This window comes from Diprion similis, chromosome 4 (assembly GCF_021155765.1).
Source record: "Diprion similis isolate iyDipSimi1 chromosome 4, iyDipSimi1.1, whole genome shotgun sequence".
Taxonomy (NCBI): Eukaryota; Metazoa; Arthropoda; class Insecta; order Hymenoptera; family Diprionidae; genus Diprion; species Diprion similis.
The window spans coordinates 25156835-25282576 of NC_060108.1; the positions used below are offsets into that span (position 1 = coordinate 25156835).

The window sequence follows — 125742 nt, forward strand, 5'->3', positions numbered from 1 at the left end:
CCTGCCTACCTGCCTGGCTCTATCTGTATTCTGGGAGGCGGGGGCCCCGTATTTTTATCCTCCTTTCTTTCGTTCTTTATTTCGTTCCCGATCTTACTCCTCCGCGTGCTCGTTCTCTCTTTCTCTCTCTTTTTCTCCCTCTTCATCTTTATCTGCCTCCGTCTCTCTCGCTCATTTGAATAGCCCTTATTTATGAAAATTGAATCGAATATACGCCTCGCTTATGAAGGCAATCGGTAGCTGTCGGTTCGGCCCTGTTGGGGTCGCAGCTTTTAATTACGGATAAAGCGAGTGATAATGGAAACGCTGATGCCAGCAGCGTTGGTTCCATCATTTTGTTTCCTTCCTTGGACCCGTTTCTAGTGTGCAGAGCACATTTACATGCCCACGGATTTATATATACATATGTGCTCCGGGTTATCGCTGAGGAGTCGACAAACCTCCCCCCCCCCCCCCCCCCTTACTACTCACCATGGTCACCCCACGCCGCCGATAATCTCGGAATTGATTAGTCCTCGACAGCGTTCCTCTCGCCGTCTATTAACTGATAACGCGTCATCGGGTTCATTTGCTAATTGGATCTGTCGCGTAGGTGTATTATTATACCTATAACTCGGATCGTGTGGGTATACTTTAGTATACGATGCACGAGGAAAAAGTGTAATTACAGAAATATATCTGTTAACCAATCTGAGATCATTTTCCTTTTATCTTCTTCTACGCGAGAGGATTCTCCTTGACTTTCGCAAGAATTTCATGCAGCCGTTGAAACGCTCTGCGTCTCAATCGACTCGTCGTTACGTCGCATTTCCTTTTTCTTTTTCTTATAGTATTTTCGTCTTCTCGGTTCAAATAACTCGCTGACGAAAAGAATCGTCGGTGTATTATACATTTTTGAAGGAATTCGTATCAACATACTTGAACGATTCCTTCACCGTTATCACTAATTTATTCATTTCAAACACGTTTGCAAAATTCATTCACAAAAATTCTTTCAAATTGAAAATAAGTCTTTCAGATTAACCCCACGATAAGTATCAAAAGTATTTCTATTGATTAAATTATCACTCCCAGTTTTCAAAGTTACATGATTATATATTAAAAAAAAAAAAAAATGGAGCCAACAAACTCTAGCAACAAAAGTGTATATTACAATAACAAGATGGAAAGTTTCAACAGCGCTGATGAAACAGGACAAATTTCGCGTGCGATATACCGGAGAAAAAGTGCAATCTCGATCAAGATCGACGAACCTTTAACAGGACGGGATGAGGGGGGCAGCTGGGGGTGAAAGGTGAGGGGGGGGGGAGAGTTTGAATAACTCGGGACGAGAGCCGGAGCTAGGTCCCGGGTAAAAATAATTAAGGAGGGAATTACTCTTCCGATAAAGCGGCGGAGGTGTCGTAAATTCTTCCGTGTGACGGCAGCTTAATACCCCGCCGAAACGACCCGCGGGCAGATAACTCGAGCCTGTGTTTCAGCGACGCGTTACTGCCGCGGGAGGATGACAGACCAGAATTGCAACGCGTCGCGGCCATCTCTCCGGAGATATGCAAACGTCTTCCCGGTCGACGGCCGGGCATAACTCTCGCCACATCCACGGGACACAACCGAGCACCGAAGACACTATAAACCTCGATACCGGGCGAATAAAATCCCGGATTTACAGCCCTGATATCCTCGCGTACGTCGACGTGCAGGGTTCACGTTGAGCTGACGGTGTGGGTTGCCTCATCAGCGAGGATGGAACGCGCGCCGGTTGTCGGTTCTCCGTTGTCGCATGTCGGTCCCCGTCCCCGTCGGGCCCACCGGCTATCTTATTGCTCGGACAACCTGCGGCGCAGGAAAAAACCTCCGCGATTCCGCCAGCGCCCGTCTTTTTTCACCCTTATCGTCACCCGCTCCATTCCTGCTGCATGGTTCCGTCCACCATTTGAGGACCACCAATAAGCTATGAGACGCCTTCCGATACCGTTCGACATTCATCCGCCGCCGCCCACGCATTCCGCTCTACCTGGGATAAAACTGATCTAAGATTTTCACCTTCCTACAATGCGGGTATCGATGCACGGCCCAGGAATGCTGCGGAAAAGAAAGAATTGCTTGGGGAAATTACAAGTGCTTGCAAGAGTTTGTTCAGGACTTGATTCGATATTTTATTTACAGTTTTAACGGACTAAAAAACCGTGATAAAATATATATGAGGTATATAATTTGTATGGATTTTGGTCATCTAAGTACCAATTGTTTTACCATATTAGTCATTACGTCCTGATTTGAGGTCCTTGCCATAAATAGTGTAGAATCGTGCTTTGATCCACTCGTACAATTTAATTATCAAACTATAAAGTGTACCAAGTATAAAAAATTACTGGTAGAAAATCCCATAAAGTTGGATTTTAGTCACGAATCGAGTAATGAAAGAGATGGAAAGTCAAGTTACAAACGACGCCACGTATACACTCTACGTGAAATTCCGAACTATTTCTCTGGTATAATAATTCTCGTTAATCCAAAATACTTTTATCATAGATCAGAGGATCCCTTTGTCCTTCAGGCTGATAATACGAGAGTTTTTTAGCTGGGGCCGACGAGGGTTGGAGGAGTCAGTCGATCGAAGCTTCAGTAGCCGTTGGACGATGGAGGCAAGACGGACGAGCAGGCATTTAAATCGATCCTGGATACGTAAAAGCACTTTTCTGCCCCTTTCCGTATGTCCCCCATGGTTTCCGAGGGCTCTGGCACGTTACTTTCGTCCATCGTACAGCCATTGATTTGTCCTCGTCTGGGGAGCACCGAGGTATCCGTTAGATAGAATGATGAATGGAGATTCGTCTGTTCCCGGCGACCACATCAGGGATTCTTCACTCCCCGACAGCCGGCGGAGGTCCTTCCATCGTGGCACAGGACACCCTCCTAATTCTTCACGTCGTCCCTGCGAATCCCGACTCCGAAGGACTTCGACGGGAGTTATAACGAGACGGGGGGCCGGAAGTGGCCGCACTTCCTGGATGGGTTGGGTTCCTTGGGCAACGTGGCGATAAGTACGGCCATCGTAAGGAACGCGGGTTGTAAGGAGGACTCGAACACGCGCCAGGAGGTTCACCTGCTGAGAGTATATAAGCAACTCGCGTGTGTGAGGAGCGTGCAGGAGAGGAAATCCATGTGCGGGAGATCTCGTGCAATCTCGATCAGCTATCGAGCGATTACCCCGGGAAATAATGAAGATATCCTCGATACCTTGCAAGAGCCGAGATGAATACGTGTACATAGCTATTCATTTACGTGGGTAGTCGAGCGCGACGCCGAGAATTGAGCCCCACGCCGCGTGCCTGCGTGATAAATCTGCGACGAAGCAAATGGGCACCTTGTATGTACCTTGACTGCCCATCGGCGAAGGATCCTCAAGTGCAGATCCATCCCGTTAATTAATCATTACTCAACGTTGCTCGGACGGATAGCCGATGTTACTGTTTCACCAAAAGTTATTTCTTTAGCGTAAAATCGATGATACAGCGAAAAAATTCATCGATCAAAAGAATCGATGATCTATACGCGACCCTTTTTCAATTGAAACGAAGGACTCGACCCGAGGATGTACGAAGGACGCATCTTTATATGAGTTACACGCAACTGGAGGGCGAGAGATCCGCGGATTCTGAGAACGCATATAATTAAACATGGCGACGTTCCGCAGCCGAGCCGTTCTGTGTAAGCGTGCATCTGTTCCATCCTGAGCCTCGTCTCTCAGTCTGTTCCCGCTTCGATCTTCCTTTAATACCAGCGAATCCCCCTCGGTGTGATGTATGTATCAAGAAGTTGTGAGGGCCGCAGCCGATCCTCCGCAGCGCAGGCAAACGGAACGGAACGGTAACGGACGGAACGAACCGTCGTGTCTGTCCCCCCGCATGCTTACTTTATTATCGAGGTTCAAATGAGAATTTATGTAGACATAAACGCTCGTGTCAGCGCTCCGCGTGGGTGCGGGGCAAAGGGGGCGAAAGGGGGGAGGGGGGTTGCAGCATCCCTGTCCCTGCATCTATCACTGCAGCACCATGACTGTAAGCCCCTCGGCCTGCAGCTAGTCCCGTCTGAAAACCTTCGGCTTTGATCACCCCAGGCTCGTCTTTTATTTATTCCTGGAATATTAAACGCGTCCTGCAGCTACTCCTCGATCCCGCTTCCCTCCGATGCCGCGATACACCGTCGACTCCCAGTCACCGACGCAACGTACTTGTATACTACATATCGTGCATGTTGCTGCATCCGCGCAAATCTCGCTTCCAGGTACATATACGTCGGGATATCTGCTCCCAGGACTACAGCAGCGTCTCAGCCTATCGACGATGACAGGATCATGCTTGGGGGGCCGAACAACATGTTCTGCGGAAAAGAACACCGGATACCTGCCACTGCAGAATTGCGATGCAGTTGCCTCCGCGACGTTATACCTGCATATAACTGACACGGACGTTACGTACTTATGTAACGATGTAAGTATACCAACGATCTTGGACGTCATTGATACCGCTATTTATCGTCCGAGATGCTGGTTGCTCTGATGCTGCTCTCTCGTGCCGAGTTGACACGCGCGGAAGACGATCAAAACGCTCGATCAATGCTGGTCTAATCAATAGTTATCACTGACGATGAATGAACAAATGTCCCGAGAAAAAATTCTCATCAGGATACATCAAGCTACCTGATCAGGGTGCGACCAGAAATTTAACGTGACGTTCTGGAATGCTCTGATCAGGATGTGTTCAAATACGATCGTTAGACCCTAATCAGGCGTTTATATCAGGGCAATTTGAGGCACTACCAGATCAGACTCGAGCAAAGATTGTTCAGATTTATTGACGGTTGAAGTAACATAAAAAATTGAAGTGAAGGCTTCCAAAAATGATCTGCTGATATCTAGAGGCAGATAACAACAGCAGAAAAAATTAATTACGAAATGATATTTCGTACGATCTTGCACGTAGACGGCCACACCTTATTACAAGTCATCTGATGCAGTTTTCATCATGCGAACGCCAACGACTTCCAGTCAGGTTTAATCAGGGTCAGATCAGGTGCACCGGAGTAGAGTTTTCCCGACCTGGGCCTACTCTGAGCCATATGAGGCCTGAGGCTCTACTCAAACATGCCTGATATTAACCTGAGTCAGAAAATCGTCTGAGAAGCAAGCCTTAAGGTTGTCACCAGAATTACGTGCATAAAGTAAGAAGTGTTTGTGCGAGCTACTTTGGACGTTATACTAGGGCGACATTAGGTGCGCCTTGGTAAGGAATGCCTGATAGTGAGACCAACCTGACCAGAGTCTGCCAGGACGTCAGGCTGGCCTGATCGAACTTCTACTTGGAGTACACTTTGCACGCAGTGTTTTATAATCCTGCACAATCAAGATCTTTTCCGAAATTTCATACAAGGCACATACATACATACAGATTCGGGACGAATTATGGCCCAAGCTAGCGTTCATAGTGACTCTCATCAACAACTGGCCATGCGTGATCGCGGCATTTTCCCCGTAATAGAGGTGCGAGCTTCCCCGGGGAACTGCACTACCCGATCAAAGTCTACTTCCTGAAAACGTTTCCGTTTTTCTTCTGGATACCGAAATATAACACGTGATCCGAAGCATCCATCATATTTTTCTCTGCAACTCCAGGAAATCGTTTATATTGCCGACGAGTAAAACTATATCTCGTTAGTTCCGTTGTTTCAATCCAATGCTTAGCTCAGAGCATGTTGAATGGTTATTGGTAAAATGGTTTGTCTCATCAATTTTCTTTGACACAGATGGTATCCTTCAAATTTACAGCTACGTCTGACTTCGACACACGGTTGACGTTCACAATTGCTGTACGATAAACACTGAGATTTATTGTTTTGCAAGGAGGTCTATGTAGCGTGTATGGAGGTGGTTTACTGTACTAAAGGTGAATGCCCGTAATAAATACGGGTAACGATCATATCATACACGCGCATATAATATGAGAAGGCAGCGATTTGTTGGCAACTCGTCAGGCGGGGATTCGTTGACCTTTACTTAATTATGAGATTATCGCGTTTTTCAAACGACTTATACGAACAGGTACGAGCACGGTATTGCTTATTACGAAAGTTTATAGGTACGTGTAAGTACGCTTTAAAATGGCTGTGAACTTTTGAGCTCTTTACAGATCTTTGGAAGCTCGATGTATCCGCGGACTGTAATATAAACTTATAACGGTATGGTAACTTGTTCGACAGAGATTCTTCTCGTCATCGTTTAACGAATTCCATGGATACTACACGCATATTATAATATATTATAATTACGCTATATACCGTCACCCCATTGCACAGCGAGCTGCAGGGTAAACGTGCGTCGTTAAATTAAGAGATAAATATAATGCAAAGCGGGGGAGCGAGCTGTAAGACGCTTAATGTCGGGCCACTGCGCGTTTCTAAATTTCCTCGCTTTGCTCGACTCGACGATCGACTCGTGCGCGGAGGCCTTTAGCTAGATTAACGCGGAAGTCGCCGTCACCACAAATCATTATTAGCATATTATCAGAGACACTTATCAGAGAACGCTGCGAGCCGACCCCCCTCAAATAAGAGTCAATATAAATCACTGATTGTCTCCTCCTGGAGCAATAACTCATTCGTTAACAGGCATATAATTACGCCGGGTGGGCCGAGGTTAGTCGAACGACGAGCGATGATATAGAACACTCGATCAAATCTTGAGGAACGTTAAATCCGGAGCATATTAATGCACACGCATACCCATGTTCGCCTCTTCGTCGTTTTCAGCCTGCGGAGAAACAAACGGCCCGAGAAAGAGGGGAAAACAAAAACCCTGAATCACGCGTGTACAAATCATGCGCGCGAGGATCGTGTACGCGGCGAATTAATGTCTCCTATTTCCTGTTTACCGTCAAATATTTGAATCTATCGCTACCCAACGGCGGGATGACGTTAAAAGCGGCGCGAATTCGAGCATTAACCGGGTGACGACATATCGAGGGGAATCTCTCTCAATCACGCTCGTGAAAATTAATCGGTATGGGTGTAGCTGATAAGAATTGATAGGGCTCTTCTGCCGAACTGCCAATACATTTTACTTTGCACTATAACCGTCGATGTCTGTTATTTCGAACGCAATCTGTAGCCGGCCATGTATAACTGGACTCGAGACACCAGCTCGTAAGCTTGACCGTTGATATACATGCGTCTACTCCTGCATAAAAGCTGAACGGTTGGACTAAGTGAGCATAACGCCTTGGAAAATGAAACATTGAAAAACGAACTGTCCGTTTTGCTCCGATTTACATCCCGCTTAACTCACGGCTTCGTTTTGCCGTGATCATGCGGTAATAACAAATTCCGTTTCGAAACGAGCTCTCCTAACGAGCGATTCACGCTACACGCCAAACGCGCGTGCTATATTGGTTGCATCCACGAAGGCGCTCGTTGTACCGATTGACATGTTCGATTTTACAATCTTCCGAACGTTTCGACCGTTATCTACTTTCCGAAGCAAATTAAATCGCTGTAATTGACAACGGAGAGATGATAGATCAGAATTGCTAAAATGCTATAATTACCTCTAATAAACGTAGCTGCAATTTCTAGAGCCACTATACGCTAATGTTACTGATGATGAGCTCTAATACTACTAGTATAATAAATCAATTTAGTTTCAAGTCAGACATTAGCCTGACGTATACAACCACGGCACAGCTACTTAAGTAGTGGTAATTGTAGGAACGCGCGAGTATAAATTCCACGGTTGATTCTTGGGTCAACTTGCTCAGGCTTATCTCGATTCCACGTGGAGATTAAAAAGGAACATCTCCTTGTACAAAGTTAGCTAGATTTCAAACTGCGTAGTTCAAGCAATTCTTTGTGCTACCGCGTTTCAGTCAGGTAAAATAGCGGTTTCCTATTATACCCAAGGGTCGATTCTGACCATAGAAAGCTGAGAGCGGTTCGAGCGACCTTCGTTTAAAAGCAAAAGAAAAAACCATCTAATTTCATCTCAACGAGACTAGCTGTGGAAAAAAGTTATTCCACGGAGTTTTAAATACCTCATCTACCGATAATAAACGAACAATCATTTATCTGAATTAGATCTACAAACGCTGGCTTTTTGTTGCCATAATCATGTATGTTTGCTTAAGCTCGAACCCTATGGAGCACGCCACGTGATTATAGAAGATTTAGGCATCAGGGCGACTGTTTGTTGAAAGATGAGATATTTACGATTATTATATGGAAATGGAGAAATAATTCCGGTTGAATTTAACACAGAGTAACTTTATTAACCAGTTAGGTATAACTGTTACTATACATATACATAACGTACATTCATGCATTTTAAATCCCTATAAAAGTATGATTTACGCCTGTGAACGCTGAGCGAGGGAAGTTTCTCCCATCAATTATCAGCTGCGAATTTCATCACAGGCCAAGAACAGGCTGATATAAAATAAAAGAATAGCTCTGACGCGCATACCGCGCTTTTCTAATTCTCCGAATACCGTGGACTAGAGTCTATAGCATACAGGAGTCATGCAATGTCGCCGATTACTCAGCGAGCAATTCTCCGATTTCCAAACGGTTTCCTCAGACCCGAATGACAAAAAAATCCGCCAAGAAATGAATAATGAAAAACGCGAACGCAAAGAGCACCGAGAGGCTCGCACGGCATCGAATTTATTGCCTATTTCGAGCACATGGAACAATTAGTCAAGTGGAGGACAAGTGGCACCGCTCGGCACTTGATCGTGTGGTCCACTATCGGCGTAGTAACACAAAAAACGCTTCCTCCTAACCCGAAGATTCTATGGATCGTGACAGTTTGTTTTATTTTTTTCATTCGAATTCTACTCAAATTCCCATAGTCCAAACTAGCGGCGCTGATCGGTTCCTCGATGCTTCTCCGGAGGCTGAAACTTGACGCATGCTTCGTGCCGTCGACACGGCCAAATAGTATATCGACTCGAGTCATACAGTGTCATGTACTCTAATCACCGGGTCTAAACATCGGGACTACTTCCTGCGCGGCGTAGTTCCTCGTCTCGCTGTTCGAGGCGTGCTGCGGCCGCTGGATCCGCCATGTTTAGTTAGCGGAGCGAGGCAGTGCTTGGAAGGGGGAACTGGAAGCTGGCTGGTGTAAAGTGAGTCACTCGCGTAGTTTGACGGACGATATTCGCACGAATAACAATAATTATCGACTCTCTGGTAAACGGTAAGTGAAACAATGTTATCCAGCGTTATTCGCGCCCCCGGTTTCGACCTCTGAGGCCTGATTATCCCCGATTTTCGTGTTTACGCCTGGGTGTGTCAAAGTGCTTCCATTGCCCCCTTCCGATTGTCAGAAAATGGTGATGCATTGCATTCTTGAGCCCTTTGTTGTGCCGCAACACCCACGCGTACCCACGCTTCGGTTTCTTGGCCCACCCCGCGTATCACACTCGTTTATGACGCTTTTATCATCCCTTTTTTACACTTCAAAGCAGTTTGTACGATCCCTGGCGTTTCGTCGATACATTAAGTATGGAAAATAAAAAGAAAGAGAACTAGAAGGGAGAGAGTAAAAAAACTTCTACCTATCGCTCTCGCTCGAACGGATATGTACACCTGCGTGCATCTTGTACTATCCGCTTTGCTATCAGAGTGAATAGATCGTTTAAGGATTGTGGTAGAGATATATTCTATTTTAATATTAGTTTTTTTTCATCAATTTTTGTATTGTTTTTACTTCAATCAGATATATGTTTAATATCTCTACGATTAAATACACTTGGGTTAATCTAAATATTACAAGTGCGTATTACGAGATACTTGTTATCTCGGTTAGCTAGCTGGTAATATGAATCATAAGAGCGATGAGTCTGTTGTCAAATTTGCATAAGAATGAAAGTTACATAGCAGCTAGGCATACACACGTATATCCATGTGCAGTTTAGTGCCGTTGAACAAAAAAAAAATACCTGCTTTCATTAGTTGTTATTTATGACATTTCAGACTCTTGCGTAATACACATTCAATGCTACACTTACTCCGATCGATCTAATACTAAATTACATAATAATCTACATTTTATGCAGGTGTGGAGTGTTTCGCCCGTTGGAGCCATGAGTTATCAAATGACGTCGAATCAATCTAGACCCAGTAAGTTCCATACAATTCGAAATTCAGGTCTGATCTTAGGGGCTTTTGATTTGAAAATTAATTAATTTTGTGTTATATTCGCAACTTTCAGTGTCGCACGGGAGCTATCAAGGCCCTGCAGACCTGCCAATGGGCTCTGCCAAAGAGCAGACTCTCATGTGGCAACAAAACTCCTATATGGGTGACTCTGGTATCCACTCAGGGGCTGCGACTCAGGCGCAGTCTCTATCAGGGAAGGAAGATGACGATATAGAGGGAGACCAACTCATGTTTGACTTGGACCAGGGCTTTGCCCAAGGATTTACGCAGGACCAAGTCGACGGTGAGGAAAATTTCATTGTAATATTTTATACGTACGAAAGAAAAAAAAAATCGTGTTTGAAATTACTACAAACTTCTGTCTCAGTTTAGAAGAATTCTGTCAAGTTGTAAACGTCGAGGAGTACATGTCAATGAATTTTGTCAAATTCAATTAAAATATTCATCGAACTCTTTCATTTCAACAGAAATGAATCAACAACTGAGCCACACGAGATCACAGCGTGTACGCGCAGCGATGTTCCCTGAAACATTAGAAGAGGGGATTGAGATACCATCTACACAGTATGATCCAGCACAACCGACGGCAGTTCAAAGACTGGCAGAACCGAGTCAAATGTTGAAACATGCAGTGGTCAACTTGATCAACTATCAGGATGACGCGGATCTGGCGACTCGTGCGATTCCGGAGTTGATTAAGCTCCTCAATGACGAGGATCAGGTTATAGTTTCGCAGGCTGCTATGATGGTGCATCAATTGTCTAAAAAGGAAGCCTCACGACACGCTATTATGAACAGTCCCCAAATGGTGGCTGCCCTCGTACGAGCAATCTCAAATAGCAATGATCTTGAATCAACGAAAGCTGCCGTCGGAACTCTGCACAATTTGTCTCACCACAGACAAGGACTTCTGGCTATTTTCAAAAGTGGCGGTATTCCTGCCCTCGTTAAGCTGTTGAGTTCACCGGTAGAGTCTGTATTATTCTACGCCATAACCACTCTTCACAATCTGCTGCTTCACCAAGATGGTTCTAAAATGGCCGTTCGTCTTGCCGGTGGACTGCAGAAGATGGTTGCTCTTCTTCAGCGCAACAATGTAAAATTTTTGGCCATCGTAACTGACTGTCTCCAAATTCTCGCTTACGGTAATCAAGAAAGCAAGCTGATCATCCTCGCTTCTCAGGGACCAATCGAACTTGTACGAATTATGCGCTCTTATGAGTACGAGAAGCTTTTGTGGACAACCTCCAGAGTCTTGAAGGGTAAGATACGATCTAACAACCTCTAGGGATTTATAGAGAATATTCAATCTGGAATTATTCTTTACACCACCTATGCAACAAACACATTCCAATATTTTTTCTTCTCTCTTCCCCAGTGCTGTCGGTGTGCTCCAGTAACAAGCCAGCAATTGTTGAAGCTGGCGGTATGCAAGCCTTGGCAATGCATCTTGGAAACTCGAGTCCAAGACTCGTTCAAAACTGCTTATGGACACTTCGAAATCTCTCTGACGCGGGAACAAAAGTTGACGGACTGGAGGGTCTTCTACAAGGATTGGTGCAGGTGCTGACTTCAAGTGACGTAAACGTTGTCACATGCGCAGCCGGTATTCTGTCAAATTTGACATGCAATAATCAACGCAACAAGGTGCGTCAAATTTCTTACAGATTAAGGAAATAAATAAGAAAAAAAGCAAAATATTCACAAAAGTATTTTAAAACTTGATTTCAGGTCACAGTGTGTCAAGTTGGAGGAGTCGACGCGCTTGTGCGTACTATTGTCAGTGCTGGTGATCGCGAGGAGATAACAGAGCCAGCAGTCTGTGCTCTCCGTCATCTAACGTCGCGTCACGTAGACGCCGAAATGGCCCAAAATTCGGTCCGCTTGAACTACGGCATTCAGGTCATAGTCAAGCTCCTGCATCCTCCTTCGCGCTGGCCGTTGGTCAAGGCTGTTATTGGCCTTATTCGAAACCTCGCTTTATGCCCAGAGAATCATGCTCCGTTACGCGAACACGGTGCTATTCATCATCTGGTTAGGCTCCTCATGCGTGCTTTCCAGGATACTCAGCGAGTATGTTCCTTTATTATTATGTTTCAATCATTCTATCAATCACATTAGACACAACGATGAAGGAGCGCTTAATGCAGTGTGACGCCACAGGCCGAATGTTGATCTTTACTTACCGAGCTTATTATCACCATATCTTGCAGCAGAGATCGTCAGTGGCTAGTACAGGAAGCCAACAGGCAGCTGGAGCGTATGCAGATGGAGTGCGCATGGAAGAAATTGTGGAAGGCACAGTTGGAGCCTTGCACATTCTAGCCAGAGAATCGCACAACAGAGCGATCATTCGAACTCAAACTGTTATACCGATATTCGTCCAGGTCTGTACTCTAATTTTCAACTTGTACTTACTTGTTAGTGATATATATCAATGTTGTTTTATCACAAAATTGTATCATTCTTTTGTTTACTCGATGTCTCTTTCTCTTATGGAATATTAGTTGCTGTTCAACGAGATTGAGAATATTCAACGTGTCGCGGCAGGAGTACTTTGCGAATTGGCGGCGGATAAGGAAGGGGCTGAAATGATTGAACAAGAAGGAGCTACCGCTCCGCTAACTGAGTTACTTCACTCGCGTAACGAAGGCGTCGCAACTTACGCAGCTGCCGTACTTTTCCGCATGAGTGACGACAAGCCGCAGGATTACAAGAAACGGCTATCCATGGAGCTGACTAATTCGTTATTCCGCGAAGACACTAGCCTCTGGAACAACGCTGATCTCGGAATGGGTCCAGACTTACAGGTAAAATCCACACATTTTCTTATCCGAGACACTCGCACTGTGGCTTCTATTAATTTTCACGTCAAACCGCCTTGAAATGAGTAGGTTTTTTCGTGAGCATTAACGGATCGACAAAATATTCCGTCTTTTCTCTCGGTTTTCCATTCCTCTAATAACTTGGGTGGGTATGTACGTGTTATTCCCTTTTGTTGCGAGGGCCGTTGTTTCATTCGTATTGTACAAAGCATAATGGGTGATCAAAGGAAAAGTATTATTATACAGAGTAGCATATTTCAAACGAGATAGAAAAAGACGAAGAAAAAGAAAGAGAGAAGAGAAAGAGAAAGAGACAGAGACACAGGCGGAAACGAGAGACAGTTTTCCAATATTAACCATTGAATGATGTGTAAATGAAGCCACAGTCAAAGTGACAGAGGTGCAGAATATACCACACCTGTAAATGTCCCGTCAGCACTGAGTGCTCGCTTAATTTGCTACATAAAACATATTACGTATTTGACAGATGAAAATTTTCGTGTAGCAGCAGCTGGTAGATAATAGCGTAGTAGACTGTTGCATTATTGTTTTGTCCATTATTCCAATACGCATAACACACGAATTGGCCTATTATGTATATAAAAACTATTTTTCATAATCGATTGAAATATGTTCAATTACGCAAAGCTTAATCTAACATAACATTAAACTCGTTTTTACGTGTAATCACATTCATATTCACATATGCTTTTTTTACCAATTTTTAAGCTTGCTCGTTGTACAATTTTTAGCCTGCAACAATTGATATTATTATACCTTCTTTAAACGGATTGAGTAGTAGACAGTTGTTATCACTCCGCTCACTATAATTTCGTCTCACAGAGCACAACAAACCCGCAGTATGTTAGGAGAACATTTGATTTATTACAGCTATTACCTCCTCCTCCAAAATTAGCATCAAAGTATAGGGTATGTACCCAGGTTTATTTTGAAACAGTCACAAAGTGATCCTCGATTTTTAACAGAGCGGGGGAAGGTAAGGGAACCCTTTGTTTTGTATGCACCATTTCCTGATGGAAGACATTCGCGTTTAAATACCCTATACAACCGAAATAAGAATTCAAAGAAAACGTCACACAAATCAATTTCTCTTCTTATTCTGATTGTCAATTTTCGAGGTCAATATTGATGATTTTTTTTTAAATAAAATAGCGTTGTGCCTAATGGAAGCATGGGAAGTAGTGTACATGCAAAATAGAAAAATACAAGTTTAAGATTAGAATGTGTTGAGCGTATAGTATAGTCATAAAAGTTGAATAAAAAACGAAATGTATGCAACAAAAGGTGTAAAAAGTGTAATTAGTGAATCCAATTGAATTCTAATGTGTCTGAATATGAAAGAATGAGACAATTGTCGAAGTTCCTTTTTGTTTTCGTCAATATCGTTTCAATCAAATTGAACTTGAATCACTTAAATTGGACCTTGTAAACCTTTGTATGATTTAATTTTATTCAAAAAATTTTCATGACAAATACGTGCCTGACACATTTTTAAAAACAAAAATCGCACAGTCAAATTTTAAATCACAGACGTATACACAACATACAAACCCTGCATGGGAATGTGTTTTGCTATTCTATGTCGCACGACACACAAGTTATTCTAATTTGAAACTCCTTTATAAAGCAAAAGTGAATTATAAAGTATGTACTAAAGGAAGAGAAGCCATATTCCCCGCAGTTTACTGTATCGCCCCCCCCCCCCCCCCGCACCTTTTTTTTACTCGTCATGTAAAATTGTGTAAACCCTTTTCTCTTTGCTGGGGTTTTTTTTTTTTTTTTTCTTTTCATTTTTACTATTTATTTATTTTTCCTTACTTTGAATAAAATCGGATCTCAACCGTAGAAAGCAGAGGGTCTAACGATTTTAATCTATTAGACATTAAGTTTTGTGTTTACCTGTGCCTACCTACTCTCCAGGACATGCTTGGTCCAGATCAAGGCTATGATGGTATGTATGGACAAGGACCCCCTAGTGTGCACAGCAGTCACGGAGGTCGGGGATACCAGCCGCAAGGTAAGTCACACATTTCGTCCATCCTTGCTCTCCCCTTCGTATTATGTTTAATTATACTTGTCATTCACTGCTGCTGGCATCACAAACAATGGTAAAATAATAAACGTTCAACGATTCAATAATAGAAGTAATCTGTACACCAAGTTGTATTAAATTTGTTTGAAGAATCACCGTGAAAGTGAGTTTTCAATTCTATGTACACAATTAAATAATAGAAATTTGTTAAACAAGTGGTTAGTCGGGAAAAGTAAGTAGGTACTTTTGTCCATGAGAAAAAATGATGCAAATTTGTTTTTTTTTTCTTTTACTTCGTACGTATTGCAAAATCGAAATGAAAAGATCGTCCAAGTGTTTTTTTTTTTTCTTTTATTTTCTCTGTAGTGTGACCTTTACCATCCTCCCTTTCCCCCTTTCTTCAACCACACTAAACCGAGTAAACCTTATCTTATTAAAATTCACAATCTTTGGGTATCGTTTAAGCACTTAACACTTCTAGCTAATTAGAGTTATCATATTTAATGTAATGTTATTCCAACAGCAGCTTAACCAACGGACTTACATTTAAGTAAAAGGCTATCAACAATATCTCGTGGTAACACATAGGTGAACCTCAATTCTTACTTACTCTAATCTGCTTGCTAATATTAACATTGTGAACTGTACCCACTATTTCGTGTTAATTATACACTTCGTATTTGCTTTTTGCTAGTGTATATATTTTATACTGTTTGTAGTACACGGAATTCCTCTTAAGTTCGTTGAAAATTCCGCTGGTTTTGTACAAACACACTCAGCAATGCTTGTTATGCAAACTTTAGGGAATACTTTTAATTCATCTTTTCTTTTATTGAATTATGCTACGTTCAGACTCAGACTAGCCAATCGTAAATCATGCCTACTTATGTAGAGCAAATGAAAATACGGAAACTTGTTCAACTTAATGCCTGAAATCATGTCACTAAATCTTTCACTTGTGCACGTGTGTGTCTGCATCTACTGCACGTCTATGATATAGTATTGTTGTTGCGCAGTTGATGTCAAAGATAGTTTGGTAGATCATATCGTTTTTTAACACGTATCGTAATAAATAACGCTCTGCTTCTTACTTTGAATATCAAACAATATTAACCATGTACATTTATTGCTAACAGATATTTAAAAACGTTTGTTCATTAAATCTTACGTTTCATTTCTAATTTCGAAAATACGTTCTGCGCAAAATGAATTTTTATCTTGGTCTACTTTTTTTTTTGTTAAAATTTGAATGCAATTAAAGAGGGATAATAATAGATTTCGTATTTTCGTTCATAATAATATAAATTCACATTGAAGATTTTTTTTTATACCAAAATAGAGGAAACCGACAAAGGTGATCAGTCAACTGTGTATCTAAAGGCATGCAATCAGGCAACTCTGACGCTGACTTGTAATCTCTCCTACCTTTGATCTTACCCTCTCTGTTTATTGAAGCTGAGAAATCAATAACTTTGACCTCTGGAGTGCTTGTTTCTATCCAGTTTCCACCTTAGTCAAGGGTTCATGACTTCATGTGTGTGTTTTTGTTGGACTAAAAATACTACGCCGCTTTTTTCCTTTTCACTCACGTTTCTTCTATTGAAAATCACAAAACTGATTTGAGAAAATGACAAAATGCATGATTGAATCCAGTTCTCGTATTGCTGAAACAGCTTACAACTTCCAATTCACGTAATGATGAAACTAACTTTTTCTTGCGATGGATGATTATCCTTTAATACAAATAATTTCTCAGTTGTATAGATTTTTAATAACTTTTGCAAATTCATTGAACAGTTATTACATTTACGATTAGTTGAATTAGTTCAAGATTCTTGAAAAGTTTGAAGAAACAAGCCAAGACACTACATTCTTCCTGCTATATCATTACTAAAATCTTCTTAACTGTCCCGTGTTACGCAGTAATTACGATCTACTCCGTCGTATATAGATTAACCGCAAATCGACGATTTAAGATGAAATTACGAGTAATCTTTCTTTTTCTGCTTCACAATACCAAAAACATGCCAGGAATATATCTACCTATATATAAATCATAAAGTTGAGCTAGATTTTATTAAAAATATTCTTTCTTTGGCCTAGAATTGTAGTGATAATTTCTATTCAATTTTATTTTCCACTTTGTACAATCATTATCAATTTCCTATCGAGACAGGAAATTGATTAGATATTGAAAATATTGATTTTTTACCAGGTTATGACCAGATACCAATAGATTCGATGCAAGGACTTGAAATAGGCGGAGGATCGACGTATGGCGCAATGGACACCATGGACGTTGCTCAAGATGGTGATCTGAGCTTTGATCACCTTGAAGAACTTCCCGCACCTCCACAAGACAACAATCAGGTTGCTGCATGGTACGACACTGATCTCTAGACCGTGTTGCAGTCATCATCGACCGACCTCCGTAATACGAAATTTAAATTATGAGGTTTTGTTTTCTTTCTTAACTTTTGAATCAAGGACATTCATATAAATTGAATTTAAATTAAATAAATCGATGCTTTTACTTGCATTTCAATTATACATAAATATATTTGATCAGCGTTAACGGAGATGTTTCTCAGTCGTGAACTGAGAACGCGCAGTCACGCGTTCCAAATGATTTTTAAAAGCTCAGAAAATCTGCATGTGAAAATATGACTTTCTAGATTAGTAATTATTTACTAGATATGTATCTATAGATAAAACAAATATCGTGTAATGAGGCTGTCTGCGCTACGGAATCTTCAAGAGGTACCGTCGTGTCGTATTATTGGCATTTTTTATTGCACTAAATTTTCTATTATTATCGTGGAATGTATTTTTTAGTAATTATTATTATTATTATTTTTTTTTTTTTTATTGTTGATTTTTTCTGTCCCCCACCCCCCACCCTCTTATAAGCTCTTGTAGTTGTCTGGTGTTCAACTTAACACGTTGAGAATTCTTATGTGTTACGTACGAAAGTGTAGCGGTAAACTTGACTTCATCATTCATTTTTTCATCGTTAAAATCGCCATAGGTCAGATTATTATTATTATTATTATTATTATTATTATTATACATATACATATACACTATAATTTTATATATATGTCTATTACGTAATAAAAATTGAAACAAAAGGTAATATAGCAATTTATTTTTTAACATTCTTCTTTCATTGTTGCAATATTTCTTTAAACATCAACTATCAAACAACTAAACTCTTATGAGATATACATCGGTCTTTGTGTTCGGATATACAATATGAAGAAGTGTGGTAATATGTCTCTGGCATTCGCAGGTTTGTTTTCTATTAACTTTACTTTTATCAAACTGTTCAATAACTGTCACTGTCATCGAAAGACAGCACTATTTTTATTTTTATTTTTCACGACAGTTTCAAATATGAGTTCGGAAGTTCAAATGAAAACAGTTTAAAGAAAAGCATCGATTTAGCATCATGTTTTATTACACTATGTTAGCATTATATATATATATATGTATGCAGTAATTATGTTAGATCGTGGCATGATAGTAGTGAAGTAACCTTTTATTCTATTAGTTCGACTACTTGTTTTTGTTATTGAATTTGATTTTCGTTCTTTAGGTATTATCTAGTTTTTAAATAAAATTTTGAATGCAATTTATAAGTATAATATTCATATTTCACGGTATTCTCCGTATTTACAGGAAAAAAAAAGTGAAAAGAAACAAGCACGTCAATCCTTCTATACATTGAAATGATAATATCGATACGAACGCGACGTGCGTTCAAAATTATCAAATTAAAACATATAAACGGCAGCTATTTGCCAATGAGCATACATGGATGCAAAGAAGTAGGGCGTCGGAGTGTTGACTAAAATAACAAAAAGGTTTTGCCTGCCTTTCATGTGCAATCTGCAAAACGTCTTGGTATATCAGTCTCGACTAATCTCGTGAGATTGAAACATTAAAAATGAAAGAAATTATTTGGTACATACCTTGGATTATTTAATGGAATTCCAGCGCTTACGATGAATTTTTTACCGTAATCATATCCTGGGGGTCGCAGACACGTCTTGAGTATACACATATAATAGGTTTATAAAATACATACGAGTAACGGATTAGACCGGGGAAACTGACGGTTCAGGAACGGAAATTGATTATTCATTGACACCAACTGTGCTGCAGTATTAGGTAACGTAAATACATACCCCTAAGTTGTGACATCGATATCCATTCGATCCTGAGTGTTTGTATTCAGACATCGCAAAAAATATAATTTGCAAATCATTCGTATTCATCGCATAGGTGATTTGAGAATCGAAACGGCAGCAAGTAATTTCCTTGCTTGGAATGAAAATCAGGTTTAGCGAATGTGTCGGCAATTATCGCAACATCCACATTGATATTATCCTCAATATTAAAATTCAATTAAAATGCCGCAGAGTGATGCTAGAAATCGGTGATACTGGAATTTTTTTGAGGACAGTTATCTGGGTCGAATTTCCTCGGTCTGTTCTATGGTTACTATACCTATAGTTTTTTTTGCAATTTTGATATGTAATAAAATCTATCCGTATAATGGTATATTTATGCGAGCCGGCTAAGTGTTCGTGAATGAATTTGGATGCACTATATTGAATTATAATATTATTAAATTTACACGGCTAAGTAACGGAAAGATGTTGGTGTTGTTTATTTAGAATAGATTTAGATATATATATATACATATACACATATGCACATTCGTGTATATACATATATATCTCCGAAGAAAATTAAAGAAAAACGAAGAAAAAGAGAATTGAAAATTGAATATACTTAAAACACACACGGATACAGGGGAGGGTAAACGAAAATAAAGTAAAATATATTATAATTAACATATTATATAAATAATATAATATAATTAAAATAAACTAGCCTAAGTAAATTTTTTGCATTATGCTGCATTTCACAGGGTAGTAAATCCTAATTTTTATTCTAGTTTTTAATTTATTTAAGGACAATTGCAGTAATAACTGCCTATCGGATTGATAATTATTTACTCCATTCAGTATTAAGGAATATAGATTCTAAAACGTATTAATACATAATTCGTATACGTATGTATAATGTATCGTTTAATGTCGGTATATAAATAAAGCGGACACGCAAATTATATCGAATTTAAAACACTTGTCGGCCGATATTATTAGTCATCGCTTCACCCGCATGCACACATTCAAATTAAAAATAATGTTAATTCGCGTAACTTTCGAACGAGTGAACCGATTTAATAAGATTCCAATGCACCAGTCGCTGCAAACATTTCGTTATAGAATTTACTAAAAAGCCTTATGTGTGGTAGTTGACTCTAGCGCAAACAGTACTTGTGCTCCACTGATCTTTTTATGCGTGAAACACAAAGCGTTTTATAACGTTCATGGAGCAATCAAACTTCGTGAAAACTGTTTCAAATTACAGAACAAAGCAAGAACATTGGAAACTATTCTCTCAACATTAGTTTCATAAATCATCAGCATGTAACATGATATTACGATTATTGTCAAGCGTTGTTATCTAGTAATTCACGCGCTTAATTGCACTGACTAATTGTTGTTTAGTAAAACGTTTCCAGAGGATGTATAAAGATCTGTGTAAAAGTCTATAAAAATGCCAACCGCTGCATACGAATCGTGAAAGTTTTCTCGAAAAATATTACATCGAGCGTTTTGTCCCCGTACGCAACGGTAAATTCTCTAAATGTCATTTGGAACTGGTGAACGGCTGACGGACCCAATTATGCTTACCTCGGTCCACGTTTTGTCCGGAACCGTTATAACTTAGCTTTCTTATAATTTGAGAAACGAGTTAACGCAGTTATCGTACTTAGCGATAGCCACTGCACTTAGTCACTGACCTAGCCAATGGAAGACGAAACCATTTTCAATAACAAAGGAAGGAGGTCATCGTACTCCGCGATGATGGGGCCCCACTTTTTGGGCCTCAGCCTTTCTGCCGAGTATACCAGGAAGCGGGACCGTACGTCTTCAGAATGGAGAGTTTCTTGCCAATTTCGCTCCTCGTTATTTACCCACCGAGATGAATCGCTTCACAAAACGTTTCGTGCTCGAACCGAACACGATTTAACAGTACAAATACTGCACAGTTGAACGACAATAATGCCCCGGAAATTATGCTTCTGTTTTACCAGTCGCACCTATGCTCCGGTCATGTCAAACCGGTATATTTCTCCTACTGAGATTAGAGCGATTATAGAGAGCCTAGACCAGATCACGAGACCTTCACCTTTACATGTCTCGCTGCAAACTTTCTGAGCATTATGTTATAACTTATAGACTGTATATATGGCGACGACTGCTAAGGTCACAGATTAAATTTACGCCATTTGATTTGCCGACGGGCATTTCTGACTCTTGTACAGAAGCTGTTTTGCACACTCGATGACTGCTAACGGAGTCCTGTATTGTTATTCACTTCAATTACTATCGTATGATGGACCTTTCACTCAAATCGCTAGAAGTCGTTTGTCTCATTTTGCTTTTACGAAAGCCACTCGTGTTTGCGAATCTAGAGAAGATGGCAGGAAAATTCACTTTAAGCTCACTTCTTTGAAGTTGAAATAACATAAACGGCCTACAGCATTAGAGATTGTTTTTATGTTATAATATAAGAATTTTGGAAAAATTGAATTAACAGATGGACCGGAAAAAATATTGAAAGCATAAATATTGTGATATTATATAATTTTAACTATTAAATCAGTTGTTGTATTATTGTATTGGCTATTTCTAGTAATAGGTAGATGTATAACGAAATATCTCCTAGTCATTTTGTTTCCACCGTGTACAAGTTCGTCGTTGATTATTCCTATACGCGAAGACTCGACCGTGCTCGATGCAGTGATTGCAGGATATCTTTGATTGCCTGTATATTCATCTTTACTTTCATTTCAAGAGAGTCCATTGTGTACAAGCCGGTTAATTGGACACTGTAAAAATTGCCCCCGCAGTGTAGAGGGAAAGTGACTTGCAGTGAATGATCGTATATCTATGCTCCGATTCATCGATCGGTACCATGCTACAGCAGATTGTTTTTAAAATAAAGTCTGACTGTAGAACTCAGTTTCGTATCCGTATCGACATTCTTCAATCATTTTTATTTTTAATATTAATCTACGTGATCTCATTCAACGGAGATCCGTTAATACCGCAAAACTTTACTTCCTCCTGGAGATATTCGTAACAGGTATTACAATCTTGAAGAACGAAATGAAGGCACGTGATGAAATTTGTATTTCCTCAGAAATATTATTTTCAATATCGGCTTACAAGGAAATAAAAATTTAACGTTATTCGGGTGCTGCAAAGAGATACTGAGGAACAAGATTGAGAATATACTTTTTCATTTGCCACGCACCGGCAGTGATCCGAAGAATAAATAAATCGATGAGAAAATTACTCTCGTATCTTTAAATCGTTATTTCTTTGCAGTTAGAAATGATCGTGTGTTGACTGAAAAGTAAAACGTTTTTAAAAATGTACCGAAGTGTCGCTATTACAAACTCTTTAGTTCTTAAAAAAAATCACTGTATGACTTTTGTTTACAGCATTATTACACACCACGCTAACAAACTGTACTGTTCGAAAGAGGAGCCTGGAAATTCATAGGTATATATATATTGAAAAGAAACGTTATGAATAGTTTCGAAGTCACATCAATACAAAGAACGAAGTAACAAGTTTCGTTTATCGGATGCTCGAGTGATCCATCGAATATTTTGCTGAGTGTATAATTGAATAATAACGGATCGAATTCAGTTATTTACGGTATACAACCTATAGCGCTGCGTCACCCGATTAACACTCCTCGTCACGGTCCAGCTGCATCGCTCCAATCCGAGCTCCAATGCTGAAGAATGTGGATGCAACACCCTGTTAGTATTAATAGTGTCGAAATTTACTCATGAGAACCATTCGGCATTCCCACGAATTTATATAGTGAATTCTCATTTTATTTTATAGGGATTTGGAATGGATATGGAACCTGAAAATTCCTGATAAAGTAGGAAAATGCTATCAGTGTTACGTACGTTGCCGACATGTTGGAGAACAGTTTCCGCCGTACGCAGCTCGAGAGCTATGCCGGTTGATCTGAGAAAGACAGCATCGACCCACATCCAGAGTAGACAAGCCGAGAGTTGTTTTGGATAGAAGAGCAGAGCTCGTGGCTCGGTCAGTTGGTTGTGAGACGCGAGTTTAGCAGGTCGAACGCGTTACTCTCGAGGACGATAGATCGTCAAGGAGGAAGAAACGCACGCGGTCACCTCGAGGTCCTTTAATTCTTTTTACATTCCGTTCACCGTGTCACCCACGAGTGTATTGCAGAGGTGTCCTGTTACCATTGCTTCTGCGACAAGTTGTACTCGGATTATTTATAACGTAAGTAAATGTAGGCATTCATGTCTCCGGCGAGAGGCCGAGAGGCTGTGGTAGATACGTAAAAAATTCAGAACGGTCTAATGCGGATCGGCCAATCGAACGAGCCAAAGTGAACGGATCGTCGTGCTTGCTGCAGGTGAGTGCTAATTATTTGTTCACTATAACTACCTCAGGCAGCACCTGCCGAGATTTAATCGAGGCAAGAAATCTCACCGTTCCTTAATCCGAGTCCAGTTGTAATCGTTACGTGAATCGTGAATTCGATATACCCAAATATTCTAATCCAGATGTAGGTGAACGGATCACGGTGCATCGATACAATGATTACACTGCAATCTACGTTTTAGATTCAATGGATACAGCCAAAACTTCTTGTTGCATTATTATGTTGAGATTCAAAACTGTTTTCGACTTGTAATGAAAAATCAGTGAAGACTTTAAGGACGATCAGGATCAATGGCTACCTGCCTCAGTGCTTAATAGTTCACATAAGCGAATCGAGAGGTTCTGGAACTCTTGGAAACATTTCCGACAACTTTTTATCTTGAATTAATTTCAAAGTTCAGTTTATAATTATCTGTTGGTTCGTACTGTTCATACTGACCAAAATCTTATCTACTTATAGACAACAACAAACACGAATTACAAACGATCAAATAACTCTAGTAAGGTGACACATCTCAAGATACTCTTGTTGTTTATTCATTCCATAATACACTTGACTCTCTAAGGCATTCCTGAGAGGTGGAAGGTGTCCTCGCTCCGTATACACTAAGAAATTCCATCTTACCACCCGAACTACCATTACTCAAAATGTGCAGAAGCATTTACGCAGATTGATCAGAACGCATTATGAAATATCAGTTAAACGACTTTGGGAACTATAACAGCAAATATTGTCCCATTTACACCAGCGTACACCTTAACGTCTGATCTAAAGCCGTAACGAGTATCAGGATTGTCAACAGCTTATACATATCCACATCCACTTTCACCGCGATTAGCGATCAGCGATCAATCGTCAACTTAGCGTGGCGATCTTTGAGGCAGGGTTGAAGCACAACGATTTTTAATTACCCGTGTCAATCGCATGCGGATCGAGGTATAAGCTGTTCGCCACAGTGTCCGGTAGTACGTCGCTCCTTGTGTTCAACGTAGTCAACGCTCTCTTCGACAGGAGCCGAGCACGCGCCTGCGGAACGCTAAACAAGGAACCGGTAAGACGTGAAAGTGCATCACGTCCACAGCAGCACACGTCGTGAAGCCGAGCAGAGGTACGGACGTGTTTCAAGACACCTGAACACGTGAGAAATTCACTGTCGCCTCTCAGTAGAGATCCTTGGAAGTCAGGACTCCCTCAGCGTCACTTTAACGTCTGGCCGACTGCCCGACTCCGGCTGGCCACGATTACCTACGTGAACTCAGTTGACCTGCTGCTCGCCTGAACACCTGCCATCCTCTTCGATTTTACCGCTGCTCGGTGTAAAGGTACGATTATGGAATTGGTCCTGAAAATATACGCGTCTGATGGGTTTTTATTTCGGACAATACATCCATCTTGCAAATTCACATAATTAAAAAGTTCGTGGTTAAGGTCAAGAGCCAAAAATTCCGAGTAGTTATTGTCAAGATATCGGATTCCAAAATGCTTTTCAAATTTGGTCAAATCTGTACGCATTTCTGTTCCAGGTCAATCCAGCACCGCTTTGCTGCGGTGGAAATCCAAGAGGCAAGAAAGGAAGACGTGTTCTGTAACGGATTAGCGTTGAGCGTCGGGCTTCTGGTGCTATCGTAGTTTCTTGTGCGTCTACGTCGACAGACTTGGAGTAACCGTTGATCGAAAGATGACACTCGGCAGAGGTGAGCCTGCCGCTAGTCAGTGACCGAGTGAAGACTTCACTAACGATATAAGTGACCGAGTGCAGACTGGCAAGTGCATAGTCGTGCAGACAGAGTGATGTGTTTCTTTATGCGATTACCCAGCGCATTAAGTTCTTGGTAGTGTCTTACCGCAAGTGCAAACTGTTTTCTGTGCCTCGTTTTTTTCGTACGGAGTGCTTCTCTTCACCGAGTGGAACTTGAGTGAAATAAAATGACTGTAGCCGTGGAGCACAAGCGTAAAAGCTCGTGGGATTCGAAGGTAAGACAAATTGGATTTTACTCTGTTCAGAAGAATTCCATTTTTCACTCCATTTCCCATCTTCATGCATCGATAAGCTGCCAGAATATGAAACGGTGAAATTGATCGAGAAAGAGCACAATAGCGAGTAGAAAGGGTTGAAATATTTTCTTAGCCAACCGCACCTTCGCTCGCGAAGTCCTGTGTTGCCTTTGGAATTTGCATACAATTGAGCCATCGTTCGAATCCACCCGACGTACATAATCATATTACTTGCCGTGCGGTAATGCGCGCTATATGGCAATTCACGACACAGTTGAAAATACGCTTTGCTTATTCTGTCTCATTTGTCTTTCGCCAAGAAGAATCTTTACGCTTGTTTTACCTCGGTATAAACTTTGATTTCGTTAAATAAACTGACATCGAGAAAAAATCCTGCTTGAAATCGAAAAATTTAAACAAACAATAGTTTCACTCTACACGTATTACAAATTATCTACTAAGTTTTTTTTCGATATTCCTACTCCTGTGGTCAGTGAAAGCTATTTCGCGAACACAGAGTTTACGTGACCCAAACTGCCACGACACGTTTGTCAATCTTCTCAGAAGATAGGTGGATATAGAGAATTGCCGGTCTGACAATGAGATTTTCCACCGAGTGAATTTCGCTCGTTTAAAACTCGCTTCACGCCGAATGGCCTTTTTTCATAACCGACGTTATTATTGTCGGCAATTTGTTTTTGCAGTCCTGCATGACGCGAGCGGGGGGCTTCGTAAACTTTCTACAGATAATTGAACCCCAAGATTCTACCTAGCTGATATTATAATTTCCTCCTATTTTCTCTTATCTTATTACGGTCATTGAGTAGCTGTAAAATGCCCGCATGTTAAAAGAAAGAGATAAAAATCTTGATCACTCTTTAAATGCTATTATTTTAAAGCTAAATTCAGGTGCCTATCGCGAGTTGGGGGAAGACGATGAAAAAGTCACTGACTTCTTGTGCCCACCTGCGATGTTCGTGATTCACAGCAGTTTGATGATAAATTTTACATTCGTTAAAAGAATATTCAAATTCAAAATCCAAATATACTGATTCCTTAGAGAGTATAAAAAACCGTTAGAGCTCTACAGCACCACCTATGACTCTTCCAAAAGTAATTATCTACATTTATTTTTAAATTTTATGTACACTGTATTCCAGCATAAAACAGCTGCGAGGCAGCTGTTCATAAGCTGAATACTGCTATCGACTAGGTAGGTGACTAATTTTGGCTCTTGTAGCAATATAACATTTGTTATGACAAATGAGGTAAATTACACATAATTTTTTAAGCCCACGAAAAAAGTAACACTTATGAGCCACGAGCAGGCTTTCATTTACCTTTAACCGGACACTTTACATTGAGATGAATTTCTCAGAAAAGTAGACAAGATTCGGGACTTTTGAATTAGAATCTTGACCTAATTAACAGAGAAATTTTAGACTACCATAGAGTCAACATGAATTATATTTTCCGAAGTTGAGTCACGCTGTTAGGACTGATCAAAATACTCAGTCACTCGACAATGCCTGCACGTAACTGAATGCAATTAACCTGATTAAAAATCCACCGCGACGCGGAAACGGTGCTTGATATCACTGCGATCCGCACAATCGAACTGTCGTAATTCGGTTCCGGCCTCGCCTTGGCGATTATCCTTCTGAAAGCTTCCTCCATGGTGCCTCTCGCTCAGGGACAATGCGACCTTGTTCTTCGGCGACCTCGCAAGCTCGAATACATACGCAGTCTGCAGTGGGTCACCTACAACGCGTTTTGCGCTGCGGATCCGCGATCATCGCCTCGGGGTTGAACAGCCTGGCTGACATCTGCTCAGAGGCTTGTTTTGTGATACCGTTAACTTCCTCGACGCCGCCCAGTCATTCGTGTGGCAGTTTCGAGCCGGGACACGCTGCACACCCAATATTCTATGGGCGCTGCCCTAATATCTAGATCCTAGACTCTAGCTGACGATGACGGAGCCTAGAACGCATGGCTCGACTCGCTCCAGATACTGTGTCTGACAATCAAGTGGCTACCCTGAAGTAGCGTGGCATCTCAAGACGAGCCTTCTTCCTACGAGAGGGAATTACATACCTACTGTTAAATAAAAATTGTCGTTTTTTTTTGTGTGATCTGGAGGTCGCGAGAGCAACGACTGGATTCACGGTTCAAATCTAGTATCAAATGGCTTTAAGCAACTTTTGGATAACGCAGAAGAATGAGAGCCTCATGATATTACGTATAAAGCGATTCTTCACGCGGAATTGTGCGCATCGATTCGCAAGTCCGGTGATTGAATTCATCCTCGAGATGTAATTTACTTGATTATTATGCTTGTCTAGGAAGCAGCGATGCGACCGCGAGTGCGTGGGCTGTGACCAGTTATGATTAGGTACTGATCGTCAGCCGTGATCTGGAATCGCAGCAAAGAAACTTCCCCGCATGAAATCCGCTAGGAAATAATGATTATTACCATTTCGACACAGATTACTGACGTAGGAACTTTGGTACTTCTAACTCGGAATATTGCTTATCTCAGAGACGCTGTTATTACCCCGAGTCTCGGAGATCTACCCGATCATTTGACTTGATGGGTAATCAAGAAAGCTTGGAATTGCCTAGAAAAGTATTTAAGAAATCCAGTGAATTAAGATTTGCACTTTCACATTTGTCCTGCATCGTCTTTATCGTACTTTTCATCTCCTGGGTTCTTACCCTGTGCTGTATGAGACGATTGGTGAATAATATTCTTCGGTGTTCTATAGTTCATTTTTTTTCGAGGCGGAAGTTGGTACCGACGTTTCTTTTCCTTATTTGGGAGGGGAGTACCTGGTACAAAGTAGACTTGGGAATATTGTGCCCAGCTGGTTGATTCTTTCGTAGCTTTTTACCCTCTTATCTGCCGTCGCTGTGTAGGTTGACATTGAATTCTACTTTCAAATCCTCATCCAGCCTTGAACATTCACATTCACCTCCAGACAAGTGGATTGTTCCTTAGTTACTCGTGTACACTTACTTTAAATCTAACGTATAACATACCTACAGAATTTCGGACATTTGGGCTTTCGTCAGTTAACCAAAAAATAAGGAAATAACAACAGCAAACTATCATCATTCCATAAATCCTCTTTCCGCGTGGTTGTGTACATAATTACTGATGAGTTATTCAAGACACGTGCAAACACAATTAGGAAAAGAATGAACGATAAATTTCGGGGAAATATGTGCTCATCAAGGGAATAAAACACATCCAACATTGCATAATATTAAAAAAATTGAAGAAGCAATATTGTTCGTATATGTATGCAAAGACCTGGTGGGAAGAAGAGACGCGTCCTTCTTCCAGTTGTGGCATAGCTTGACCTTTTTGCGTGGTTGCGTAACCGGAGAGAACTCTTATCTCCATGGTTGGCTGAATAGATATTGAATGACAAGCGGCACCTAGAAGCGTATAAAATGTTTACGTGTTACCCTAGATTCTGCATGCAAGTGCACAAAGAGATCCATGATGCAGCAGCAGCAGCAGTTGGACGCCGCGCGTAGTTGCTCCAGAATTTTTAACCCAGGCTTGGGAGTCTGCCGGAGGCTTAGAAATTTCCTAACAATGCCAAGCCGCGCGATACCATTGTTTAAAATACCAGCGAAATCCATCTCGCGGTATCCGCATTGATACTCTGAGCAATAATTCCTCGACTAATATTATAACGGCACGTGCATAATTCTCTGCACCCAAATTACGACTTTACGCGATCAAGTCTGCAAGTCCGTACCGTATGTCACGTACCTACTTCTGCGGTTAACTTTCAGCGCAGATATGGATTAGAAATCGTGTAAACAGACCTGGTAAAACGCAGAACTGGGCGTATACTGTTGAAAAAAGTTATAGGTAAACGGTTTATTGTAATACTTCTCGGGCAATTGCGCCTGTGGCAACTAGCATTGTTGGAAACCGGTCGTATATTTATTTGAGAAATCTCACTGCTCGGTATTACAATAATATATCGTTGGCACGCGATGATCCCTCTCCGCCCCAGAAACATGTGCTCGAACTCAACGGGCAGCCTCTTACTTTGCATTATATTTATATTCAGGCTGATTTTCTCATGGATTAAAGATGTAACCGACCTTACGCAACGTTAGTTAATACCAATTATTCCCGAGTCTAGTCTATACGTAATCTCGGTTCTTCGCCATACCGTCATCTCCCGCAGGATCCATTGTTCCTCCACATCTCCGTGATTCCCGACAAAGTGTCTAGACACAGTGTACGGTGAAAAAATTAACTCAAAAAGAAACCAGAAGGCAGGGCTCCATTCTTCGCTTTTCTTTCTTTTACCGATCAATCTCGATCATCCGAGTCACGTCACGATCACTTACAGGCTCGATATGTATCCTCGAGGAATTTAGACTGTGAAATCATGTCGAGCGATTCTCACAGTCAGCTCCGACCTTTTAAATCCTGCCTACTTCATTCGTGTGCATAATATAAAGAGCACGCGTGGCTTCGTGATATCGTTTTAGGATGTACGCTGGCTGATTAAGTCTCGTTTATTTTTTTTTTTTTTTTTAAGTATCTTAATTGTAACAGGCGAGAGCTCTCGGCGACTTGAGCTTCCGTTTTTTTGCATGAACTGTTTACATAACGGTTGCATGGTTTCGGGATTTGTTCGGTTTTTGTCGCAGAACTAAAACTTCCAGTTTGGTCCTGGTCGGATAATGACACCGCATAATGTCGTCTGCGATTAGCTTTCCAACTTGAGGAGTCATGCTTTTCGTGGTAGATTCGGAGCTACTTCGTCTTTGAATGACTGTAAACATGATAGTATAATAGAAAAAATAAAAATCACACTTGGCCCAATTTGAAACCCTCGTTTAAACCGTCTGTGTAATTGAGTGAAGTTAAATAATGACGAGATGAAATCAGAGCGTGTCATTTCTCCCGGAGACGTATCCCACTTACAATTAAAACCTGTCTGGAGAAAACTATCTCAGTTCATGGATCGCATAGCAAACGTGTACTGATAATTTTTTTTTTAAATGAATTCCGATTCGCGGATGGAGGTAATGGTGCAGAACCGGGCAGTCTGACGGCTAATTGACTGTCTCTACAATAATGTAATGCAACTTTGGGTCGTTTTTCTCGTCCTTAAATCCTGCGCTTGAAGCTCCGAAGCGTGCAACAGGCCAGTTCTATTGTCGAGCAATGCTACTTATGGGCATCCAAGCATTCAGCCGTTTCTAGCAGGCAGTTCGTAGGATACGCGTGTAATAATGCATAGAAAAATACCCCGAACCCAGACGAGATGAGGTTTGATAGCGAACCGACTAAAATGAGAAACGACTCCCTGCGACCGTTACAAAGTTTAAATGGACGATGACACGGAATGATATGACCTTTTTAATTATACTTAGTCTTGAACCCGCTGCACGTGGCCGTTGTCTGCACGATGCTTGTGTACACAGCAATTAAAACACGCACTAAAGAGGAGAGAACGAAATAAAAAATGTAATGCCATTTAGACGACGGCGTGAAATTTTTTGAGAATAAGTACGATTTGAAAAACTTTCAAAAACGTTGCAATGCAACGAATATTATATTCGAGTTTCAAGAAACGGTTTGCAATCTTCCGGAATTATTATGAAGAGCGAGAAGTACAGCGATTAGGAAAAAGTGATTGCTGATGGTCGAAATTGAGGGGGAGTAGAAAACACCGGCTTTGAGCTAGAAATATCCACCCACTCTACGAGGCCATTGCTGCAGAGTATCGCTTGAGCAACTCGATGCTGCTAAAAGACTCGAGTGTAGTTCTTGCAATAAGAAAGCACTCTGCATCTGCGGGCCAAGCGTGTGCCAGTCGTAACATTTCATCGCTCTAGGGCGTGGAGCTTTTTCCTACGAGGAATCAACGTGCTTTGCTGACCTGGCGAAGAATGCTTCTAAAGTTACAGGAGTATCGGTGGTACCACGTAGTCCCTAAGATCATAGAATGTTGGAAACAGGCGAAAATCTGCGTTTTTTACTCGCCTCTGTACACTGGGATGAAAAATTCTACCATCGACTTGCATTATATCAACTGAATGTGGGATTCCTTGCTCAAGGATTCGTTCAAACTTGAATGCCTTTTTCGATCAAGCGATACAGACGTTTCGCAACATTCGATCGCCACATTTGGTTCATTGTCAGTCATACGTAAATATCAGCCGGCTTAACGAATCCTTTCACTCTCTGTGCACCTGTAGTAAAAAAATATAATATCGTCGATTTCACACCGTCGGACCGTCGATAATAAATGAGTGTGGTCGTAGAAAATGCCTCGAGTCGATGGTGTCGAGAGACGGGAAAATTTAATGGCAAACATGAACATGTTGAGTTGCATCAGTGAGAGAGAAGAGTGTATTTTTTTTTTTTTTTTCTTTAACAGAAACGCCTACGTGGTTACAAGTAATATACCTACCTACTTAGAGAAACTTCCATACCGCAGCGGAAAGTTTAACGCCGTTACGGTAAAACCTACGTGCAAAAAAGGTATTGAATCTGTAACACCGCTACTTCACTTTATGTTTTTCGGAGACCTCGCGATTTGCGTCTTATTTTTGTATCAGTTACAACAGCATGAAATATTGCAGAAAGTTTTTCTTTCTTCGTTTCAAATTTTTTTTCCCCCTCAAACTACCAGAGATACCAAATTCTGAATCAGAAGTAACAAATTGCTTGAAGACTTTTCTGAATATTAGTATAAGAAATTAGAAAGAAATACCATGTTTAAAAGAAAAAAAATAATGGGGTACCTAGGTGTCGATAAAATTATTCCTTTTTCTTTTCAGATCTCAGTGAGCACGGTGAGCACACGTCGATTCAGTCGAGCTGGAACACCAAGTTCGATCTTATCGTCCGACAGCGACATCCGATTTACGAGAAAACTGGGCGGTCAGTATCGTTGCGGATGCTGCGTCCTTGCTGCTTTTTTGCTATTCCTGCTATTTGCCAGTGTTGCGATTTACCTTGGATGTGAGTATGAAGTACTTTAGGTATACCACAACGAAGTAGGCTGCACGTCTCACGCGCTTGAATATAGTTCGATTAGAAGTGCAACCTCTCACCGACTTAATATAGCCGCTATTTTAATTGCGGCTGAGGGAAAACTGACTTGAAACGAAACCACGATTCTCAGATGTCCCGGTTAGAAATTACTTGTTTAGTTTTTTCCTCATTTTCATCCACTTTTCACGCCGCGATCACGCGAGCGAATGAATCGGAGTGGAATCAAATGGAGAAAGAGAGGGAGAGCTATAACGGACCGCACACCGATGGAAATAGTTTCTAATTTATAGGGTATCAATTAGTTTCTATTCACAGAGGAATTCACTGTACTAAAACACTCCGTAAATTGCAACGCGATGCCGTGCATCTTACAAGACAGAGACAAACATACACAGAGAGACTGTCGCACTCGCTTCAGAATCGTGTCTAACGGTACCCATTTACCTCTCTAACTGCATGTCAATCCAAACTCTATTATCCTTAATTGATTCGCTCACGTGATGCTTCAGCGATAAGCGAGGATTATGCTGTTCTGCGATATATGCCCAAATTGCATCGTGAATTAACTGCGGTCTTACGTCACGCGTTATTTGCAGCTTTATGCAGGAAATTCTCTAGTTTCTCCCAAAATTAACGGAAGTTTGCGGATAATAAGATAAAAGTTAATAGCATTCGGATGAAGGTAATCTTGACTTCTCGAAAATCACCTGTGACTGGATTTTAACCTCAATTAATCTCAATGAGTACGTTCAGGTAAACAGTTAAATTTGAAACGATTTTTACGGCTGAAACCGCATTAGTAGTACAATAATATCTAATATTATATAAAACCAAAAATGTAGGCGAGATTTTTTAGCCGATTTTAGTCCGCGGTTTCGGTTATATACACACTATGTTTACATAGATACCAGCAAAATTGAATTATTACATCACACAGCAAAACAGTATTCGAGTTTCTCAAATGAGTTGTTACCGCATATTTACCGGTTTCGTGCAAAGACCGCGAGGTTCGTTCAACCATCGGACGTAAACCATGAGCGACTCGGCAAGTCTCGAATATAATTACTTCCGCCCATGAACGCAGGAAATGAACGTACGATATGCTTTTTCGAGGCAATGATTAATCTTAGAGAAATTACGAAAAGCTCAGAGCACCGGAAGCGGCCATTCAGCCGCTGTGCCACGCTCCAAACGGCTTAACGGGCTGACCGATTTACCGATTTACCGATTCCCGCCTCAGTGACGATCACCTAGCGGCTCTCGTCCCCTCCAATGACGTACGTCGTACCCGGAGGCGGTTGGCCGACGGGGAAGCGTCCTTGTCCAGGTCTCGGCGGTGACCTCACTGACCCACAACGTGCTGTAAATTTATGCCTGCGGTATCGCGATGTTTTTTGGTTCTGTTGGTATTTTTTTTTTTTTCTTATGTCGCTGTGTCTCAGTGGTTTTTAGGGATATAGGATATATATCTAGGTATCAAATTTACAAAAACCATCTCAAAAGCAAAGAAAAGTATATTTCGCGTAGGTATACTGTACCAGCAGAAGCGAAAGCATGACGTAAATTCGAGTTTTTCATTGAAAGTAGGAATCGCGTGAAGTTTAAAAAGTGAGCGACGTTTAAGGAAAACCAAGGATTGGGCCGGACCACAGGTCCCGGGATAAACCGGTTTTATGAGAGTAAAACCTTGAAAAATTTTATAAAATTATTACCGTCAGGAGTTGTACCATCTTTGAATTAGGTCAGGTGAGATCTTTTTCCAATTCTTTTGAAGTCATCTGAAGTTTTCTGACGTCGCTTATACGAAATCGTGTAGAGTAACGTGTACAGAGTGCTTCGTCATCACAGAATAGACAATCCCTCAAAACTTTGTGTTCAAGAACTCCGTATAACGATATTTCGTTGAACGACTGAGAGGTTCGAAACTGCATCACGAACTTCGAACGAATTCGAAAGACCTTTCACCAAGTTGCAATATACGCGCTTTCAAGAGTGTTTAACGCTTCGATTGGCACAATCATGTTTATAGAGTGTGAAGCGATCCAGGATAGTGATTATTCGCTACACTGACTGGCGTTTTTCCCCGTTTTATTTTTAATCATTATGTTCGGAATGATGTCGAGCAAAAAATTGAGGTTCAATTTGCTTTCAGACACATTTCTCAGTGCGGAACCGCCCGGAGATCAAATATTTTTGGCGACGTTCCGTGTCGTCGATGGTGATGTTTTTGTCAGCGATTTAGCAGACCCGTCCACAGAGGCTTTCCGTATTCGATCAAGAGAGTACAGAGACCGGTTGAATCTCGTGTTTAGAAGAAGCTCTCTAAAACTCTACTTCTTGGTGACTGAGATCCTCGCCCTAGACGGGTAAGTCCACGAAATTCTGAGAATCAACGTGCCATTTTTTATCTTCTCTTTTTTATTTCTCAATGCTCATTCGTGGGTTCAATATCCATGAATCCTCATTTCGCAAGTCTTGATTGCCCGTTTGGATGGTAGGATACCTACAATGAATAAAAAAAAAAAAAAAAAGAAATAAAAAAACGGTCAACGGAGTCACCTTTCACCTCAGCCGACGTTTACCAAATTGATTGTTGATGTTCTACCATTTTTTTTCCTTCTTTGTTCTGCATTTTGATGTATGTATCCTGTCGAGTACTCGACTCATCTCGTCTTTCGTGTACATCCACTTTCTTTGCGATTGCTACAATGTTTAACAAACTCTTTCTCTCGCATGACAAAGCGTAAGACACCGTTAAATGATATCATCATGAGTCACTTACTTGTTGTGAAGAAAAAAAGTACCTTTGAGCAAAAGTTTCCAACTTTTTCCCTTGTTAAACGCATGATTTAAAAGCAGACTTTCCTCCAAGACTTTCTCGTTATTTAACATATCGTTCAATCCACTCAACCACCAATAATACATCCATGCCATAAATTTGTATCATAGCCTCGTTTATGGAGCATCTTTACCACTCAGTTGGTCGATCTCATCGGAATTATCCGGAGTAAAAGCGGGGAACGACAACGCAGAACGATTTTTTGTTTTTTTGTTCCAGTGTCGACGGCCGTGACCTAGTGGTACACTTCGACGTAAGATTCGATCCTCGGTACCGTACAATAACCGCCGCTGATGTGGCCGAGGTTCTTGCGCAAGAGATATCCCCTGGATCTCCCAAGTACCTAGGAAACTTAACGGTCGATCCGAAGAGTGTCGAGGTGCAGGAAAGTCGGGAGGCTCTCACTGCTCAAGTCATTCTACAAACTACCGCCTCCACACTTCCGCCGACAACCACACCTCCGCCTCCGAGAAGATGCTCTAGGCTTGGTCTCGGATACTGCAAACATCTGCCCTACAACGTCACTTCCTATCCCAACGTCCTGGGTCATCGATCTCTTCAGGATGTTCAAAACGACGTCATCGCTTTCAGGTGAGAATTGGAAAGTCACTTGAGGAAAGAAGAGCAGATGGTATTACGATGCTAACAGATCAATTTGATGCTTGGAGAAAAAATGAGGTCACAGTAAAGGTTGAGGGTAGTGACGTGATTTTTCATAACGAAAATGACAAACTTGAGTATTTTTTTTCAACGGAAGTCTGGTGAGCCCCGTATGAGAATCACGATATCTTGTGCAACCAATGAATTTTCATTTAAACGCGACCCAGCCTTAAATTCCTGCCCGAGTCAATATAACTGTTGCTCGATAGTCACCTTGTGCCACCTTGTCACCTGTAGAGCGAGGACGCGTTGTGAATTTAGATACTCGTTCATCATGTAAATGCGTTTGTTTTACTCATGTATGTACATACATACCTACAAGTTGTAACGATATTCCATACAGAGAGCTCGTCGACGCTGAATGTTATCGTCTGGCCTACGATTTCGTCTGCCAAGTATTACAACCGGCATGCTTACCGGGTTTACATGAAGACAGACTCCACCTACCCTGCCGGAGTTTTTGCAGAGAGTTTTGGAACGGATGCGGAAATCGTCTACCGGACAGAATTCGCGATGCTTTAGACTGCTCCAATTTCCCAGAGTACTCTGGCCCTGGAAGCTGTAGACCAAAACCGGGTAAGAATTTGGTTTGGAATTTGAGTAAAAATCTATAGATACAGTGAATTCCTTTTCTCTTGTAAGGCAAGTATTTCTCTGTAGATACGGGGGAATTCCTTTTGTCAAATAAGAATAAAAATTTAACCGGCGCTTGTATGACTGTGAGTCGTAAAAACCTGTCGGGGCTTATGATCACGATGAGGTGAAAGAGAGGTCAATGAACAGGACAGTGACCCCGGCAGGGAAAGTCGATCTCCATCCAGATATACATAAAAGTCTTACACATAAATTGGACCAGTTTAAAAAAATTTTTTTTTACATCTTCAGAAGTTCTTTCGTTGATGACTGCAGCGGCAATTTATTATTTCGCTTTCGTCAAACTTGAATGATATAGTTTATACCGCAAGTTTCACCGAATACAAAACACGACTTAAGTGCTTCTTACTATTCTTCTGTAGGCTGTGTTCAGGATCTTCAGGCGAAAGCACTGTCACCTCGAATATGCGACGGGATTATCGATTGCCCTGATCTTTCCGACGAAAAGGGTTGCTCCTACTGTCAAGAGAACAGCCTCCATTGTGGAATTGGAAGAGTTTGCATACCTCGGAGTAAAAGATGCGACGGAAAAATCGACTGTCCGAATGGAAGCGACGAAAAAGATTGTCGTAAGTGGAAAAAGGAACCTCGTATGTATGATCCTAATTGTAGAGGATACTTCGTCGGTCCGTTTTTTAGTGACGCTTCTCTCCTTTTCTCCAACGCAGTTACTCTGGCCCCGAATTTGAGCTCGTTGAGATTACAGCCCGCGGACACCCCGCATTATCCCAAGTACAGTAGAGAGGGTTACGTGATATTCAACGAGAAGGGTAGCGTTGGAAAGCTATGTACCGAAAACCTGAATTCAACTCTTCCGGCGCCAGAGATGGAGACGGTGCTCCAAACAGCGGCGAGCTCTCTCTGTACCCTGCTGAGCTACACGTGAGTTTTCTACTCCTTATACCTATCCGACGTCTTATTTGTATTCATCTCCTGTCACGATCTGCAATTCAGCGAACGAATGCCGAGGACACTGCACAGCATTTCTCTTGCCTTGCCATGTTCTCAGGATAAACGTATCATCAACCTTTCGAATACCATCCATGATACATTTCTCGGATCCTTCTCGCAGAATAAGTCACGTTGCTAGGACTCTTTACAGACCCATATAACGTATTGTGGCTAAAAGTATCACATTTGCGGATGTACGATCATGACTCAATCGCGATTAAAAAAAGGTCGTGAATTGTGAGAGCTGGCCAAATTACAAAGAGATGAAAGTAGTCTGATGCAGCGGAAAGATTTCTTTTCCAATGGTGCTCGAAAAAGGATAACCGAACTACGGATCACTTCGAAAGTAGAAAAGCGTCTGGAAAGGAAGCATCGAGTTTCTGTCCCTGACCACATACAACTGCGATTTCTTGAAATACCTCGACTCTAATACGCTGTTCTTATACATCCTCCCTCGAGTGTTGACACTCTCTTGAAAAATGGTCTAAACATGATTTTTAATCGGCAGGGGGGTCGAATCGGTCGAAGTGAAGATAGACGAAGAGGACGACGTGGCCTACGTGCACATGGAGGACCCGTCAGCGTCGGAAATCACGTTCGTCCGTGCTCCGTGCCCAAGCAAAGAGGTCATGTACGTGCGATGCTCGGAGCTGGGTAAGCTTTTCCAAGACGAGACTCTCGCGTTTGTGGAATTACCGGTCCCATTTCATTAGCGACGATCTTCACCGTCAGCTTACAATCGGACGTTTAATATTCTTCCTTTCAGAGTGTGGAATCCAAGCTCTCCGCGGCAAGGGCAGAGTTCAGAGTCTGGCCAAAATGGCCGCCCCCGGTGACTGGCCCTGGCACGTGGCACTCTTCAAGCAGGAGGTTCACGTCTGCGACGCGACCCTCGTTTCGTCCAGTTGGCTCCTGACAACCGGCACATGCTTCCAAGGGTACGTGACTGTGTTTCTCAGCGATATGAACCTGATTTTCAACAGCAGGATGAGCACATTGCAGGCTTACATAAGTCGACGAAACCAGCGCTGCATTATCCTGAAACTCGTCGGGCTTTTGGCCTTCGGCTATCAATCACAGCCGCCACGGCCAATCGTCGCTCTTTAACGACTTGTCTGTTTCGTCAATTTCACAAATTTTTTTTTCCCCCGCTAATTTTGGCAACCTTGACTGTCTCTTTGTACAATTTCGGATGCTCATCTCTCAGGCAACCGAAGGCCGAATGGGTCGCCCGACTCGGTACCGTCAGGCTGTCGAGCTCGTCACCGTGGCAACAGGAGCGCCGAATCGTAGGGATGGTCAAGTCGCCCGTTGAAGGGAGCGGCATTGTCCTCTTGAAGTTGGACCAGCATGTAACCGCCTTTTCAGACTTTGTCAGACCGGTTTGTCTGCCTTCGAACGAAGATCCTCTCCCGCCTGCCGATAACTCTTCGTGCAACACCCTCGGCTGGGCGAGAAACCGTAAGAATTTTCAAACCTGCAGCATATTTCTCCACGAACGACGCACTTTAAGAGACATTCGCGGAAAAAAAGATCTTGACAAATACTTGGAAAATTTTCTGGCGATCGATTATTAGGTACAAAAATTAGTCGTTTTACAAGAACTTAAATTTCACCGGAAAAATAAAAGGGAAAAAAGAAATCAATGGCTGACGAAACACTTCGAATTCTTCGCGAACTGCGTTTGGCTTACCGAGACTTGTCGGTATATATACATTTCGTAATATTTTGCTCTACCTGTTGTACCGAACTTGGTTAAATATTTATCTCCACGCGCGTGTCGCGCTTTCATAAGCCCCCATAATTATATTCTGGTTACAACACCGTAGCTGAGAAGGAAAGAAAAAACTTACACACATGTAACATATAACCATATAAAAACAGGTACAAAAATAACAAAACTGAAAATAATTCAATCGATCCGTCCTATCGGGCTGGTAGATAATTAATAAACTGGGAGATGAACAAACCTCCAAAGGAATTTCAATGGGGAAAATTCTAAAGAGGAGAATAACATTTGTTTTTTCAATATCTTTTTTGCCTATCGGCACCCGGTAATCTTCCGTTACGAATTAGCTTGGCCCTACGGTGATAATGAACCGCTAATGGCGTAAAAAGACGTTATTCGTCCTAGATAACGTTCGTGTAAATACCTATGTGTGTATATTACTCACGTCGATTCTTCAATTTCTTGCCCATATACCGCGCCACTTACACAAGCTTACACACACGCGCACAGACACACACACGTCCATACACGCGTGAGATTTCCTTGAATAATCTCGACCAGCCAAGTCCGCCACAGTACTCATGCCTACCTAATATCCTCGTCTTGTTTAGCGAGGCATAATTAAACCGCGTGTGAAATTCAATCTTTGCGTAAACAACGCAGTGCCTCGCATTGCCTCTTATGTCAAACAGCTCCAGCCACTCAGCGTGCATAATGTAGATATAGTTTTCACCCGAGTCATATATATGCCTAATTCTCGTGTCGTGCCTTCCGTTGAAGAGGAGATCTGAACATGGTATCAGGCACAGGGGAAGCTCGATTCAATTTCAACAAATTCTCTTATTGTCAACAGGTGACCTTTTGCAGAGGGTGCAGCTCCAGCACAGCGCCATGCCACGATGCGAAAATATCAGCATAGTTTCGGTGAACACCGTATGCACCGAGGCAGCCTATTCCAACGACGATTGCAACGTGAGTCTGAATTATAACGATAGTACTAAACCCACGTGGGAAAACAGGACTTTCCACATTCCCGCCTGCGACGGGAAAATTTCTGTCGAGAATTCATTCAACGTTTTACTTTGACTTCCAGGAAGAAGAGGTGGCCGGAAGTCCGATGCTCTGTCTCCTTGGCGACGCGCGAAGATGGGCTCTAGCAGGTGTTGGAAGCTGGAGAATAGCGTGTCCGAAGGCTGGAGTCGAACGGCCGAGACTCTACGATCAGATCTCGTCAAACGTGGCGTGGATCAGATCGACGATAAGCTGAATTTACCGACTCGCGCTGACGATCGGCGATTATGCTTGTGTATTTATAAATAATTGTACTTTTCGTAGGATCGTACGTCTCGACGCTATCGGTTGATCGCAGCAGCTTACCACGCTTCCAATGTTACCAGGATCTTCGTGCATTTCATTATTATTATTATCATTAGATTTTTTCTCAATTTTTACACGAAGTTGCGTATATTTTATTAGGAATTATATCCTCTGACCCGTTGAAATGATGACTGGTCCAAGCTGCTGCTGAGATTAATGTTGTTAGAGAGTAACGAAATGTGATAAAATCGTAGATCTGCAATGTCGCGTCTGAAAAAGAAATTTATTTACTTTATGATGTACTTGAAAATATTTGCCTACATGCATATTTGAGGCGTGGCGATATTCGCACTGTAATTTGACCTTAATTTTTAATCGTGTATAGTTCTGATCAAATTGTAAATACTATTATTATATTAATCCATATTCTATTCACATTTTAGATTTTATGTTACCTCTTATCGTACAATCAGCTATACTTATATCTTGTACATGTGAGTACAGTTTAATATCAGATGGATCTACGTCTGGCGGACTTTTGATCACGGCTATATAGGCTTCGGAACGTGTATGATGTGTATAATGCACTGTCGCCTATCGACGCGACGTGTCGTTTAATCTATATAGCAATTAGAAGTGACAATATTATCGTGAATTAAATTAGAAAGTAGATTTTATGCTCCAGTATCGCGGCCTGAATTCTTCGCATGGATCGCGTTTAGGCCTAGATTGCAAATCCCCGCTTATTATTTCACACTACTAAGCTCACCCAGTGTTTTCGCATGTCCTGCATTATCTTTACACTTTTGGGGAGGTAAAATGATTTAGACGATTCATGAGAATAAAACTTGAGACATTTAATCTGAGGAAAGAAGATTCCATTCCTTCAAGCAGTCAATCTGCTTTGACTTTCGAATTTTTACTGACAAAAAGTTCACGACCGTTAATATTTTCATTACTTATAGGTACTTATTGTATTTGTAAAATCTTTGCGTCATGTGTAATTGTAAAGTGTGCCGTATAAGGCACAATTCCCACTTATAATGACCGTATTTATTTTGTTACCCAATTCTAAAGAATAAAATTCTTATTTTAGTTACCTTTCCTCTCAAATATTTCATCCAAATAAAACTAACTACAACGGTAAAACCATTGCAGTCACTGAATGGTGGGAAAACTTGTGGAAAAACAAAAATTTAGCAAACATTTTCTTCTCCCTAGTACAAAAGTAGGGCGCAAATCTTTCCCAACGAAGGAGAATCCACTCGTGTGAACTCTCGAAGGATTAATTATCCCAGAATAAAATCCATTGCTCATTACGATCTAACTTGTTTAAACAAGAGATTATTTATTGCAATTGACGCTTATGAGGTTTTAGTGTTTTCTAAATATCTAAAGTGTAGCCTGTCACGAGATAAGAGATTCCACGGCATCGAGTCGCTTCTGCTTGGTAACCAAATTGTTTCACACTTGGGGCAACGAACTTGGACTATTGCACTTCGGTGCTTTTACACGCATTATTTAACACCGCAGGAATAGCTCTTCACCAAGAATTCTCCGTTTCCCAGCCTTCACGTAGAGCTAATGAAACTTGGCGGGTAAGTGGAAAATGCGGAGTGGGAATGAGAATAGTAAGTAACGCGCATGACCGACATCCATATCACATGTATCATGACTGTGCTGCTCAGTAGGATTCTGACGAGTCGATATCCGGGCAACTTCAGCTCTAATGTGATTAACAAAGCTTGCCGATGCTCAAAGTCATCAAAGATTTTTCGAGACAGCATGGTAAGGAAGCTTCCAATGTAAATTTTACATCCATTTTGTTCATCTTTAACGTACCTCAGGTATATCGATGCTCAGAGATTATGTAATCCACTGTTTTGACAGTCTAGTGATTTTGAGTTTTCAATAATATCGCGATAATTCAGGAGCACTGGCATTAATTGAATAGCAAAATTACACGCATTGTAATATTTATGAGCATATTGAAACCGTCTCGATACAATCTAATTATTGGCCTGATTTGATAAGAATTATTATCGATTTGTGTATATGAAAAGTAATTCACTGTCAATTGATGTCATATATGTAACTTTCCCCAAGTTGATAAAGATCTTAGTAATATAATCAGTTCAAATTAAATCCGCAACAGGACGCAATTTCGGACTTGGCTTATATTGAGGTGAAAGCTGACAACCCCCTCGTCCTTTTTAAGGAATGGCAACAAGAGGCGAAGAATTTCGCCTCCGTAATACCGGCGGCTTTCTGCTTGGCTACTGTCTCCAAGTTGGTGTATTTTCATATTGGATCAGGTTGTAATATCGTTCAAGGTGTATTATTATCAGTACAAGATATAATTTTTCTTACTTTAGAGAAGGAAAAGTAAGCGCTCGTAATCTCATACTCAGACGCTTAGACGAAGACGGTTTCGTCATGATGACCGATAGACGGAGTCAGAAATCACAAAACTTGGTAATGAACGTGGTAGAATTTATAAAATCGAATTATCATACTCAGATTTCATTGAGGCTTATTGTTTCGTGACATACCGTGAACTTAAGTTAACTTTCAGGTCACGAAGCAGATTTAATCCCGTCAATGGAATCTCCTTCTCAGTGTAATCTTGAATCACAAAATCCTTTGCATTTAATGTTATTCTCCACAGAGCGAAGTACCATCAGCAGCTATGTGCTTTTTATTGGCGTACAAAAACGACACTGGAGAACACGTTTCCCGACAGGTGGATACCGACTCAAGTCTTTATTATTCAAAAACTGTTCATAATAATTCCACGGTAACATTATCGTGATAAAATCATGCTTCTTTTGCTGGATTCCAATACTATACTTTTTACGACATGGGCATTGAAAAGTCCACTTCTTGTGGCAGTTTTCGTTCCGTAAAGTGACGCTTTATACGGCAGCGAACGAAGTTGCGGAATAAAGTCTTTATTCCGCAGTTTTGATGCGCAGTTCGAAGTGCGCATCCCAAACTGCCGAATGAAGTAGCTTCGTCGAACAGATCGCGACATAACCTCACTCTTCGTTTTGCTTTTCCATGCCCACACCGTAAAAATATTGTATGTGGCATGCCCGTAAACCGTTTTTTGGCTCGGATAATTTCAGTACTCGCTTCCGGCTCGCCTTCAGCTCGTCCTGAAATCTTTACTCTTGCCAAAAAACAGACGGTTTACGAGCATGCCACATAAATAGCTATTGTAATCATCTTTTTGATCGGAGGTACGAATAGAGGGTCCAGTTGCAGAAATGAAAAAGGAGGATTACCAGGAGCTGTACGACGCTGAAACACTGCCCTGCAAAATACGATCCCACGTCTGTCATCAAGGCAAAAAGGTCGAATGGGACGAACTTAAGGCCTCCCATGACCGACTGCTACAGAGCGTTACAGACGACAAGACTGATCTACCCATGCCCGATCATTTGTGGGTTGAAATCTGCTCTCAAGTAGCTTGTGGCATAATTTTTTAGAGTTTAGAGGTGATTTGATTGGGAATCCTTTTTTTTTAGTGTCGCCTATAAGCTGACGCCCTTAATGATGGAATTCTACTATCAACGAGATCACCTGATCGCTGATCGCGTTTTATTCGTTAAGGATTCGAACACGGATGCCTGGAATCATCACCATCTCGCAGCTTGAGAATGGAAATTTACTCTTTCTCATGCTCTTTATCATAATCGTGATCTTCCAGGGTAAAATTATACAAAAAACTAAGCGGAACTTGCGTTTGGGCGCTTAAAAGTGAAGTATTTTTATTTTTATATATTGCAAGAATTTATTTTCACATGTTATCATAAAGTAACTGTATACCTGATTATAAGACTTGGAACTTGATGTTATAGATATTCAAACGAATCACAGAGTATATTGTATCAATCGGCTCGTTTACTGTATTTGTATGCGATATAGTTTTCTACCGTAACACACGCATCACCGACAAACGTAGTTATGCTTTCCTTTTTTTTTACGTAAGATCGCCTGTCGTCTGTTATCTTTAACGTTGAGACAAACCCCATTCTAAGCATTATTCAGCTGCCGAGAAGGCCAGGGCACGTCTGATCGTGAGTAAAATAATTGAAAAACTCGTCATCGTGGAAGCTGCAAAAGCGAATGCAGCTAATCCACAGATCAAAATATTCGGCAAACTTGAACATCGGCATTATGAAGAGGGTTCGTAGATTTCAGGATTGTAGCAATCAGGAAGGGAAGCAGCATTAAATTCTGAAGGAACTTCCTGACCCATCCCATCACTCGTATACCTGCCGACAGAAAATCCGTCAGACTTAGGTAGCAGGGCTAGAAATAGAACCTTTTTGGCTCTTTGCACTCTACAGGTCAGAACGCGCTATAGTAAAAATCGAACCTGTCAGCTGTGTTAAATTCTTTCTCGATTTGCAGATTTTTTACGGTCTGAGAATTCGGAGAACAAACTTTGTTGTATACTAATTTTCGATGAAAGCCGCAACAACGCAAATTTTATGTATTTAAGGGGGTGCCCTAGTCGATTTCGATGTTGACGTACGTAGACTCCGAATATCGAAGCTACGTGTCTCAGTCGCAAAAAGGGCTTAATAGCCCGATTTTATACATAATTTTGAACAAAAAGACACTTTCATTTGCTGCATAGATGAAAAAATGGCTGATTTCGTAGAATCTGAGCCATTTCTTGATTTCGAAAAACGAATACTCTTTAACACGAGAGTTACTACGCCGCTGGAGGTTTCTTTCCTCCCCTTTTCGACGTTTCGTCGCCGTGGTATCGAAGCCAGCATTTTCGTGACGCGGTACATGCAGCATCACGTTATCATTCAGTAATCTTAAATATAAATAACATAAACGGTAAACGACCGCGCATCAGATTCGCCAAAGGTCACTGACTTATCGGCCAACTGCGACCGGACTCACTGATCACTGCTCGGATTCGACCGATTCGACCGATCAAAACTGTACAAAAACATTTGAGACACGTGCTGAAAGCCACGAGGGAGCACCGGGAACCAGGCTAGAGTCGACGCCTATGCCTGCTCCGATCTGCCCCCCCCCCCCCTCCGCCGCTCGTTTCCACCAACTCTAGCTGGCTCACCGGAGGCGGCGCAGAAGCATATTTAACATCTCACAATCAGTCGAAGGGAACTGAGTGCGCAGAGCAGCGCTGAGAGTCCAGCGCGCCTGTTCCGTTTCAGCAGCATGAGTGAGTCGATCAAGCCCACGTTGGGAGGAAGCTACCTCACCCTCGAAGATGGGACCGTTTTACGAGGTCGAGGATTCGGGGCCCCAGTCCCCGTCGATGGAGAAGTCGGTCAGTGGATTCACTCCTTAATTCCTGCCTTTGTAATTTAGGGCTGCGCAGCGGCAACGCCATGCCGACTATTCGGCGTTAACACGTGGTCGCGTTCCGGTAAATGGTTGTGGTCGACAATGCGCGATGTGCGAATAGCCGCTCTGCAATGTCAGTGACACGAAATTTCAATCACAGATGAATAGAGCTAGTCTTTCCATTTTCGAAGCCACGCGCCGTTTTTGGAACGCACTGTCGCTGCCGCAGTCTTCGGATTTTCATATTTAGGCATGCAACAGGTCGTCACATATCCGAGATATATAATTCGTGTTCAGTGTTTAGTCGTCTTCCATGGCTGGAAGAAAAAGTTTTATAATATTTCATTCTTCCACAAGCTTTTTTCCATTGCTCCTCTATTCATGCTTCTGATTTTAATGCGGATATTATAAAGTCTCGTGTCTGAACCATTGAGTTGTAATAATTTAAATTCCATCAACTTTCTGCAGCTTCAAAAGTTTGAACAAGCAAACTCACATACTGGTCCCATGCCTGAAGTAGAGCTACTGTATAATCTATTACACAAGTAAGCCGTTAAAATGAATGTAATCGGCAATTCAACGTTTCGTATCTGGTGAATAGATAATTTGGAATCAATGGTTTTATTTTATGATAGTAACAAAAATCCCGATATGAAACGTGAGTTCTTACCCTTAGTATTGAGTAGTAAACACTCTGTATGTGACCATTATTCGACAAATGAAATGTTCAATGAAATACTAGTTCCCTATCTCGTCATTCGTCTATCACACTTGATCAAATCTTATTTCGGTACCTATTCGTGAATAATACGTGCCATCGTAATGCAATCAAGCTTCGTGACTTACAAATCAGTTTGAGTCAATTGTTATGACTTAGTGAAGGTGACGATATTTAATTTTGTGGAACAATTTATATTGACAAAAATTGTATTAGAATAGCACGCGTATGTGAAACACATTCGATCATGAATTTTACATCGCAGACATTATAGATACGTGTAAAATGATACCAGTAACTCTTCTGCATAAAATAACTATATTATGTGCTGGTATTTACATTCTGCAATTGGTCTTTCCTTCGGGCCACATAAGACAATATGTGAATTTCAAAAACTACACCGAATCCAGAATAAGATTCTTCGAACTTCTCTTCGTGTTTGCAGTTTTTCAGACGGGTATGGTTGGATACCCCGAGTCTTTGACGGATCCGTCGTATCATGGACAAATACTTGTATTGACGTACCCGTTAATTGGAAACTACGGGCTGCCGAACGATCAGAAGGATCAGTACAATCTTCCATAGTGAGTACCTTTTTCCTTTTCTCCCATGTTTCCTGTGCCTGCAAGATTTATCATCCAATCAATTCGCTGATTCCCCAGCTGGTTCGAGTCCAATCGAATATGGGCCGCCGGTTTGATAGTCGGGGAACTCTGCGAAACTCCGAGCCACTGGCGGCAAACAAGAACGCTCTCGGAATGGATGAAGGAGCAAAACATACCCGGAATATACGGAATAGACACGCGAGCTCTGACCAAAATTATCCGGGAGAAGGGCAGCATCCTGGGGAGAATCGTGATCAGCAATTCAGCGCCAACTCCCAGTCAACTACTTCCGACCTTCGTTGACCCGAACAATAGGAACCTGGTGGCTGAAGTGTCGATCAAAGTGAGGACCTCGTTTTTTTCTTCATCCATAAACGGACGAAAGAGACTTAGGCCCAACTTGACCTTCATCGATTAATCTTCTTCCCTCAGAAACCTGTGACTTACAATCCAAACGGACATCCACGGATCTGCGCTGTTGACTGTGGCTTGAAGTACAACCAGATACGGTGCTTCCTGAATCGTGGTGCTCGTGTTGATGTGGTGCCGTGGAATCACCCGCTGGACAAATTGGACTACGATGGCTTGTTCCTCAGCAACGGACCTGGAGATCCAGCCATGTGCAAGAATACTGTGGAAAACATTCGTAAGGTTCTCAAGACGGGCAATAAGCCCATTTTCGGAATCTGCCTCGGTCATCAGTTGTTGTCGGTCGCCGCAGGGTGTACCAGCTATAAGATGAAGTGAGTAAAACGTACGGTCTAAGCGTAATCTAGCACTTCGGCAGTTTTTTTGATTGTCTCGTTGAACAGGTACGGAAATCGCGGACACAATCAACCGGCCATACATCACGGAACAAGCCGGTGTTACATGACTTCTCAAAATCACGGTTACGCAATCGACGCAACGAATTTGCCAGACGGCTGGGTGGCTCTGTTTACAAACGCGAACGATAAGACGAACGAGGGAATCATCCACAAATCTCTGCCGTACTTTTCAGTCCAGTTTCATCCAGAGCACACCGCTGGACCCCAAGACCTTGAGTGCCTATTTGACGTCTTTTTAGACGCCATAAAGAACGAGCCTGTCGCCACTTCTGTTAAGGAAAGACTTACGGAGACTTTAACATCCAAGTCGGTCCCGGCAGCTTCCATTCAGAGACCCAAAAAAGTGCTCATCCTCGGCTCTGGTGGTCTGAGTATCGGCCAAGCTGGAGAATTCGACTATTCGGGCTCTCAAGCGATCAAGGCTCTTAGAGAAGAGAAGATTCAAACGTTATTGATAAACCCGAACATCGCAACGGTCCAGACGTCAAAAGGCTTGGCTGACAAGGTCTACTTCCTGCCAATTATACCGGAGTACGTTGAACAAGTCATCAGATCGGAAAGACCCGATGGAGTCCTATTGACTTTCGGTGGTCAGACGGCACTCAATTGCGGTGTAAAACTTCAGAGGGACGGTGTGTTCGATCGGTACAACGTAAAAATTCTCGGCACACCAATACAGTCTATAATTGAGACGGAAGACCGAAAGCTTTTTGCAGAAAGGGTAAACGAGATCGGTGAAAAGGTCGCTCCAAGTGCGGCTGTCTATAATATACAAGAGGTACGATCAAATCGAATTATTCTTGCAGATCATCACGAGTAATCTGCGTTGTTTCACAGGCCTTAGAAGCTGCCGAAAAACTGGGCTATCCGGTAATGGCACGTGCTGCTTTCTCCCTTGGGGGATTGGGCTCTGGATTCGCCAACACCAAGGAGGAACTGAAGACTCTTGCCCAGCAGGCACTGGCTCATTCGAATCAACTGATTATAGATAAATCGCTGAAAGGTTGGAAGGAGGTGGAGTACGAAGTGGTCAGAGACTCTTGCGACAACTGCATCACGGTTTGCAACATGGAGAACGTTGACCCCCTAGGTATTCACACCGGGGAGTCAATCGTTGTGGCGCCTAGTCAGACTCTAAGCAATAAGGAGTATAACATGCTTAGGACGACAGCAATTAACGTGATCAGACACTTTGGCGTTGTTGGTGAATGCAACATTCAGTACGCTCTGAATCCCATTTCGGAGGAATACTACATAATCGAAGTAAACGCCAGACTCTCGCGAAGCTCAGCTCTCGCAAGCAAAGCCACCGGGTACCCATTGGCCTACGTTGCGGCGAAGCTCGCCCTCGGGATTCCGCTTCCAGATATCAAGAACTCTGTAACCGGCGAAACTACTGCCTGCTTTGAACCCAGCTTGGATTATTGCGTCGTGAAAATACCCCGTTGGGATCTGAGCAAGTTCCAAAGAGTCAGCACTAAGGTATGAAAATTGACTCAGGTTATGTGGTAGAAATTGTAAACGCAAAAATCCATGGTACTTGAACGCTTACAGATCGGAAGTTCGATGAAGAGCGTCGGTGAGGCGATGGCGATTGGTAGAAAGTTTGAAGAGGCTTTCCAGAAGGCCCTTCGCATGGTGGATGAAAATGTGAACGGCTTTGACCCGTATTTGAAAAAGATTGATGACGAGGACCTGGAGAGACCGACAGATAAGAGGATGTTCGTTTTGGCAGCAGCATTGAAGGCTGGCTATACGATCGATCGATTGTACCAGTTGACAAAAATTGATCGTTGGTTTTTGGAAAAAATGAAAAACATCACATCCTACTACACGCTTCTCGAAGATCTCGACCAGACGAAGCTCTCCCACGAAGTTCTACTACGTGCCAAACAAATCGGTTTTTCTGACAAGCAGATCGCGACTGCGGTGAAAAGCACCGAACTTGCTGTCCGCAAACAACGACAAGAAAGCAACATTAGACCGTTTGTCAAACAAATCGATACTGTCGCTGCCGAGTGGCCGGCTACCACAAACTACCTTTACCTGACCTACAATGGAAATAGCCACGACCTTCAATTCCCTGGGGGATACACCATGGTTATTGGTACGTAAGATTCATTCGCTCAGTAATAATTTTCGACGCCATTATTGCATCGAATCATTGCAAAACTCTCTTCTAGGTTCTGGCGTGTACCGGATTGGAAGTTCGGTGGAATTTGACTGGTGCGCTGTTGGTTGCCTTAGAGAATTGCGTCGTCTCAACCGAAAAACTATAATGGTGAATTACAACCCGGAGACAGTGAGCACAGATTACGATATGTGCGATCGTTTGTACTTCGAGGAAATATCCTTCGAAGTCGTTATGGATATTTACGACCTTGAGAACCCGGAGGGCGTTATTCTATCCATGGGGGGTCAGCTGCCGAACAACATAGCGATGGATTTGCACAGGCAGCAAGCCCGGATACTGGGAACCTCACCCGAGTCCGTTGACGGTGCTGAAAATCGATTCAAATTCTCACGGATGTTGGACCGCATTGGCATTTCGCAGCCCAGGTGAGCAGCATCAAAAATGCTCCAAAATCTGGCATATCTAGACGATCATTAAAAATTTGATATTCAGGTGGAAGGAGTTGACCAATCTCCAGTCAGCCATTGACTTTTGTGAAGAAGTTGGGTATCCCTGTCTCGTTCGACCCTCCTACGTACTCAGTGGAGCTGCAATGAACGTTGCACACTCCAATCAGGATTTGGAATCGTATTTGAAAAACGCTAGTGACGTCAGTAAGGAGCACCCAGTCGTGATATCGAAGTTTATACTTGAGGCGAAGGAAATTGACGTCGACGCAGTGGCCTACGACGGGGTCATCCTCTGCATGGCCGTTTCTGAGCATGTGGAAAACGCCGGAGTCCATTCGGGCGATGCGACGCTGGTAACACCACCTCAGGACATAAATCCACAGACCTTGGCCAAGATCCGTGCAATTTCCAAAGCCATCGCAGCATCCCTCGAAGTTACGGGACCCTTCAATATGCAACTGATAGCCAAGGTGATGGTTGACCTTTGAATAATCTAAACCAGATTCTAATTTCGTATGATTTTTCACCACAGGATAACGAGCTTAAAGTCATTGAGTGCAACGTCAGGGTCTCCAGATCGTTTCCGTTCGTTTCCAAAACGTTGGACCACGATTTTGTCGCGATGGCGACTCGCCTAATTGTCGGCGAAACCGTTGAGCCTGTGGATGTTCTAGCCGGTTGTGGAAAGGTTGGGGTCAAAGTACCCCAGTTTTCATTTTCGAGACTTGCAGGTAAGAAACTTATTTCGAAATTATTTGTCTAATTGGAGAGAAATCTTTTTGTATACAAAAGTACGTTTGTTATTGCCTCATTCATTCAGGAGCTGACGTCACTTTGGGAGTAGAAATGGCTTCGACTGGAGAGGTTGCCTGTTTTGGGGAAAACAGGTACGAGGCTTACCTAAAGGGGATGATGAGTACTGGGTTCCACATACCTAAAAAAGGGATTCTTCTGTCTATTGGAAGTTTCAAGGTATCGATCACTGATCAATTCATTTGTAATAGATCTCTTTAGAATCGATCAAATATTCAATCATTTTTATACGCTGTACATTCTGGGCTGTTCACTTGTTATTACAGCATAAAATGGAACTGCTTCCTTCAATCACGAGCCTGTACAAAATGGGATACAAATTGTACGCCAGTATGGGGACGGCAGATTTTTACACGGAACATGGTGTCGAGGTACGTTGGTAATTTTATTTCTTACTTATAATTTTCAGATAAAAATATTTAATATTGACAAGATTAACGATACATTATTCATTTCTAAATATTTAATACGTTTTAAAATCTTTGCAAATCCGAGTCTTCCGTGATGAAATCTACTGACGTGATAATAATAAATAAAAACTATACCGATAAGCTAAGCCGTGGCAGGCTAATGCTAAGAACTACTACGCATAGCAGTTGATAAGCGAGAGCAAAAAAAAAAAAATTGCAATTGCGGACGATAGGCGTCGGTACATTTAGCGAAGAATTTCAGCTCCGCTGTCGTTAAATGTAATAGAGATATAATTTACTACGCAGCGTGAAATCTACATAGGTGTTATTTCTGAATAGATTATAATGAATACTTAAACTAAATCACCGTTTCTTATATTTTTCTTGAATAAGTTTTAATTCATTTCAAATCTAATGTGAGCCAGTTCGAAACGTTCAAACGCTTACGAGGTTTCCTCCCAATAACTGTCAATTTTCTTGATCACAGATAACTTCAATTCGCCTTAAATCATGATCGCAAATTAATTCACGATCAGCGTGAACAATGCCATTTTCGAGTATGGCAGGCTGATTTTCAATTCAAGCATCTTTATATCTCGTGTAAAAAAAAAAAAATCATGGCTGACAGACTCACACCCACAAAGCACTGTTCCGCGAATCTATCAACACAAGCCCGAGCCTCTGGACGAATTTATTAATTTCTATTGCTTCGATCCATCTCTGTGGACGTAGATTAATCCATCGTGTAACGATGACCATGCGAACGCTCCTCAAATGTACGTGGAATCGGAAAGATAAGATTCCTTCTGAGGTTCTTCGGTCAGACTTACGATGCGAGGTAAATTCGAATGGCCGTTTCGAAATGAGACGTCATTCACATCTCCCATGGTGATGGTGCCGTCGATTTCAACCTGCGTCGTCTGGGCTTGGAAGTTGACCGTCGGTCGCCTCTGCGAAGCGTCCGAATAAATGTCGTACTCTTTAGATTCCCCGATAGGATGTACGAAAAGTGAACCTCCTCCCCATTCTTCGGCTTTGTCGGTGAAGTGTTGGTTCAGAGGGATGCTGATCAGGGGCTGTTCGTTTCGTCTCGGTGTCTCGGGCGCGTCTGCCTGCTCCCTAGGTCGCGATAGTTCTTTCGTGAGGTTGTTGATTGTGTCCAAATACCGCCTTGCGTCTTCTTTTCCGTTACCCTGTTCCGAGAGTATCATCGACAGTCGTTCTGCTTGGTTCAGATAAACGTCCTTTTGCTTCATCGCTCCGTAGTGATGACATCGCTGTGCCATTCTAATGAAATGTTGGATGAACATGTCCAGGAAGGCAGTCAATCGAAGGCCACGTAACTCGGCGCATTGACGCTGAAAGAAAGTTTTGAGATTAGTATTTTCGGGTACAGTGACTTTGGTTCAATATTCATGCGTAGCAAAGAATCCTTACAGAAATTTCAACAACCAATTCCTGTGACGTTACTCTGCTTGACTTCTTATTGATGACGTTTTTGTGTTGCACAATTTTCTGAGCCCGTTCTGTCGACGTGTCTTCTTTTGCCTTGACTTTGACCCAGAATCCCCCGACCCTGTCAAACCGTTCTTCGAATATCTCCATATCTTCATCCGGAGCCTGGGTTATGGGTCTGTCTACTGGACTGAGAGCGGGATTGATGAGGGTGACTAGCTCGCTGTTCTCGAAAGTGAGTATTTTGAACAACCTCTTGTAGTCGAATACGGGAAAAAACTCCGGCTTATACCGAATGTTTTCCATGGACGCAATCACGTACATAACGGGATTGTCGATTATCCGATTAAGCTGTTTCTGCGTAAGCAGCAGGTACTGCCTCGGAATATTTGCAAAGAGGTTCTTCCCGTTGATAAAGTAATCCGGAAGGTAGGGCTGGCTCTGAGAAACAGCACTGTAGAGTTTTCTGAGCAATCTCCTAAGGCTTTCGCCGCTTCTATGCTCGGGCCACATCGCTGGCGAGTAGTTTTGTTCGAGGAGCAAAAAGAGCTGGGATCTTATGTGGGATGTGGTTAGTCCGAAGGTGGTGTCAACGGGACGAATGAAGGTCTTGTGAAGCATCAGAGCGAGCAAGTAGATACGGACTTGAGCATGGCTGAGACATGTTTCAAGGTACCGTTCTGCCGCTGGAAATGTGAGCTGCCACTCAATATCATGATTCGGATTCGGTTGCCTTTTCGGCATGTAGCCTTCTGGGACTATATGACAGCCGAACTTCTTTATCTTATCGATCATCTTCCTAGTGGGCCACGTATAGATCACGTTGCTCGCAGGATCGAGCACTTCCGATCGCAATCTGCTCAGCCACTCGCTGCCGCAATCTGGCCACTCGGCTTGTATGCTTGGTACGATTTCGTGGGGTATAACTACCCCGCGGTTCCTCTCAAGCAACTCTATCGAGTCGCAGTATATAATGGCACCCTGTCTGGTGGCGTCGTCAACATCCTCGGCAGTGAAGCCGAGTGGCTCGGCCAGCCGGCTTGCGAACAGGTCTTGGAAGTAGTGCATGAAGACGTCGCTCCTCAGGTATAACCGGTCCTCGTTCTGCCGCTTTAGTGCCTGTCTTATTCTCCTCTGTTGCCGGTTCTGCAGCTGTATCCTCTCAGTTTTCTCGCTGTAGACTTTCCCGTCACGTGTGTAAACTATCTTCTTGAAACACGAAACGGGTATTTCGGACGACGAGGCTGGAATGTTCGCTGGCCTGACCAGCGGCTTCGGCGTGTTGAAGTTCGTTATGGTGGCATAACCATAGTCCGAGTCACTGTCGATCACGTAGTTGCTCCCGGAAGACCCGGATCGATAACCAGAGCTCCTGCTGCTCGCTGGACTAGCCTCAGCGCTTCTTTGATTCTGAAGCGCGTGATTCTGTCGCTTCTTGAGCTGCTTCAGCTTTCCGTGGGAGGCTATCTGACCGCGAAGAACTGCGTTTGACGTCGGCTTAACGCGTCCACTCAATCTCCTTTCCGAAGTTCCATCGTTTGAAGAATCTTGCTCTCCGTCGTCCGGATCTTCCTGGAGTATCAAACTCGCCTGGGAAAATGTTCTGCCCGTTTCCAAAGAGGCTGCTTCATAGTCCGATTTTTCAGTGTTACGTAGATCGCTCATCGATTGCGTAAAAACCGGCTTTGTCGCTAGTGAATTAGCCCGCTTTTCGACTTGAGATAGAAAACGCACGCCTGGATTCACTCTGGGGTTAAACATGTCCTCCTTTTCATTATAGATCTCGTCATCATCCTCGGCGATTGATGACAAATCCGAATCGGAACCTTCGTTAGATTTTTCTTTTGACGCTGGCGTCACTTCCAGTGATCTGAGCTTTACGAATCCTGGAAAAAACGATAAATCAGACAAAGTTGACGAGTGTGCCACAATCGCGATGGCCAAACAAAATGTATCGAAGTCTATTTGGTCTCGCTTTGTCATCGAAGTTGTCCTCGCACACTCATGATCGATCGATCGCCAACCAGATTAACCAATAAGTGTTATGTAACGTGTGCAGGGACAATGGTAGAGTGAAACGGTGACGTAATGATTCAAATTTCACCTAGATTCCCAATGATTTTTATAGACCTGGCTGATATTAAACGACCTACCTTTGTTCGAGCTGGGCTCCAGACACATGTTGTAAAATATTGCGTCAGTCAGGATGCTGTACTCGGGACCTTCGGGGATCTCGTTCACGTCTATGTTGTCGAGAACGACGTACATGCGTACCGGCTGCAGAGGCTCTACCATAAGATTCTCAGTTTTTCTCGACGACGTGAACTTAACGTGGCGTGCAACTTGTTCCTGAAGAACGTCTGGGAGCAAAACGTGTTTCTGACTCTGTGATAGGATCGTATTCAGATCGTATTCCTGTCGAGAGATTGGACTCGCCCTGATATCTAAAATCTCTCTGAAAAATTTTGACGTTGTTGAATTGAGGATAATAATTAATTGCCGTAGAGCAGGTAGATCTTAGTTATCAAATAATTTCTCATCCACCCGTCACCACGCATTATTCTCAGAATTATTTTGAAAATTTCGTGAACAAGAGCGATGGCGTCATGGTTATTAATGTTCTTGCGTGTCAGAAGTATTGATTAGATTGTAGTAATCACCTCTTGATCGCTAAGATGTACGGAGAAATCAGTAATTTCTGTGTACGTGGTACGTCACCTATTATCGTTCTTAATGTCGTCATAGAAAACTTTTAACTTTCAATGACTTTGATAGTCGTATCGAGCATAAATTCGTGCAAATGATTATCTGACATTCGATCTCTCGGAATATCAGTTACACAATATTGACATACGCGTTAAAATTATAGAATCATATACTGTTTTTCGACGTCTACTTTTCTGCTGAGATTGGTGTTCGCTCGACTCGATCTTCAAGATAACGTCAAGCAGAAACGAATACGTTGCAAATAGATCGAGCTTCGCGTTGTTATCGATACAAGATCGACAGAAGTATGTTATTCCCAGTTCAACTTATTAGCAATCTTTCTCTTGGTTATCTTCAAAATAAGCGTCAAGTATTTTTACAGTGAATGAACTTCAAGCCAAGTATACGACATCATCTGTCAATGAATACCATCGAATTCTTGGAAGCGTATGTAAGGTTTTTTATGTGAAGATTGCATATTCATTTCTAATTAGAAATATTTCTCCATACACCCAAAATTTAGAAAGTCAATGCGCGTTTTCGATATAATAACTTTAAGATCATGGTCACGATAGTACATACATTCCCTTGTTGCATAACGCTCGAATCACTGATTTCTTCTAAGGAAGTTTCGCGTAATATATGCGATGTGAAAATCGATTAATGGTTTAAGTAATGTTTCACTCACTGGTCATAGTTTTCGAAAAACTCAACGCTGAGCATGAGATTATTCAGAATGAACGCCTGCTGGTCCCTTTCCAGACTGCGACGCATCCGCACAAGTTCCGGATCGTAAGCCGCGCCGAATTCCGAAAAATTATTAGAACTTTTCTCCTGCATCTCATGCGATTGATCTATCGATCTCTTTCTCTCGCCCCTGTTCTCCTTCGTTTTGGTCTTGGATTTTCCATTGCCCATTTTTCCGATAATATCTTTTAGAAGTTTCATTTGTTGTGTAAATATTGACTAGCAACTACACGAACACGACAACTGGTCAACATTTGACCGACACTGAACGATTCGTTGGCCTTATCCACGTTCGGGCAACTGGTCACAGTGTCCTGCCGGCCTCTTGTGGTCACTGTCAGCGATCACTGTCACAGTATTAACCACGTATCGCTTCCCCCGATAAATCATATCTAACCGTTATCAAGGTGTGCCTTTGCATATTTTTTAATTGGCTGCCTTTATCGGATCGATAAAGCTTTGAAAAATCGTACAAATATCATGAACCCTATTATCTCAAATTATCAATTAATCTTTCGCCATGCCAAATACCGAAAAATCTTATGTACGAATCTGAATGTATAACGCGTTTTTCTCGTATTAAAATTTTTGCACGTCAACTTCTCAGCAATTCAGATCACATATTCGACTGGACCATATCTGTCAAAAAAACCCAAAATGTATTGATTAATAGCTTCTATCCGACTAATGCAACGCATTTACCTAATCTAGAAGGAACGTTAACATGCTAGCTTAAATTCGAATTATGATGAACCTTGCGATGTTATCGCAATTCAAATGTGACATGAATTTACTACTCTTCAACTGCGCCTTGACAGTGACTGCAGATCCTCTCACCTGTATAAAAACAATCGAAAATACCTAAAGCGTTAATTATCTGTATGAAATATATCATTTTGATCACGCCTAAATACTTGAGATTGTGTTTATTTGGACCAGTGAAAAACCAATCCTTGACGTGACAGGCATGCACATGAACAGTTCGCAATGCGTTTATCTAATCTCTTGGTACCGAATCGATGTATATCGCACGTAGGAGCCGTAGGTTCGTTGTATTCGCACACGCTAACTCATCAGGCTCTGAATTGTTGCCAAATAAGTCGATGCACTTCAGTGCTTGATTTATTGGCATCAGACATCCCTCGATTAAGGGAGTCAAAGGCAAGATACAAGTTGCGATGTTTACAGGTAGAACCGGTGCAATGGACCTTCGAGGACATCGACGTTAACGAGGATTCGAGTCCCAGCGAACTTCGTCACCTCGCCGATTTTCTCTCCAAGAAGCATTTCGACTTAGTGATTAATCTGCCGATGAGAAACGGTGGTGCTCGTCGAGTATCAAACTTCATGACCCACGGTTATCGCACAAGAAGACTTGCCGTCGACTACTCTGTCCCTCTGGTCACAGACGTAAAGTGCGCCAAGCTTTTGGTCGAGGTGAGACAAACAGAGTACAACCTAAATCAAAGAATCATCATCACTGTGAATGACTCTAATAAGTCAAACGGTGAATCGCCATTGTGAATAATAAAAAATATATTGTTGTTTTGACACAGGCGATAAAAATGCTCGGCGGTCGAGCACCGCTCATGAAAACCCACACTGACTGCATGACCTCGAGGTCTATGGTCAAACTCCCTGGGTTCATAGACGTTCACGTCCACGTCCGGGATCCAGGAGCCACTCACAAAGAGGATTTCGCCTCCTGCACTGCTGCTGCTTTGGCCGGTGGTATCACAATGATTCTGGCTATGCCCAACACGAACCCAGCCGTCGTTGACCATCAGACTTTTGCGATTGCCAAAGAGGTGAGCTTTTGCACTTGATGCAGCTCACGCATTCTTATAATCTGCAACATTTGTCGTGACAATTGTTTGGTTTCTTTCAGCGAGCCACTTTAGGAGCCCGATGTGACTACGCTTTGTACATGGGAGCGTCTTCGGACAACTACAACATTATTCAGGACATGGCGCCGTTAGCTGCTGGTCTCAAGATGTACCTTAACGAAACCTTCACAAGTCTGAGACTGACTGATCTCACCGTATGGTCAAAGGTTCGTTATGCTTACTGCAGCCGTTAACAGGATAGAAGAACTAGTCAACCGTCGTGTCAATATCAACAGATATTTGACTTATTTCGCAACCGATAAATTTAGCGAGTAATCATGATCTCACGATCGCACGATCTTATCGTTTATTCCTTTAATTATATTACTTCTGAAAGCGTAAATACTCACCTTGAAATTTTTTCATCTATTTTACAGCACCTCAGCAGCTGGCCAAAGAAGTATCCGCTTTGCGTGCACGCCGAGAGTCAGACAACAGCCGCTGTTCTACTTTTGGCTAGTTTTTACAATCGTCCTGTCCACGTCTGTCACGTAGCTCGTAAAGAGGAGATACAAATAATTAGTGCAGCCAAAGCTAAGGTGGGCTCAGAACATGATAAGAAGCTATCAATTAATACCTGAACAATTTTATGCCCAACTAAATGTCTCGCAGTATTATACATCGTTTTGCATGACTATTGAATGTCTTTGAACCGAACCCTCCTTCACAGGGCTTACCAGTTACTTGCGAGGTTTGTCCACATCACCTGTTCCTCAGCCAAGATGATCTTGACCATATCGGTCACGGAAAAGGACAAGTGAGACCGATTTTGTGCACGAAAGAAGACCAGCAAGCCCTCTGGGACAACCTGAACGTCATTGATTGCTTCGCTACCGATCACGGTTCGTAGATTGGGAATGGGCTGCAGTAGCCATATTGACATCGACAATTTACATGGGGAACTCTATGTTTCAGCGCCACATACCGTGGAGGAGAAATCGCAGGAAAAACCACCCCCAGGGTATCCCGGACTAGAGACCATCCTACCATTGCTGCTGAACGCGGTTCACGAAGAAAGAATGACGATGGAGGTGAGTCTTTAGCCTCCGATTAGATGAACATTTCAATATAAAATTAGCTGCGAGGAAATACCTGGGGGTTAACGTCTCGATTCACTTTGGACTCGACGTACACGCGCGTATTATAGATTAGCAGACAGATTGATTTATCTCATTTCTCCACTATCGTCATCCAGTTAAAAATAAATGTGGTATTATGAGAACCATCAATCAATCAAATTAACGAGACAATGTCTTGTGATATGCGTGACATGCGTCGTTACATGTTGGTGAGTTCGCTGATGGGTACTCCTAGGATAAACAAAATTTGAACCATGTCAATACTCTATATTGTGCGATTCAACTTGATTGGGCGTGATCTGCCTTATCCGAGAGATGATTTATCGCAGTAAACAGACCCTGACCTTTTTCATCAGCAAAAATAACGTCGTAATTGTAGTATATTATTATCATTTTATAGAATCCGTAATGTATTTTTGAACTCTGAGAACAAAAAACCTGACAAGCTATCTATTCTTTTCTAGAAGCCCATCGTTATCTACCATTTAACCCCTGACGCTGTCAGGTAAACGTTTTGACAATGCGTCTTCAAACTTCCCGTTTGCACAAGTATCTTTGCTACCCACAACCACGGTCTGACTCACTGCACATGTTTGTTTTTCGGGACGAAAAAAAAACATAGTCCTACTGATTCGTATTCCTTATCTCAGCCAGTCGTCTCTATCGATTAGTGATTAATCTTGGGATTAAAATTTCGCTTGTAATTTCACTAATTGTTTCTTCAACAGGATCTGATCGACAAGTTCCATCGGAACCCGAAACGCATTTTCAACATCCCAGACCAGCCTAATACCTACGTGGAGGTAGACCTTGACGAGGAATGGGTCATCCCCGATGCCCTGCCCTTCACCAAGTCAAAGTGGACGCCATTTGCCGGTATGAAGATACGCGGATCTGTACATCGTGTCGTCCTCAGAGGAGAAGTCGCCTACGTCGAGGGCCAGGTTCTGGTCAACCCAGGATTCGGTCAGGACGTGCGCGAACTTCAGGCCAAATCAAAGCACGTCCTGCCCACCATCCACAGCTCCGCTGTCGACGCCGTTTCCAGTCGGCCAGGATCTGCCCTGGACGACCACGTGTCCGTAGGATATGAGCGTCGTGAACGTCTCAGAGATAGTCAGTCCTCGGATATCTGGGACTTGGATCAACCAGGTGAGGCTCGCACTCTCGACGATCGTTGATGCGAGGATGAACCTTAGGTTTTTCGAATTACGTTTCAACCTTTCCACCAGAACCCTACAGCCACCAACTGCAGCCTACGATGCCGAGAGCGAACGTGCACTTCGCCGCCGATGCCGACGTGAAGGAGTTGCTGAAGATCCCGGGTGGACAGCGAAGCGTATCGCCAATTCCTCTGACGAACCTTGTTCATCACAAGAGCGAAAGCAATCCAAATCTCTACGTCCAGACCGTGAATCCATCCCCTCACCTGAGCTCCACTCACGGACTGGCTGGACACAATATTTTGACTGTAGACATGTTTTCGAAGGAGCAGCTCAACGATATTTTTAATCTGTCCCAAACCCTTCGGGTTTACGTTCAGAAGGACAGACCCTTGGATCACATTCTCAGGGTAATATACTATCTGTTAATTGTTTTCTGAACCGTGGAGGAATTTGTTTTGAATAAAACGGCAACTGTTATTTGTGCGATTTATTTTATTGTTCAGGGTAAAATCATGGCATCTATCTTCTACGAGGTCAGCACTCGTACAAGTTGCAGCTTTTCGGCAGCAATGCAGCGTCTCGGGGGGCGAGTCATTTACATGGATGGTTCAACATCATCTGTGAAGAAAGGAGAAACTCTTGAAGGTACTGTACAGGTGATATGAAGTCGACGATACCAAACGCGGTGTTTCAAGTGTAGAGTATATTAATTTCGCTTCGGCATATTGGCAACTGTTGAAAATTTTTCACGTCAACGGCAAGCTGATAACACGAGTACTGGTGCGTGCCTGGTGATAAGACTTTTTCGCATTCAGAACGTACGAATATTTCTGCTAAGTACGTTAAAATGCTGTACATATGCTATCGACATCGTGTTTTCCGATAGTATATGAGATGTAACGTATAGCCTGTATATAATCACGATGAGTCATAAGATATTTGTAAATTGTGTGGGTATCATTTTTGCACATCACTCACAATCGCACGTCCAAATCCAGTATATTTCATCTCACCAATATGTCAGGTGAAACAAGAGCGACCAAATAATGAACTGCAAATAAAAGCAATCGCGCCTTATTATTAAACACGCCTGCGGTTTTATCAGTGCAGGAATAAAAACTCTCTATGCAGGTATTCCCTCGGTTCTTATCAACGCTTCAATGCATCCGTTTCGCTGGTGAAACTTTTTTCAATTTCTATGCATCTTTTGCCGTAGATTCTATCGCCGTAATGGCGGGTTATGCAGACGTCGTGGTTCTTAGACATCCGGAACCAGGTGCTGTTGCGGTGAGTATCATATCGTTTGAGAGCATTTTTTTCTCACCGTTATCGATACTGGTAACATGTCGGCTAATTGACGGTTCCGCGTATTGATTCCAGATCTAACATTGCAAGTTTTAATCTAGTTCTATTAAATTATAATTGCGTATACGTATTGCGCAATATGATGTTCGTCGTTATTATTCCACGATTTAAAATACTGACAAAACTATACTTTTTACAAAAGTTTTTCTTCCTCGTAATTTCAACAGCGTGCGGCTAACCACTGCCGGAAACCACTGCTAAACGCTGGTGACGGTGTAGGTGAACATCCGACGCAGGCGTTGCTCGACGTTTTCACAATCAGGGAAGAGATCGGCACCGTAAATGGGCTGACAATAACGATGGTCGGTGACTTGAGGCATGGAAGGACCGTTCACTCCTTGGCAAGGTTTGTCACGTCCTGACACGATTTTTAAATTTGAACAGACGAAGTCACGGTCAACTGACAATGAGAACGTCCTGTGCGGTTTGCCTAATCAATTTTTCATCCTCACAGATTACTGACTCTCTACAACGTGCAGCTGAGATACGTCAGTCCCTCCGGCCTTGGGATGCCGGATCACATTACGGACTATCTAAGATCCCGCGGGATTCCTCAGGAACAGTTTGATAGTCTGGAGGCGGCCCTTCCCGAAACGGACGTCCTCTACATGACGCGCATACAGAGGGAACGTTTCACCTCACAGGATGAATACGTACAGGTTGGTTAGGCTTGAAATTTCAATTAAGAGTAATTGGATGGATTCTGGGAAACTTTACGTCACTAAGAGTCGGCTGATTACCATCTTGGATAAATTGTTGGTTGTATACTCCAAGCACGTTTAGATTGCTTCCGGTAATTGACGCGTGACTGAATATGATCAGTAGTTGGAATTTATCAAAGTTAGTGAGAATTTTCCTTGTGCATAAATTTTCTTTAGTTTAGTCTGAAAATTTTCCGGTGTTTATATGTCTTAATTTGACAGAAATTTTTCGAAAAATTACCGCTTGTTTGCGAATATGTTTCAAACGATGCTTGAACGAGAATTAATAATGAATTCATCCTAGGCGTGCGGCCACTTCGTAGTTACGCCGCAGATGATGACGAGAGCAAAGAGAAAGATGGTGGTGATGCATCCGTTGCCTCGCGTGTTCGAAATCAGTCCTGAACTTGACACCGATCCCAGAGCAGCTTACTTCAGGCAAGCCGAATGTGGTGTCTACGTGCGAATGGCGATCTTGGCGATGGTGCTTGGTCGATGCTGATTAATCATCGATACTGGATCGGGAAGGATGCCTACAGTTAAAGTAGACGGCGTCGTTGCTGTTAAGAAATTCATTTTTTTTTTCGTTGGTCTCCCTTTACTTTCTTCTTCTCTTCCCTTTCGTGAAAAGTTCCATGAAAAGAAATTCGCTGAAAGACAGGGTTACACATTAAAAATACCACCGCTAATGGCATTCCCCATCTTCGGAGAATTAAGAAAATTACAGTGATCACTCACTGCCTTCAAACGTTGAAGGCTGTTTACTGGATGATTTTTCAGTCTTAATTCCTTACACCTAAATATCTTTAAGATGCTAAAAATAATTAGTTATGCAACTGATTAACGGGTTATAGTCTCGTCGTATCTCCACCATTGATTCCTCGTATCTATATGTGCTGATCGAGTTCTTGCCACTTCGATGCACTCTTTCACTCATCTACGGACTTGGAGATTGACTTTATCGGGCTAAATTGCATTTTTATATGGGAGTAAATTTGTTATTATAATTTACTTTTTTTTCACTTACGTATGTGAAGTTCAATTGCGCATGTGGTTCGGAGTATCGATGCTTCTTACTGACGCTTTCGTCGTTTACAGAATGTGGCGTGTAATGAGACAAACAACGAAACGATTTGAATACAAACAAAAATGAATAATGAAAACATACGAGTAAATCGAAGGTATAATGTATGATAATAATTTTTATAAACGTGGTCTGCATCGTCGGCTGATTTTAATGATCAATAAATATTGCATTCCTTGAAAATACATTATATTAATACTAACAATTATTATTAATTAAATAAGGCGTATGATTTTTTACATTTCATACATAAATGTACATACAATAAAACATTTATGATGCTTTGGTTACATAATACAGGTTTCCTGCTGCGGTATTCCCCACGTTACACACATGCAAGACGTACAACAATGAATGCACGAGTGAAGAAAAACCACAATTGACAGGCCGTTAATAAAACATATATCACGATACGTCGGGATGATTCTAAGATCTTTGTAATTATCCTACAAACGAAACTATAATTTATTACTCTCGCTGCCTCAATAGTTAGCACTCTGTAATTCGGTTGATAAAGCAATCTTATATCAGACCATATCACCGGCAACATGAACTATTATCAAGACTATCAGCCTCTATAGCGTATGTTAAGATGCTTTCAAGATATATGATCTCGGATCGACAGCAACTAACCTAATCCGTGAGATTAACAATGCAATCTTCAAGTGTTCACCCAGATTTTAAATCTGGCTGATAGAACTTAGCTTGGTTCAGTATTTCCAGAAATAAAATAATCAATCCATAAACACCTGCGGTTATCGTCAAAGTGTCAAAATTTCATGAAAGTGTAATTGATCTGTTGATATTTAGAATGCAAATCTTGAGACGATCCAGCAGAAGAACATAAAGCGATTGTTAGGCAGTAACTATAAGACATTTCAACATATCAAAAAAATTTGTTCATTTAAAAAAATATTTGATTATCTTCTGGCGGTAAATATGCGTAGGTCGAACAGACTGTCGCTTATCTGTTAATTTTTATCGTGATTTTATTACGCCTTGATTGCACGACTGCCTTGACAGTGAGATGTGAAGTCCAGTTCTAGTAGAATAAATATAGCCCGGAAATAGTAGATTAGAAAAGTGTGGACCACTGAGTCTGCTTATCGAACCACCCAACAGCTATCATTCACACTACAAGAAGAATTATACTGTCTAAATTTTATTCGAATCGAGAGGAATATTTTCGAGTTACAAAGAGCACAATTCACTATTTGAGCAGTCCTTTACTTACGATATATTTTCTTGTGTCATCTGAACCAAACGAATTATTTATCGAATAATGCAAGTTGCTGAAAGCGAAATTTTCCTTCTAAGTTCAGATCTGAATACGATATTTGATTGGTCGGAAAGCCTGATAACGAGGTGTTCATTTTTTGAATGCGTGAACCGTGACTCGGTTATCAGTCGTCGAAAACTGTTAACACCCTGGTGATTTTCGATAAGGTACTTCACTCTCGGATTTTCAACGATCGTAACTCGGTCTGGATCAAAGCGTCGCAGATACGTGTGTAAGTGCACAGATCAAAACTCGTTTATCTAATCGCAAGCTCTGGGGTCGGAATCTGTCTGCATGCCGCCCGTAGATTCTTCTAATGTATCAGACTGCGTGTATACGCATTCCAAGTCGTTATCAAACAGAGCTGTCTGTAGTTTTCCTGTTGAGCTTGACGACAAGTAACCCGTGGAATAAATTTTAACTACAGTAGTTCTATCAACGAGTAAAGTTCCTCCAAGAATGTATATTTCGCAAATATTATACGAGCAAGTAAAATAATGACAATAATGCAAGCGGCCTTCGACCAGCGCAAATTGCTCGTGCTGGATCATTAGTTGATGATCATTTACCGGATTTTTTGCTCGTAGAGAAGCCATTCGAAAATCGGCAGCAGATCGCCGGATGAAATTTTATTCATTCTACGAAAAGTCATGTGATCAAATGATCAAGAATCAAGTAAAAACTAGTTCCGATTTGATTGAAAATTCTCTGTCGATTTTTTTTTTCTTCTTCTCTTTTTTAATGCTCACGCGATCGATCGAAGTTCGCAAATTTCGATTTAATTCTCAGTTTCGCGGACTTCTGATAGTCGGCAAATCAGTATTGCATATTTTAAAATCAATTGAAATGTACTGATTTTAGTAAAAAATGAAAATTCTTTGTCACACATCAGAGGATAACGCTTGGACAAATTATTTTCTAACGATGGTGAAAGAATTGCATTCATGTAAACCAATCATACGCACGGTACTGCGGTGTAAAATAAATCCATTTGAACGAAACAGTGATTGCAACACGTCTTGTATTTGTATGAGCTTAAATACGTGTACAGGTATACGTATGTAGTATAAGAGATCGCCGTGCCAGGTACCCGAGCCGTGCAGTAAAAAGTCGAGAGTCTAAGGTTAAGAACTTTCAATTCGAGACATTTTCTAACTTGCTCGTCGAAAGGTACCGACTTATGCCTTCGGAGCAACTCGCATGGATCGCAATTTGAGAGGGAAAAGGATTTTTCAAAATAGAACATACGTAAGCGGTTCATCGAAAATATTTAAAACATTGGACAATTGTTGGAAAAGTATTTTTATAATATTCTCACTGATTTTTTCGTGGATCTACACACTTTTCTTTGCATAAGAATACTTATAAATACTTGTGAATTATTATATAATTATATACCTATAATACACGCTCTGATAAAAGAGTCAATTTGTATTTTACAGATATTTATAATCACCCCTTGTAAAATGTATAGGTAGATATACAAATGCCTAATCGACGGGTACAATAAACTTTTCTCCTTGCACTGACTCCCCACAAACTTTTACGATAAACACGTCTACAATATTGTTTTTTCAATCATCAGCCTGCGGAAAGTCTCGCTGCTGCTTATCTTTTACAGTTTCACAGAGCAATTAAAATAAGCCCAACATTTTTATAACCGTTAGCATTTCTTTAACAAACGCGTCTCCTTAACACAGCGACAGCTTGTGTAAACTTACATGTAACGCTTGTCTGAAAATTACTATAATAAATACAAGAATCGAGTGTTGAAAAAAAAAAATAATAATAATAAACGGATTTTTGGTTTATGGAAGAGGGAAAGGAAACACTTTCCGTGCCGCTGACGAAATCATTGAATATTTCAAGAGTGGTTAGAGAATATTCTGTATACCTATGATATGTATACATTGATATAAATTATTTTTAACGCGTTGATACAACGCACGAATCGTAGAGATTATAATATATGATACAAAAGTATCGAGGTTTGGTTGTGTATATAATAGACAGAAGATTAAAACTGCTTTAAAAAATTTCATCCAATTCACATTACCCTCTTCAGCTTGTATCGGTCTCGTGATATCGGTATTATGATTTGATTGTACCTATACGTACTGCTAATCGTACTTTTCAATCGCAAAATCAGATGATAATAATCGTCTCAAGTTTGCAAACATAAAGTACGCACACACGTGTGTACACATGTGTGTATATACGTGGTGATTGACGAAATTCATTTATTTATTCTTATTTAGTTTTGATGATAAATTAGTAATAAAGAATGATGAAAAAAATTATGGAGCAAATAAAAAAAAAAGAAATTAAAAACGAACAATAAAGCTTCTGAAAACTGGCACCGTGCAGTCTATCATAAAATGTTCGACGGGTTATTCGAATCGTTAAAGAAAATTGACGGTAAAATATGATAAGTAATTTAACAGCTGTTAGTCACAATATGTCTATCTATCTTATAATCAAATTGTTTTTAATCGAGTATTTTTCAGAAAAATTGTTGCCACTGGACAAATTAACGTTTTTCAATATCAAATTATAGAAAACACCGTTAAATAACTTGATTTTTACAACAATGACCATCCGACTCGTCTCAATGCAGAATCTAGGCTTCAAAATGTGGTAGAAAAAATATAATTTCCATTCTTAGACACATTAAATATATCGTTCAGGTCTTCGATAACGACCTTAGTTTTCAGCTCCGATCAAACTATATTGACGAAGTCATGTGGCCCCGGATCACTCGTGCCATTCGTGCACATATCCGTTGCGATAGACCTGTCATCCTCGTTTTTAAGCCTCCTGTCGCCCCTCCTTCGCCCCACAGGCGGCATTTTGAGCCTCAATGGTCTCCTTCGTTTTGCCGAATCTGATTTCCTGCAAAATAAAAAAGAAGAAAATGAAGAAAAGAAAAATACAACGATATCGAGAGATTAAATTTTTAGGCCGATTTTAATCTCCAATTCAATCGTACATCTCACGATGAGTTGGCTGAACGAAAAGACATACGGTGCAATTGTGGATTCGTAGGCTGTAGGTGAAAAGGTATAAGCGAGAACTCACTGGTGTCTGCAATCAATGAAAATCCCCATTGAAAAGAGTCCGATCACAGCAATGATTACACCGATTACTATTACAATTATGCTGACCATAGCATCTTCCTCCTCGGGTGTGAATGGCGGGTTCGTCGGGGACCAGGTAATCTCTGAGAGAATAAAATATTAATTCATTAACACAATCTGCTCTTCGGATCGTCGGCCAATCTGCGCCGCTACCACAGTTTATTATTCAACACATGTTAATGCTGCCGAGAGTGAGTGGTCTACACGTGTCTTGTTGGTAATTAAAATGCTATCGCATTTCCCGATCGGATTGGCAACTTTAGCAACTCATCAATCAGGTGTTTTTAAAAAATCTAAGGCGATTTCGTGGTTGGTCGAAAGGTACAGTGCAAAAGTTGAATGGAAAACCGCGTGAATGAATTCTAGCGAAAGTACAACGATTTTTGTATTTTCCTTTTCTTTATCTTCTGCTTTTTTTTCTTTTATTAATGCGGAAACAACAAAACAGTCTTTATCGGCACGTAGTGTATAGCTGAGGTCGTTTAGTACACGTTGCAGAAAAAATTCTTTATCTTCTTGTAGCATAATAGCATTGAAACCTAACTCCCCATACGATAGAAGTTTATTTCATACACGAAAATAGAAACTTTTGCATAAAGTTAGTAACACGAAAAAAATCCTAACAATATTTTCGCATGTGATCAACAATTATTTTTCATACATACTGACTATTTGACATCGTAGCACGGCGCATTACGGAATTACATTTTGTCCAGCGTGGATCGCATTCATTAGTTATAATATTTTAATGAAATATGTCTTTCACAATACTGCCGCGTCTGCATAATCTAATGCGAATATTGTGCTCGTACGTGATGTGGAGTAATTTAAAAAATTACACGCTTACTCATACGTAGTTATTGTGTTTAGTTTTATTGATAAAATCCGATTGGAATCTATCGGTATAATCTTGAAATTTCAGGAATGTTCCTCAGCGGCAATTTCGTCTGTTTAAACGATAATGGTATGATTGAAACATTTTTTTTTTCTTCTTTTTCTCTTTCCTGTACTTCAAACAGCTATTTTTATAAATGACCAATAATTCCTGCCGGAACAAAGACGATAGGCTCACTTTAGTTATCAGTTACGAAAAGATGAGATTTATTATTGATAGTTTATAAATCAAAGTTTGCCATTAGCGAGTTTCATGAAGTTCTGCGATTGCGCAAATTTCCAGACATTCCGAACGTGGCAACTGTTCGATTGCCGAATTATCTCCTCCAGGCCGTACCTCGAAAAGATTCTCATCCACAATTTCCGCGTCGAGAGTTACCGCCTAGTTCGATAATTTTAGATTGCATATGACTGGGAGAATGCGGTTCGATTCTACAGAAATCAGTTCTACAGAGCAAACGTTCTACAGACTCGTTTCTGCAATAATATTTTTCTACGAAAAGATATTCGAGATTCACATCCAAAATAATCCTGCATGAATTGTTTCACGGAAGAATTATTCTACAGAATATTTTTCTACAAAACATTTTTGTACAGATCGTGTTTGAGACGACACACATTCAGAGCAGACGTCGAAACCATACGTTTAATCGTCAATTTCATACATTTTGATTTAATTAAATTTAATTTAATCTAATTTTATTTCAATTATTTGTAATGAATTTATATCTGAGTGTATGTGTTTGTGTGTGAATATGCTTTGTGACGAAGGGCAATGTGTTGGACGAGTGAAACTAGAAAACTATTCCGTAGAAAAATATTCTGTAGAACAATTCTCCTGGAGAATAATTCATTCAGGATTTTATTCTGATGCGAATCTTAAATCCTTTCCGAAAATATTCTGTAGAAAAATATTTCTGTAGAACATGTGTTATAGAACATTTGCTCTGTAGAACTGATTTCTGTAAAATCGATCCTCCTTCAATTGAGTAGTGTTGGTGTAGACACGCAGGCTATAAATAATGAAGATAATTTTAATTTCAGAAGGATTCAAGAGGCATGGACGAGAACGCAAAAAGGTTGAATTTATGAAGTAAAAATTGTTTACAAGTCTCACAGCGCTCAAACGACCAACTTTATGTCGTGAACACAAGGATCAGCGTCCAATTATATACGCTTACCTGGCGGATAAAATAACAGGGCTCGTTAAAAATTCGAGACACGTGATAAACGTGCAATTAATTTTCTGATCTTGAGTATCATTATTCGAAATTATGCAGACATTTAATTACTAACCGCGATAACTTGTCTCTGGAGCTATACATATAAACCAGTTGCCTAATTCGGATCTGAACTGATATGCATAACGTAACGCGATGGCTCCTTCATGGAATAGAAGGAACTTCAAAATTCGATCAGCCGACGCAACATCCATTGACGTCACAGGGTGCACCATGCTTTCCGTCACGTACGCCTTCTGACGTGGCTGATGCGGCAGCTTGAATCACTGATTCGTACCTGATCGGTTCAACAATCCGTGGTTATGCTGATTGGCAGGATTTGAAATTAGCGACAGTTCGATTTGGGCAAGTTGAGATAGATTCAGTCGGATTACAAGTTAAGAAGTTTACTCAAAAAAGGGTTCCATTCACAAACTATAGCCCAAATGAAAAAAAGTCTGATATATTCATGCTCCATAAAATGATAGGAAATATCAAGTTTGGAACTTTAAACGGAACAGCCAACACTAACAAGTAAGCCTGAAGCATCGGCCACAGCCGTTAATGAATAGTAAAATTTTTTTTACTGTGGTGTTTGCGTCGAGTCGACTAGATTAGCTGCAATCACAGCTGACTTGTTTAACTAAATCTGCAGCGGATCCGATGTCCAGAAGCAACTTTATTTACCAACAAGAAGCAGTCTGGTCTCTGTGTTCGTTCACATGACCAGAAACCAAATGGGCGTCGAAATTTCCGACTGATTACAAGTGATAAACACTCTTCGTGTATAACTCTGCCTGCGCGTCACTATGGGATTAGGGATAGTATGTCGTTCGAATCAAAGTGAAAGTCAGATCGCGGTCTGTCGCTGATTAAAACCATGGTAATATCCGGTCGTAGCGGTGTACACATCAGGTATAAACGTGGAATGCCCGTGTGAAAGGGTAACAAAACGAGCGGTGGGGAAAGGTTTTACAATTTTCCACCACGTGCAGTGCAGCCGCGGAGAAACGTTGGTACGTTGGACTTGGATCGGTAATCCGAGAAGGTGGGCGTATTGTAACAAGAGTGTTGAATTTCACACGTGTAATTCTTCCGAGGAAAATTTTTGCCCGACAATTTCATTACGGCAGCTTTGCCCCGAAGTAAAAAACGCGTGTAGTTCAGTTCTGGATGCGAGAGGTATAATAGCCCCCATCCTGCACATGAGATGGAAGAATGGAGTGTAGCCATTAGTCGCTAAAACCACACCGCATACGTTCAATTAAGTAGATTGCCGATCTGAACGTCGGCTGTTCTGCTCCACACAGTTATCAACTCCGGAGTTTACTACAGAATGGAAATAGCCAGGAATTGCCAAAGCTCGCGATCATTAAGAGTCAGCTCGTGCCGAGGATTGTAGTTCGACAATGGTCGTGTGTTTTTCGTATGAAATATCAATCAGTGGAACCCATCGATCATCCTTCTGAATGTGACTATGAATTACCATCGGGTCTAAGGACTTTCGCAGAACCAGTCAAGTAATTAAATCTGCGAACGGGATGACGACGCTTGAATCGGAATTGTCATTTCATACGCAAGGTTTGAAATCTGAACAGGAAGAACAGACTTTGCATGTCTCGAGTTTTCATCGAACATGATATTGCCATTAACCGCTCTTCTGGAAACCGATTAAGAGCTATACGATTTTAATTGTATAATATCCGGAACAAGGAAGTCGATTAATAAAATTACTGTGCTTTGCGCTACCCAGCCGTGACAAGGTGAATTTTTTACTTGAGGTTGATGTTGCTACCATTGTTGAAACACGTTATGCGGTGTTCAACAGCACCGCATGTATCCAGTAAAACGTTATCTCGAGATAAATTACAACATTAGAAAACGATCATTTCAAATATCCCACAAAGAGGTTCAGTCAAAGAGTACATTAGACCGTTCGACGTCAAGACTCACCGTCATCGTTCCACGGGATCCCACCACTGGTCGTATTAGCTAGTTCAGCCTCCATTATCAGTGCAAATCTTGTCCGATAAGAATATGTACGCTGGCGAAAACCAGGCGAGGTTAGCCACTCAATTCAATCACCGCGAACAGTCCGCAGTAACAACAACCCAGCGTCAAATGTTGCGGATCTCGAGCCTTACCGATCACTTGAACAAATCTGTTTCGTGCTCGATTATACGCTTCGCAGCAACTGAGACATGAACCGTCCGGTTTCTTGGCGTGAACTGACGGCCGCATGCACGATCGGTTTCGTTGTGGCTTTGGTATGCCATGGCAAAGCGAAACTGGGGAGGACAAAACTCCACGTTCTATACTACGATGCGCACACTGTCCAACGACATGCACGGGTTCTCTTCTTCGCCCTCCTGACCGCCTCCCTCTCAACCCTATAGACCGATTTAAATTCGAGTCTGGGCCTTACCCGACTGTACGTTGAGGTAGGGCCTCTCTGACCCTTGCCGAAGTCCTAAGGCTGACGGAACACCATATATGACCCGTATATGAACGGTCTGCTAACGGAAAAAGGGCCGTCCACTCTGGGGCCCATTCACCGTTCAGGTATCCGCAGTAAACGGAGCCTGGTACAGTCGTCACGAAAAATTACCACACTCACACCAGTGTTCAGAGTGTGTTATTGTCCCGTTCGGTATCCCGTGACGTTGATTATTCGATGACTTATAATTGATTCTTTGAATAATTACCAGACGACTCACGATTATATTCTTATCGCTGAATCTCGCAATGTCTGGATGCGGAGGATCGTGATTCTTCCTTTTCTTTCTACGTTTCTAATCTTGAGAAAGGAAATAAGCGGCCTCATCGCCTTATTGAGTTGATCGGTTGCAAAGGTCATTGAAAGTTTTCTTTCTGTCTCGACACACACGTGGTGTCTCCATTATCTGTGGTGATGTACCTATATGTACATTTAGTCACGAGTTATTGGAATAGAAGTCTCGGATAGTCAACGCTTGTTGTACATTTACATAATGGATGAATTATCTGAAACACGTATCCGGGCGCGAAAGATTTCGTGGCAAATTTCAGATGCATTATCTAATAAATCAATAATCGATATATAACTGATTAACCAATCCAGACAGTAAAGAAGGTATAGTAAACATTTTCAATTTCATGATCTGCATAATCGGTGCGGTACATTATAGGTATACGATACCTTCGTGGAATAATCTCGAGTTTAATAAAAATGCGATAAGAAAGTTGCGGGATAGATTCGTCTACGATTAAATAACAACAATATTCTCTGTGTGTATCGGCCTTGGTGATTTTCTTTGGTAGACAGTTTTACAGAGCTACATCGAGATGGCCTAACTTGTGTTAATTTACGTAACACATTTTCGAGCAACATCAGCGGGCATCAAGCTGATGTTTAATGCCACTTTTTTTTATGGTCAGCGGACAATATTTGCACTACTGTACCTGTGATGTGCGTGTAAGGTAAGCGTAAGTTTATATATACGCAGGTCTGTATCGCGAAAAAAGTCTCTTCCTTAGTAGATTGGACATTGGCCTGCATGCGCGGATTATATACAAAGCTGTAATAATCAGATCCGAAAAACCTGTCCAATTACGTCGGAATTTATTTGAAGCAATAAATCGTAAGCCAAGGCGGGGGACTATTTATATGACAGTCTTGCTTATCAGATTATTGCCAACTGTAAAGTGACACTTCAAGTGTCTATCGAGGGGGTTATAATCTACCTCGTATGAATATATCATTAATGCAGGCTTTCGGGTGAACGAATTATTAACTGGTCCTTATCGGCGATTCTCGAATATCGTCTGCATAAAATAACGCAGTTTTCTGGAAAACGAGTGCAATGGTAGAACGTTCACAGAGATGACTAATAATCACAACAGCAGTTGGTACAATATTTTCCTCGTTAACAATCGCAACAAATACACCTTATAAGGCATACTCTGTTTTCTGTTTATTCGATGCTGCCAGTGACGATATGTATCATCGACGTGGCGCTGCTCTCCAGAGATTCGAAAACACGTGACATACGTTATTAATTCAAAAAACTCACAAAACCGGGAAAACGAGAAATCGCTCGTCAATAAAACTATAACGAGGCTTTCGCAATCGACTTCGGCTCCGACGTCTTCCTCCTAAACATCTTATCTGGTAGCTGAAACTAAACTAAGACTAAAAGTTTGGACAAGACGAATTTGCGATTATACAATCAACAACCGTATAATAAACCCGTTTAATGGTTTGACTATTTTGCAAACGTGTTCAGGCCACAAACCACATTGCGACTTGCGGCAGATGGCTTGTGCGATTCTCACGAAGTCCAATCAGCCTTTAAATATCCACTATCACCATACGTAACGAGACCTTCTGCGGGGAATTTATCAGGATGTGGACAATGCGGTACCGGGAGAAACAGCGTCGCTTGATATCCGCCGATGATTGTTGGCCCAGCAGCATATCCCAGACGCGAGGTGATTGTCACGTTTGTTAGTTAAACAATCGTGTTCTTGATATACGAGCGCGTGTGGAGCAGGTCGCTTCGTGTTTCTTCAACATCTCAATATGACACGTTGGATTGCACGTCGCTGCGATTAATCTGCCATTGGACACTGTGCGTTTCGGCGCTTGAATTAAATATGTTGAATGCGTGGCGCAAATTTGCATAATTCTTCTTATCGCGTCAACAATTGACTTTCCATATGGATTATATTGTTAATTCACTGACTGACCCAATTCAATTGTCCTTCTTGGACTTGAGCCTTGAGCCATTCGACCTTATGAGCTGTTATGCGAATCAGACTGTCAATTGCACTATACCACTCTTGTAAAGGATAGCAGAAATTATTTCGGTTCAAAGTACCCGTTTTTACCGTATACACTTGGCACTCCACACGTCGTATTTGCTCGGTCTACTTTTCGGAATGCAAATTTATTTTGCCTGAAAAAAAAGAGAACAGAAGATATATAACTCATGGAGCAGACTTGTTACAGCATAATTCAACTTCGCAACCATGTTAAACTCATTTTATGCGAACGTGTAACTCGTTGTTTGTTCGAACATGAATGGACCGCGTTTAGTTCTAGAGTATAGCAATTAGTGATCTTGACCTAGGATCTGGTGACGTGCACTTTGAATTCAAACGTGTTTATCCATCCATTAGGACCGCAATCACTCCACTGGACAGTGTATAATAGACAAAGTCATTCCTGCGACATTTCCTAAATCCAATCACAAGTATTTCAAGTTGATTATATTTGCATCTGCAATTTGTTGGTAAGGGTTCAAACATATTCATCTTCGAGCAAAATAAACAAATTTATATCCATACATAGATACATATATGCCAGATACATAATACAGCGAAGTTAAGAATAAATATATACAACTATTGATCAATTCTTAAAAATGGTCACAGGTGTAAAAATATTGTAATAATAACAGCGGAATCGAATGTAATAATATCATTTGTTCAACTGCTACTAATAGGTAGTAATTATTGTGTTGATCATTTAGATACACGTACTTGTCAGTTGGGTTGCCTCTACTACAGGCGTAGTATTGTATTTGAAGTTGCCGCAAGTCAGGCGACTTTGCTATTCCCAGGACGACTAACGGATTGCGTAACTGAACCGAGCGAAAACTTTACAAAAAATTCCATTCGGTATCCTTTCACTTCTTTTGTTACTCGTTTCCAAACAATAATCGTTCGGTTTTTGTTGAGGGTTTTTATTACAGCAAAATTTGTAATTTCTAACGTTTCGTGGTGGTTTTTAGATGAACCGACACTCAATAAGTAATTGTTGGGCGTCACATAGGAGTTGCTATATACACTGACAAAGTCTAAATCGAAGTGAAGGTTGTGCATAAGTTATAGGTGATCGTAATTTCTTGACATTGAATTGAAATATCGTGAAGTCGTTTTGCCTCCGATTGTTTGGTGAAATTTTAAATATATTTAACATCGATTCCAAGCTTATGGTGTTTTCACAAGAATACGTTATACAAATTCATAATACAAAATACGATGGAGCAATGGTGAAAAAATACAATTATACTGACGAAGCCTAACAAAATATTACACACATGGAAATGTGTAAATATAATAACAGTAAAATCGTGTGCAATGATGTGATTTATTGAACAACTCTTTATTTATGATTTATTGTACGTATCATTCGGAAAAAAATACTTATCAGCTAAGTTGCTTTTATTCCAGGTACAGTAATGGACACGTAGTTTAGGAATATCTTTATTTTTATTTCTGTTCTTCTGTTCAACTGAAATTTCAGTTTGGCATCAAAGCTGTGACTTCCGCGGCTAATGATTAAAGAAAATACTCTAATTTATATGACATCAGGTGGAATAAAGCAACACACAGTAGAGAGTAAATGAGTTTCCTTGTCCATAACTTGTGCTTTCTTATCTGCCTTGACTTCGGAGACAAAAGCACTTGTCACAGCTGAGGACTGGAAAAAAGTGTTCACTGTGTTGCAAATCACCTTCTGAAATGACGAATCAATTTGCAATTGTGATCAGAGTGAGTATAGTGCCAGTAAAAGAACCTCGATAGTTATTACGTAAAACAAGCTGAATGATTTCTTTTCTATTTCCTTTTGCTCAAATGCTCACATTGAAGAGTGAAATATTTACGTTGAAGAGTTCGATCCGAGCATGGTGGCACCAAGTCGTGGCTTAATTTTCGAAGACTCAAGAAAAGGGCTGCATTACTAAAAAGGTAAGTAGACGATTGCAGACTCCATTGGGAGCTTCATTCGGCCGGTTACCTACAATTGATTTCAAATTTTGTCTGATGATTCGAAAAGAGAACTGGAGTAATCTCCAAACTGACTTTAAAATGATTCTATTTTATAAAAGTGATGGCAATCAGCAAATAATATATTATTTCTTATTACTATATTACTTCAAAAACTTCTGCGATCCAGTTAAATTTCTTTGTTTACCCGCAAAATACTTACCAGGTAACTGAATAACTGTCTGAAAATAATAAATTAAAAAGTCGGACTCAAAAATAGTAGACAAATTTGTGATGTGGGACCAGAATACTTCGTGCGTTGTATCAGAACGATACCATTTTCTAAAATACAAATCATCCCAGGAAAACATTCCTTGTCAGTGGAAACTTGCAGAATAAATTAACGTGCAGCTGATGAGTAAACGGCAAAATGAGTTGTCGCAAATAAACGGAGACTGCTTCCAATATACGAGTATAGGACAGGCATAAGCCTAAAAAAGATTGCAGTATTTTATCAATCGCCGTCTTAAGGTTTGTAATCCGGTTCGTAGCGGGTTAACTCTCGAATTTCCTGCACGACGCAGCTGCTTTATTTGTCACCGCAAACGTGCCCTGAATCAAAAGTGTGATCTTCAATTCGCACAATGACAAGTAGTAAAATCTTAGCATTGCTACTTTTCATAATATCGACCGATGATAACCGCTGTGCTTCTTGACCGACGAGAATGATAAATTCTTTTGATCCAAGCTGTTACCAACTGTTCTCAGCAAGAATATCACCGCTGCGCATTCAGCTATATATAGCGTCAAACTTCGTATGCACTTCACCAAGAGAATCTGCATGTCACGCTATTGCTACATGCAGTACAAAGTGCAGCAATACGTATTTAACTTATTGTTCAGTTATAAATTCAGACATGATTACATACGGGTTTCGAAAACGTACTATACATGTATTATGTCTGTATTTAAATTCCAATCAACTTGTCTATTACAATTTGATCGCAAATCGATTATTGCAGTTATCTCAGATCTCACGGTACCGGCAAAAGTATAATTTATGTTTTTGAGATCGATGTTCACAGTCGTTATTCGTTCATCAAGAGTAATGCTGGTTTATATTCCGGTACCATTATACGACAAATGCCTTAATACTTTTATTTACGATGAGTCATTATAATCTCTCGTTTCTTTGCCTGCAATGGGCACAACAATAAGATGCGATCAGTTGAGCTTTGAGGCTCAAGAATGTGAGGGATCTGGTCACGGTATAAAACTGCAGCATGAACCATAACCTAAAGAAAATAACTTTGCTGGCAATTTCGGTATTTTTAATTATTTATTTTGTGTAATTGATGTGTGTTCCAACGAGTGTATACCTTTATACGATTAACTGATTAGTCCTAGTTTAATAATTATACTATTCGAGTAAACATACAATAAAAGTATCGTTGCTAAATAATCACTAATATTATCAATTACCATTTACATTTGACACGTAATTATGGATTGGAAGGTATCGTAATCAACGACGCGAGTACTGTTATTATATAGTAAAAATTTTTACCGTGAGCAGAGATTAAACGAAATTCCACTGCATGAGTTTCACTGCGTTTTTTTCCCCACAAAAATTATACTGCACTATACGACATGTATAGTAATGATAAGTGAAACGACAGAATAGAATGTAAGGGTCATTTAGCCCCATTTAACCTCGGGACACATCGTCCAATATCAATTCAATGAGGAATCATTATAAGTAATTAAACATATTCTTCGTCATTTATATTCAAACTAAATTCGTCTGAACATTAACATACTCAGGCTATATACTTAGTGTTACGAAAATAGAACGACAACGAAAGAATACGTACGTGCTGTACGATACTGTAAAGGCTTAATATAAAAGTAGAAAAATAACAATGTCCTTCGATATTATCGATTTAAGACTGTGCTGTTGAAGCACCTCGATGATACATCGAATAATGTCCGTTACAAGATCCAGCATTAATTGCTGAATTAATACTGGCATCGACTAAATTAAGATTCCGCGAAATTATCAAACATAGTTGCCGTTGCGTTGTTTCTTATTTTTTTCTTCTTTTGCATCTGTACTACGACATTGACTTTGGTCTTCACTCGTGACTAGTATTCGTAGTTTTTGAATACAACGACTGGGCATGGAAACACGAAATCACGTTCAAGCGGTGATTTCTCTATCGGTAATCATGAATTCTCTGCAAGACAACAGAGATACAATGGCACTGACGAAATTCAGCGTTGAGTTGGCTATGACGATCCACTGAAAAGATGAAAACAAAGAATACAATCACCGCTTCAATCTCTTTGTGCGGCTGCTCGTACAATCATTCCATTTTAACACTCACCACTACTTTACGCATCGTTTCAGAATTAACAAAACTGTCTCCCTGGAGGCCGATTTGTGCGTTAAGGGCCAAAGCCGCCAAGAGGTGCGCTCCAAAACTGATCAAATGGCATATCATCTCCTAAATCAAGAAATCATCGCACTGGGTAGAGATGTTTCAAATATTATCTTGTCATTCAAATATTTTCTGGCCAATAAGATTGATTTATTTCTCTTTTTCTTTCAATACTCACGTAAACAGGTGCGCTTCGTTTAAACGATCTCGTGATCAAGGACGCGAGAGACAAAGCGAACAGCACGAAAGAGATAAGGATAAAAATTCCAGACACCGAAACCACAAACACGCGGCCAGTGATCTGATCCACCGGGGAATGATCGCGGTCCTTCTCCAGGAGATCCAGGGTCCTTTCGTCATAGCCAGCCGATTTCCCAATAATGTTCCTCATCACCAGCGCCATGATCTCCTTACTGCTCATGACGATCACCTCCGGAAAGTTGGCGTTCAGGTCATACCCGGCTTTCCATGAGGAGACGACCCCCAGCACCTGTAGAAAATCACCGTAAATCGATTGTCAGTGAACCTGTGTAGATTACCGAAAACTTCTTCCGATTTACCACACACAGTACGGAGTTGTATTTTAGCGTTCATTAGCCGATTTCTTAAGGCCAATTGTAAGACACCGTTAAATCCGTTGGGTTCAACGTTTCGTTTATACCGTTAGAAATCTACGACCTTCGGCAATAAATTGCGGGGCCAACTATAATCTTCGCCCGTCATCTCAGGGGTGGCGAGTGACGCTTCTGCGACTTTCCGGAATTCAAAATGGCAACAAATATTAAATTCGTCTAAGGGGAAAGTAATCACTGACCTATTTTTCACGATACTTTGTAGTATCTCCGCCGTGAAATAACACTGGACAGTTGCAGTTAGTATTCAAAATGATTCTTATATGTATGTCGATTTTTTAGCCGGCCTTCAAATTCATGTGAAAAATATCTCACTGAGGTTGAATCGCAACCTGCAATGAATACAATGTCGCATTCCAGACTGTTGGATCTAAGGAATCCTCTTCGCGCAATCCGTTTCAGTCTCAAGTTTTCACCTTAACTCATTTACGCAGTTTGGTTTTTTTTTTTTTTTTAGTTTGCGTTAGTACGAGTTTAATTTACACTTAAATTGGTTAATATGGTAAGCTGCTCATCACATTTGGTGGACTTTTTTGTTGACGGGTATGGTAGATGAGCATGAGAGTGACTGGGCAATACGAAAATTAGATGCGCAAATATAGCAGGTCCGCATTAGCCGTTAAGTGATTTACGTGTTTGGCCAGAGAAAACGAAGAAAAAATATAGTACTTAGTCGTACTTAGCTAACTTTGGATAGACACACTTTTTCCTATCTGCACGTGGCCAATGACGTAGCTCATTGTATGATTGACAGTGGACCGGCATGGCAGTTTGTGTATCGAGACAGAGGTGTGGTTTTCCAGATAATGGTTACTCATACAGATAACGTCGTTGTAGGCGCAGAAACAGCGATGATTTCGCTCCGTACAAATTTTGCTGATAAATTATGTGGGGATCTAGTCATGGTGGAGTAGAATTTTACTGGGATAAAAGCATGAAGAAATAATCACCATTTCAACAAATAAGAGGATCGCTCCTAATATTTTGAAGTTCCATGCCATGCTCGAAATCGGAGCTGTAGAGGAACCTACTGTCTTCGTTGACATCATTTTTCTTGAGTGAGACATCGTGTAGATTTATGAATTGAATATCTGAAACAATATAATTGGATCTGTAATGATGCATAGATGTATATTGCATGGAAATGAGTCAGTTAGTAAGATAACGAAGCCACGATCGAGCGTTGTGCAAGTGAATAACATTCTTGCAAGATCTCACTGCGGATGTTTATCTACATCGTGGCTTTATCATGGTAAAATGTCACAATACTAAACAGTATAACCTATCAAATATTGCACAAGTACGTTGAATTAGGATTTGGAAAACTAATTTTAACTGGTATCACGCGATCGAGGAGTAAGCTGCACGAAGGCTGGACCTTATGAACCTGGGGACACGGTCCGTAGAACGTAATGGTAAATTTAACTTGTGATCTTTATAAATCGAGAGTTCAAGAACGCACTGTCGGCATAAAATATCTTTATCACATTTTGATTAGGTTTGTTCTACGCCTCCGAATTCGTAGAAAATTTTTTGTTTGTAAACGATCGTCAATATTTACCACTCGGATTCCTTCTGAGTCCGTTGTTCATGCCGCTTCTAAGCAATTCAATCCAATGGTGTAGTTTACAAAAGGCGGGAGAAATATTACAAATTTGAACTTGCCTGGCAAACGCAATTGTTTGTAGTAACGGGCCGTGAACTTTTTAATAATATGAAGTTGATTTTAACACTATAATTATTAAAATTCAAAGTCTTAGTTACCGCGCATACTTGTATGCAACACGCGACTCGTTACTAGCTAGCTTAGAATTTATACTCGAACGTATCACTACCAACTGATTGCTTCGCTTGGTCTGTAGCACCAATCTTATATCACTTCTCTCTTATCACAAAGGCGCGCATATTTCAAACGTCAAACGGTGAATCAGACCAGCCGCTGTACTCGCATTCCAGTGATAATTGTTCAGTAGTTGGATGTAAACTAGTCTCACTCACCGACAAATAAATGTACAAAGGTTTACTGGAACTACAACGACGAACTGAGTAACAAGTTCTTGATGAGAGAAACGTTGAAACTATACAGACAAGGAAAATATTATCGGTACTAAAAAATCGACGCCTCGATAGGCGGAGCTTCCAAACAAAAAGAGGTGCGGATCCAAGGCCTTACCAGATCCTTTGCACCTCTCAAGGATTTTCTTATTTTTCCTCGACCCGGTTCGACCAGTATATATACAACAGATATTACATATGCAAGATTCACGCATTTTAAATATTGTCTGATTTTGAATACGTCTTGTGCATTTATTCTGTTACAAATGATGCACCTACTTGTTAATTGTGAACGATGCAGCTCTCCGGCAGGAACGACAGGACTTCCAAGTAACGCAGTGGACGTCTTTCGAGTAACTGAAGGAACGCGCATGCAGGGCACTCAAGGAAATACTGGTTTTAAGACGGTCGTCGGCTGCAGGCGGCTGGCTGATGCCCCGACGACTGACCGCCAGGCTGGCCACACTGACTGAGTGGAACTTCAATTGTGATGATCGAGATCGCTTGGGTACCATGGGAAATACCAATCAGCTCAACCAAAGATCTCATGTCACGCATTTAAAAGCCGAGTTGTATGAAGTATGCGTCATGCCGTCATTCTCGCCACCGTTAATAGACTCTAGAGTAGTCCAGAGGCTCAGAAGATCCAGCATCGACTCCTCGGCGACCGATCGGTAACGATCCATCGCGCTCAGTTATCTACAGATTATTCGACGCCTACACTTCCTCCGACATTGCAGAAATCGCTCTTTCCCCTTTTACTTTTGCCTCCCCCTCTTGACAGGTATTATACTGAATAAGGTGTTTCAAGGATCGATGTAGGCAAGTAGAGCTCCTTGACATTAAGACCCGTATGCAGGTCTTCGTTTTCACTATGCAGTCATTCACTGTCCGATGAGGCTTTTTTCGCCTCGTTATTATCTACAGGTATTAGCTTGATTGTTTTTCACACAGAGTGCATGAGATTACCTCGAGTGAAAATTTCACGAATTTTTCTCATTCTTTGTGAACTCCAGTTTGAGGCGTTACTTTTTTTCTGTTAGGAAACTATCACACGGAAGTGAGGTAAGCGATTTTCCTTAAAAACTTTTATCGAAGTCGTTCATCAAATACTTGCGTTATCTCCAAGGTGTGTCGGGTTTTTTTCATTTGAAATTTATGCCAAGTATGATCTTTACATTTCCTGTTCTTTAAGTATCCTCGTTTTTTCGAAGAACACGATTACATGCTGCTATGCTAAACGTCAACTCGCGGTTTAACCCAACCGTACTTACTGCCAACATCACGATTACGCTGATGTAGGTATACCGATACTCAAGTCACATATTGAAACATGCAATCCCGTTTCATACATTACGCATACATTGCAGACTGCGGCGTGCAATATCAACAGTTTAATAGCTATTATTATATCTCATAATGTAATTCAACGATCACGTTGAATTTAATGATATTGTTCTCTATGGTGCATTCGAATTCCAAAAAATAACTGTTATCAAATAAGAGTTTCGTATGAATTAAGAAACAATCAATTATAATATCACTTAGCATATTGTTCTCTATAGTGCATTCTAGTTACGAACAATTACTGTTATTAAATAAGAGTTTCATAATAATTAACGAACAATCCATTATAATATCACATTACATCTCGAATTCACAAACAGCTTTGACGATGTCGCAATGTTTTAATACGATTAACAAATACCATCGATTGTGTCAGGCGTTAGATCGCGTACTAGTTGATAGAATTGCCTACGTTCCGGAGCACAGTTTCTACCCAAATTGTTTTCGTGCTCGCGTTGGATTGCCTGCATTCCTAAAAGCATTTCATCAATTGGGGGTCACAAGGAGCTTTGGAGAATATAAAAATTGAATCTACAAATAATTTACCAAACCCTAAGTTAAGCGTTCGAATTTCATCACTGTGTTTTTATGGTTTATGTACCGCGTTGTTAAAATATTTTGTCTTCGTTTTTGAATATTGTTAAGTTTATTGTGAAGTGATGGGCAGAATCAGATCTTATGAAGAAAAAAAAAAACACATGTATATTAGGATTTCACAACTTTGCAGTTTCATAAAATGATGTAAAAAATATATGCACCAAGGATGTTATTTTTCGACGCCGTCCTTCAATCTACCGGATGTAGCGACTGTCAGTATCCTTCTGACCCATTTTCTTGAAGGAATGACCACTCGAAACGGAAAATATATTAATAATTCTTAAGCTCTTTACAAAGTGATTATTTTTGATAAACTGAAAATATCGGTAATTCGATTGATCCTTCGAAATCGTCTTCTGAACGTGTGAAAAAATCTGCAACACTTTAATTAATCTACAAAATTGTAGGAGAAGATAAATTTTTAAAGATTCTTTTTTCTTTTTTTTTTTAAACTGTTATAATTGCTCACTTTTTCAGCATACGTTGACGATACGCAGATTATCTGACTTCGAAAATTTAAAATACATATTAATAAAATAACTATAGTCAACGAATATTGTCGATGGATGGAAACACATATGTAATAAAGCATGGTGTTTATGCGCTCAAGCTGAAGGATAGTCAAATGTATTTCGTACAAAATGGAATTTTTATTAATACGTATACTCTCACAGTTCTTGACGTACACGCAGCAACAGTGATCCGAGGACGGTTAATTTTTCGACCGGGTCGATTACGTTGGTAACGCAGTCAGCCTGCAGCGCCGACGCCGGCCGCCGGTAAAACAGGACAATATTTGTGAATATTGTGTGCAAGGACGGTGCGGATCGACTCTGCATTGCCAATGTAATCGACTCGGCCGAAAAATTAACAGCGCATTAACAGTTTCTGAATTAGTGCTCCCATGTGTAGATCAGCTGAAATTTCAACACTAGTCATGTTTATTTATTTCGTACTTTTTTCAAACCGCATAAAAAATGTCTTAAATTAGCGATATAGTTGTTCAACCCATAATTGTAATAGTTTTTTTTTTTTTTCTAAAAAAATATTCCCTAAAAATTCGTGTCCCAGAATTCTGAAGATTAAGATTGTCGATTTATTCAAATGTTTGGAGGTCAGTTTCGAACAATTAATCGTATTGGATTCTCGCTATTTTCATTTTTTCGAAAATAAACATTTGAGGAACAGCCCAAAAATGATAGACTTAAATTCCTGTTTCAGGTAATTATTTCTATTGAGAAAGGTAACCAGAAAATACATCGACAACTCTTTACGCACGATATTGAGTAGGGGTTTCGAAATAATTGGAACCATTGAAACTTAGAAAAATGGTCGAGACATCACAGAATTGAGAACTCAGATAATTAAACGAGATTTCGTGGTTTTTCCGATGTAATTTCTGAAACGTTGACTGCTGGGGCATGAGACCAACAGCAGCCGATTTCTCCCGTGGGATCATGTCTCATTCGTGACTTATCGACTGAAGAATTTTTCCGAATCAGCCAACATTTTGCCAAAAAAATCCACCGTAAGCTTACCTTTTTTGCGATTTTTGGAGCAGAACTAAGAATGAGAATATTCCTCCATTTTCTGATGGCATTTTCTCTTAAAATCTTTATTTGAGTGACTGAGAACAATTGACACACGCATTGATACAATTCATAAATCCAATGCTTGCTATTCAAATATATGTAATTTACTTCTGCTCATAATTTTTCGTATGAAGAATTATGAATTGTATAGAGAACGAATGCAGTGATGTTATGAATTACACTTTGATTTCAACTTATTCCACCTAAGTTCACGCATCTCGTATTTGTATCTAATCGTAAAGATAACATTATGGGTATATAGGTATCGGTAGAGATCAATGGAAAGTTCTCTGAACTGCAAATCCACTGCAAGTCTATCAATCATCTCGTAGTCGTATTCGTCGGCAAAGCAACAGAGTTAGACCGAGATCCAGGAGATACAAAGTGGCGTTGGCCATAACCAGCGCCTGAAAAACAGAAATTGGAGAATATTGCCATCAACGAGAAACTGGTGTGTATTTTTTTTTTTTTTTTTCATTATGAGAAACTTCTCACAACTGTTAGAGGATTGTCAACTTGGATAGTCCAATGAAAAACTTACCGCCAAAACCAACATCCATTCGCGATTTATGTAGGAGCGAGTTCCTGCATTTTTAATTTGCACAAAAAGGGCCGAGGAGGCCAATAAGTGTGCCATGAAACCGGTTGATTGATAGATCACCTCCTGAAATAATGAATTCCGATTAAATTAGTTATGCATACCGTATACTTGCAGATTTCTTTCTCATTTTATTCTAGTTAAATTTCAATTCATTCTTTGAGAATCCCAACGTTCATAGTAAATGACTAATTACAAGACTCTTGGTGTTGTAATAATATTCATTGCAATGATAATTAAGGATCCTGCGTCAACTTACAACGACGAGTAAAGTTTTTCCCACGGTCCTACTCAGTAAAGATACTATGTACCAGACGATAAAAACGTATGAAGTAATCACAAAGGATATTGTAATTGCAGTTACAAGAATTCGACCACTCAGTTGATCTGCCATTCCGATTTCTGCGGAGGATATCCCACTTATAGTACCCAATACTTGGTTCAGGAACACATTTTGCTTAGGCAAAATTTGTCTTAAAAGACTCATGCCGCTGTAGGTTAGTAACGTTAAAAAGTTGTCCTTTATGTCCCACAAAGCTATCCCAACGCAAACGATATCCAGTACCTAAAAATAACCATTTAATTGAACACACAATGTCACCTGAGATTATTCGGCACATCAATAATTGTCTTTACCAAATTTTAATCGTAATTCAGCAAATTGAAAAATGAGTTTAATTTTCATCCTGAAAATCAAAGTATACTGACCAATTGAGTGAAATTGAATAATGCTGATACGATGCTTAAACTTCGTGAAGAGTTCAAAATGTGCTTCGGAGTGTCCATCACGTCCGTTAATTCCACTGTCGATCGATCACAGCTTCCAAAAGAATACCTAAAAGTTAACATACTCAACGAGAATAGTTTTAAGAAATAATTATGCAATCATTACTGAATAATGTTTTAATATGATGAAACTTTCATTGATTCTGAATATTCGCCTCCAAGGTCTGCATAAAACAAAACTGACCAAAGGGTCGCAAGTGAAGCATATAATGCAGAGGAAAAAAGATATGATTGCAGAAAACGTGTGACGAGCATTTCGCACTTCCATTGCTTCAGTAGTACATATCAGTATACAATGTAAATGGACATAACAAAGTTAAAGTTGAATTCCGAGTCTCCAATAGATTACGACAATAGTTTTTTCAAGGGTTGGAAGTTTCGAAAGCGGTAAAATCGTGATTAGTAAGCCACGTGTAAGAACTTGCACTTTGGATTCATATATTAAATGACATTAGACCAATTGATATTAGTACATTTATTGCTCTTTTCATAGTTGACTGTTTAAAAATATAAATAAATAAAACTATAAATCTCAATAACATTTCTGTTGTATGTTTCATGAGCTGATTAGAACATCTAACAAAAGTTTCAGGCATGAGAAAACAGACTATTCATTAAACATATGAAAAATTTTCAATAGCTAATTGTGAAACTGTCATATGCAACATAAGGTTTATCAAAAATTGACTTCAGGCAGTTGGAGCATGCAATTTGATCCTAGACATTTTTTCTAACACTGTCAGCATTGCGTACATCATATAGCATATGATATTCAAATGGTTCATTACTCAGACATCTGATAAGTCTTACGAAAATTTTCAAAATCATATTCTCCCAAGCTAAAAAGTATCAAATAATTACAAATTACGTGCGAATCGCCCACTGAGCTTGATCAAGTTCACGACCGTTCCGGGGAGTTGAATGGAACCTTTGGTCACAAATGGTGCCAAAAGTTGGAAAAAAAACGTTTTAAGCAAGCGAATGTGATAAAACCGTGTTTCCCCTATAATTTTATGACACTCATGAAGACCAATGTTCAAACTCTTCCAGAGTAAAGATTATACGGTTTTCAATCCACTGGATTACAATAGCTATAGAAGCATACGTATCATAGACAGGAATTTTTACTCACTTTTTGTAGGCAATCTGAGTCAACCAAACTCACAACGAGAAATCGCTGGTCCTGTACCCTGTAAAGGTGGCTCTGAATAACTGATCCGAGGTTCTGTCACCGTCCTTTAAAAAGCTTCATAATTCAAAACGTCATTGCCTTAGATCAATCCATCCATACCAGCCAATGAGAATTGGTAAAAATATATTGAGTTGCTATCAGTCCATCTGGCGAAAGCCAATACAATAACGAATCAGGTTACACATTCCTTATTCGATAAAAAGATCTCAGGATCTTTCTAAACCACTCTTACGTACGTGCCGATTATCAGGCATTTATTATTTATAAAAATAAATTTGTTTGAGTTTTTCCTTCAATGTGCCCAGCATCCAAGAATCCATGTATAGCCACTATTTCTGATTGAATTTCTATTACGTAGTCTTAAGGTGTTACGGGACGTGTATTCCCAACCAAAAGTGAGTCTCGATGAGAATATTGAACACTTCGCGATGAGATAAAAATCTTTAAAAAAGCAGTCATAACCAAGTTGATAAGATAATTCGTTTTAAATAATAATGGTTCCCAAAGTTGTTAATAAATTACTCAAACAAACCTTTGTGTAGCCAATTTCTAGTAAAAATTTTTTTATTTCATATAAAATGGATACATTGGTTTTTCTGAAAAGGTACATATGAATTTTTTTTTTAGAAATTCCAGTGATTTTGTAAAATTCATTTTCGAGTAAATTTCATTAACGTTTGTACGTAGCAATTACGTTTCACGAGATATTTTATTCAGCTTTGTTACATAACTTTACAAAGAGTCTTAATGATATTTTCACAAGCATTACGTACTGTAAATTGTAATTTTGTGATTTCACATACTGAGCGACGGCAGAAAAAGATTGAGTTGCAGTGCAATTGAGAATTTGCCAAAAATCATTAATTACGATCTGGAATTGTGGAAAATTGATAAAGAAATTAGGGATTGTGTTGCTATTTAGGGTGTGGAATAAAATACTCTTTCAAATTTTAAAGATACGGCCAAGGTGTACAGTGATAAGACCATTTATCTGCTGATTTTTTTAAAGAAGACATTACAGAATGGCGGATTTAAATGCAGATATTGGTCAGTATATTCAAAGTCCAAAAGCTTTATCAGCTGCTCAAGCATATAAAAGGAACAGAAAGCGGACCAAGAGAAAGAAACTCAAAATAAATGAAAGTCCGAGTACCGAAGTAATAAATCTTAGAAATTTGCAAGGGAATCAGCAAAAAGCTGTCAATTCTTTCAAAATCGTGTATGGTATTATAATAATTCACACATAATACTGACGGTTATTGCGGTTCCTTATCGGAAACCGCTTAATGTGTAGAACGTAATACAAAAACCCACTTCCTTAGCAGCTGTTCCATATTATTAAGACTGACAACCTAGATACATCAGCTACGAGTGTCGGGCAGAATTGTGAATTCAACCTAAGAAAAATCCACAATGAAAAATAATATCCTGTGCCGACGCCATCCTTCAATCTGCCGAATGTGCAAACTGTCAGTGTAATAAGTAAGATGAAAAATGTCAGATGGGAAATCGAGCTTAACATGAAACGGACAGAGCCCTTGTCCTATGAATAATATAAAAATTAGGTCAGGTCAATTTTAACTTGACCCTACTTAATATTGGCCGTAAATGGCTGTCGATTCATTTTCTGACTGCATTTCTCGACAGGAATGACCACTTGAAACGGGGAATTAATTAGGCTACGGCATGACAGAACTAAGAGGTGGCGTATCAATGCGATCAAACAGCGCGTACCCTGATCGTGTGGCCGAATCTTAATCAATTACTAGCTAATGGTGGTGGATCCAGATACAGGCAGAGTATTGGGAACTAATTAGGTGGATGAACTATTGTGGAAGACTGACACTATGATGAACTGTTACTATATCGATCCAGATGCTACAGTTGTAACCATCGATGAGGAAGGTAACTTGCGTAACATATTTTTTACGACATGGGCATTGAAAAGTCCACTTTTTGTGGCAGTTTTCGTTCCGTAAAGTGACGCTTTATACGGCAGCGAACAAAGTTGCGGAATAAAGTCTTTATTCCGCGGTTTAGATGCGCAGTTTGAAGTGCGCATTCAAAACTGCCGAATAAAGTAGCTTCGTCGAACAGATCGCGACATAACCTCATTCTTCGTTTTGCTTTTCAATGCCCATACCGTAAAAAATATTGTATGTAGCATGCCCGTAAACCGTTTTTTGGCTCCGATAATTTCAGTACTCGCTTCCGGCTCGCCTTCAGCTCGTCCTCAAATCTTTATCGTTGCCAAAAAACAGGCAGCTTACGGGCATGCCACATGAATAGCTATTCTAGCGAATGCACTGGAATTTCCAGTTCAACCCTTGATTTTTATTTCGGTCATGAAGGTCTTTTTTTCATTGTGTTGAAAAGGATGGGTGCACTCGGGAGATATTAGTTACTAAGACTAGGACAGGATGGTCTTGAATTGAAATGAGAAGAAATGAATTTTCCTCGTTCTTTTTCACATCTTTTTTGCCTTGCCCAGGGTCAGATTCCAGGTCCTAATTGAAATTGGGATTTCAAGGATCCTAGAGCCCACAGCTCAGGGAGTAAAAAGAAAATACATAGGAATTAATTCATTCATTGATTTATTTCAATACAGGTTACATGAAATACTAACAAAACATTATTATAGATATCGTTTCCGCAAGAGAGCTATTGCAGCTGTGCGCAAGCGGAGTTTGAAGTCTACTCACAAACTACAATTGAAATAATCTTATATAATATTTATCGTATTCTGCCTAAGATTACGTATAGTGCACTTTTGCTTTATCATATATTAATTGGATTTCTTATGTACTGTTCTATCATTCTTTGGCATTCCTTATTGTCTACCACCACAATATTATTTGGCAACTTGTTAAAGTTGATACACTGGTAAATACACTGACACCAAAACACTTGTACTATGATTAGGATATATTGAATAAACTGCAACTGGAAGTTTAAAGCTATGAAATTTATTCTCCCCTCCTCATCAAAAAGTTGGTGCAAATTTGATTCTCTTGAGCCTTGACTTTCGATACGTGGCTCACTCAGCAAGCAATCATGAGCCCCCTCAGGTAGGCTGGCACGAATTCAGGCACAAAGCATAATCGACATAATGCATCGATCAATCAATCCTTGTTTTCTAGCGATCGCTTCGGCTCCGATGAAATTTCTACAATTTGTTTATTGCAGAATGGAAGTAACGAATAAACAAGCGATCGTTCTCCTGATACCGGAAGCACAATCCGTTGCTGGCACGTATTCGGACTGGGCGATATCGATACCTTTCGCATAATTCCGTCTAAATAGTGCATGCAAAAATTGATCGCAGCACTTCCCAAAATCGTCGAAATTTTCGGCAAAAATCCAAAGGGGTTAGCCTTGGTTTTTTCGTCATTTCCGTAGCCGGAAATTTTTCGTCTCGGAATCGATTTGTATGACCCTTTCTAGACTAATTCGACCCCCAGGAACTCAAAAAACGCATGAGAAAGAACGTAGGATCAACAGCAGAGAAATGAGGATGAAAATAAGCGGTTTTTCGGCTGTAACTTTTGAGCCATTGCTCGCAGCGTATTGGGACTGCGCTTAATCGAATTCTCTCGCAAAATTACGTCGGAATAGGGCATGCAAAAATTGATCGCAGCACTTCCCAAAATCGTCGAAATTTTCGGCAAAAATCCAAAGGGGTTAGCCTTGGTTTTTTCGTCATTTCCGAAACCAGAAATTTTTCGTCTCGGAATCGATTTGTATGACCCTTTCTAGACTAATTCGACCCCCAGGAACTCAAAAAACGCATGAAAAAGAACGTAGGATCAACAGCAGAGAAATGAGGATGGAAGTAAGCGGTTTTTCGGCTGTAACTTTTGAGCCATTGCTCGCAGCGTATTGGGACTGCGCTTAATCGAATTCTCTCGCAAAATTACGTCGGAATAGGGCATGCAAAAATTGATCGCAGCACTTCCCAAAATCGTCGAAATTTTCGGCAAAAATCCAAAGGGGTTAGCCTTGGTTTTTTCGTCATTTCCGAAACCGGAAATTTTTCGTCTCGGAATCGATTTGTATGACCCTTTCTAGACTAATTCGACCCCCAGGAACTCAAAAAACGCATGAAAAAGAACGTAGGATCAACAGCAGAGAAATGAGGATGAAAATAAGCGGTTTTTCGGCTGTAACTTTTGAGCCATTGCTCGCAGCGTATTGGGACTGCGCTTAATCGAATTCTCTCGCAAAATTACGTCGGAATAGGGCATGCAAAAATTGATCGCAGCACTTCCCAAAATCGTCGAAATTTTCGGCAAAAATCCAAAGGGGTTAGCCTTGGTTTTTTCGTCATTTCCGGAGCCGGAAATTTTTCGTCTCGGAATCGATTTGTATGACCCTTTCTAGACTAATTCGACCCCCAGGAACTCAAAAAACGCATGAAAAAGAACGTAGGATCAACAGCAGAGAAATGAGGATGAAAATAAGCGGTTTTTCGGCTGTAACTTTTGAGCCATTGCTCGCAGCGTATTGGGACTGCGCTTAATCGAATTCTCTCGCAAAATTACGTGGGAATAGGGCATGCAAAAATTGATCGCAGCACTTCCCAAAATCGTCGAAATTTTCGGCAAAAATCCAAAGGGGTTAGCCTTGGTTTTTTCGTCATTTCCGGAGCCGGAAATTTTTCGTCTCGGAATCGATTTGTATGACCCTTTCTAGACTAATTTGACCCCCAGGAACTCAAAAAACGCATGAAAAAGAGCGTAGGATCAACAGCAGAGAAATGAGGATGAAAATAAGCGGTTTTTCGGCTGTAACTTTTGAGTCATTGCTCGCAGCGTATTGGGACTGCGCTTAATCGAATTCTCTCGCAAAATTACGTCGGAATAGGGCATGCAAAAATTGATCGCAGCACTTCCCAAAATCGTCGAAATTTTCGGCAAAAATCCAAAGGGGTTAGCCTTGGTTTTTTCGTCATTTCCGGAGCCGGAAATTTTTCGTCCCGGAATCGATTTGTATGACCCTTTCTAGACTAATTCGACCCCCAGGAACTCAAAAAACGCATGAAAAAGAACGTAGGATCAACAGCAGAGAAATGAGGATGAAAATAAGCGGTTTTTCGGTTGTAACTTTTGAGCCATTGCTCGCAGCGTATTGGGACTGCGCTTGATCGAATTCTCTCGCAAAATTACGTCGGAATAGGGCATGCAAAAATTGATCGCAGCACTTCCCAAAATCGTCGAAATTTTCGGCAAAAATCCAAAGGGGTTAGCCTTGGTTTTTTCGTCATTTCCGAAGCCGGAAATTTTTCGTCTCGGAATCGATTTGTATGACCCTTTCTAGACTAATTCGACCCCCAGGAACTCAAAAAACGCATGAAAAAGAACGTAGGATCAACAGCAGAGAAATGAGGATGAAAATAAGCGGTTTTTCGGTTGTAACTTTTGAGCCATTGCTCGCAGCGTATTGGGACTGCGCTTGATCGAATTCTCTCGCAAAATTACGTCGGAATAGGATATGCAAAAATTGATCGCAGCAATTCCCAAAATCGTCGAAATTTTCGGCAAAAATCCAAAGGGGTTAGCCTTGGTTTCTTCGTCATTTCCGGAGCCGGAAATTTTTCGTCTCGGAATCGATTTGTATGACCCTTTCTAGACCAATTCGACCCCCAGGAACTCAAAAAACCTATGAAAAAGAACGTAGGATCAACAGCAGAGAAATGAGGATGAAAATAAGCGGTTTTTCGGCTGTAACTTTTGAGTCATTGCTCGCAGCGTATTGGGACTGCGCTTAATCGAATTCTCTCGCAAAATTACGTCGGAATAGGGCATGCAAAAATTGATCGCAGCACTTCCCAAAATCGTCGAAATTTTCGGCAAAAATCCAAAGGGGTTAGCCTTGGTTTTTTCGTCATTTCCGGAGCCGGAAATTTTTCGTCTCGGAATCGATTTGTATGACCCTTTCTAGACTAATTTGACCCCCAGGAACTCAAAAAACGCATGAAAAAGAGCGTAGGATCAACAGCAGAGAAATGAGGATGAAAATAAGCGGTTTTTCGGCTGTAACTTTTGAGTCATTGCTCGCAGCGTATTGGGACTGCGCTTAATCGAATTCTCTCGCAAAATTACGTCGGAATAGGGCATGCAAAAATTGATCGCAGCACTTCCCAAAATCGTCGAAATTTTCGGCAAAAATCCAAAGAGGTTAGCCTTGGTTTTTTCGTCATTTCCGGAGCCGGAAATTTTTCGTCTCGGAATCGATTTGTATGACCCTTTCTAGACTAATTTGACCCCCAGGAACTCAAAAAACGCATGAAAAAGAGCGTAGGATCAACAGCAGAGAAATGAGGATGAAAATAAGCGGTTTTTCGGCTGTAACTTTTGAGTCATTGCTCGCAGCGTATTGGGACTGCGCTTAATCGAATTCTCTCGCAAAATTACGTCGGAATAGGGCATGCAAAAATTGATCGCAGCACTTCCCAAAATCGTCGAAATTTTCGGCAAAAATCCAAAGGGGTTAGCCTTGGTTTTTTCGTCATTTCCGGAGCCGGAAATTTTTCGTCTCGGAATCGATTTGTATGACCCTTTCTAGACTAATTCGACCCCCAGGAACTCAAAAAACGCATGAAAAAGAACGTAGTATCAACAGCAGAGAAATGAGGATGAAAATAAGCGGTTTTTCGGTTGTAACTTTTGAGCCATTGCTCGCAGCGTATTGGGACTGCGCTTGATCGAATTCTCTCGCAAAATTACGTCGGAATAGGGCATGCAAAAATTGATCGCAGCACTTCCCAAAATCGTCGAAATTTTCGGCAAAAATCCAAAGGGGTTAGCCTTGGTTTTTCCGTCATTTCCGGAGCCGGAAATTTTTCGTCTCGGAATCGATTTGTATGACCCTTTCTAGACTAATTCGACCCCCAGGAACTCAAAAAACCTATGAAAAAGAACGTAGGATCAACAGCAGAGAAATGAGGATGAAAATAAGCGGTTTTTCGGCTGTAACTCTTGAGCCATTGCTCGCAGCGTATTGGGACTGCGCTTAATCGAATTCTCTCGCAAAATCACGTCGGAATAGGGCATGCAAAAATTGATCGCAGCACTTCCCAAAATCGTCGAAATTTTCGGCAAAAATCCAAAGGGGTTAGCCTTGGTTTTTTCGTCATTTCCGAAGCCGGAAATTTTTCGTCTCGGAATCGATTTGCATGACCCTTTCTAGACTAATTCGACCCCCAGGAACTCAAAAAACGCATGAAAAAGAACGTAGGATCAACAGCAGAGAAATGAGGATGAAAATAAGCGGTTTTTCGGCTGTAACTTTTGAGTCATTGCTCGCAGCGTATTGGGACTGCGCTTAATCGAATTCTCTCGCAAAATTACGTCGGAATAGGGCATGCAAAAATTGATCGCAGCACTTCCCAAAATCGTCGAAATTTTCGGCAAAAATCCAAAGGGGTTAGCCTTGGTTTTTTCGTCATTTCCGGAGCCGGAAATTTTTCGTCCCGGAATCGATTTGTATGACCCTTTCTAGACTAATTCGACCCCCAGGAACTCAAAAAACGCATGGAAAAGAGCGTAGGATCAACAGCAGAGAAATGAGGATGAAAATAAGCGGTTTTTCGGCTGTAACTTTTGAGCCATTGCTCGCAGCGTATTGGGACTGCGCTTAATCGAATTCTCTCGCAAAATTACGTCGGAATAGGGCATGCAAAAATTGATCGCAGCACTTCCCAAAATCGTCGAAATTTTCGGCAAAAATCCAAAGGGGTTAGCCTTGGTTTTTTCGTCATTTCCGGAGCCGGAAATTTTTCGTCTCGGAATCAATTTGTATGACCCTTTCTAGACTAATTCGACCCCCAGGAACTCAAAAAACGCATGAAAAAGAACGTAGGATCAACAGCAGAGAAATGAGGATGAAAATAAGCGGTTTTTCGGTTGTAACTTTTGAGCCATTGCTCGCAGCGTATTGGGACTGCGCTTGATCGAATTCTCTCGCAAAATTACGTCGGAATAGGGCATGCAAAAATTGATCGCAGCACTTCCCAAAATCGTCGAAATTTCCGGCAAAAATCCAAAGAGGTTAGCCTTGGTTTTTTCGTCATTTCCGGAGCCGGAAATTTTTCGTCTCGGAATCGATTTGTATGACCCTTTCTAGACTAATTTGACCCCCAGGAACTCAAAAAACGCATGAAAAAGAGCGTAGGATCAACAGCAGAGAAATGAGGATGAAAATAAGCGGTTTTTCGGCTGTAACTTTTGAGTCATTGCTCGCAGCGTATTGGGACTGCGCTTAATCGAATTCTCTCGCAAAATTACGTCGGAATAGGGCATGCAAAAATTGATCGCAGCACTTCCCAAAATCGTCGAAATTTTCGGCAAAAATCCAAAGGGGTTAGCCTTGGTTTTTTCGTCATTTCCGGAGCCGGAAATTTTTCGTCTCGGAATCGATTTGTATGACCCTTTCTAGACTAATTCGACCCCCAGGAACTCAAAAAACGCATGAAAAAGAACGTAGGATCAACAGCAGAGAAATGAGGATGAAAATAAGCGGTTTTTCGGTTGTAACTTTTGAGCCATTGCTCGCAGCGTATTGGGACTGCGCTTGATCGAATTCTCTCGCAAAATTACGTCGGAATAGGGCATGCAAAAATTGATCGCAGCACTTCCCAAAATCGTCGAAATTTCCGGCAAAAATCCAAAGAGGTTAGCCTTGGTTTTTTCGTCATTTCCGGAGCCGGAAATTTTTCGTCTCGGAATCGATTTGTATGACCCTTTCTAGACTAATTTGACCCCCAGGAACTCAAAAAACGCATGAAAAAGAGCGTAGGATCAACAGCAGAGAAATGAGGATGAAAATAAGCGGTTTTTCGGCTGTAACTTTTGAGTCATTGCTCGCAGCGTATTGGGACTGCGCTTAATCGAATTCTCTCGCAAAATTACGTCGGAATAGGGCATGCAAAAATTGATCGCAGCACTTCCCAAAATCGTCGAAATTTTCGGCAAAAATCCAAAGGGGTTAGCCTTGGTTTTTTCGTCATTTCCGAAGCCGGAAATTTTTCGTCTCGGAATCGATTTGTATGACCCTTTCTAGACTAATTCGACCCCCAGGAACTCAAAAAACGCATGAAAAAGAACGTAGTATCAACAGCAGAGAAATGAGGATGAAAATAAGCGGTTTTTCGGTTGTAACTTTTGAGCCATTGCTCGCAGCGTATTGGGACTGCGCTTGATCGAATTCTCTCGCAAAATTACGTCGGAATAGGGCATGCAAAAATTGATCGCAGCACTTCCCAAAATCGTCGAAATTTCCGGCAAAAATCCAAAGAGGTTAGCCTTGGTTTTTTCGTCATTTCCGGAGCCGGAAATTTTTCGTCTCGGAATCGATTTGTATGACCCTTTCTAGACTAATTCGACCCCCAGGAACTCAAAAAACGCATGAAAAAGAACGTAGGATCAACAGCAGAGAAATGAGGATGAAAATAAGCGGTTTTTCGGCTGTAACTTTTGAGCCATTGCTCGCAGCGTATTGGGACTGCGCCTCATCGATTTCTCTTGAAAAATTACGTTGGAATAGGGCATGCAAAAATTGATCGCAGCACTTCCCAAAGTCGTCGAAATTTTCGGCAAAAATCCAAAGGGGTTAGCCTTGGTTTTTTCGTCATTTCCGGAGCCGGAAATCTTTCGTCTCGGAATCGATTTGTATGACCCTTTCCAGACCAATTCGACCCCCAGGAACTCAGAAAACACATGAAAAAGAGCGTAGGACCAACAGCAGAGAGATTACGAAGGAATGACCAGAAGTAGAGAAATTCGAAAAAAGAAGCATTCGTTCTTTGCCTGCATTTCTCGATCCGTTGCTCGCAGTTTTTCGGGACTGTGCTCAATCGATTTCTCTTGCAAAATCACTATGAAATTGTGCATGGAAAAATTGCTTGGAGCATTTTTCAAAGTCTTTAAAATTGAGTATCGCAGAAAAGATATGAAAGAGAGCGTAGGACTGACAGCTGAGCATATACGTATAAACGCAAAGTAATTTATTCATTTATTTCTTAATTCTATTTCAGGTCACATAAAATAATACAATGTTATACATATCATATCCTGCGGAATTCCATTGTACCTGTGCGGAGGACGGAACTGAATACATTCTTACAAACTACAAAAATTGCTAATTTATATACTACTACCACTAATATATATTGTTTTTCATTACCGGCAAATACTATATAGTCAGCCTTTTCATGGAATGTCCAATCTCTATTCTGTATTTTTTCTATATTTATTCTTACATTCTTTAACAACTTCTTAACGTACCATTCAGATTCACTGACACCCGAAAACTTTTACTAGAATTCAGTCATATTGAATGCTCTGTAATCGAATTGAAACAAAACCTTTTGTAGCTATGACTTTGTCATATTCCTTCTTCATCTTTCCAAAGAACCAGTAGAAATTTTATTAATTTTTTCGGCTTCAACTCTTGATCCGTTGCTCGCAGCGTATTCGAACTGCGCGCAATCGTTTCATCTTGCATAACTACGTCGATATAGTGCATTAAAATTTTCTTTCCTGAATTCTTCAAATGGGTTAAAATTTTCACGAAAAATTTTGATCGTTAGCCTTACTTTTTGTCGACCAAAAATCTTGTGCCTGAGAATGTATTTGTATCGCCCTATCGTGACTATTTAGACCCCCGGGAACGCAGAAAACGCACCAAAAATAGCAGAGGTGTACACCTTACATTATTTTTGATGAATACATATTCTATCACATTTCTCGACGTAAAAACATGGCAGTAATCCGAGGACGGTTCAACCTATAATTATGTCAGTCTTTTCTCAAAAAAAAAATGACCCTCAAAATTTATCTTCCACAATTCTTAAGATCAAGATTGCCCATTTTTTCACAAGTTTAGAAGTCTGTTACGAATGATTAATAATCGGCGATGATATGAGGATGAGAATGTTCCTCTTTCTTCTGACAGCATTTTTCTTATACACTTCGTTCAAGTGACTCGGGGCTTGGCACATGCAACAGTACAGTTCTTAAATCCACTGTTTGCTATTTAAATATGTATAATTTATTTGTATATTCCGTATAAAAAATTATCAATTGTATAGACAACGAATGTAGTGATTTCACGAATTACATTTTGGCCGCATTACTTAATTCGTCTACAAAGCAGCAGAGTCAACCCGAATCCCATGAGATACAAAATGGAGTTGGCCATAACCATCGCCTGAGAAACAAAAATTAGAGAATATTACCATCAACAAGAAACTGGTGTGTATTTGACACTTATGAGAAACTCCTTAGAACTGTTAGTGGATTGTCAACTTAGAGAATCCAGCAAAGAACTTACCGCCAAAGTCAACATCGTTCCGCGATTCATGTAGTAGTCACTTCCTACATCTTCAATTTGCATAAAAAGGATCGATGAGGCTAAAAAGTGCGCCGCAAAACCGGTTGAGTGATAGATCACCTCCTGAAACAGTGAATTCCGAATAAATTAATCATGAATTTAGTATACTTCACTAGGTTTCTTTTTAATTTTATTTCTGTGTCAGTACATTTAATTCTTTGAGAATCCCAACGGCCATAGTAAATGACTAAGTACAGGACTTTTCGCGTTGTAATAATATTCAATACAATAATAATTAAAGATCCTTCTTAAACTCACGTTAATGAGTGTACTTCGTGTCATTGTCCCAGACAGTAAAGATGCTATGTACCAAACGAAAAAAATGTATGTAGCAATCACGAAGAATGATGTAATTGCAATTAGAAGAATCCGCCCAGTCAGTTGATCCATCGTTGTACGAGCGTATTCATCGGCGGGCAACCAAGTTGTGAACTTCAATATCGAGCTCAGGAACCCAGTGCGGTTATCTGAAATTTTTTTGAAAATCCCCACGCCACTGTGGAATATCAACTCTGTAAAGTTGAGCTTCATGTCCCACGTAGCCATCCCAACACAAATGGTACCTAGTGTCTAGAAATAAACAACTAATTGAACACATGATGTCACTTAATATTATTTGACACAAAAATAATTGAATATACTAAATTTCAATCGTAGTTAAGCAAATCCAACAGTGGTTTAGTTCAATTTTTATCTTTCGAACCAAAAAATACTTACCAATTGAACCAGATTGAATAATGCTGATACCATTCTTAACGTTCGTGAAGAGCCCAAAATTAGTATCGGAGTCTCCATCGACACCTTTGATACCTCTAATAATTCACGAGCAATCATCGTGTTTTCGGAAGGAATACCTGAAAGTCAAATTTCAAATGTCTTACGGTATTGACGAAAAATAAGAATGCAGAACATACTCAACGAGAATGACTCTAAAGAATAATTATATGCTTATTACTTCACGATGCTGTAATACAGTGAAACACGCATTGGTTCTGAATAGTCGTCCACAAGCCTACGTAAAAGAAATATGACGATGGGTTTGCCAGCAAAGAACACAATGCACAGGAAAAAATCTATTATTAGAATGCTATATTTAATAGATCTCTGAAAGAATATTGCGGTAATTCATTAAGCGTGAATTGAGGAAAAAGGAAAGCCACAGCTTCCGCATTATAAATCACTGGTGATCCGCAGATGAAACGTGCGATTTATAAGAAATTATCATGTAGGCATTCTTTTCCTTTCCTTTTCCTTACCAATTTCTGTCAGAGCGAATTCACTAGCAGCTACGACGGAAAACGTGTGATAAGCATTTCTCACGTCCATTGCTTAAGTAGTACATATCAATATACAATGTCAATGAACATAAAAAGATTAAAGTTGAATTCCGAGTCACCAGTAGATTACGGTAACACTTTTTTCAAGGATTGGAAGTTTCGCAAGCGGTAAAATCGTGATTAATAAGCCACGTGTAAGAACTTGCACTTTGGGTTCATATATTAAATGATATTAGACCAATTGATATTAGTGCATTTATTGCTCTTTTTATAGTTGACTGTTTGAAAATATAAATGAATAAAACTAGAAATCTCAATAACATTTCTGTTGTATGTTTCATGAGCTGATTAGAACATCTAACAAAAGTTTCAGGCATGAAAAAACTGACTATTCATTAAAAATATAAAAAAATTTCAATAGCTAATTGTGAAGCTGTCATATGCAACGTAAGGTTTATCAAAAATTGACTTCAGGCAGTTGAAGCACGCAGTTTGATCCTAGACATTTTTTCCAACACTGTCAGCATTGCGCATATCATATAGCATATGATATTCAAATGGTTCATTACTCAGACATATTAGAAACCTGATGAAAATTTTCAAAATCATATTCTCCTGAGGCACAAAGTATGAAATAATTACACATCACTTTTGAATTACACACCGAGCTTGAACAAGTTCACGATCATTCAAGGAGCCCTTTCCTCAAAAATGGTGCCGGAAGTGGAAAAATACGTTTAAATCGAGGTGATGTGTTAAAACCATGCTTTGCCAATAATTTTATAACTCGCTAAAACCGATGTTCAGACTCTTACTGAAGATAAATTGTACAGTTTGCAATCTACTGGATTACAATAGTAAATGTGATTTTAAAGATTTGTCGTTTACTCCTGATTCAAAAAGGTACCGTTTCCGCTTTTAAAGAAACAGAAAGATACGTATCATAAACAAGGATTCTTACTCACTTTTGTGTGGGCAATCTGAGTCGTCCTAAGTTACGACGAGAAATCGCACGTCCTGTAGTCTGCAAGGGTGGCTCTGAATAGCTGATCCAAGGTTCTGTCAATGTCCTTTAAAAAGCCTCACAATTCAATGCGTCATTGCCTCTCATTCATACTAGCCAATGAGAATTAATTGCCTTTTTCTCGTTACTCGATATTAGTCCGGCGCTATCATCTCTCAAACGTCAATGCATAAGCGACTTAAGTTACATTTCCTTAACCGATAAAAAGGATAATAGTATTTCCAAGCCACTGTTGAGTGCGTTCATGATGCATTGATTATTTATATGTGCTAAAATTTGTCTTATTGTTAGTTTCTTTCATTTAATGTACCTTTCTACGGATTTTCTATTATGTAGCTTCGAGCGCAATCAGAAATGCTCTAGCTCTATAAGATTCGGTATGAATCGTGCTGTTAATAATAATTGCTAATTAAACTAGATTTTATGTAATTTCTAAAACAACCACACTCGTCATTCCTTCTTTCACTTTTTTCCACTTTCTAGAAATGCACACTTGCCGCTTTCTCAGACCATTCTTCAAACGCGCGGAACAATTTTGGACCACGTCAAAACAGTATTTGTAAGTTGACACAACATATGCCTAAATGATGCTTGTATAAAAACTCTTCGCCTGAGAATGGCCTGTAAAGATTGTAATCGAGTCGATACTTCTCAAACTTCCATCTTCGTTATAATAGGTACACTAAACTGGCAATTCTCTCGATCACTTCCATCCTCTGCTTATGTGGTTGAACTGATGGCTACTTCTAATATGCTCTCAGTTTCAAATGGCGGCAGAGTGAAGATCCTTCAGTTATCTCGACGTCCTGGCTCCTGCCTAATAACGTGGCCAGACAAACATCTAAGCTACATGTTTAAGGGCTTAACAGTATTTCTGAGTAGTTGTGTAAGGTCCGGTTATACAATCCAGAAGCTGAACGCAGAGAACAAGATTTATCTAGACCCTGTGAAACATTCGTCTGAGAGATTCGAGACCCTGATTAGTTTTTTTTAATGGCTGTATATGGTTTTGTACCTGTGTGTAATGAACCCTCGCTCAGCAGGGATCGAGGATCAAAACCTTTTCGGTATCTCAAAAATGTTGTTCTTCCAGTTTTCGGAAGCAGGATCGACCGATCTTGATTCATGCCTTGGATACAGCAACGTCGAAAGTATCTACTTATATCTCTATATACCTGTTTCCAAGAGGGTAAATATTTTTAATCGTCTTTTTGAAAGCATAAACGAAATGGTAGGCTTTATCGACTTCAGAACCTGATTGATACATTCGGTTTGAAAAGTTTTTTTTATTATACATTTAAATTAGTAATACAAGGAGAAACGATGTTGGAATCATGCGAATTGATCCTGGTTGTTGACCATGAAAATTACCAGATCGACGTCGCAAATGAATATCCTATACTGACGAACGAGGAAAAGAATAAATGGTATACAGACTTCCTGCATGGATCAGATGTCGCAATGATTATAATAAACTTGATAAATTATATTCTTTAGGAATGATTAAGACGTAGTTATTTATATAGTACATTATATGCTAATTTCCTGATTTACGAGTGCGGATTACTCGTCAAGCTCAAATGAATCTCATTGTTGTGACTAGATATAATGCGAGAGCTCGATTACCGTTTACGTATTAATAATTTATATTCAGACATGATTCACGTCAGCGTGATTGGAAAAATTGGTTACCGTTGTTCCTCGCTACCAACTGCCAGTGTAGTGTTTATACGAATAGTAGGCATCCGCGCCATGCAGGACGCCGACTACCCCGCAAAGCATCTGTAAGAATAGTTAAATTTCAGATAAACGAGCTAAATAACCACTCGAGTAAATCGAGCCGTATGCTCATGCCCACAAGATTTTTTTCGATTTCTGAATTAATTTTCCGAAAAACTTACGTAGGCGGCGTTCATTGCTGGATAGACGTCAAATCCAGGAGTCAGTTGATATTGTCCCCAGAGGAACATCTTGGTAGCAAATGCCAAGTATGAGGCTGAGCTCAAGTAGAGAAAGGATGCGAGGGCGTTAAACATCAGCTCCTGAAATATTGGACAAACCGATAAGTTATTAATCACCTCTCAATTCGACTGGGACGTTTGCCGGAAAATTTATTTTTTCCACTTACGAAGAGAGACGAGCGTATTAATCTGTACGATTTTTCGGACACGATGTAACAGGCCAGAAGTACTGCCGAGTTTAGAAAGCAGGCAGAACAAGTCGTCAAAGCACTTTCGTATGCCGAGCCAATTGTCGCACTGTACCTCAGACCATAATTAATCAACAAATATTGGATCAAGCTGCTGATCACCTAAAACAAGAATATCGTTATATCATGGTAACGCAAAGGAATGCGACAGAATTATGTATGTTTCATAATCATCTATAATAAAAAAAAAATCTTTCATCAAAGTCTGCAATTTCAGAATGTGTCAGATAGATGCTTAATATTTTCACAAGAATTGGAAATCCATGCACCCCGTTAGACTTACCGCCTCGGCCACTTTCACCATGCCCGGTAAAGTCTTTAAAAATTCGATGTGTATGCATGTGCAGCATCGACAAAAGCAGCAAGCGACACCCCCGGCCCCGTGAGTTCCCGTCGACGCCATCCTGATCGTCGGTCCAGCTGCACCCCCGCCCATGGTTCACAGTTCTGTCTCGTAGCCTGTTAATTAAACAGTATGATGCTTAAACGTTGCATCCTGTGAATGCACTTGCGCATGCATTCATAATATGGTTTGCATTCGACGTATCATCATTCTATACTCCACGTTCTTATATTTATTTATACTCTTTATCCGAACGGTACCGAAAAAGCTATCCGACTTGCATTAGTTTTGGGAGTGCGCAATGAGTGCTCGTGAGTCAAGGGCTTCTCACAAATTCAAGCGCAAACTGCGCTAACTTTTCGGTATATATTCTCGAACAGCGTGGGCAGCAGACGGACTCTCAACTCAAAAGTCGGGATCGTTAACCCCTGGAGCAACAGTTTATTTCTGTCTCTAAATTATTATCGCGACACTTGAAGTTACCAATGCTCTGCGATTTTTTAGAGAAAAAACTGCATGCAGGTGCTGGATTACTGTTTTTATATATTGTTCGTCTTCGACTATCGCAGCTCACCGAGAACACTGATAGTATCTCTGAATATTTTATCTAACGCACCCCGATAAACCTTAACGAATTCATTCAATAAGCGAGTTTCCCTTACATTTTATACTGTACAAAATCCATGGCAAACGGATCAGCGGTTCATCTTCTTTCACTAAAGGACGACACTCTTAGAGACAACGATTACACATCGATCCACGTACAATTGATCAATTTCAGAATCATCAGCATGCATCGGATGATTTCTTATTGATTATAAATAAACAAATAACATTACCTATAGATTCCTTTGCGCCACGGCAACGCAGCTATACATAAATTCTCTGCACGTGAGTCAGAAGCAAAGGTAAAGACTCGGATTGGCACTTCCGGAAGTGACGAGATCTCAGGAATTTCTCTATCGGGTGACACAATAAATTTGGAAATGAAAATTCGAATGGAAATGACAGGAAGAGATCCCTCGGGACGAATATTCACTGTCAGGAGTTCGCTGCAGACTGCACAAGATTCTGTACCCACAATGCATGATCGCGCCCCCCGCGTGGCATGAGACCTCAGAGGGACGTTTTCTATTTTCGGCACGCGCCACAGGAAATTATGGCGGGTCCACGATGCAGATGCCTGTGGACAAAAAGTGACAACGGAATGTCGTCGACACGTACGCGACGTCTATTAATTACCCACCATGTTTATGACGAATCGCACCATGAAGAGAAGGTGAAACCTCCGCACGTGGGAAACACGTCAATCGAGATTAAATTGTATTGGGATAGATTTTTGCTGAACACGTAGTTAAGGATGTGATTCATTCTTTTTTCTCTTTTATCCGATCTGCAATTCATACAGTGTATTATTAGAGTTACGTAAAATGAGTACATGGTTTTTAGTCTAGTATAACATACGACAATAGAAATGAGAGATCGAGATGGGATACCTTACTTGTAAGTTTAATTTAGTTCTGTACTGTTCGATCTTTGATTTTGTCTGCTTATATTTTCTTTACTACTTGACGTTTAATGGTATTTTGCATTCTGTCTTTCGAGATTTCCGGATAGATGAAAGGAAGAGGAGCTTGAGAAAAAGCTCATTATTGGTGATCTCCGTTTCTGGGTAACTCAGCACCAGACGATTGGTCTATGATAGCCAATCGCGCGGAAGCTGACAGATAATGCATCTGATCTATTCCTATTTCTAAGAATAGAGGAGTTTGCAGATTTCCCTCACGTAAATTATTGCGTCTTAAATCTCTTGCAAGCATTTATTATTCTGAATCTTATTGCTAGATTACGCATTCTGTGTCCAGGCTATGATGGTATCATGCCGAAAAATGATCAATACAATGGTGTTCTACACTATGATGGTAACCATGCAGATCGATGTAGATCTAACACTAAAAACTACGGTAAAGGCGCGTCAGATGCTGTTATGGTAATTACATGTCGATAATTAGTGGCACAGAGAAGAGGCTGCCGCGGTTACCGACTGGGACGTAACACCCAGACCAAAAGTGGGGGCATTTGCTTCGTAAATTTTTTGGATTTTTCATCGTAATGTATAAACATAATATAATAATTGTCAAAACAAACATAACGTTATGTGTAATTTAGATATATGAAATTTTTTTTGAATTTTTGAAAATTCCACGTTATGTATAAAAATATTGCAGCGAAGATCCATCCAACAAGTAAAAAATCGTAGACCGAACTGGAGAGTCGACGGGCAGTACCTGGTCTAATCAAAGTGGAATGCCTCACATGCATGTGTGTTCTACATCTATTAATATCTCTAGTATACACATACACGCTGAACCTATGTGAATAATAATAAGGCAAATTAAATTGAATTACATTGAATTAAATTGAATTAAATTAAGTTACTTACGTTGCTTTGATTGCTAAAAATGAACATAAGAAAAAAAATATCTTTCTTATTATCGAATGAGGCAATAGCTAGCCACGATGATGGCGATGAGGCTTGGAATTAACTGCAGTAGCTACGACAAATAAAAAAAAAACCAACTGAGGATGAAGACTAATATTAATCGACATCGTTAAAATAAATCACACATTGTTTGGACGATTTTCTGGATGTGAATCACTTTGCTGAATTCCGCTTCAAAAGAGCGATGCACGATCTAAATTTAAACCCTTTCCGTTAATTTGTTTATTTAGTATAGGAAGAAAAAGGGCGAGTTTGCTCGGCTGGTAAGGGTAGGACTATTCCATGACCTTAATTGTCACCGATTCTAGTTCGGTTAACCAACACGCAATTTCAATCTCAGGAGATGATAATATGTAAAGTAAATAATGAAGTCTACAAACAGTCTATTCTAAACATTTAAATACGCCTTAAACCTTTTTCAAACACCGAACGCTTATTTTATTACTTTCGTTTTATATAGTCGTCAATCGTCCATTAATGAACGGCTGCTACACGTTTCTGTGTGTGTAAAAAACAAAAGCAAATAAATAATCTTACTTCTCTCCGTAAAGCGCAACGAGCAACACTTTATATTTCGAGCGAACAGTATATTTTTCGAGTGAACGTTCGGTTAATTGGGATAAGTCAAGTCACGGTTCGGAGATTCGAGGATCTACTGTAAGTGGACCAAATGCCGCTACAATGTGCGAAGAAGTGGTTAATAGGTGAATTTCAATTGGCCAGACTCAAACTTTTGAGGTCTTAAAAGATTGATTGATTGATTAAGTTGCATATTCACGTCGTGGTACAACCATCGAGCAAACTAAAATATAAACTTACGTATGTCAGTACACACGGGCACAGTGATTCGGTTACGGCTTATAGTTTCTCAATGTTGGCAATGTAGAATCAGCCTACAGCGCCACGAATTTTGTATGGTTGGGTGCTGTTATGCTTACGAAGATTGAACCTGTTTCATGGCCTTCATATACCTCTGGAAGAATGATCTCAAAATCAATGTTACTAAAATTAAAGCTATTGCTTTGGCTCTTCTCCGTTCATCTATAGACTATCCTCTGTGGCTAATGTCTTTATCAAGGTCCAAATTTCTAGGCTATATTTTGAATCGTGTGTACACAGTTTCGGTTTAGTGCTTGATTCGAAGCTCAACTGGAAAGATCATGTTACTTCAATCTGTAAGAGAGTAAACTCTCTCATGCACCGCGACAATTTCTTCTACATAAGCACGAACTTACTGCGTTAAATTACCTCGTTGAAATGCTACTTTTTTTCTAAATCGATGGTCAGCAGATCTGATCAACGGTAGCAGACCGAAGGAGGTATTTAGGGACCTGTTTATTATCCAAAATAGTCTTGTCTGGCCAACACACCTACTTAGCTTCTTACCTCCTGGCCAACATCGGCGAAATGCCAGGAAGGGGGGATGCGAGGCTGCTCATAATTCCTAGATTCAGTACTGAAACCTTGCGTACACTTTTTTCATGTTATGTTTTTTTACATTTGGAACTCCATTCCCGAAGATATTCGGGACTGCAGTACTACACATTCTTTCAAAAACTGTGTCAAAGCGGACTTCTTCCTTTTGGAGGGTAAAAACCAAAACTAAGATCACGGCAGTAGCTAAAATCTAATGTTACACTACACCTACTTGAGCTGTAATATCTATATTACTAATTTTTATGTTTATATTACTAATTTTCATGTTCTAATACTTTACGCTAAACTGTACTTTCTATATAATGCTGTATCATCATTTTTGTCGCTACTATTTCGACATGTTCTTAAATGTACAACAATTTGTATAATAAATAAATTCTATTTATCCATTTATCCCTTTCTCTGTATAATACGAAGTAGCCAACTGTTAATTGAATACACATAATTAATCACTCAATAAACAACGGAACATTGAATAGGTGACGGAGTACAAAGTTATATTTCACTTTTTATTTTTACGACGATGAGAGAAAATTGTGGATCGTGTGAACAATTAGAAAAATAAAAATATAACAAATTCGTGTGAACAATGGTAACGACGATAGGTACTTGCACATAAATGCGGTAGGACGTAAATAAGGTACCTTTTTGGCAGGATTTTTTGACGCTGGTTTCTCCCGATTATACTTGTTAGTTGTAAACTATATAAGACACGACATTGCAGCGACGACGAGAAATGAGGATAATATTGTTAGACATTGACCATTACTATAAGGTTATTATAAAAGTAGAAAGCTTATCGTTATACTTTGAACATTGACAATAAATTGACCTTAAAAACAGCTCAAAAATACACCGACAAAAATCTACTATAGTATATATATAGGTATGTATATATATTCATCAAAAAAATTTTAGTATTCTTTGCCGAATTGACACTTTTTATGATATACCTATGTATTAAACTTCTTAAGTTATGCAATGCATACCACAGCACCGATTAATTTTTAATATCCTAAACTTTTACATATTTATCATACGATGGTAACGATGGTACGACAGTCTTCACTTGCGCCTGACAGTTGCTATTCTGCATCCCTCACAACTTTGGTAATGACTGTGTCTTAAGTGCAAACTGACGCTTCTTTAAGCAGGATGAATCCCGTACGATATTCGGCACTTAAATACCTCTGTAGGATCTCAGAGCTAGTAAAGTACTCAAAAGGTATAGCGCCGCATTGACCAGTCCTATAACCTAAAGAAATTGAGTACTCGTTATTTTCAATACTTTAAATGTCGTTTTCGAATATAAATCTATGGATAGCACTTTGATTTGAATAGTGCAGTATTAAGGAGACACATCCGAGTAGAATATTTTGAAAAACGATTTCCTTTTTATTCGAGTTTTTAAAAGTTTGAAGTATGAAGAATATTGTGTGTAAATTGAATAATAAAATTCGAAGAATTGTAGGAGTTGCGGCCCATTTGCCGATCTTTCAACTCGATTATCTCGAAACTACGTTTCCGAATCCGTACCTAGGATATCTCGAAAACGAAAGGACCAATTTTTACATAATTTGGACACAATGTTTTCGTACATTTTGTTATTATCCAAAAAAGGTGTTAAATTTAGGCTCGAAAACGAACGTTAAAGTCTAAACGATCACCGTTTCGTTGATAAAAAAAAATTCATACGCAGCGAACGGTTTAATATATTATATTACAAGATTCCGTTGGAATTTTTTATTTTAGATCAACCCACTGTCCAAAATACACCGACCACTGCAACAACGCTACGAGTGGATAAATTTTGCTGAAAAAATTACTGAATATACCTTAATGTATAAACTTTGAAATAAAAAAAACGAATGAAATCGAATAAACAGTTTTTTAGATAAACTTCTCGAAATTCGCCTACTTCTTTAACCATCTACTCTGATGTGCCCCCTCAATTGCTTATTGTAGGTAAACTCACCGATGCTGCCAATAAGGCATCATAATTGTAAACGCGGTTATTTTTTGTAACGTCTATAAGAAGGTTAAGGGATGCTGCGAGGAGTAATCCAAATCCGATCGAATGATAGATCACCTCCTGAAATTGTAAATTAGAAAAATTGATGCAAGTATATAAAGTTCGATTGTACGGTCGAATAATTGATTTTTTTGATGATAATTTCACAGAATAAGGACAGTAAAGTAATTCTACATGATCCTATCTTGGATAAACTTACGTAGATAGTTTTTGATATGATCGAGCCGGTTGACAAGGACGCGAGGCACGATACCAGAAGAATGAAAGATGCTATCATGAAAGTCGTCGTCATGAGAAGGAAAAATATCCTAGGCGTTGACGACAGCGCCACAGAATAGCCAGAGTCGTGATCATGCCCAATGATCCCAACACAGACGATGCCCAGTGCCTGAAAGTGAGAGCGTAAACTTCAGGTGAGCTCATATGGACCGCCATGGCCTAAAAAAGTTTCTCAAAAACAAATGCCCTCGCCATATACGGCGTTCCCAACCTCGATCCACTAAGTTTGGTTGCTGGATACATCCGCTCAGTTTCTGTGTGACCTTTGAAAGGTAATCAGCAAAAGGTTGACATTTCTTTCAAAATATTCTATGCTATCATAATAATTCACACGTAATATATTCAGGTCAGAACAAGCACTCTGTGAGGGAAATGTTTTCCATAATTGGCTGCCAATGAGTAAGAGTTCCTTATGGTTATTGCGGTTTCTTATCGAAAACCGCTCATTGTGTAGAATTTAATACAAAAACCCACTTCCTCAGTAGCGAATTCATGTTAATAAGAAATCGCGGTTATTTTACATCAGTATGAAACTTGTGACCTTGCGAAGTTATTCCGCGCTGTGAATAATTTCTTCGTTAAATATGCTGGAGTACTTACAACTTCAAGAAATTTTAGAATTCCAGGAAAAGTTCTTAAGTAGCCAGTGTTCAGGATGATCGTCGAGCCACTGGTGGTGGTCGTGGTTGTTCGTATGGTGACGGAGTGAGACATGGTATCGACTTATCACAGGATCTCCTGAAACCAAATAAAAACGTTAAGCCATCATCGAACAAAAGTCTTAACTTAAGGCGAAAAGTTCCTGACAAGTTCGTCGAAACAATCAGCATTGTCACCAAATATGATCTATCTGCTCCATTTCTCTGCTTGTTGCTTTTCGGTGAACTACGCTTTTGCTTTGCTACATCCTCATTCTTTGATTCCATTTATCTGTTACACACACACACACACGTAGACAACCACACCTACCCTCTCGTTTTCTTTCACCTACTGTGTAAGACAATGACTCATGCGCCAGAAGTGGCACTGACGTAGACGTAAATTATTTTTGCCTCTAGATACAACGGGGACCTTTTGATATGGCCATGCACTGCATACTGCACCCGAAATAAACTCTTGGAAAATATTCTGCAGTCAATTTTCGAAAATTAAAATGATAAGATGCTTTTTCTATAATCACTCGAATTGAATGAATAATGATTACCAAGAATCGTTTATTGACCTTGAGGCGAAAATTCAGACATCGTTATGTCATCGTGGAATATAAGAATGAACACGACATCCGTTAGCTTACTAATCGCTATTTTTCTTCGAATCTCTCTGGTAGAAAAAAGGATCAACCTCCGTTAGAATTTGATAACGAATTTATTAATACACCGATGACATCAGTCTAATTTGTGCTTGTATATCAGCTCAACCGCAAGCTTGCTTCAATGGCAGCGTATTACGTGTCACGAGATGGACTATCAGTTCCTTTTACTGTCGAATTCACAATGTTACTCAGAACATGTCCAAAGCTACTCTGCGTTTTCGGCGGAATTTCACGCTAAGCATTGAATCGGCCACACGAGTTTATTTGGGCAAGAACGGACATCAGAAAGGGTATCGATACCCCCCGTATCAGGAGTGCACAACTGGAACATCGAATTTCCTCCGACGATAGCCTCTGCTATCGTTGCGTCCATGGGCCTTATGGAAATCGGGACGAGGTCGATCTTCCGAGGTGCGACCTACTTCGAGTGTTGCTTCTGAGCATCCTCCTTCAAACCGAAATAGAGTTGACGCCGATTCGTTATAGATAGAACTTGTTATTCGAATACTTAGCAACAGTTTGGAACAGTGAATGTTGCAAAATTTTATTGACCGTCTTGCGCCGAATGACATTCGCGAAGCTAGATTTCAGTCCAAGCAACGCGCCTATGTTTGTACTATAAATTTGCAATGTACCTACACGATTGACGCGATTATTATTATACTATCCAGTGGCAATGAACCGAGAATACGTGATGCATCTGGTCTGCATGAGTTCAAGCCTGGTCCCCCCAAAATGTTCCAGGCACACCTGCGTATACGTACGGCTGTTATCGATCTAGTTTAAGGTTTGGGCGGTTTACCATTTTCAATTGTCATCAGATGTAAACAACTCAGTACTTACAGCTTCTAAGCGCTAAGTACAGGTCCTAATGTGCAACAGAGATGCACGTTCGATTAGTCATGCATGGAGAGCGATCACGAAGCTAATTTTATCCACTTGGATAATATCGTGGAAGAAATTATTGATGAAGTGTGATCGGGAAGAGCTCGGTTATCATAAGAACTAGCGTTTTCTTGTATCTGTGATAAGATAAACGCCTTAATCGACTGTGAAGGAAGACAAATTTTTACATATCTGATCTGGAATTCCCATGACGAATTAATTTAATTAATACGCGATAACTTGAATGAAACAGGCATTCGTTCATGCGGTTCATCGTGGCTTTTAGTATGTCAGCAGCTGACTGTACAGTATTATTCAATCCCAGCAAAAACGCAACGAACCCAGTGACAGTTATACTGTTTACTTGGAGCAGGAGTATAGGCAATATCGATTCGCGGGAAAATCCAAGTGCACACACAAAATATTAATTTCACCTCGGGAGAATTCACCGTTACAACGCACTATGTCGTTTGCTTTATCGTTCCCCGCTGCGCGATGCACTTAATTATATATCCGCTCTGAAACCATTCGGTCTGCCGGATCCTGATTATACTGCGTCGGTATTGTAATTATATATACGTCCAATTAAACGGGGAGATAAGAGACTCGGGCCGCAGTAGAAACAAACGGAGAGAATTTAGAAGTGTTAAATAAAAAGTGTATGAACCGCTGCACGATTGATAAACGTTTTCGAAGCAACTGACCTGAAACAGGTTAGAAGGAATCGGAGTTATGTTACGTTCTCAGCGTCTCGCGAATGACTGAAATCGACGCCTAACGTCGCCGCCAAGCCCGGTACACGTCATACATGACGTCATGCATTCGAAAGAGTAGATGCAGCTAGCAGCAGGTAGGTAGGCATTCGGTTGGTCTCTCTTTACGCACACCGACGGACCCGCCTGTCATGCGTAGTACGCTGAATCCGTTGATTCGACAATCCGACATCGAGTATTGAACGGATGATTACCGAGGTTGCAGCATGCTTACGTCCACGTTTCTCAATTTTTTTATATTCATTTATTTATCTGTGAAGTGAGAACTTTTTTAACGGCAAACCAGCGCGCTGAAGACCTGTTACGCCTGATATCCGACAATTTTTATGCACGTAGATATGCGAAGTTGCATGGTATTAGGCACTCAGTGAAATTGTCGATTTGGTTGCCTCTCATCAGGCGCCATCGACGCTTGTTTGTTGTAACTTGAAATTATATGACTGTGCCAAATTTTTTGTAAACATTTCTATAAGTCGAAGAAAGACTGTCTACAAAATACTTACAGAAACACGCTATTTTACATACATATTATACATTCATATGTGTAACAAGTACGATTAAATTTTATTCGACATTAGTATAATAGCTCAAGGATAAATAAAATTAAAAGATCAAGGATTGAAAAGAAATAAAAACAACAAAAAAAACTTCAAACAGATATACGTAATTATACATACATACATAATGATCAGTAGCGATACGATACTCTACGTAAGTATTATATTCTAACAATTAACAATGCCGTAAAACATTTGTATCTTATAATAGATTGTATGATTTGTTGAAGGTAAATGCATTTTTCAACGTATACGTGTCAGGTACCTCCTATACAATAGTAGAACGGGCGTAAATCGACGTGTCAAAATGACTTATTGTTTCAATTGCAAATATGTTGTGATGAATCATTGTCACTGAATTGTAAACAGCAAGTTACTGGATTCATTGCTACCCTACAATTCGCTGCATTCATGTAACAAGGTTTACGAATTAACATCAGTATCCATACGTTCAACAAATCTTTGGATGATGCTCGATTGGTCGTTAATTAAATCCATTAGCTAATTTTACGAGCACGCGGTAATTATAAGTACAATAATCCGTCATTACACGTTGTATGCTACCAATTACTATTCGAATGACAAAATAAATTTTCATTCACCAGCCAGTATGGATTTGAAAAAAGGTTGTTTGCGAAAGTTGAGCACACAACGCGAGATTATATAGAACGCGAAGGACACTTTATGGGCTATATATAAGATAATCAATACATATGTAGTATGTACTGTACGCGGTTGAGCACATACGATATTACGATATAATATATAAATAATATGCATGTATATACGTATATATAATGTATATAAATCTATATGTATAAATATATAAGTATAAAATTTACATTTTTCGTTTCATTGATTGTATAGATTCTATGCATTTTTCTCTTGATTGATATATATATGTATACGTATTCTTTATTGTTCTTACATATATATTTCTATCATTACTATTAAAATTAATATTATATGCCTGTGTAAAGTGAAGATAATATTCTTTTAAGTTTTTTTCTTGCAGCAATATTCGGTACGCAATAATGCTTACGCGTAGGTATACGTCGGAAAATGTGAAAAGCTTGCTCTAAAAATATTTCATATTTTTACCTAATTATCGGACGTAAGCGAACGATAAATCGATTATTTGTGGATATCATACGTTGCCCGAGTAAACGTGGGCTAAAGCGGTGGAAAAAAATCAGTATCAGAAATGCGAAAGTGCACTGTTATCATTTTTACTGAAAACTCGATTCTACATCAAGTTTAGCAACAAATTAGGCGCACTTCGTACCGTGAGTATTACGCTAAGGGTGAAGCAAAGTGTGCCGGTATTTGGACTGCATATATCATTTCGTATATTATAAAATCACGTGATATGAAAAAAAATGAATCTCCAATTTCACAGTTTTCTAAGGGGATCTTACGTTGTATTGCGAAATAGGTATAGTTAATTGTGAATTTGTGATAATAGGTATATATTATGTATATAATGTAATGGTGTATAATATCGTTTATTTCACTTGAAATTTCAAAGTGCTCGACGGATTTATAGAGAGTAAATATAAATATTTCAGGTGGCAAACAACAAACAAAAAGACAACAGGTAACTTCGACTTATGAAAAGCGCCCAAGTTCAAAAAGAAACCGCAATTTTGCTTTACGGATCTTGATCTCTTTCGGGTAAAGCAGAAATTTGCTTGTCAACCCAGATTACAACCTTCGAAACGTGAGTAACTTACGTTACCAATAAGATGGAGTCTTTTACGTGGTCAAAGAACTGTTTAGTGTTTTCTTTCTTACTTTCATGCCATTGCGGTATACATTATATATATATTCTATATGTATGCAGGATAAAAAATTACCACGTTGGAAATAGGCAATCGGAAGTTTCTGAGATCCGTGAATAATCAGAAATGAGCTGCACTTACATTATACTTCGAGGGGTCATCCACTGAGAAAAAATTGACGCCATGATTATAATATTTCACGATTACTAACGTTTTAGAATGACTACGACAGATTACTTGACAGATAAATTTTACTTTCATTAATATTGATTTTATTCTAATATTGTGATTTCAGTGTGATTTTGAAGATTACAAAATCGTCGTTCCGAATGATATTGACACTATGATTACTCGAGTGGATGAACCCTCGTTATACACAGTTTACAACGAGTACACATAAGTTATATGTGATAACTGGTCGAAGTGAGTTAGCGCTGAGTGATTAGTACTGGATTCGAGCTCTTCGCTGGTAAGTGTAATATAACATATACCTATACACGTTTCTTAGAGATACAGTAATTATAGTTTATATGAATTACGCATGATGTTTTACACATATCAAAGGGCTTGATGGAACAGCGACTTCCGGTCCTTACGACTCTCGATTCATAACCGTCGAGAATAATTAACTTCTGATGACCTTGGATGATGAGACGATGTCATCTGACCGCAGATGTATAGTAAGATGCAATAAAATAAATGATCCTCTGTACCAACGGCTAGGACAGTATCGTTGACCCTGCGCTATTACTGCGTCCTAGAACTCTGCCATTCTATGTAGAGGAAGTACGTTCCCGCCGCGTACGCGATAGAATTGAATATCCCGAATACCTGCGAAAACACGAAATACACAATATTATTATCCAAAAATGAAAAATTTTAACGTACTTAAGCGACAGCTTCAACGATCGCATTTCCGTTTCCACTGTTATATAACTACGAAATTACTGTAGAATGTGTTAGAAAGTCCGGTATATTTGAATAAGAGACGAAAAGCTGCTTTTGAGCGTATACATACGTATTTTATCAAGAAACACGTATACAAGGTGCAGCTGCATGCGAATAAGTGGCAACGACCTGTTGTATAAATTGAAACGTTGGCATATATACGTGACACTTTCTCGTGGCTACTTAATTCCGTAGTTCTATATATATATATATATATATATTGTATATATAGACGAGGAATGGTTACGAACGGGATAGAAAGAATACTATAGAATGCTGGAATGTTATTTTTAGATACTCCGAGACTGACTGGAGGTTTGCGTACATTCCTTGTCTCTGGTGTGCAACAATAATGCAAAGGTAACCTTAGAACGTTATCGTTCACTGTGTTGAATCGGCCGAGATCGAAATGATATCGGTGAAATGAATAAGACAATGATAACGATAAAGACCCGATCAATCATTCTAAAAATCTTACGATAAAAGTCTGTACCTCGCGAATTCGAAGAGCAATGGAAATTTAATGAATATCTGAGGGTGAAGTGTTGTTTGAATCGTTCACGGTCATCATGACCGCGCTAAAGATTCTTAAATGTGGTAGAGCAGCTGATTGTTTATTGAACAACTTACCCCCGCGGCGATATTAGCTGCTTTCCCATCTCCCCATACTGATCCCCACGCGGAAAGCTGAGTGATGAAAGCAATCGCGTACAGAAAGGTGAACACGCCGGTATTGATGAATTCCTGAAATAAGGCAGCGTGAAATTTGAATTCCGGAATTTGGTTTTAAAGAAATTATATGGAACGATATGCTCGCTCCTTCATATTCAAAATTCCATATGAGAAGATCTGATTCTTCTTCAGTGCTATCAGTTAGTCAAGTCACTTATAATTGAAAATAGATTTTCATGCATTTCTAACTTGACGTATAATATTATGTGATCATACTTAATTTGCTTCGTTTACACAACGTGCAATAACTTACCGAAAGAATCCAATTGATAGGAAGCTTGAGAGCCTCGCGTATTGAGAAAAGGTAGATGAAGGTCCACAGAATAGTAGCTATGAAGGCCGTCGATGCGACGAAAAGGAAAAAACTGGTGGCATGAAGTCGCGCCGGCGAAGCAAGGCACATGCAGAAGATTGCTAGCACCTGAAACAGAGTGGAAATAAAAATGAAATCGTCTAACGCAATCCTTGACGCATCTGTATTTTCGTTTTTTAATTCGTCATTAATGTATGTATTTATACTTTTACGTAAGCAATTGTTTCAAATGTAAACAAGGAAAAGGAGACAAAGGCTCGCAGTGATAGTGCTGCAACTAAACAACAAGGTGATGATACTAATCTTGACCGATAATCACTGGGAAAAGAATGTGCAAGCCGATTTTGAAATTGTGATATCACGCTTATCGGCGACTAATCTTAATCTCAATATCTACTCGAATTAGCCGTCTGCAATTCCATCAGCCAAGGGCGTTAGCTTTGATTTTCGTCAGTCGTTCATCTTTTCTGCTCCTTTTTAAATATTCGAGATCAAGTTCTCTGCGCCTACGTCGAGCATCGCTGGTCATAATCCTTGGATCAAACTCCCGAGGTTCCAGATTTCCTCTTATTTTCTTCTCGGCTTGAGCGCGAATCGTCTCATAACGAAGTTTGCCATCAGCTCTTTTTTTCTCGATGGATATTTCCTCGGGCAAAGAGACAAGAGGGTCGAAATGACCCGCCGACGTTTTCTCTGGTAATTTTGGAAGCTTGAGAGAAATTGCGTCTCTGTAGTAGGTTTCGCTCTGTTTAACCTGTTCCTCGGCCATTTTCAGCTTCCTCGACCTTTCCTCTTCCTGCTGAACAAGCGGCTTCCTCATGGCCTCCAGTTCCCCAGGGTCAAATCCCTTCTTGGTCAGCAGGATAGACCGCATTCTGTCGAGATCCGATTCTCTCCATTTTTCCGCTTTTGTTTTCGGAACAAGTCTAGCCTTTCTCTCTTCCTCGAGTCTGGCGAGCTCCTCTTGTTCCTTCTGAAATTTAACCCTGGCCTCTTCGTGCCGACGTTTAGCTTCGTCAGCCGCCCTCGACGCCTTCCTCTGCAAGCGGTGCGGATCGGTCTTCAAAAAGTTCGTCTCCCAAGCGGTGAACTCCTGCTTCCTCTTGATTTCCCTCGCGACGAATTTCTCAAGCCATTCGATTCTCCTCGGTTTATCCTCGCAAAAAAACGACGGCTCCTTAAAGACTCGCAGAGCTCCGTTGTGGTCACAGACCCCGACGAAATTCGGCTCCAGCGGTATCACGTGGGGATACAAGCCGGTGATCCGTTTACCGGAAATACACTGGAGGGCCAAACACTCGCTGGTGTTTAAGCAGAGGTCCCAGGTCTCGACGTCACCGCTGCTTCTGGCGACGAGAAAAACACCTGGTCTACTGGTCCAGCAGCAGGCTGTGTAGCCCTCCTGAGATTTCCTCAGGAGCAGAGGGGACTGGAGAAAGTCCCGACTCCACACGGCGAAATCACGACCCCCCACGGTGAGCAGGACTTCCGATAAATGGGGCGACTGGCTGATCCAGGTGACCGGACCGTCGTGAACCCGGGACCACCCGAGGAACCGACAACTCTCAGAGGAAGCGACCTCCGTGAACTCGTGACCCTCCCAAGAGCAGCTTAGAAAATCACCCTCTGGAGAACCGGCCCAAAACTGTTTCTGACACTCGTTTTTGGTCCTGGAAAAGTTTGGCTCGAATGTCCGCGTCGAGAAGTGACTCTCTCCGTCATCTTCCGGCTCGAGGATCCTGCTGCAGGGTCGATGCACGGAGTGAACTTCTTCGTAAGTGGTCAGCGGGGGTTGGATGAAAAGACTGATAACCGGCAGATTTCGAACCTCTTTCGGTACTTGCATGTAGACGCAATAGATCGGCCTGAGCAGTCCATCGATCTTCTTCAGCTCCGATGTCCCAGTGGAAAACTCATCGCACAGAATTTTCGGGGGTTTAAAACTCCCTCGTTCAGTGAGGGACGAGGATGTCGTAGCTCGAGGTTCCCACAACAGGTCCCAAACTGCGACACATCCGTCTTCGCTTGCGGTGAGGAATTGTACAGTCTTGTTATCAGCTAGAGTGCTCAGTCGTCCGTCACTCTCGACGCGATGATAAGGTGGAAGCCATTGTATGTGTCTAACAGCGCCATGGTGGGATTGCAATTCGTTAGAAACGGCGGATAAGCTTATCACTGGAACGGGTTGACAGTCGTTGGTTCCAACCACCACATAGTCATTCGGTAATCCGACTTCCGGTTGATTCACGCAGCAGTTATCAACACTGCACTTCGTTAATCTACCGCGAAAGTCCCAAATGGCGATGTGACCGGTATCGCACCCTGCGACTAGGACATCCGGTCGAAATGGGCAGAAGGACACAGTGCTAACAGGTCGATCATGCTCCAGCCTCAACCGTGGTGCCATGGAATCGGCGAAGGTCCACACCAGGACTACGGACTCGTTACGATTCAAGGACGACTTCGCGTTCCTGACGACCGACGGGCCCTGGACAAGATCACACTTCGGCACATCGGTGTAGCAGACGACTGCGACCCCGGTCAAAGTCGGATGCCAGGAAAGATCGGACACCACTTTTCCGGCGACGAGACTGAGGTCAATGAAGGACTTGAACTCCTCGAAGACCACCTGCTCCCTGGGTCTGGACTCCTTACCCTTTAGCACGAGCTCATCGATGTCGTGAACGTGGAGATTCAACGCCGCGTTGTAGTCAATCACGTCGATCACCTTGTCCGCGTACTTGTCCAGAAACAGGTCGACTGGATCCGGAGCCTCGTCTTCCTCGGCCTGCTCGTCATCGTCCTCCGGTTTTTCAGCGGGTTCCTCGTCGTTGACAAGACGTTCCTGATCAGGCTGAGCAGCCGAGCCACCTTCCTCATCAGCGTCCTGTTCCTCTTCCTTTTCAACCTCGCCAACAACTTCTGAGGCCGATGCTTCCGAGGCGGGATACTCAAAGCCGTATTGAGTCCAGGCGTTTTTAGGAAACCCAAAACGCGTCTGGACCCCAGCTTCCCGACCTGGCAAGTTGGTCTGTACCGCGGTGGTAAGTCGTGACATTGGAACCAGCTCGAACCTCTCGTGTTTCGGAACGATTTCCATGCCCGTGTCTTCCGCGTCGGTCGACTTCCGGCCTGTCAGTTCTCGGTCGTTCCCAAGGAGGACGGAGGGCATCGATATCTCAACTTCGAAGAGCGGTCTCTGTCTTCGCACGAGGTTTTCAGCTACCTCGATCTCGCTGCCTCCAGACACCCAGGGCTTCGGGATTTTGTAGAACATGCCACGCACGCGGTTGTCCAGCCGTCGTTTTACCTCCTTGTTACGTTTCTCGATGGTCTTTTTCGCCGCTTCCGTCAGGCAGATGACGAACTCCGAAGATACCAGCTCCGTTGATGCGTAGCCAACCAGGAAAAAGTCCCCCTCGTACTTGTCAACGTCGTCCTTGAAGGGCAGGAGCTGGGAGTCGTCGTCCCGCAGTAGTGCGACGACTCCTTGCCGAGGAACGTAGGCCCAAGGATACTCCAAGAAAACTTCTTCCATGATCCGACAGCCCAGAGCATCCTGCTGATTTTGAGAGAGAGTAATTCGTGCCAGACCATCAATGACTTCGCTGCTATCGTACGACCAGCTCAGCGATGATGACTCGGCTTCTTTCCCCTGCATGTTACTCGAAGAACTGCAGAATCTGACGTTTGGCATGACCCTAGGCGGCCGGATCAGGTGGTTGGAAATCGACCAAACATTCATCCCTCGACAGGTAGATACGCAGGTGTCTTGCAGGTATATATAGGTATAAATAAACACAAGCGCCAAGGAAGGTTAATTAGTCGCAGTTGTTGAACGCCGATTGAGTCATCGACTTAGGAGCATCGCAACGTGGGTTCAACATCCTCTTTAACGACTTCGCACTCGTCGGTTGGTTCATGGTTGTAGTACATTTTGCAGTCCTCGCGTGCCAAGTGTATGCATATAGTAGACAGTTCAGAGGTCAAGTCTAACCCGAGCTAAACAAAGACAGTGTCACAGAAGTAGAAGGTCGGCGAGAGCGTGCTTATGAATTGAGAATTGGGTGAAGTACACAACAGCTCTTGAATAGCACAGTGCGATTTACGGTCGTCGATGTAAATCATCTATAGCCGATTACGTCGTGTTCCTTAATCCCTGAAACTAAATCTCCGCTGGGAAGCCGGTTGAATTTGACCCAGATTACTGCGCCCTAGTCAGCCCCACCAACGCGAGTAATTTTAGGTTCATACGTCGTCTGACGTAGTATAACCACAATACTGGGCTGCTAGCTCCATTCCATTCCCCTGAAAATGACGTAAGTCTCCTGGCCGGGAATCTGGCAGACAAGATGCAGCTTGATGCGTCTCCTCATCTAAATGTTAAGCGAGGAATTCACATTGTAAGAATTTATTGCTGAAGGTCTCATTAGGGCCAGACTTAAGTCCCCGCACAATCATCCTCTCAGAAAGCAAAGCTGGTCAATGAACTAAAGCCCAAACGAAAATTCAAAGTTCATACAGACAATGTAAACGTTATTTCGGTTCGACCTATAATCTATCCTCACCTGCAGAAGAGCGTCAACGACTATCGTCGAAAGTAAGGTAAGTGTACCAGTTATTGACCCTGATGTCCCAATGATTGATTTTTTGTGGTTGTAACTATTTGAACCTTAGTTCGATAATTACCAAAAAAGTTAATCTGTACTGTCTAACCTTCTGGCAATTGGTTTTACTCATCGAGAAATTCACAATTTCTGCCGTCAATTTACAATTTTAAAAAACAAGAGTGTTTAAATGCGTCAATAACTGGTACACTTAGGTACCCTAAGTCGTGTTGCCAATGCTTCAGTGACAATTGTGTCGGTCAAAGTAGGTACCTAAATCCATGAATTAATGGTTAATGAGATATTCGTTCCTTCAGTTCATTTTTTTTTTTTTTTTTTTTTTTTTCTTACGACAACTTTTACATGCATTCGATTGTATTATAGGCGATTGATAATGGCGTGCTGACATCTCAGCGCGTGTAACAAGTGTGTGAGTTAGTATATAAAATCGGAGCTGTTCGTACCGCTAGAATATTCAACCGGTAAATCGATGCTGACCTTTTCGGACTGCATACCTGGCTATAATGTACCTGTCGGTTGCTGCTGCGGCTAAAGCCACCGCGAATGGCCACGGCTGAATGTATTTATATATTCGTAAGGGTACCTATACGCGTGTCGCGAGTCAATCTTCGTGCTCGCTGCAGCGTGCAGCCTGCAGACGCGCGTGCGCGTGCGCATTTGCGTTTGCGCTCACTCTGCATTCTCTGTTGCGCAGCGAAACCTGAGTTGAATTTAAAAAAAAATAAAAATTGAGAAAAACAAGTCAAGTTTCGTCCAAATATGTACAAATGTCACGAGAAATATGCAGCTCAGGTATTCCCGTTAAAATGTGTAATAAATTACTATAGAAGACAAAATTTCGTTTTCGGTTAAAACGTTTTTTTTTTTTTTTTCTTTTTTTTTCCCCCAACAAACAGGTACAAGAATTCGCTTTGATAAAAAAAAAAATTGGAGAATCTGAGAAACGGATGATTAAATTTCTTCTTGTGTATTTATGAAATTAAATTTTTCTTCTTTTCCAAGCATATTCAGCTGCGACGGGTCAACGATGAAAGAAAAGAGAAGTGACCTGACCGAGATTCGATGGTGGATAAAATTGGTCCGTTACCGGGACGCGCGGTAAACGGTGCGGGCTAATTACCATATCTGCAAATTACAAGATATACGGGAGTTTTCAAGCTGGTGCGTTTAATACTTATCCATGTTGACCCGAGCAAACATGTATAAAAAGCAATGACGTAACGACCCCGTTTATGCATATAGTTGCGGGGTAAGAGCGATTTCAATCGGTATGTACAGCAGAACAATGTTAGCGTTTATACGCACATACCTTATATATATATAATATTGCGCTGGATGCGCTATACCGCGCAATACGTATAATGTAATCATATCTAAAAATACATACTTGTTTTACGAATATATCCTATGTAATAATACGTTGCTAGCTGAAACAGAAGCACTCGTGTCGTCTCGCCGGCAAAGTGTGTAATCGTTCGTCATCACACCACACGTTACATAGCTTATCAACCTTCCGTGCATAATTATCATGTGAGAAAATAGCGATTATTAGTTTGGTAAAAAAAATCCTAAGCAACGAAATTTTTCACCCACGGGTTAATTATTGTGAAGCGTATTTTCCGAGACAAGGTTCATTCGGCGCGTTTGACAAGTGGAAAAATCGGTAAACGATCACGCTTACTCATCTTCTGTCCTTTTCAATTTAAATACATATATATGTTGTTCGGTGTCGACAGCAAGAAAAAATTACCCAAATACTAACCACGCATTTTCCTTATCGAATGAATATTGTTGGTATATTCGGATCGAGTATACCTACGTCTATAATGCATATAAGGTGATTTGATTCTTTGATATATACGCCGCCTAATTTTTTTTAATTTGATAAATCAAGTTTCCGGCGTGCAGCGTTTCACCATTTGACTGAAAAACGACGACGCCCGTCGATGATGTAATAAAGCAGGCAAATATACGCGACGGAGTTGTAAAATATGTAATATCCTATTACTGTGCACATATAATGAAAACAAAACGAGTTTATTATTTCTGTTACGAGCACAAGCATCATCGCTTTCAATATAACAAGCGCGCTATTTTAATCCTTTATTTCATTTTCATTTTATCTCATTTGTTGTTTTATTTTTTTTTTTTTTTTTTTTCTTCTTTTCTTTTATTTATAAAAGATTAAGATACGCAAAACGGCAGCAGTAGAGCGTAAAACGAAACGCGGTCGCCAAGTTTTTCCCGCGAGATGATCTTGCGCGGAAACTTGCCGGAAATAAATTCTATAACTCTGCTGTCTGTGGCTAAAAGAGCCCCGGCCATTATATGCCGACCTTTAGAAATAACGATTTTCAACGAAATTATATTATAATCGTTCAGTAGCCGATAGTTGTCGGTTCGATGTTCGAATATCCAGAAATAAAAACAGATATTTCACAAAATTC

The 125742-nt window shown here is 40.7% G+C and overlaps 11 protein-coding genes and 1 pseudogene across 14 annotated transcripts; 4 read left to right on the top strand and 8 right to left on the bottom strand.

The window, feature by feature from the left end:
* The first annotated feature begins 9116 nt into the window (after nucleotides 1–9116).
* LOC124405217 (armadillo segment polarity protein) lies at nucleotides 9117–17804 on the top strand. Of its 3 annotated transcripts, none has more exons than XM_046879921.1 (10): nucleotides 9117–9247; nucleotides 10110–10173; nucleotides 10265–10495; nucleotides 10680–11474; nucleotides 11591–11859; nucleotides 11944–12285; nucleotides 12426–12599; nucleotides 12720–13022; nucleotides 14979–15075; nucleotides 17306–17804. In XM_046879921.1, the coding sequence occupies exons 2-10, from the start codon at nucleotides 10137–10139 to the stop codon at nucleotides 17488–17490; spliced, it is 2433 nt and encodes an 810-aa protein (XP_046735877.1). In that variant the 5' UTR covers nucleotides 9117–9247; nucleotides 10110–10136; the 3' UTR covers nucleotides 17491–17804. The 3 variants fall into 3 exon arrangements, with proteins under 3 accessions (XP_046735877.1, XP_046735878.1, XP_046735879.1); XM_046879922.1 differs by having other exon boundaries at nucleotides 12429–12599; XM_046879923.1 differs by lacking the exon at nucleotides 14979–15075 and having other exon boundaries at nucleotides 17306–17467.
* A 7398-nt stretch (nucleotides 17805–25202) lies between these two features.
* Nucleotides 25203–41965, top strand: LOC124405504 (atrial natriuretic peptide-converting enzyme-like). The gene is made up of 12 exons (XM_046880445.1): nucleotides 25203–25653; nucleotides 32500–32683; nucleotides 34869–35082; nucleotides 35775–36146; nucleotides 36559–36791; nucleotides 37232–37438; nucleotides 37538–37751; nucleotides 38329–38474; nucleotides 38587–38758; nucleotides 39028–39281; nucleotides 40403–40521; nucleotides 40643–41965. Exons 1-12 carry the CDS (start codon nucleotides 25606–25608, stop codon nucleotides 40814–40816), a joined length of 2337 nt encoding a protein of 778 aa, XP_046736401.1. The 5' UTR covers nucleotides 25203–25605; the 3' UTR covers nucleotides 40817–41965.
* A 530-nt stretch (nucleotides 41966–42495) lies between these two features.
* On the top strand, nucleotides 42496–44872 carry LOC124405192 (pyridoxine/pyridoxamine 5'-phosphate oxidase). The gene is made up of 6 exons (XM_046879886.1): nucleotides 42496–42654; nucleotides 43022–43155; nucleotides 43242–43341; nucleotides 43535–43609; nucleotides 44109–44311; nucleotides 44397–44872. Exons 1-6 carry the CDS (start codon nucleotides 42511–42513, stop codon nucleotides 44524–44526), a joined length of 786 nt encoding a protein of 261 aa, XP_046735842.1. The 5' UTR covers nucleotides 42496–42510; the 3' UTR covers nucleotides 44527–44872.
* Nucleotides 44873–46017: 1145 nt separating this feature from the next.
* On the top strand, nucleotides 46018–65048 carry LOC124405839 (CAD protein). Its single transcript, XM_046881075.1, has 25 exons — nucleotides 46018–46186; nucleotides 47367–47505; nucleotides 47584–47869; nucleotides 47959–48269; nucleotides 48339–49131; nucleotides 49191–49835; nucleotides 49908–50460; nucleotides 50537–50912; nucleotides 50980–51406; nucleotides 51469–51667; nucleotides 51757–51908; nucleotides 52016–52120; nucleotides 58256–58504; nucleotides 58624–58875; nucleotides 58956–59120; nucleotides 59331–59492; nucleotides 59624–59795; nucleotides 59869–59984; nucleotides 60761–61184; nucleotides 61265–61605; nucleotides 61702–61843; nucleotides 62415–62485; nucleotides 62731–62909; nucleotides 63018–63222; nucleotides 63569–65048. The coding sequence occupies exons 1-25, from the start codon at nucleotides 46075–46077 to the stop codon at nucleotides 63764–63766; spliced, it is 6774 nt and encodes a 2257-aa protein (XP_046737031.1). The 5' UTR covers nucleotides 46018–46074; the 3' UTR covers nucleotides 63767–65048.
* On the bottom strand, nucleotides 52116–57401 carry LOC124405841. Its single transcript, XM_046881076.1, has 4 exons — nucleotides 57009–57401; nucleotides 55768–56069; nucleotides 53597–55500; nucleotides 52116–53517 (listed from the first exon to the last, which is right to left on the bottom strand). Exons 1-4 carry the CDS (start codon nucleotides 57266–57268, stop codon nucleotides 52930–52932), a joined length of 3054 nt encoding a protein of 1017 aa, XP_046737032.1. The 5' UTR covers nucleotides 57269–57401; the 3' UTR covers nucleotides 52116–52929.
* A 2906-nt stretch (nucleotides 65049–67954) lies between the features above and the next one.
* LOC124405415 lies at nucleotides 67955–73132 on the bottom strand. 2 transcript variants are annotated; one of them, XM_046880289.1, is made up of 3 exons: nucleotides 73023–73132; nucleotides 68706–68847; nucleotides 67955–68519 (listed from the first exon to the last, which is right to left on the bottom strand). In XM_046880289.1, exons 1-3 carry the CDS (start codon nucleotides 73117–73119, stop codon nucleotides 68348–68350), a joined length of 411 nt encoding a protein of 136 aa, XP_046736245.1. In that variant the 5' UTR covers nucleotides 73120–73132; the 3' UTR covers nucleotides 67955–68347. The 2 variants fall into 2 exon arrangements, with proteins under 2 accessions (XP_046736245.1, XP_046736246.1); XM_046880290.1 differs by having other exon boundaries at nucleotides 67977–68519; nucleotides 72832–73115.
* A 5563-nt stretch (nucleotides 73133–78695) lies between these two features.
* LOC124405416 lies at nucleotides 78696–83611 on the bottom strand (annotated as a pseudogene).
* Nucleotides 81784–101096, bottom strand: LOC124405414. Its single transcript, XM_046880288.1, has 7 exons — nucleotides 100980–101096; nucleotides 100521–100832; nucleotides 100203–100325; nucleotides 99983–100079; nucleotides 86543–86620; nucleotides 82570–82573; nucleotides 81784–81795 (listed from the first exon to the last, which is right to left on the bottom strand). Exons 1-4 carry the CDS (start codon nucleotides 101094–101096, stop codon nucleotides 100002–100004), a joined length of 630 nt encoding a protein of 209 aa, XP_046736244.1. The 3' UTR covers nucleotides 81784–81795; nucleotides 82570–82573; nucleotides 86543–86620; nucleotides 99983–100001.
* Nucleotides 101097–103854: 2758 nt separating this feature from the next.
* LOC124405235 (protein singles bar) lies at nucleotides 103855–106406 on the bottom strand. Its single transcript, XM_046879955.1, has 5 exons — nucleotides 105955–106406; nucleotides 105056–105231; nucleotides 104692–104874; nucleotides 104465–104605; nucleotides 103855–104345 (listed from the first exon to the last, which is right to left on the bottom strand). The coding sequence occupies exons 2-5, from the start codon at nucleotides 105206–105208 to the stop codon at nucleotides 104268–104270; spliced, it is 555 nt and encodes a 184-aa protein (XP_046735911.1). The 5' UTR covers nucleotides 105209–105231; nucleotides 105955–106406; the 3' UTR covers nucleotides 103855–104267.
* A 3297-nt stretch (nucleotides 106407–109703) lies between these two features.
* LOC124405769 lies at nucleotides 109704–114408 on the bottom strand. The gene is made up of 5 exons (XM_046880944.1): nucleotides 114268–114408; nucleotides 111967–112104; nucleotides 111287–111475; nucleotides 111031–111147; nucleotides 109704–110310 (listed from the first exon to the last, which is right to left on the bottom strand). The coding sequence occupies exons 2-5, from the start codon at nucleotides 112078–112080 to the stop codon at nucleotides 110236–110238; spliced, it is 495 nt and encodes a 164-aa protein (XP_046736900.1). The 5' UTR covers nucleotides 112081–112104; nucleotides 114268–114408; the 3' UTR covers nucleotides 109704–110235.
* Nucleotides 114409–118096: 3688 nt separating this feature from the next.
* LOC124405945 (CKLF-like MARVEL transmembrane domain-containing protein 4) lies at nucleotides 118097–119089 on the bottom strand. Its single transcript, XM_046881214.1, has 5 exons — nucleotides 119065–119089; nucleotides 118874–118944; nucleotides 118608–118775; nucleotides 118253–118366; nucleotides 118097–118153 (listed from the first exon to the last, which is right to left on the bottom strand). The coding sequence occupies exons 1-5, from the start codon at nucleotides 119087–119089 to the stop codon at nucleotides 118097–118099; spliced, it is 435 nt and encodes a 144-aa protein (XP_046737170.1).
* LOC124405946 (dynein axonemal intermediate chain 3-like) lies at nucleotides 118895–122364 on the bottom strand. Its single transcript, XM_046881215.1, has one exon. It carries the CDS (start codon nucleotides 122362–122364, stop codon nucleotides 119089–119091), a length of 3276 nt encoding a protein of 1091 aa, XP_046737171.1. The 3' UTR covers nucleotides 118895–119088.
* Nucleotides 122365–125742: the final 3378 nt, after the last annotated feature.

Coding starts and splice junctions, on each gene's coding strand:
- LOC124405217 (XM_046879921.1), top strand. CDS start 10,137: ATGAGTTATCAAATGACGTCGAATCAATCTAGACCCA. Junction 11,860..11,943: donor GCAATAATCAACGCAACAAG/GTGCGTCAAATT, acceptor ACTTGATTTCAG/GTCACAGTGTGTCAAGTTGG. Junction 12,286..12,425: donor CTTTCCAGGATACTCAGCGA/GTATGTTCCTTT, acceptor CATATCTTGCAG/CAGAGATCGTCAGTGGCTAG.
- LOC124405504 (XM_046880445.1), top strand. CDS start 25,606: ATGACTGTAGCCGTGGAGCACAAGCGTAAAAGCTCGTGGGATTCGAAG. Junction 36,147..36,558: donor AACGACGTCATCGCTTTCAG/GTGAGAATTGGA, acceptor TATTCCATACAG/AGAGCTCGTCGACGCTGAAT. Junction 38,475..38,586: donor CGTGCGATGCTCGGAGCTGG/GTAAGCTTTTCC, acceptor TCTTCCTTTCAG/AGTGTGGAATCCAAGCTCTC.
- LOC124405192 (XM_046879886.1), top strand. CDS start 42,511: ATGACCGACATCCATATCACATGTATCATGACTGTGCTGCTCAGTAGG. Junction 43,156..43,241: donor TGCTTGGCTACTGTCTCCAA/GTTGGTGTATTT, acceptor TTCTTACTTTAG/AGAAGGAAAAGTAAGCGCTC. Junction 44,312..44,396: donor CTACCCATGCCCGATCATTT/GTGGGTTGAAAT, acceptor CTTTTTTTTTAG/TGTCGCCTATAAGCTGACGC.
- LOC124405839 (XM_046881075.1), top strand. CDS start 46,075: ATGAGTGAGTCGATCAAGCCCACGTTGGGAGGAAGCTACCTCACCCTC. Junction 47,506..47,583: donor GATCAGTACAATCTTCCATA/GTGAGTACCTTT, acceptor CTGATTCCCCAG/CTGGTTCGAGTCCAATCGAA. Junction 51,668..51,756: donor TTCATTTTCGAGACTTGCAG/GTAAGAAACTTA, acceptor TCATTCATTCAG/GAGCTGACGTCACTTTGGGA.
- LOC124405841 (XM_046881076.1), bottom strand. CDS start 57,268: ATGAAACTTCTAAAAGATATTATCGGAAAAATGGGCAATGGAAAATCC. Junction 56,070..57,008: donor TTTTTCGAAAACTATGACCA/GTGAGTGAAACA, acceptor AAAATTTTTCAG/AGAGATTTTAGATATCAGGG. Junction 55,501..55,767: donor GGAGCCCAGCTCGAACAAAG/GTAGGTCGTTTA, acceptor CGTTTTTTCCAG/GATTCGTAAAGCTCAGATCA.
- LOC124405415 (XM_046880289.1), bottom strand. CDS start 73,119: ATGCGGCCGTCAGTTCACGCCAAGAAACCGGACGGTTCATGTCTCAGT. Junction 68,848..73,022: donor CAGATTTGTTCAAGTGATCG/GTAAGGCTCGAG, acceptor TTATTCTCTCAG/AGATTACCTGGTCCCCGACG. Junction 68,520..68,705: donor TTCATTGATTGCAGACACCA/GTGAGTTCTCGC, acceptor TTTATTTTGCAG/GAAATCAGATTCGGCAAAAC.
- LOC124405414 (XM_046880288.1), bottom strand. CDS start 101,096: ATGATTGCTCGTGAATTATTAGAGGTATCAAAGGTGTCGATGGAGACT. Junction 100,833..100,979: donor TATTCAATCTGGTTCAATTG/GTAAGTATTTTT, acceptor GTTTATTTCTAG/ACACTAGGTACCATTTGTGT. Junction 100,326..100,520: donor CACGAAGTACACTCATTAAC/GTGAGTTTAAGA, acceptor TCACTGTTTCAG/GAGGTGATCTATCACTCAAC.
- LOC124405235 (XM_046879955.1), bottom strand. CDS start 105,208: ATGGGCGGGGGTGCAGCTGGACCGACGATCAGGATGGCGTCGACGGGA. Junction 104,875..105,055: donor TGGTGAAAGTGGCCGAGGCG/GTAAGTCTAACG, acceptor TTCTTGTTTTAG/GTGATCAGCAGCTTGATCCA. Junction 104,606..104,691: donor TAATACGCTCGTCTCTCTTC/GTAAGTGGAAAA, acceptor CCAATATTTCAG/GAGCTGATGTTTAACGCCCT.
- LOC124405769 (XM_046880944.1), bottom strand. CDS start 112,080: ATGTCTCACTCCGTCACCATACGAACAACCACGACCACCACCAGTGGC. Junction 111,476..111,966: donor TTCTAAAATTTCTTGAAGTT/GTAAGTACTCCA, acceptor TCTCACTTTCAG/GCACTGGGCATCGTCTGTGT. Junction 110,311..111,030: donor ATGCCTTATTGGCAGCATCG/GTGAGTTTACCT, acceptor CAATTTCTTTAG/GTTATAGGACTGGTCAATGC.
- LOC124405945 (XM_046881214.1), bottom strand. CDS start 119,089: ATGGAATTGCAGACGGCTAATTCGA. Junction 118,776..118,873: donor AAACAATTGCTTACGTAAAA/GTATAAATACAT, acceptor ACTCTGTTTCAG/GTGCTAGCAATCTTCTGCAT. Junction 118,367..118,607: donor CTATCAATTGGATTCTTTCG/GTAAGTTATTGC, acceptor GCCTTATTTCAG/GAATTCATCAATACCGGCGT.
- LOC124405946 (XM_046881215.1), bottom strand. CDS start 122,364: ATGCCAAACGTCAGATTCTGCAGTTCTTCGAGTAACATGCAGGGGAAA.